Source organism: Delphinus delphis, chromosome 15, assembly GCF_949987515.2.
Source record: "Delphinus delphis chromosome 15, mDelDel1.2, whole genome shotgun sequence".
Taxonomy (NCBI): Eukaryota; Metazoa; Chordata; class Mammalia; order Artiodactyla; family Delphinidae; genus Delphinus; species Delphinus delphis.
This window is the reverse complement of record NC_082697.1, coordinates 77,921,744-78,034,763: the sequence shown is the minus strand read 5'-3', so window position 1 is coordinate 78,034,763 and position 113,020 is coordinate 77,921,744. Positions and strand designations below refer to the sequence as shown.

At 39.9% G+C, this 113,020-nt stretch overlaps 1 protein-coding gene and 1 pseudogene across 8 annotated transcripts; one reads left to right on the top strand and one right to left on the bottom strand.

Moving 5' to 3' along the window:
* The first annotated feature begins 9,018 nt into the window (after positions 1–9,018).
* GTF2I (general transcription factor IIi) lies at positions 9,019–105,103 on the top strand. 8 transcript variants are annotated; one of them, XM_060032215.1, is made up of 35 exons: positions 9,019–9,400; positions 27,227–27,330; positions 31,692–31,830; positions 35,208–35,342; positions 36,608–36,791; positions 36,960–36,988; positions 40,262–40,316; positions 40,811–40,854; positions 49,412–49,489; positions 58,089–58,145; positions 60,174–60,230; positions 62,135–62,197; positions 70,503–70,613; positions 71,786–71,851; positions 75,508–75,691; positions 79,706–79,764; positions 80,552–80,623; positions 85,310–85,493; positions 86,502–86,560; positions 89,640–89,711; positions 90,909–91,092; positions 91,719–91,777; positions 92,171–92,245; positions 94,878–94,979; positions 95,583–95,648; positions 95,978–96,161; positions 97,645–97,703; positions 98,085–98,165; positions 98,585–98,668; positions 98,834–99,017; positions 100,088–100,116; positions 101,817–101,858; positions 102,654–102,695; positions 103,160–103,235; positions 103,963–105,103. In XM_060032215.1, the coding sequence occupies exons 2-34, from the start codon at positions 27,232–27,234 to the stop codon at positions 103,216–103,218; spliced, it is 2,997 nt and encodes a 998-aa protein (XP_059888198.1). In that variant the 5' UTR covers positions 9,019–9,400; positions 27,227–27,231; the 3' UTR covers positions 103,219–103,235; positions 103,963–105,103. The 8 variants fall into 8 exon arrangements, with proteins under 8 accessions (XP_059888198.1, XP_059888197.1, XP_059888200.1 ...); XM_060032214.1 differs by having other exon boundaries at positions 58,086–58,145; XM_060032217.1 differs by lacking the exon at positions 58,089–58,145.
* On the bottom strand, positions 64,567–66,043 carry LOC132438223 (elongin-C pseudogene; annotated as a pseudogene).
* Positions 105,104–113,020: the final 7,917 nt, after the last annotated feature.

Below are 113,020 nucleotides of genomic sequence, written 5' to 3'. Positions count from 1 at the left end.
GCTTCCATGCCCCCCCCACCAGGATGACTTTGATTAGAAGTCTTAGAAGTGTCAATGAAAAATTAACCAGTCAATCTAACAAGGAAATGGAAAATTTTATTCGAGCTGTATTTGAGGATTATAACCTGGGAAGATCATCTCAGAAAGCTCTGAGAACTGTTCTGCCTGTTAGAAGTCAAGGCACAGTTATATAAGTTTTTTCAGGTGGAGGGCTGTACATCAAATAATGTATTTTTTTAAGTTATTTTATTATTATTGAAGTAGAGTTGATTTATAATGTGTTAATTTCTGCTGTACAGCAAAGTGATTCCATTATACATATATACACATTCTTTTTCATATTCTTTTCCATTATGGTTTATCACAGGACATTATAGTTCCCTGTGCTATACAGTAGGACCTTGTTGTTTATCCATTCTATATATAATACTTTGCGCCTGCTAAACCAAGCTCCCAACCCATCCCTCAGGAATGTTATCTTTTAAGGAGTTGTCTTGTCCATGTGGGGAGAATGTTGTTGTTTATGGTTGAGCAGGTATTCCTGAGGATGGGGGAGGTCTGGTCGATGCATAATGCAAATACACAATGCACACGATGCGGGGAGAGGAGGTCAAAGGGCAGAGAAGAATTGTTATGTTTAAATTTTTCTTGTCTTGCCATAAAATATGAATTTCATTTCACAGAAGGCTAAGAGAGTTCCTCCCCCTTTAAAAAAATTCATGTTATTATTATTTTTAAAATTCTATCCATCCTTTAATATTCATTGCAAATGCTGCCTCCTCCATTTAAAATTGCATGCTTTATCTCCACCCATCTTGTACTATCTGATGGTGTTTACTGGAGTGTACTTTGTATTTGATTCATGTGTCACATCAACCTGGATGAGATGACTGTAGCCTACAAATAAATAGACAACAATAGTTAAAAATTTAGACTTGGACACAGGCTGATTTAGATGAGAATCTGGATTTTTGCCATCTGTGTATCATTGGCCAAGTAACTTAACCTTTCAGAGCCTTTTTAGCATATGAGGAGGTGTTAAGCACCTACCACAGGGGGTAGTTGTCAGTGCAGTGAGATAACCTAAGTGTTGAGCAAAGCAAGTGGCATGGAGGGAATGCTCAATAAATGTTAGCCTTTATTATACATTTCTGGAGGACAGAAGCAGTCTCTCAGGCTTTCCAGAATGTAGTCGGTGCTCAGTCTCTTCCCTGTTGCTCACTTTGGGGTTAATCCGAGTTCACTGGGGATTGGACCACATAGTTTGCTGGAATGAAGTCAGAGGCGCCAGGTACAACACAGAGCCTGCCCAACCCCTCTCCTTAGATTCAGGGGGAAGAGAAAAGATGGTTAGCATACCTTCCCACTGCTGGGAAAACAATTTAAAGTAGTACTTGACTACTTGATGATGGCTAACTTCACATTTGAACAGCATCATTATTTTTGGCTTCCTTTTTCCTCCCTCTAACCCGTTGTTCAAAATTTCCCTTTATTCTTAGATGAAAACTTTCCCAATGTATTTACCTTAATTATAATAAACACAGGGCCAGGAGGGGGTTAAAAAGTTGTTTTGATTCACCAGAAAAAGAGTAAAGGCTTGGTAAATGCAAAGATAATAATCAAGCACCTGGACATAAGTTGATATTGGAAACAAAAATAGAAAAGGGAAAGAGGGACTTCTGTGGTGGTCCAGTGGCTAAGACTCCTCGCTCCCAATGCAGGGGGCCCGGATTTGATCCCTGTTCAGGGAACTAGATCCCGCATGCTGCAACTAAAAGTCCGCATGCCGCAAGGAAGATCCTGAGTGCCGCAACTAAGACCAGATGCAGCCGAATAAATAAATAAATATTAAAATAAATAAAGGGAAAGAATGGGGCTATTTGTTTTCAGCATTACGTCCAAATTATCCTTTTCTTGATTTTAGGAATGAAACGTTGCATGGCTATTGATTATGCATTTCGTTTGGAAATAACTTTCCTTGATTCGATTTTGTACTCAAAGGTTTCTGAGTATGATATTCTTGGCAGAGATATATTCTGAAAGGATGTGTTGCTTATAATGCCAGTTATTTTATTAGTTGCATCACCTGATCAGTCAGATATGATAACAAGTCCACCTGAATCCAGTGATAAGTGTATCTGTAAATATATTTTCTTAAATCTTAGAACAAAAAGCATTTTTAAAATTCTTTAGTTAGAAAAGAAACATGAACATTTTGTTCATAAGATATTTTAAAATACTGTTTTGAATGCTAAATTATACCATTTAATATTTATAGAACACTTAACTAAGAGTCTATAAAGTATTTTCATTTACATATTGCCTGATTTCCCCAAATCCCTGAGGGAGGCAGAGAAAATACTGTAGAGATTCTTATGTTTTAAAAATGAACTTACACAACAATTACAGCAATAGTAACAAAATACTAAATAGAAGATAACATTCATTTAAATCCTGTTAAAACAACAAATAAAACTGTTTATTTCAATTGACGTTACATGAATATTAGATTTACTGCATAGGGCAGATGTTTGCACAAAAAGGCATAGCAAGAGCTAGAAGGTCTGTTTAGGTTACATCTACATTATTAATTATTATGAATAAATTATAACTTGGATTTAGTTTTTTTTTTTTTCCGCCTTTGGAAGAGTTCTCTAAAAGGTAATTTACTCAGGATTCGAAATATTCAAATTGTCCAAACAAAAACCTGCTCAAAAAGAGTGTTTTATAAGCAGTTAAAAAAGCATCCTTGTAATAACAAAGGAGTTATCTGTTACAGGGCAGACACCCATGCAGAAGCTAAAGATGTCGTTTTGGCCCTACCCATGTGACCTGGACTAGGTATGCAATTCCCAACTGGGATCCCAGATCTAAAAGATCAAACTGTTATTTTACACATGATAGATATGTTACATCCCATTCTCTCTCTATACTGTACTATGTATATACTGTAAAGAAAAACCAAGAAATTGGACCCAGAAGTTTGGGTCCTGCATGAAGCAGAGTCATGGGGAAAAAAAGACCTTTGTTTAGTGTTCATCAAAAGACTGATGTACTTCGGAAAAAAGGGTGTGTCAAGAGCGTTTCAGCTTGAGGACTTCCCCGGTGGTCCAGTGGGTAAGACTCGAACTCGCAACGCAGGGGGCCTGGGTTCGATCTCTGGTCGGGAACTAGATCCCGCATGCCACAACTAAGACCCGGTACAGCCAAAATAAATAGGTAAATTTAAAAAAATTTTAATGAAAAAGAGTATCTCAGTTTTCGCTAGAGTTACGGTTTTGAGCAACCTAAAATATACGACAGGGTCACAAAAAGATTAATTATTCAGTTTGGATTTCAAAGAGCATCTTTTTAACACTAGGGAATTCCTTGGTGGTCCAGTAGTTAGGACTCGGTGCTTTCACTGTTGGTACGGTTTCGATCTCTGGTTGGGGAACTAAGATCACAGCATAACCCGCACTCCTCCCCGAAAAAAACCCCAAAAAACCCCACTAAATAATCTCAACCACAGTGACCTTGACCAAGTGGTGTAAGTGTGGTTCTGTCAGCATAGGTAGCTGATAGGGGTTTCCTATGGGGGTGGGTCCCATGATAATGGAGAAAGCAGACTCCTGATACCAGTATTAAAAATCCAAGAAGGTGATTATTTTTCAGGACTAGTGAAGACATTCAAACATTGCCACATCACTTGCTATTTAAAAGCAATTAACAAGTCTGTAAGTGCTCAGAGACTGTATGAAGATGCATTTAAGTTGGTGGAAGAGCTCACACTTGGTTTAGATCCTTATCTATCCTGGCTGTGGCCCTTCTGACTTGGCTTTTGTCTCCCACAGTACAGTAGACCCCCTTATCTGCGGTTTCACTTTCCACGGTTTCAGTTACAGGCATTTGGAAAATATTACAGCCGTCCCTTGGTCTCGAAGGGGGATTGGTTCCAGGACCGCCCCGCCCCCCTCAATACTCCCCAGATGCCAAAGTCTGCAGATGCTCAAGTCCCTTATATAAAATGGCTGTAGTATTAGCATGCAACCTACACACATCCTCCCCATTTACTTTTAATCACCTCTGAATTTCTAATACCTAATACAATGTAACTGCTATGCAAATAATTGTAAACCAATGTAAATGCTATGTAAATAGTTGCCGGGCACCCAGCCAGCAAATTCAAGTTTTGCTTTTTGAAAGTTTCTGGCATTTTTTTGTTTGTTTGTTTTAGAATATTTTCCATCCATGGTTTGCTGAATCCGCAGATGCAGAACCCGCGGATACGGAGGGCTGACTGCAGATGGAAAATTCCAGAAATAAACAATTCATAAGTTTTAAATTTCACGCCCGCCCGCTCCGTCCTGCCTGGGTCGTGAATCATCCCTTTGTCCAGCGTATCCTGCCCGGTAGTCACTTAGTAGCCGCCTGGGTTATCAGATCAACTGCCAGGTATCGCAGTGCTTGTGCTCAAGTAACCCTTATTTTACTTAATAATGGCCCCAAAGCGCAAGAGTAGTGATGCTGGCAGTTCGGATATGCCAAAGAGAAGCCGTAAAGTGCTTCCTTTAATTGAAAAAGTGAAAGTTCTCGACTTAGTAAGGAAAGAAAAAAAATCGTATGCTGAGGTTGCTAAGATCTACGGTAAGAACGAATCTTCTATCCGTGAAATTGTGAAGAAGGAAAAAGAAATCCGTGCTAGTTTTGCTGTAGCGCCTCAAACTGCGAAAGTTACAGCCACAGTGCGTGATAAGTGCATAGTTAAGATGGAAGAGGCATTAAATTTGTGGGTGGAAGACATGAACAGAAAACGTGTTCCCATTGACAGCAATGTGTTGCGCCAGAAAGCACTGAGCCTGTACGAAGACTTCAGCCAGGGATCCCCAGAAACGGGTGATACCAAGCCATTTACTGCAAGTAAGGGATGGTTACACAGATTCAGGAATAGGTTTGGACTGAAGAATATAAAAATTACTGGAAAGGCTGTGTCTGCTAAGGAAGAAGCTGCTGCCACACTTCCAGCAGAGTTGAAGAAGTTGATTAAGGACAGAGAATATTATCCAAAGCAAGTCTTCAATTGTGATGAAACTGGGCTCTTCTGGAAGAAGATGCCCAATAGAACCTACATTCATAAAAGTGCAAAGGAGGCACCAGGGCATAAAACATGGAAGGACAGATTAACTCTGGTGCTACCTGGCATCTCACATCATCACAAGAAGGGTAAGTACAGTATAATAAGACATTTTGAATTTTTTTTTAATTTTATTTTTTGGCCTCACCGCTCAGCATGTGGGATACTAGCTCCTCAAACAGGGGTCGAACCAGCACCCCCTGCATTGGAAAAATGAAGTCCTAACCACTGGACCACCAGGGAAGTCCTAATAAGATATTTTGAGAGAGACCACATTCACATAACTTTTATTTATTTATTTTAATTTTTATTAATTTTATTTATTTTTGGCTGCATTGGGTCTTTGTTGCTGTGCGCCGGCTTCCTCTAGTTGGGGTGAGCGCAGGCTACTCTTCGTTGCGGTGCGCAGGCTTCTCATTGCATTGGCCTCTCTTGTTGTGGAGCACGGGCTCTAGGTGCGCGGGCTCAGTAGCTGTGGTGCACTGGGCTCAGTAGTTGTGGCTCACGGGCTCTAGAGCGCAGGCTCAGTAGTTGTGGCGCACGGGCTTAGTTGGTCTGTGGCATGTGTGATCTTCCCGGACCAGGGCTCGAACCTGTGTCCCCTGCATTGGCAGGCGGATTCTTAACCACTGCGCCACCAGGGAAGTCCCCACATAACTTTTATTGCAATATATATTGTTATAATTATTCTATGTCATTTTATTTTATTTTTTTAAGAAGATGTTGGGGGTAGGAGTTTATTTATTTTTGCTGTGTTGCATCTTCATTGCTGTGTTGCGTCTTCGTTTCTGTGAGAGGGCTTTCTCTAGTTGTGGCAAGCGGGGGCCACTCACTATCGCGGCCTCTCTTGTTGTGGAGCACAGGCTCCAGACGCGCAGGCTCAGTAGTTGTGGCTCACGGACCTAGTTGCTCCGCGGCATGTGGGATCCTCCCAGACCAGGGCTCGAACCCGTGTCCCCTGCATTAGCAGGCAGATTCTCAACCACTGCGCCACCAGGGAACCCTCTATGTTATTTTTTAATGAATACTTTATCTCATTGGAAATTTCTAGGACATGATCTTTTTATTTTTTACATATTTATTTATTTGGCTTCGCTGGCTCTTAGTTGCGGCATGCAGGATCTTGGTTGTGGCATGTGGATCTAGTTCCCTGACCAGGGCCCCCTGAATTGGGAGCACGGAGTCTTAGCCACTGGACCACCAGGGAAGTCCCTATTCTATGTTATTACTAATCTCTTACTGTGCCTAATTTATAAATTAAACTTTATCATAGGTATGTACATATAGGCATATAGGAAAAAACATAGTATATTGAGGGTTCAGTATTATCTTTGGTTTCAGGCACCCACTTAGGGGTCTTGGAATGTATCCCCCGCGGATAAGGAGGGGTTACTGTATGCAGTAGAATGGAGTGTCATGTTATTTGGACACTCATCTGCAGGACTGCATCCACTAAGTTAAAGATTAAAAAGAGAGAAATATTTAAAATAATTTGAAATAAGCTGCAAGATTCTGCCAACTGTTGGCCTCCGTGTACTCATGTCTCACGTGAGCTGGAGCCAAGAGCTGGGAATCTTCTTTTCCTGCAATCTCGGTCTCGGTACACACATCTTGTTATGTTGAATGTCATTCTAAACAAAGTTGAGTGTGATTTAAACAAAGGATTCCACACGAAATCATCCCTAAATACAAATCAATGATTTTTTTTTTTTTTAAATTTCTTGCTCAACCCAAAAAACAGCAGTGCAATCCTGTGCTGGAAAAACAACTGGCTGTACTGAGCTGGTATCCAAGTGGCTTGTAACTCTGGTCACCGTTAACATAGCATCTGTACCAATGAGGTGAGGGAGAAACTGGCTAACAAGCAGCAACAAGTGTATCACTAGCAGACGAGGTGGCAAGCCAGGCCTCAGGGAAAACTGAAATTGCGTGAGATTTATGACTGTGAGACATGAATTTGAGGGTTACACCTGCCAACAGCCATACACTGGGCAAAAAGCTTGGTCTCTACACACTGTTCACACCACATACCCTTCCACACACTGTTCATTGTCCCCAAAGGGCCAGCTTTCTGTCCAGAGGCAATTCAAAGCCAGCTAAAGTTTTGGGACCTGCGTTAGGATTTGATAGTTTTAGGAACAGCTTCAACCTCCAAGGAAGCTGGAGTTGTTCATGAAGCAGCAGCAAAATTTCACACTGAGCTGTTCAATTCATAAAAAGTGAAGGGACTATCTCCTAAATAAGTCAATGGCAAGGGTAATCTCGACTAAGTGAACTTTTGCTTTACTAACTCACTTTGTGACACCCTTCCAATGCTACTCCATGGCTCCACCATACCCAGTGCATCCTCCCTTCACTGTCCTCAACCTCCCAGTCTTCCCAAGAATCCGTTCAGGACTCCAGTCCCTCTATAAAACATACTCACTGATGCTCACAGCAGCTGAGTTTGCAGCTCGTAGGCTGGCTGCTCTTAGCAGCTGAGTTGTAGGCTTCTCAAGAGTTAATGTTTGTTCCTAAATATGTCAGTTGTACTTGGTATTGGGAAGACGGAATTTAATTAAATATTCCAAAATGTTAAGAAATATGAGGGCAAAAATTGTCCTTAGGAAAAACTAAACGCTGCGGAGAGACTTGACAAAGGAGAGTTCTAATCGATTTAGGCGAAGACAAAATTACTGTAAAAGATTGCAAGGGAAATGGGGAAAATGTGGAAGTCTTCTGTAATCAGATTGCTTCGCAGGGACCTTTAAATTCTCCATCTATTTTAAAGAAATCCAACATGGACATTCTAGACGAGGCATTATGGGTGCGGTCGGTGGAAGAAAGAAGATGGGGAACGCCAATCTGTGAACCCAAATTCAAAGGAAAGGTTTTGGACCTACATCAAAAGACTAGCTGCTCGGAAAGTTTTCTTGCGAGCGACAAAGGCTGGAAAAAGCGCCGTGGTCGCCACCTACCGAGGAGGAGGGGGAGGGGGAGGATGGCCGGCGGGCCCCGAATCTCCGGTGGGGAGAAACATCACAAAATCACTCGATTTTGTTCTTTACATAAACATCTAAAATCTCTGGGCTCGAGTTTTTTGAACTTCTAACTTGGGTGAACAGTAACGTCTCACCATTTTCGAAATTCACGAGCTAATGAAAGTTGAGATGCAAAAAATTATCGGGGGGAGGGGCTTGAGTGAAATTGCCTAGCGGTTGACAGAACAAAACGGGCTGCAAACCACGTTTTCTGTTCCCCTCCATGGCTTTTCCACTTTAACTTTCTAAATGTTGAGTGAAAGTGAGCAAAGCCTGGGGGTTGGAAGGTGAATAAAAACAGAAGGGTGCCTTTCCCTCGCCCGTGCAAAGTTGGGGCAATAGTCTCTTTTGGCCGATTTTGAGGCAAGCTTTCAAAACTAACAGGAGTTCTTTGTGTTCCGGAGGGTGGTGCAGGGCGGAGGAGGTCCCTTGGCGGAGCATGGAAGGCGGCAGGCCGTCCTGGGACTCTCCGGCCTTTGCAGTGGTCCGGCCTCTCAATTTGCAAGGAATCTCGGGTGCAAGAGTGAGTGCGAGCCTTGGACCGTGGCTGAGGCCAGCTGCAGAGCGGCAGGGAGCAGGCTGGAGCTCTCCTGGCCTGGATTTTCATCCCTGCGCCCCGGCTCCCCTCCCCCACCCGAGCAGCAGCGCAGGCCCCAGGTGCAGCCATGTTCCTCGCTCCCACCACCCGCGCCTCCATTGACAGTCCTTGCCCGAGAGGGCCGGGCGCCGCGCTCGCCGCGTCTTCGGGCTCTGGGCTTGTTGGCGCGAGGCTTCCTGGGAGTCGTAGTCCACTGCCCCCGCCGTCGCGTTGGTGGGGACGAATCAGAGACTACAACTCCCGCTGGGCGGTGTTGCGGGTGCGCACGCGCAGCGCGCCTTCGAGGAACAAAAAAAAAAAAAAAAAAAAAAGAGGAGGAGGGTGAGAGAGAAGCTCGGAGAGCAGAGGAAAGGGGCCGCCGATCGCCCCCCCGCTTTCCCGCACGCGCTCTCTAGCCGTGGCTGCCCGCCTGCCGCGGTTACCCCGGCCTATCCCTCGGTCCCCTGTGAGCGGATCTAGGCGCTGAGCGAGGCCCTGCCGGGGCGGCCATGCGGCGGTGACAGGAGCTCGGCCGAGACGCTCGGGCCCCTCGCCCTCTCACCTCCTGCCCGCTCGCCAGCCAGCCTCAGCCCGAGGGTGCTCCGCCGCAGCCGCAGTTCGCGCGCGACCCACACTCGCTTCCCTTCAGCACCCCCGGCCCCGGCGCTGCCTGGAGGCGGCTGCACTCGGGTGAGTCCCTGTCGCCTCATCTCCGGTCCCCCGCCCCGGTTGCCATCGCGAGCACGGTCTTTATTTGAGACTCGCTCCCTCCGGGGCCTGCACTGACAGGGGTCCGGGGACCGTCGGCGGCCGTGTTGGGGGCCACAGGTCCCCCCCATCCCGGCCCGCCGGCGTTGGGGGTGGGGCAGGAGCAGACGCGGTCGCGGGGGACGACAGTTGCACGCGCGCGCCTGGGTGCGTGGGGGAGGGGCGCGCGCGCCGGCGCGGCGTGGGGGGGCCCCTCACGCGTGAGGCCCGCGCGCGAGCGAGCCTGCGGGCTGCGCATGCCCGGCCGCTGATTGGCCGGCTCCGGCGATACGGGTGCGCGCGCGGTGCCAGGCCCGAGCCGTGGGGTCGCGCTCGGCCTGGTGTCTCCGGGGCTCGTGCGCCCGGGCAGCAGACGCGCCGGATTGGCCGGCGGGCGGCGGGGGCGGTGCCGCGCTGCCTGGTAACTGCGGGCCGGCGGGCGGGCCCCGGAGCACCGCCCCTCCTCGCCGCTGCCCCTGCCCGCCCCTACCCGCGCCCAGGTGGAGCCCGGAGTGGGCTTTGTCCCCGGCCCGGCCGGCGCGCCTGCCCCACGGGGCCTGCTCTTTTGGGGAAATAAACACAATGACCGGAAGGAAAACCTCAGCCTGCAGGCTGTGAAAATAAGCCGTCTGGATTCTACCAGCACCCGGTCGGGGGTTCAGGGAAGAAGACAAAACTGCCCTCTTTCCCCGCTACTTGTGCTTATCCAAGTTTTGCCTTTTAATAGCGAGTTTCTTTTTTGTGTTTAATGTTACGGTTTTGCGCTCATTTGCGTCTGAGAATGTTCAGATGTTGGGTCCTGTTGGTGTGGTGCTCACTCTTCGGAATGCGGGGCTCCGGTCAGACTTCTCACCTTCCTGCATTCAACTTTGCTGCAGACAATGGCTTGATGGTCCACTGCATAAAAGTGGTCTCCGGGAGTTAAGGAAACAAAAGGGGAAGTTTGCAAATGAGAGTGCCGTAGAGTGCCCTGAGGAGGCCGGGTGTTCCCCCCGCACTCCTCCCGGCTAAGCCCTAGGATTTGGGATATCCGATTTTATTTCCTACTACATATTTTTGCTTTGTCCGTTTTCCAGCCACTGTAGTCTACTGCCTTGCACTTCAGTTTCTCCCGCTTCTTGGGATCTTGGCTCACACCTGTAGGCTGGAATGACTTTTTCTTCGCTTGAGGCTGTGGAACTCTTTTGCTCACATGCAATTACTTTAAAGCCATATCTTTTAACGTTGGGTCAGAATTTGTTGCTTCTTCATACAATCAACTTGTTTGCCCCTCCTAGGCTGGCGTCTTTATTTCCTCTTGGAGTGTGTTCGGTTATGCTTTGGAAACACGTGTCTGACCTAGACACTAGGTATTAAACTCCTGGAGCGGGTAGGGATTAAGCCTTTTCCGTCTTTGTCTTTCTCCCCCTTCCAGTCTACAGCCGTCAAAGTGCTTTGTTTATATTACTAGCGACAGCTAACGCTTGAATAATGTTTATATGCCTGGCATCGCTCTTAAGCACTTAAGGTATGTTTTTCTTATTTAATATTCATAACAACCCCGTTCCTATAGATGAGGAACAGGACTAGAGAAGCTGTGTAATTATCTCTTGGTTACCCAGCAAGTAAACCTTGAATCGAAGATTTGAACCTAGGCAGTATGACTCTTCACCCCTAAGCCAGTGGTTCTGAAAACCCAAGCAAGCATCATCCTCCCCTGGAGGGCTTGTTAAAACACAATAGCTGGGTCCCACCCCAGACATTCTGATTCTGCAGGTCTGGGGTGGGGCCGGAAAATTTGCGTTTCTAACGAGTTCCCAGGTGCTGCTGCCGCTCCCAGGACAGACGCTTTGGGAGCTGTTTACTACCGGAGGAAATTAAGTTCTGAGGGAAGTTTATTCTAGAATGCTTTTCATTACTTTAAAATGAGATCTTAAAGAACCAAAAGTAATTCGTACTGCTTACTGTAGATTGCTTGGAAAACTGAGAGTTAAGAATTTTTCATAGTGTTGGTTACAAAATTAAACAGGTCTCCAGTTTATAAAGGAGCCATGGATTTGAGTACAGAATACAATTAGAAATCTAATCTCGGCTTTTTCCCTCTCTCATTCATTTATTTTTTCATGGCACAGGCATTTATGTCTTTCAAGTGATTCCTAAAGCATCCTATCCCCACCAGAGTCTAAAGATAGGGCCTGAGCTTGGAACTGAGGTAGGCTGGGCCAGGCCGGGGCAGGCAGAGCAGCTGGGGCTCCCTAACTCCACCCTCCCGCCAGTTCCATGCACCAAGGATTTGGCTAACTTTTAAGAAAATGGCTACAAAGACTTTGTCATTAAAATGTAGGCTTTGGGCTTCTTTTTCTTGGGGCACAAGTCTTGGTGAGAATGATTTTTAGTTTTTTTGGTGTAATGGATTTCTGTCGGAGGAAAGTGAGTAAGCTCAAGTCAGGTAGGAGTGGGATTAGCTTACGGTAATCTATCATTTTTAAAATTTTGTTTATTTATTTTTTGGCTGCGTTGGGTCTTCGTTGTGGTGCGCAGCTTCTCATTGCGGTGGCTTCTCTTGTGGGGCACGGGCTCTAGGTGCGCGAGCTTCAGTAGTTGCAGTAGGCGGGCTCTAGGGCGCGCGTGGTTTCAGTCGTTGTGGCACGCGGACTTAGTTGTTCCGCGGCATGTGATCCTGGACCAGGGATCGAACCCGTGTCCCCTGCATTGGCAGGTGGATTCTTAACCCCTGCGCTACCAGGGAAGTCTCTCATATCATTTTTTTGATGATCCATAGATCAGTGGTGTGTTCCAAAACATAAAATATAAAAGACGAGGTCCCGGCTCCAGGTTGTTATTATCTAAAGGAGCAGTAAATAAAACACTTAAGCTTTTCTGTTATTACTGGTGTGTAGCTATTTGCATTGCATTCTACCTAATTCAGTTCTACAATTGTTTCTTTCTTCATTGAAAACATGAATTTTTAAAATATTGCAATCCTTTTCATATAACTGCTGTGGTATAATTAACATGAACTTGTCTTAATCACTGGCTTAAACAGATGCTGATAAGTAATTTTTATGTATATCTAAGGGAAAGCATTTTTTGAAGAGTTGTTTGAGAAGTAATACCCTTTGAGCTATTTCACTTTTCCCGAAATGCATTAGAGGTAATCTACCTGAAAGATAAATACCATGAATTTTATTAAATAGCAGTTTACCAAAGGTCATTGGTACCATTTTTCTTCAAAAGTTGTCTACATTTATTTGGGATAAGCTTATTCATTGTTACTAACTGAAAGAAAGTAGGAAATGCAATTAATCAGTTGTTCATTATAATTGTAGAGTTGAGTTTCCTTGTAATCAATGGGCTTTAAATGGCAGCATAGCAATATGAAGAATAAAATTTGGTTAAACAAAGTGTAACTGAGGCTACCTGCCTGGGAGAGTAAAATTAAGAATTAGTATTTTAGAGGATGTATTAAAAATTATGGGAAAATTACAGAAAAAATCACGTGGATAGATCAGAAGCGCTGCAGGTATTATCTTAATATTCTTAATTTTCCATCCTTTCCTCTTTCTTCCTTTACTATTTACCCTCTTTCTTGTCTTTCCTTTACTGGAATGCTCAATGATGCAGTTTCCCTGTTTTTTCTTTTTTCCTCTTTGTTTCTACAATCCTTGTCTTAATATCCCATGCCTGTCTCTGGCACTACTCCTTTGCTTTAAACACTTAGACCTAGTGGGAAAGTAAGAAAGTTCCATATAACCAGGGACTGTCAGAGTTGATGGCGGATTGACTCATGTTCCTTGGTTTAACTTGATGAAAAATTATAGAGGATTTTAAAAGAATTGGTTTATTTAAAAAGCAACTTGAGGCAAAATGAATTTATAATTGAGAGAGAGGGAGTATGGCTTAGTGGGCATAGACATAGGTTCTTTTTTTTTTAATATTTATTTATTTGGTTGCGCTGGGTTTTAGTTGCGGTAGGCGGACCCCTCAGTTGTCGCTCACCGGCTCCTTAGTTGCGGCACGCGTGTGGGATCTAGTTCCCTGACCAGGGATTGAACCTGGACCCCTGCATTGGAAGTGTGGATTCTTATCCACTGCGCCGCCAGGGAAGTCCCTTTATAGTGATTTTTTAAAAATTGTGGTAGGGACTTCCCTGGTAGTCCAGTGGTCAACACTCCGCGCTTTCACTGCAGGGGCCGCGCACACCATGTGGCACGGTCAAAAAAAAAAAAAAAGTAGCAAAAAATTGGTAAAATATACATAACACAAAACTTAACACACAGTGTTAAGTGCACAGTTTGTACAGTCACATTGTTGAGCAGCCATCCCACCATCCATCTCCAGGACTTTTTCATATTCCTAAACTGAAATTGCCCGTTAAAGAGTAATTCCCATTCCCTCTTCCCTCCAGCCCCTGGCACCTGCTGTGAGGCATGTGGGATCTTAGTTCCCTGACCAGGGATGGAACTGGTGCCCCTTACACTGCAAGTGTGAAGTCTTAACCACTGGACCACCAGGGAAGTCCCAAATTTGACTGTTTTAGATACCTCATACAAGTGGAATTATTTGGACAGTATTTGTCGTTTTGTGATTGGTTTATTTCATTTAGCGTAATGTCCTCATGGTTCATCCACATTTTAGGATGTGTCAGAATTTCCATCCTTTTTGATTGTTATAGTGATTTTTAAAGTTTTTGTTTTTATAGTATGGCAAAGGAGGTAATTTTTTAAAAGTACTGTATATGACTATATCATGGTATAATTATAGAAGTGGAGAGTAATGAAGAGTTTGATCCTATTTACGGTATTTGGTTAAAATCAGCCCTGGTTAGACTGAGCCTGTGAAGGTTTCTGATTGTACAGGTCCCATACTTTTGAAAATTGATGTGTGTTTTGATTCCATTTGCATACACTGTCTCTAGAGACCATAGTATTTTTATTATATGTTAAAAATTATTTTCTGATTATGTATTTTTGTTGTGTTGATTGCTTCTGTAAAGCTTTTAGAGTACTTTTTCTTAGGGTATGTTGTAAGTGGGGTAGTCACTTTACCCAACTAGATACTCACTTCATAATTTTTTTCTTTATTTGTAGTCTTACCTATAGGAAAATTAGTTTTCTTTATAATAACAAAATGAGTGTTTGAACTATTGTTCACTATTCATTGTCTATGTTTTAAGCTTTGGAAAAGAAGAGATCCCTTACCACATTTGGAACAGTACTCATTTATCTACTTACCCAACATATTGAAGGCCTTATGGGTGGGTTAGGTATTGTGTGATGCCCTCAGAACACAACCCCCAGAACACAGTCTATTTCTAGGAGAATGCTGGTATGGGCAAATTCTGTTGTTTGTTGAGAGCTTCACAATAAAGACTCCTTAGTTCAGTTTGTATATTCAGTCTAGTTTACTTTTTTTGGTATTTAGCGCAAGGTGACTTTTAAACTTAAATTGTAAAGCAATCTCTGAGGAGTAGGTTTGATACCAGCAAATTTTCATGCTTGTTGGATGTATGCTTTAACAGGTGCACATACTATATTTCAAAGCAGTGATTTGTTGTTTATCTTAAAGTTACACAATATTATAGGTCAATTATATCTCAAAAATAGCTGGGAAAAAATAAAAATAAATGGTTAAAAAAAAGCAGTGATTTATTTTGACAACTTATTATTTTTCCTGCCCCGTCAGAAAATAGATTATTTTATTTAGCAGTATTAATTAAAGCAGTTAGTTGGGAAATTTTCATTTGTCAGGCTTGGATTTGGAGAGTTTATTGGTAGATAAATAGGTATTACATATATGTGTATTTTAAAAATAAGTAACTAAAAATTTTTAAAATTTACTTTATTTAAATTTTTGGCTGCGTCAGGTCTTTGTTGCTGTGCGTGGGATTTCTCTAGTTGCGGTGAGTGGGGGCTACTCTTTGTGGCGGAGCACAGGCTCTAGGCGCACAGGCTTCAGTAGTTGTGGCGCATGGGCTCGGTAGTTGTGGCCTGCAGGCTCTAGAGCACAAGCTCAGCAGTTGTGGCACACGGGCTTAGTTGCTCCGTGGCATGTGGGATCTTCCTGGACCAGGGATCGAGCCCATGTCCCCTGCTCTGGCAGGTGGATTCTTAACCACTCTGCCACCAGGGAAATCCCTAATTAAATTTAAAGTTAAGTGCTGGGACTTCCCGGGTGGTTCAGTGGCTAAGACTCCACGCTCCCAGTGCAGGGGGCCCAGGTTCAATCTCTGGTCAGGGAATTAGATCCCACATGCCGCAACTAAGAGTTTGCATACTGCAACTAAAAATCCCAATGCTGCAACTGTGGATCCCGCATGGATCAACTAAAGATCCTGCATGCTGCAACGAAGATCCCGTGTGCCTCAACTAAGACCCGACGCAGCCAAATAAATAAATATTTAAAAAAACAAAATTAAATGCTTACTCAATTTATTGAATGCTTGTGTTAAGCGCTCTGTCAGGTACTTAATAGCGTCTCATACCAACCTTGTGAGGTAAGTACACATATTATTGTCATTTTCCGGATTAGTATATTTGGGATTAAAGAATCCCACAGTCAGCCATATCTAATATTGGAGCTAGGGCTTGAATTCAGAATTTGGCATGATTCCAAAGCTGCCATTCATAATAGCTTTGCTCTGTTGCCTGCTTTCTGTACACAGTACATTAAAAAGATAAAGATGGAACTTTTAGGTCACAGTTACTTGATTTTCATTTCCTCTTCCAATTCATACAAAGTTAGAAAAAGAACAAGTGAGCCAGCTTATCAACTACCAAATGTTTTTTAAATTTGAAGTAAGGACAAAGGGGCACATTCTTTGTGTATTGGCAGGGAAAGCTGCTACTTTTAAAAAATCTGCACTATCAATTTAAAAGTATAACTTACACATTTGTGAAAAATTTCAAACTAGTGCCAAGAAAAGTTGTGGGTCTTCCTGAATAGTTGATAAGGTGTTTGTTTGTTTGTTTGTTTCAGAGACAGTGTTTTGGCTACTGTGACACTCAGTATTGAACTTCTTTGATCCACCTTTGGGCAGATTCTCTTTCCATGCCTTCATTTTTAAAATTTTATCATTCTTCCCTTCACCTGCCTTTTTAAAAAAAGATAAAATTTAGCTATTTTTGTTAGCTGTCTCAACAGTATTTTGGAAATGGGGTGGAGAGGGTATAAAGTTTTAAGTATAAAAATAAACACACTTGGAGATCATTTCAAATCTTAACCTTTCAAATGTATTTTGTTTCTTCTCGAGAGATCACTTGGTGTTTACTGATAAAATTACCAGCTTTATTTCAGCAGAAAGAAAAATTTTAGTATCTTAAAATGTAAGCATAGCCTGCTATGAAAACTTAAAAGCCTTGACTTTTAAAAATCAATCTTGATCAAAGGTTTGTTTTAGGGATTTCTAATTTTCTTTCTAAATGGTCTCTTTGGCTCTATTTCTCTTGTTTGCTGAGGTGTATATGTTAAATATATGTGTTACCATATTAATATAAATTGTGATACTTTGTATTCTTTTATTAAATGTTTGTAAAATGGAACCTCTGACGAAACACCAACCTAATTTATTCCCTTTGAAAATACCTATTAAACCTATAGAGATAAACTCTTAGAGATGCGTATTAAAATATTCCTCTGTGTTAATAGGCAAGGAATAAGGAAATTCTGGGAGTTACAGGTTCTAGTGTAGTCTCTGGCAAACTGATCTTATCCAAAATGTTCTGTCCACTTCTGGGACATTGCCTGGACAAACTAGAGAATATCTTGAGAATGGTGCCACTGAGGAATATTTTGGAAATCATGTTACAGGTAAAGCACAGGACAAACTGGGGATGCTTGGTTTGGAGAAGAGAATTATGGAGCACGATGCATTGAAAGGGCTCTTTTGTAGAAGAAGGCTCTTTTAGGAGGCAGCAGTGGCTGAGACAGATTTGTTTGTTTGTTTTTAATATTTATTTATTTGGTTGCACCGGGGCTTAGTTGCTTCAGGTGGGCTCTTTAGGTGCGACATGCAGGCTTCTTAGTTGTGGCATGCGAACTCTTGGTTTTGGCATGCATGTGGGATCTGTTTCCCTGACCAGGGATCGAACCCAGCCCCCTGCATTGGGAGCGTGGAGGCTTAACCACTGTGCCACCAGGGAAGTCCCTTGAATTTTCTTCTTTATCTAAGATTGTAAGTTTTGAGATTGAAATGGTGAAATGTTTGTTGCAAATAACAAAATAATAACACAAAAAAGAAATAAGACATAAATGGAATAAAAGAAACAAGATCAGTGTTATGGGTCCCCACCCACCCCCACCTCCCACGGACTGAAGTCTGACCTGAACCTTAATTTGAAGCAGAAACACGTTGAAAATTTAGAATATTTTAGAAATCAACATAATCAGAAATATTGAGAATCTCAATTTTTTGTTAGAGTGATGATGGCCTGTGTGAAAGTGTTCTAATTTATTTATCTATTTTTGGCTCCCTTGGGTCTTCGTTGCTGCACGTGGGCTTTCTCTAGTTGTGGCGAGCCAGGGCTACTCTTCATTGTGGTGCATGGGCTTCTCCTTGCGGTGCCTTCTCTTGTTGCGGAGCACGGGCTCTAGGTGCGCGGGCTTCAGTAGTTGTGGCTTGGGGGCTCTAGAGTGCAGGCCCTGTAGTTGTGGCGCATGGGCTTAGTTGCTCTGCAGCATGTGGGATCTTCCCGGACTGGGGCTCGAACCTGTGCCCCCCTGCATTGGCAGGCGGATTCTTAACAACTGCGCCACCAGGAAGGTCCCTGAAAGTATTTTAGAGTTCTGTTTGACTCACTGTAAAATTTCTTTTTATTGTTTTGCTGTTCAGCATTAACGGCAAGGATCAATAAATTAAAAGCAAAAGTGTGGTCAAATAAAAACACTTACGTGGAATTAATTATGGGCTTATTTTGAGGTAGAATGGATCAGTGCAGTAAGGACACAGATAAACCTAATTCCTGAAATGGATCTCCAATAAGAAACACAAGAGGATTTTAAAGAATGGCTGGAGTCTGTTTTCAGAGACATAAAAGAAGGCATTGCTTCTATTAAACAGTAGCTGACAGGATAAAAGATAAAAAGATGAAACAGCAACAGGCCAATTAAGTTCAGCTTTGAACTTAAAGGAGAATTAAAATCAAATCAGGGAGACAAAAGATGAAGTCAAAAAAAAGTTCAGAATTGAAGAATTAAGGAAATTGAAAAAATGGGAAAGAAAATGGAACGGACTCTGGTAGCTATTATTTTTGTGTACTGGCACACTTTATCAACCCTTTTCTCCTGATAACAGTGTCCTGCTTTGCCTTTTAACTGCTTACCTTCCTATTCCACGTGGTTCTGGCTAGACTGCCAATAACAGTGTATCCCAGGTAATCTTGTTCTGACTAGCCACGTGGGCTTGGGATAGGCTCGTGACACAAATCCCCAGAACTTTTGTGCAAAAAATAGCAGGAAGATATGATAGTACGCTGCCTCTAGGATCACAGTATAGGTGTGTGGTAAGCATAAAGATGCGTGTGGCCATCATTGTCTTAGGAAAGAAACCCATCTGCTCAAGAAGTGAGGCCTGCAGGGAGGGAATAGAGAGAACTCTAATGATATCTCGTGTTCCTTGATCTAGCTGTGTATAGAATCAGTGCAATGTTTAGGCTGAATAGTTAAATAAAACAATAAAAATTCCTTTGTTCACTTGTGGTGGTTTGAATTGGGTATTTGTAACCTTGCAGTGTAAGATAGTTCTGGCTAATTCATAAATTGTTCTTGAAAATAGAAGACTATTATAAGTCAGTTGTGGTTCCCAGAGTTGGTGGGACTAATAAGAATGTTCTAGAATTATAAAACAAAACTTTTGTAAAAATACCAAAAAGTTGATAAGATAGGAATTTTGAAGAGCTATTATGAGAAGCTAATATTAAAAGGAAAATGAGGGAGTTCCCTGGTGGTCCTGTGGTTAGGACGCCTCACTTTTCTGCTGCAGGGGGCATGGCTTTGACCAGGAACTAAGATCCTGCAAGTCCTGCGGCGCAGGCAAAGTTAAAAAAAAAAAAAAAAGGAAAATGAGAACTAATGGTAGAAGTGGGAATCTCTTTTGCCCTAAGGGCATCTGCCAATTTCACCATATGAACTTGAGTTTTGAAAACCATGTGAGATGAGAGGCTGAAATCAAAGCCCAGAATCTGCACAAAATTCAGGGGACAGATAGACCCTTCCCCTCAATAAGTTGAGACCTCAAATTGGTTAAGGCTGATTAAGAAATAAGCCAGCTTGCATCCCTATTTGTGGTCTGGGTTACCATCTCTGGGTGATTCGAGGAAACTGAAGCTTTGGATTATGGTGGTCCCAGGCAGGTATTGTTCCCAGATAATAGGTCTCATATTTAAAACAGTGTTTTGATGTAAAACGACCAGCATACAGTAAAAGACAATCAGGCATACATTGGAACGAGAACCGTGAGTTTGAGCTAGAACTATGAGAAACATCAGAAATACACCTGCAAAGACTTGAGATTTTTGAATTATCATAGACTAAAACAACTACCCGTACTATGTTTAAAGAAATATGTCAAGCTTGAAAATCTTTAGGGAGTAGGAAACTTTAAATGTGACATGGCAACAAATAGAAATTGTATAAATGAAAATTATAAACAAAATAAAAAACCTGATGGGTGGTTTTAACCACAGAATAAGTATAAGTGAAGAAGGAATTAGTGAAATGGAAGATAAGTCAGAAGAAAGATAAGCCAGAAAGGAAAAATGAGAAAAATTCAGAAGAGGGTAAGAGATTTAAGGATTAGCATACATTTAGTCTGCGTCTCTGTGTAGGATAGGAGGTAGACAATGGGACAGAGACAATACCTGAAGAGATAATAGCTGAGAATTTGCCACTACTGAAAGATGACAATCCTTAGCCCAGTGAATGATAAAGGTACTGAATAAAAGGAAATGTACACTACACACACACTATACAGAGTGAAACTGTAGAAAACCATAGACAAAGAAAACATCTTAAAAACAGCAGGGATGAGGATTGGGATTACCTTTAAAAGAGATTCTAGATGACTTCTGACTAGCAACAATGGAAGCCAAAAGATAATGAAATAACCTCAGTGTGCTGACAGGAAGTATTTGTCAACCCAGATTCTTATCCTAGTTGAAAGTATCTTTCAAGAATAAAGAATTTTTAGCAAACAGTAAGTTTGCCATTAGAAAGAAACTGTAAAGGATTAACTTTAGGCAGAAGGAAAATCTGAGATGCAAGAAAGAATGAGCAAAGAATTTCATAAATATGTATGTGGTTAAATCAAAATGAAAATTAAATTGTTCGAAACAAATAATATTGCATTTAAGAATACAGAATTAAAATACACATACACAAAAGCTGAATAATTAAGGAGCTATATCCACATAATAATTATCAGAATTCGGACAGTTTATGCAATGTGTAGTCATCATCAGAGGTCAGTTTAGTAATGGGCATAGGACCCTAAGCAGATGAGTCACTCAGGAAGAAATACAGATGATAAAACTATGAAAAGTGTTTCTTTAGTAAGCAAAGAATTTCAGCTGTTTTAGTAATAATGAGGTATTCATAGTGATTAGGTCATAGTTCTCCAATATGTTGGTGAGACTGATGAATTTAGTGTTTTTAAACATTTCTGGTAGCAATGGGAAAATTTTAGCATTATGTATTAAGAGGTATAAAGATTTTCATGCTATGTTTCAGTATTAAATTTTTAAAATACAGAAATAAAAAGGCAAAAGCCAATTTTATGAAGATGAGAGAAATTGTATGATTCCATTTCGGTGGGCTATTATGCAGCTATTTAAAGAACTTGTTCTGTAAGAATATGTAACATGACAGGTAGATGATGCTAGTTGATCATTAAGGCAAGGTCACTGTACTCATAGTGGGTTAGGCTCTTTGTAATTTTACTAATTTATTCTGAGAATCTGCATCCCAGATGTCTTGTGTATGCATTTTAACTTTACTATATCATAAAACTGTACTTCTCTGTTCCTTTTCTGTGTTCTTTTTCTCAGGCAGGCTACATTGGTACTCTGTTCTATGGGGATACTCTTGTAGCAATAATCCTTGGAGATTGGGACTTCCCTGGTGGTGCAGTGGTTAGGAATCTGTCTGCCAGTGTGGGGGACACGGGTTCAAGCCCATGTGGTCCGGTTGGATCCCACATGCCGCGGAGCAACTGGGCCTGTGCGCCACACTACTGAGCCTGTGCTCTGGAGCCCGCGCGCCACAACTACTGGAGCCTGTGCGCCACAACTACTGAAGCCTGCGTGCCTAGAGCCCGTACTCCTCCGCAACAAGAGAAGCCACCGCAATGAGAAGGCTGCACCCCGCAATGAAGAGTAGCCCCTGCTCGCAGTAACTAGAGAAAGCCTGCGCACAACAACGAAGACCCAACGCAGCCAAATGAATAAATTAATTAAAAAAAAGAATCCTTGGAGAGTGGCAGTGAAGAATGCGCACACAGTTGGGATTGGCCTTTGTATCCTGGCTCATGTTCCCTTAAGTTTCTTTTCCATTTATTAGTTCATTCTTTTGCTATAGCTACTACCGTGGTGGCTCAAGAGGTCATGAGAATTTAAAAGTTTACTCAACATAGTTTAATTTCTATAGCAATATAGTTTTTGTGATAATGGAAAAGTTCTGTATCTGTGATTCTTCACTACAAAAGTCGCTAACTACATGTGGTTGCTAAACACTTGAACTGTGGCTAAGACTACTGAGGAACTGAATTTTCAATTTTACTTAATCTCGATTAATTTCAATTTAAGTAACTACCTGTGGTTATTGGCTACCATGTTGGATAGCACATCTCTGGAGGGATACCTTCCAGCTGTTTCCTTGACTGCGGATTTTCTGCCTTGGATTATGGCCTCCTTCCTTACAAAGAGAGATCCCCATTTCTTTCCACACCACCCCTCCTTTACCAAGACAGCATCAGAGATAAGAAAATCGGGAATAAATACATTGTGGTACAAATCCCAGAAGTCGTTTTCTTGTCTAACATTGGGCTCATCTTTTTTTTTTTTTAAGTTAGTTTCCTGTAGTGCGTGTGTGTGTTTCTTTAGTATTTACTTATTTGTTCATTTTTATTTGTTTTGGCTGCAGTAGATCTTAGTTGCGGCACACAGGATCTTTGTTGGGGCACGCAGGATCTTTGTTGCAGCACGTGGGGTCTTTTTTTTTTAACTGTGGCATGCGGACTCTTAGTTGCGGCATGCAGACTCTTAGTTGAGGCATGCATGTGGGATCTAGTTCCCCAAACAGGGATCAAACCCGGGCTTCCTGCATTGGGAGTGCGGAATCTTACCCACTGGACCGCCAGGGAAGTCCCTGGGTTCACCTTCTGAATTGTCTCAGTTCAGTTTTTCTTCCTTCTCTGTGTTTAAAAAGATTAAAAGGGATCTACCATTTTTATATTTACTGTTTTATGAAGGACATGATCATTTTGGTCATTTTCCTTTTTGTTCTAAAGAACTAACTCCCATTTTAGGTACTTTACATTTTTGTTTCATGGTCACTTTATTTTTATTTTTTTTTATTTTATTTTTTTGGCTGTGCCGCGTGGCGTGCGGGATCTTAGTTCCCCAACCAGGGATTGAACCCGGACCCTGGGCAGTGAAAGCGTGGAGTCCTAACCACTGGACTGCCAGGGAGTTCCCCATGATCTATCTTTCTTTTCTTTTCTCTTCTCTTTTCTTTTCTTTTCTTACTTTTCCTTCTTTTCTTTCTTTCTTTTTTTTCTTTCTTTCTACCTACCTGCCTATCTATCTGTCGCTGCATTGGGTCTCAGTTGTGGCACGTAGGATTTTCATTGAGGCAGGTGGGATCTTTCATTGAGGCGCATGTGGGCTCTCTGTTGTGGCACGCGGGCTCTAGTCGAGGCCCGCGAGCTCAGTAGTTGTGGAAGTGAAGGTTATTATGGAAAAATAATACGCCTTGTCCATTTTGACTGAGCCACATTTTACTATAAGTTTACTTAAAACTTATTTATCCAAGAGAAAAGAATAGGACCTAGGCTGTTACGGAAAATAATTTCTATCATCTAACCATTCTCTTGCTTGATACTGCCTTTTCTGTTTTGGGAAACAAAATTCTTTTTGTTAACAGATACGGGGATGTGTCAATTTTTTTTATTATAAAATTTTATTTCCTAAGTATGTATACTTCATTAGTTTTTTGCGGTACACGGGCCTCTCACTGTTGTGGCCTCTCCCGTTGCAGAGCACAGGCTTCGAACGCGCAAGCTCTGCGGCATGTGAGATCTTCCCGGACCGGGGCATGAACCCGTGTCCACTGTATTGGCAGGTGGACTCTCAACCACTGCACCACCAGGGAAGCCCACTTCATTAGTTTTTGATGCCCAAATCTAGCCTAGCAGTTAATTCACATGCTAACACATGGTGGAGCTAGATCACAGTTTCATTTATTTATCTATCTATCTATCTATCTATCTATTTATTTATGGCTGTGTTGGGTCTTCGTTTCTGCGCGAGGGCTTTCTCTAGTTGTGGGAAGCGGGGAACACTCTTCATCTCGGTGTGCCGGCCTCTCACTATCGCGGCTTCTCTTGTTGCGGAGCACAGGCTCCAGACGCGCAGGCTCAGTAGTTGTGACTCACGGGCCCAGTTGTTCCGCGGCGTGTGGGATCTTACCAGACCAGGGCTCGAACCCGTGTCCCCTGCATTGGCAGGCAGATTCTCAACCACTGTGCCACCAGGGAAGCCCCACAGTTTTTTAATAATAGGGAAATCATCCTCTTTTTTTTTTAATTGAAATTTAGTTGATTTACAATACTATATTAATTTCAGGTGTACAACATAGTGATTCAGTATTTTTATAGCTTGTACTCCATGTAAAGTTATTATAAAATATTGACAATATTCTCCTGCGCTGTACAATATATCCTTGTAGCTTATTTAATATAGTAGTTGGTACCTTATAATCCCTTATCCGTATCTTGCCCCTCCTCCTTTCCCTGATGATCTTTAATAATAGGGAAAAGGGGGCTTCCCTGGTGGTGCAGTGGTTGGGAGTCCACCTGCCGATGCGGGGGATGCGGGTTCTTGCCCCGGTCCGGGAGGATCCCATGTGCCGTGGCGCGGCTGGGCCCGTGGACCATGGCCGCTGGGCCTGCATGTCTGGAGCCTGTGCTCCGCAGCGGGAGAGGCCACAATAGTGAAAGGCCCGCGTACCACACACAAAAAAAATAATAATAGGGAAAAGATTTACATACATTTTTAGCCAAAACGATTTTTCATGCTAACAGCTCAGCATGTTCTCTAATATTGGGCCTTCAGTTAAGGAACACCCAGATGTCTTTAGTAAATTAACTTATATACACAGATTTATTTTTAGAATTTCTATTTATGCTTCCAGTCATTAATTTTTTAGTCATCCTTTCATATTAGTTTCATTTGATTATTTGGTCTCTTGCTAAAACCTAGAATTAACCAAATTGAAAAGGGGTACTTTTTAATAGGCATCTAATTTGCATGCTATTTATAGAAAGACAATTCTTTTAGTATTAGAATTTTTAAAAATTTGCTTTAGGGGCTTCCCTGTTGGCGCAGTGGTTGAGAGTCTGCCTGCCGATGCAGGGGACGCGGGTTCTTGCCCTGGTCCGGGAGGATCCCACGTGCCGTGGAGCGGCTGGGCCCGTGGGCCATGGCCGCTGGGCCTGCGCGTCTGGAGCCTGTGCTCCGCAATGGGAAAGGCCACAACAGTGAGGGGCCCGCGTACCGCAAACAAACAAACAAAAAATTTGCTTTAGGTTTTGGCTTCTTAGAATGTCTTTATGGGATGTATTTTTGCCTTTTAATTTTTAAATTTTGATGAAATATATATGACATAAAATTTACCATTTTAACCATTTAAAAATGTACAGTCCCCCTGGCATTGAGTACATTCACATTGTGGGTTTTTTTTATTCTATTAAAAAAATTTTTATACATCTTTATTGGAGTATAATTGCTTCACAATGCAGTCTTAGTTTCTGTTGTACAACAAAGTGGATCAGCCATATGCATACATATATCCCCATATCCCCTCCCTCTTGAGCCTTCCTCCCACACTCCCTGTCCTACCCCTCTAGGTCATCGAAAAGCACCGAGCAGATCTCCCTGTGCTATGCTGCTGCTTCCCACTAGCTAGCTCTTTTACATTTGGTAGTGTATATACATCAATGCTACTCTCACTTCACCCCAGCTTCCCCCCCCACCCCTTGTCCTCAAGTCCATTCTGTATGTCTGTGTCTTTATTCCTGCCCTGCCACTAGGTTCATCAGTACCATTTTTTTTTAGACTCCATATATATGCGTTAGCATACGGTATTTGTTTTTCTCTTTCTGACTTCACTCTGTATGACAGACTCTAGGTCCATCCACCTCACTACAAGTAACTCAATTTCGTTTCTTTTTATATCTGAGTAATATTCCATTGTATATATATATGCCGCATCTTCTTTATCCATTCATCTGTCAGTGGACGTTTAGGTTGTTTCCATGTCCTGGCCACCATAAATCGTGCTGCAGTGAACATTGTGGTACATGTCTCTTTTTGACATTCACATTGTTGTGTGACCATCATCACTATCTATCTCCGGAACTTTTTTGTCATCCCAAACTAAAACTCTGTATACGTTAAATAATAAATTGTCATTGCTCCCTCCTTCTAGACCCTGGCAACCATCATTCTACTTTCTGTCTCTATGAATTTGATTATTATAGGTAATCTCATGTGAGTGGATTACACAGCATTTATCCATTTGTGTCTGGATTATCTCATTTAGAATAATATTTTTAAGGTTCATCTATATTGTAGTATGTATCAGAACTTCATTCCTTTTTAAGGCTGAATTACATTCCATTGTATGGATAATATATTTTGTTTATTCATCTGACAGTGGACACTTTGGTTTCTACCTTTTGGCTGTTATGAATAATGCTACTGTGAACTTGAGTGTTCAAATATCTGTTCAAGTCCCTGCTTTCAGTTCTCTTGAGTATATACCCGGAAGTAGAATTGCTGCATCATGGTAAATCTGTTTAATTTTTTAGAGAGCTACCAAACTGTTTTCCACAGTGGATGTACCATTTTACACTCCTAAGAGCAATGCACAGGGGTTCTCATTTCTCCACATCCTTGCCAGCACTTACTATTGAATGGTCTATGTGTTTGTATTTTTATAGTGCTTGAAATTCAACTGAGCCTCTTTGCTGATGCAAAAGTATCAGACAGTGTTTTCCAAAGAGAATGTATTATAAAGGAATCTTAGCTCTTATTTGTCCTGCAGCCTATTTACTTCTTAATAAGAAAGGAGGAATTCTCTTCACCCAACCTCAGTCTGCTTAACCCACTCTTGAGTAATCAGTGTGCAGATGGGAGAAAGGGGAGGTTGTGTCTAATTCCTATGTGGAACTGTGATAAACTATCACTGGATTGTGAAGTGCATCACCTCTTCCTCATTGGGAAATTTTTAAACTGGTTCTGGGTGACACCTAAATTTATTTTGGGAGGTGATGCTGACCTAGTTTTATGGAACTAAAACTAGATGGAAAGTTGGGAGTTAGATTCTCTATCTTATAGGATAACAGGAGTTTGGGGCAAATATTGATAGATTACTTGGTTTTTAAGTCTTATTTTTTCTCTTAAGCAAGAAAACTGTAAATTAGGCAATTTATGGAGGACCCTCACAGCTCTAAACATACGTTGAGCAAGACACTGAATTTCTACCACTCACTTTCCTAATACTTCTCTTTCCTAGGGATCATGGCCCAAGTAGCAATGTCTACCCTGCCCGTCGAAGATGAGGAGTCCTCGGAGAGCAGGATGGTGGTGACATTCCTTATGTCTGCTCTTGAGTCCATGGTGAGATGGTTTTTCAGTTCTATAAAGTTTTCCGTAGTTGGATAAGATTGGGCTTGTGAATGAGATTGATTGGTTTTTGGAAAACATACACTGTGTCTATTATTTTTAATAAATACATACTGTTTTTGCTTGAGTAATAGTTATGGATTTAAGCCTTTCAAATTTTATTGCATGTTTCAGAATGTTCTTAACTTATCCGAATGTGTAATTTTTTACATTTAATTTCAATTTTTTACCTCCCAGTATCTTAGGCAATCCCTTGTTTTGTAAGCATTAACTTTGAATTTAAGTGTAATATTTGAAGTTACTCAGAATGAGTTTGTATGTTATAGTGTGGTGCTGGTGTCTTATTGTATCTCTGTAAAGAACATTACCACAATTTTGGGCCATAAGAGCACATTCACTATTTTACATCTATTCTTTATTTTATTGTGCTGTGCTTCACAATTGTCTGAATTCTGTGACCTTCTACCCAATATGTAGTGTGTTAACTCTTTATTTTTAAAAAAACTTATACACATAATTGCAAAATATTAAGTAGTATTCTTTTGCTGTACTTTTATATTACTATCATGGTAGTAATTCAGTTGGCTTATCATGTTTTTCTGAATATGTATTTGAACTCATAGCTTTAAGAAACATCAGACTTAAGTATTTTCTGACACAATGAAATTATATATTCTAAGCAGGAGGATGCTGTGTATTTCCTGTCTTAAGCATTGACTAGTATTATATAGCATCTAACCTCACAGTTCTCAATATGACATAGTTCGTGGAATCTTTTTTGTTTTTCTGTTAGGGCATTTTTTTTCTTCTTTCTGCTGTATAAGAATTAAAAAAATTATCTCCTTAAAGAAAGAAATTTTAGAATGGTTAGTGGCTATATATACTATTACTTTTTTTTTTTTTTTTTAAGTATTTGTTTATTTGGCTGCACCAAGTCTTAGTTTCATCATGTGGGCTCTTAGTTGCGGCATGTGGGATCTAGTTCCCCGACCAGGGATCGAACCCAGGCCCCCTGCATTGGGAGCATGGAGTCTTAACCACTGGACGACCAGGGAAGTCCCTACTATTACTTTCTTTCTTTTTTTTTTTTTTTTTCCTACTATAACTTTCTGACTGTCACTTATTTCTTGCTTTTGGTCATAAAGTTAGCCAAAATTTGTGGCTGTAACGTTAAATAATTTAGAGATTAAATCCTATTCTGTTGATATTAAATAATTTTCTTTAATACTACTCTCTATGTAGAATGAAATAGGGTCACATAGGACCCATTCCCTTCCTTAGAATGTCTTTATAGTTTTCTCATCTTTGGCAGAAGTAAGAGGATCTCTCCTCCTGTTCCCAGTTTTATACTGTGAAGTATAATTCATAGGTGTATAGGTCAGCTTCATCCTTCTTCCTTTGGCCCATAGATTTCTTTGATCTAATCCTTAGACAGTACATGAATCTTGCTTTACTGTTTCGTAAATACTGCCTTTGGAGACAGGGTTGTCCAACTAAGAGTGTGGATAGTGCAGCAAGAATGCACCGTCATTTATCACAAGGTAAGTAAATAATAGTTCCTTACAAGTGAGCAGCCATGGTACATCTCAAAGGTATGTACCATATAGCATATCATAGAAACGTCATATAACAAAATTACAGTACAGCATCGTTTGCCGTGCTGGGAACGATTGTTGGCTCACCTCGGTCACAAGTTTTCTACTGTGGCTTTATTACAGTTCAAAAGATTTCTGATCGTGACAGTAGGTATAAAATTATTTATTTGAGATACTGTTTTTAAGCGATATTATTCAAGTAATTTCCATTTAAGAAATTAGGGGCTTCCCTGGTGGCGCAGTGGTTGAGAGTCCACCTGCCGATGCAGGGGACACGGGTTTGTGCCCCGGTCCGGGAAGATCCCACATGCCGCACAGCGGCTGGGCCCGTGAGCCATGCCGCTGAGCCTGCGCGTCCAGAGCCTGTGCTCTGCAACGGGAGAGGCCACAACAGGCCTCTTTACGCGTACCGCAAAAAAAAAAAAAAAAAAAAAAGAAATTAGAGGGTGGTAATTGTACAAATCAAAAACAAATGGAGGGGGCTTCCCTGGGTGGCGCAGTGGTTAAGAATCTGCCTTCCAATGCAGGGGACACGGGTTCGAGCCCTGGTCCGGGAAGATCCTACATGCCGCGGAGCAACTAAGCCCGTGCGCCACAACCACTAAGCCTGCGCTCTAGAGCCCGTGAGCCACAACTACTGAGCCTGCGCTCTAGAACCCACGAGCCACAACTACTGAGGCCCGCGTGCCTAGAGCCCGTGCTCTGCAACAAGAGAAGCCACCGCAATGAGGAGCCCACGCACCGCAATGAACAGTAGCTCCCGCCCACCGCAGCTAGAGAAAGCCCGCGCACAGCAACCAAGACCCAACGCAGCCAAAAATAAATAAATTAAATAAATTAAAAAAACAAAAAACAAATGGAGGAAGCTGTAGTTTTCAACAAATGATGCTGAGAACATAGGTTCTTTGGGGGGGAAAAGTCTTTATTGTGCAAGTTAAACTCTAGATGAGTAAACATTTTTTAAAATTGTCATATTAAGATAAACTAAAAGACCAGAAGAAAATATGTATAATTATGTATTTAATTATGTATTCCATAAACAGCTTTTCTATGCCTAAAATCAGTGAGGCACTGTTATGCATTAATAGAGAAACACTTAACATAGTAGAAAAATAAGCTAAAGTTAGCCTAATTTACAAAAAACTGTCCAAGGTACAACACTCTAATTTATTTTATTTATTTTTATTTATGGCTGTGTTGGGTCTTTGTTGCTGCACACAGGCTTTCTCTAGTCGTGGCGAGCAGGGGCTACTCTTCGTTGCAGTGCGCGGGCTTCTCATTGCAGTGGCTTCTCTTGTTGCAGAGCATGGGCTCTAGGCACGTGGGTTTCAGTAATTGTGGCACGCGGGCTCAGTAGTTGTGGCTCGCGGGCTCTAGAGTACAGCCTCAGTAGTTGTGGCGCACGGGCTTAGTTGCTCTGCGGCTTGCGGGTGGATTCTTAACTACTGCGCCACCAGGGAAGTCCTAAAGTATCCTTTTTAAATGGTTCTGGGAAAGTTGCACAATAACATTTGCTAGGATATTGTGAGTTAGCTCTTCTAGAAGTGCAGATGGGAGTATCAACTGATAGAAACTTCTTAGAAAGCAATTTTTAGTAGGTTTTGAGAACCCTAAAAGTATTTACTTTCAGAGTCAGAGTTTTTTGGCTATGTTGTTTCATGTCTCTGACTCTGTTCTGAGAAAGTCACTCAAGATACACGTTGTTCCCAGATTAGTATTTCATTGTTATTCTTAGGAGTGATAATTAGAATCAGCAACATTTTCAGTAAGGTTTGCACTAAATGAATTATTGTTTATCTATAAAATGGAATGGTATATACTCTATTAAGAGTTTAAAGAATATTTAATCTCATAGGAATATACTCAGTAAAAGTATAGTCGTCTAAATGGAATTCCTGGTGTGTACATATGGAGATACTTCTGGAGGTGGGATTATGTGATGGAAGTTGTAGTGTGTCTTCCAGACCCCACCTCCCCCATTCAGGACTGATGGCACTAATCCGCCAGTTTCTATGAGTGTCAGAGGCTCCCTTGCCCAGGGTCTTTCCCTTTCCTTGGGGAGGCCTGTCCCAGCTCCAGAATTTCTGCGGTGCATCTGTGGCAGCTGTTGATTCCCCCTTTGCAGAATCCTGCCCCCTCACAGCGCACAGCTGTTGTTATTGGGAGTGCTTGCCAGTAAGCCTGTGTGCAACTCTGAGTCTGTTTCTTAGGTATTTGACCTATAACAGATTACGAAGGATTTCTGCCTTTTTTCTTATAAATTGTGTGATTTCTTCTGTTTAAAATCAGGGTTGTTGGGACTTCCCTGGTCATCCAGGGGGTAAGACTCCATGCTCCCAATGCAGGTGGCCTGGGTTCGATCCCTGGTTGGGGAACTAGATCCAGCACGCATGCCACAACTAAGAAGCCCCACATACCACAACTAAAAGCCCTCATGCCGCAACTAAAGAATCCCAGATGCTGCAACGAAGATCATGCGTGCCGCAACTAAGACCCGGTGCAGCCAAAATAAATAAATAATAAATATCAAAAAATAAAATAAAATCAGGGTTGTAAACTATCTGTTAGAAAAGAGAGGTCCCTTAAGAAAAATGGGGACTCTGTTGTGTATATGATAACTTAAGGTCAAAACTAGGAACTTCACCTCGTCCACATTAGGTATTAATGCAGGTCAAGTGATAAGATTTTTTATTCATCCAGCAGAAACAGTGCTTTTAAACATCTGTACATAACATAAGATTTCCTATTTGTGTATTTCAGTGTAAAGAACTGGCCAAGTCCAAGGCGGAAGTGGCCTGCATCGCAGTGTATGAAACAGACGTATTTGTTGTTGGAACAGAGAGAGGACGCGCTTTTGTCAACACCAGAAAGGATTTTCAGAAAGATTTCGTAAAATACTGTAAGTATTGTATTTTTATCTTTGGTATTTCATAAATATTAAACCTAAATATTTATAGATAGCACATCGTATTTTCTTCTAAAGCTGAATGAGATTTATACCCAAAAAGACTCTCTGAAGTCCATGGAGACATTTCAGAATGCTCAAAGTGAATCACTGACATGGTAACATATTAGGGGAAATACTGAAGAGCTTAAGAAAAATGGTAAATGTTTATTGTACTGTGCTCTTAGCTTGACATTACTCTGGATTAGTGAAACATGTTAGAAGGTAGAGAAATGTCAAACTTATTAAAATTTCTTATTCAGATAAGCAGGTCTTTCCCTGATGGATGTTTGGTGGGTTGGGAAAAAAAAAAGTTTTTGTCTGTGCATTAAATTTGAGTAAGCATGAAGCAAAGTTAAACAGGTCTTCTTGACTCCCTCAGTGGAATCATCTTATCCTCTGTCCTCAGTCAGTTTTGTGATCCTCCATCAGGAGTTCATCCAAGTAGTGTACTTATTTGATACCAGAACAAATGCAGTAGAGAAATTTACTGTAGGGTGTTAATACCTAGGACTTCTCGCAGTGTGACAGTTTTCGTATCTGTGTTTAACCTAACACTCTCCATAGGTTTTATGTTAACTCAGTGATACAGCATTTTCTTAAACATGTCTATCAGCATATAATATGTATGTCTTTAAGATCCAAACTTAAATTTCCATTATCCAGTTAGATCCAATTCATAATACAACAAGCAGATAATGGGTGAATAAAAATAGTTTACTTAATTCATTAATTTCAATTCTCAATTGTATTTTTTTTCAATTTTTTTTTTTTTTTGCGGTACGCGGGCCTCTCACTGTTGTGGCCTCTCCCGTTGCGGAGCACAGGCTCCAGATGTGCAGGCTCAGCGGCCATGGCTCAAGGGCGCAGCCGCTCCGCGGCATGTGGGATCTTCCCAGACCAGGGCACGAACCAGTGTCCCCTGCATCAGCAGGCGGACTCTCAACCACTGCGCCACCAGGGAAGCCCTTCAATTGTATTTTTTTTTTTGCGGTACGCGGGCCTCTCACTGTTGTGGCCTCTCCCGTTGCAGAGCACAGGCTCCGGACGCGCAGGCTCAGCGGCCATGGCTCACGGGCCCAGCCGCTCTGCGATATGTGGGATTTTCCCGAACCGGGGCACGAACCCGTGTCCCCTGCATCGGCAGGCGGACTCTCAACCACTGCGCCACCAGGGAAGCCCTCAATTGTATTTTTAAAAAACATATTCCCTCCACTGTGAAACATCCCTCCTCCCTGCCCCCCCCCCCGCTATAATCTTTTAAGCTTTATGGTAGCAATCTGTTTAAATTTTTGCATTATTTCTTATCATTTTGAGAATTTTTAAGACTTTGATTATGTTTATGTATTTAAATTTATATTAATAATGTTGCTTTGATTCTGTGTATATCAGTTGCCATCTGTCCTATGAATGCTGTAATCCAACTGGCAGCTGTGTTTACATTTCAGTTCCCTATACTGTCTTGCTAATGTGGTTCTTCAGTGGTTAGAACTAAGCATTAGGGGAATTGTCCTCAGTTGCAAATTGTAGTCCCTGCCTATTAGTATTCATTCTTTTTTTTGTTACCAATAATTTGATGCCACAGAGAATAATCTTTGGATATAATTCTTAAGTTCCTAATATTTGTTTCTATAAATTATTCTGCAGACAAGGATCAGTAGTTGTCTCCTGCAACTAAATCAATAGGTGTATAAGTCAGTTGTTTTTTTTTTTAATTTATTTATTTATTTTTGGCTGCATTGGGTCTTCGTTGCTGCACGCAGGCTTTCTCTAGTTGTGGTGAGCAGGGGGGCTACTCTTCATTGCAGTGCGCAGGCTTCTCGTTGCAGTGGCTTCTCTTGTTGTGGAGCCTGGGCTCTAGGCACGTGGGCTTCAGTAGTTGTGGCACGTGGGCTCAGTAGTTGTGGCTCGCGGGCTCTAGAGCGCAGGCTCTGTAGTTGTGGCACACGGGCTTAGTTGCTCCGTGGCATGTGGGATCTTCCCGGACCAGGGCTCAAACCCGTGTCCCCTGCATTGGCAGGCGGATTCTTAACTACTGTACCACCAGGGAAGTCCCTATGAGTCAGTTTTAGAAATTCTTGGAAGAAAATTCTAAGCTCTCTTTCAGAGTTTTGAAAAGCACTGTCCAATAGAAATAATGTAATGTAAATCACTTAGGTAATTTAAAATTTTCTAATAAAAAGTAAGGAGAAACAAATAATTCATTTTAGTCGTTGTATTTTAAACTGGTGTCTAAAACATCATTCAACATGTAATCAATATAAAAAAATTATCAGTGGGGTATTTTGCACACTATTTTTTGTACTGAGTCTTCAAAATCTAGTGTATATTGTAAACTTACAACACATCTTAATTCGGACTGGTCACATTTCAAGTGCTCAGTAACCACAGGTGTTTAGTGGCTATTGTGTTAAACTTTGCAACAAGAATGTTTTTTGTGGTGATAATCTTCCCATATTTAAGTTTGTAGTTAGTCTTAAGGTATCTTTCTATTTTAAAACTACTGTTACCTAATTTTTACTTTGTAGAATGGTTATAGCTACTCTTATTTCAGAGATAATCACCGTTTCTTATTATTTCCATTCAAGTCATTTATGTCTTTTAGATGTTTATTTATGTTTTATATTTTAATTTTTTTAAAATTTTATTTATTTTTGTTTTGGCTGCGTTGGGTCTTCGTTGCTGTGTGCGGGCTTTTTCTAGTTGCAGCGAGTGGGGGCTACTCTGCGTTGTGGTGCATGGGCTTCTCATTGCGGTGGCCTCTCCCGCTTCGGAGCACAGGCTCAAGGTGTGCGGGCCTCAGCAGTTGCTTGCAGGTGGGCTCCAGAGTACAGGCTCAGTAGTTGTGGCGCATGGGCTTAGTTGCTCCGTGGTACGTGGGATCTTCTCAGACCAGGGATCGAACGCGTTTCCCCTGCATTGGCAGGTGAGCTCCCACCCACTGCGCCACCAGGGAAGCCCCTAGGTGTTTATTTTATTTATTTATTTATTTATTTTGCGGTATGCGGGCCTCTCACTGTTGTGGCCTCTCCCATTGCGGAGCACAGGCTCCGGACGCGCTGGCTCAGCGGCCATGGCTCACGAGCCTAGCCGCTCCGTGGCATGTGGGATCTTCCCGGACCGGGGCTCGAACCCGTATCCCCTGCATCGGCAGGCGGACTCTCAACCACTGCGCCACCAGGGAAGCCCTCGGTGTTTATTTTTAAAGTTCTTCCTCCTCCCTTTCCTTTCTGTCAAATCATAAATGTTAGTATTAGGAAAAAATATTCTTAGTAAAAAATCAAATATTGAGATAATGGATATGGACCTTATATATCATTAATATTTTACAGGTGTTGAAGAAGAAGAAAAGGCTGCAGAGATGCATAAAATGAAATCAACAACCCAGGCGAATCGGATGAATGTCGATGCTGTAGAGATTGAAACACTCAGAAAAACAGTTGAGGACTATTTCTGCTTTTGCTATGGTAGGGTTATACACTTGAATTTTCTAAAAGATATGTTATACAGTTGACTTTTCTAAAGGGCAGATCACATAATTGACTTAACATTCATGTAACATACTTTTACAAATGAATGGGTTAATTCCCAAATATTTGGTTAACATTACAAATGACCTTTCTTCCTTTTTTTTTTTTTGGATAAAGTAGATTTCATGGAAATGACCTTACTTTCTAGTTCCAGTTTGTGGGAGCCCAGAAATAAATGTAGCTGTTAGAGGTTTTGTTTTGTTTTGTTTTTTATTTTTTTATTTTTTTTCTTTTTTTTTTCTTTTTTTTTTGTTTTGTTTTGTTTTTAATTAAAGAGCAGTTTTAAGGTTCATAGCAAAATTAAGAGGAGGGTACAGAGATTTCCCACATGACCCTGCCCGGCACATGCATAGCTTCCCCACTGTCAGCATCCCCACCAGAGAAACTACAGGACACATCACAGTCACCTAAAGACGGTGGTTTATGTTTGACATGCGTGCTGGTCTTACCAAATCCCTGGGAAAAACCACCTTTTGTTAGTCTAATTATGCAGTAAACAGCTCTTTTTAAGAATAAGGGAAAGAGGGGGAGGATATAGGTTGCACTGTGAGATTGTAGGTAAAACTCAACTCTGGGGAACGGAGTTTCTAGCATGTGTGGGCTCACTGATACAGACAGCTGACAGGATATATTCATTTGTGAATGTAGCATGTGTTTATCTAATAAGTTTTCAATGAGAATATTAGCCAAAAACTGCCTGGTATGTTATGGTAACACTTGGGTTTGTCAGGGTTGCATGTTCTGAGGCTGAATTGCATATGAAAAGATTGTGTTATACCAGGGTGGGGCCGTTGTTCCTTTCCTTTTGCATGGATTTTATGTAAGTGTTTTATATCATTTTCATTTTGGCCTTTTGAATTCATTTCAGGTTTAGACTTCTGCTAACATGGGAATAGGGCCCTATAGTATTTGAATGTAGTTTTGAAATCAGATATTACAAAAATATGAATGCCGGGGAATTCCCTGGTGGCCTAGTGGTTAGGACTTCGGGCTTTCACCGTCGTGGCCTGGGTTCAATTCCTGGTTGGGGAACTGAGATCTTGTAAGCCATGTGGCCAAAAAACCCAAAAAAACCAAAAACAAAACCCACGAATGCCATCTATTAAGCCATGATAACTAACGTTGGTTTAGTTTTTTCAAATCTTAACCATTTAATGATTATCCTTTTTTTTTTTTACCTCATCCCTGTCTCTTGACCTCAGGGAAGGCTTTAGGCAAATCGACAGTGGTACCTGTTCCATATGAAAAGATGCTACGAGATCAGTCAGCTGTGGTGGTGCAGGGGCTTCCAGAAGGAGTATCCTTTAAACATCCTGAAAACTATGATCTTGCAACCCTGAAGTGGATTTTGGAGAACAAAGCAGGGATATCATTTATCATTAAGAGGTGAAGTACTTTTTCCCTTGCCCTCAACAGTTTATTCCTATAAAGTTGAATATTTAAGTTATGTTAATATGTTTTAAAAATTCTTCTTTACTGTAGAAGCCATTTAAATTTATGCTTTATGATAATTTTGTATATTTACGTATAGTTTTTTGTTTTGTTTTAATGCAGACCTTTCCTAGAGCCAAAGAAGCTCCTAGGTAAGTGATTGTTTTGCTTACATGATAACAGGATGGGTTCCTAAACCTGTTGTGTCAAATTTAATACATTTTAATGATTTCTCCTTTATTTTCTTTCTTTCTTTTTTTTTTTTTTTTTTGCGGTACGCGGGCCTCTCACTGTTGTGGCCTCTCCCGTTGCGGAGCACAGGCTCCGGACGCGCAGGCTCAGCGGCCATGGCTCACGGGCCCAGCCGCTCCGCGGCATGTGGGATCTTCCCGGACCGGGGCACGAACCCGTGTCCCCTGCATCGGCAGGCGGACTCTCAACCACTGCGCCACCAGGGAAACCCTCCTTTATTTTCTTTGAGAATATGTTGTAAGGCGTTTTGGAGTGGAGTGTTATGGTGTTTATATAAAACCAGTGAAAAGTCATTGAGCTGAAAAACCAGAGACTTGTTTTTTGTTTTCAACTCAGCTGCTTGCTTTATGATGTATTCAAGGTTTTATGTTTGCAATGTGTAAGGTCATATCCTGGATCTGCCCTCATTTCCCAGAATTATGAGTGATTTAATTTACATAGTGTTCACTGAGCAGGCATGGAAATATTGGGGATAAGATTGGGTGAAGAGGGGATACAAAACCATGTATAAGCATTAAAGCTTTTTAGTGCTGGTAGTCTAGTGGTGGAGATAAAAACCTGTAAAGTCACCACAAGGAGAGCACAGCGTACACATTGTAGGAATGGTTAGTGGAAGTTCGTTGGAGGAAGCCCAGGAAGATGTTTATGGGGAAGAGTGCACTTAAGATGGGTCCTTGAAGAAAGAAGAGAATTTCAATAGGACTTCCTTCTGGGAAGGCCAGACATTCCATTTGAAGGGAAAAGGGATATTTAGAAGACTAGTACCCTTTGGAGCCAGGGTTATTTGAGACTTTTAAAAGGAAATAACCGTTGTCATTGGCAACCCCTTAAGCAACGTAAACATGAAAGGGCAAAATAATATATAAACACCCAAGTGTATATTGTTTTCTGATAAGTAACCTTTGTTATTTTCACCATGATGGAAAGATTTATATATATATATATTTTTTTTAATAAATTTATTTAATTTTTGGCTGCATTGGGTCTTCGCTACTGCACGTGGGCTTTCTCTAGTTGCAGTGAGCGAGGGCTACTCTTTGTTGCGGTGTGCAGGCTTATTGTGGTGGCTTCTCTTGTTGCAGAGCACAGGCTCTAGGCGCGCAGGCTTCAGTAGTTATGGCACACGGGCTTCAGTAGTTGTGGCTCGCGGGCTCTAGAGCACAGGCTCAGTAGTTGTGGCACACGGGCTTAGTTGCTCTGTGGCATGTGGGATCTTCCCGGACCAGGGCTCGAACCCATGTCCCCTGCATTGGCAGGCGGATTCTTAACCACTGCGCCACCAGGGAAGCCTGAAAAGATTAATATTTTAGAAGCTTTGTTGAGGTATAGTTGACATGCCATAAAATTCACACATTTTAAGTATATAGTCCCTGTAGTATATGGAATTGCTTTGGCAACTTAGTTGACCCTGTTTATTTCTGGACTTTCTACACAGTGAGTCATGTTGTATGTAAATCAAGATAGTTCACTTTGCAATCTGAATGCTTTTTATTTTTCAATTTTGTTGCTCTGGCAAGGATGTCCAATGCAGTATTGAGTAGAAGTGGCCATAGCATATATTGCCTTGTTCTTGATACTAGGTGGAAGGCATTCAGGCTTTCACCATTCTGATGTTAGCTGTTGGTTTTTGTATATGCCCGTTTTAAGGTTGAAAAAGCGTAGATTTATTTGTCATATTTAAATTAAAATTCACTTTTTCGTGATCAGTATTTTTTTCCCTGAAGTACTCTAAGTATACTAAGTAAACTAAGTATCCTTAGTTTGCTATTTGTATTTTATGAGGTCTTTGATTCTAGAAACTTGTTCTGAAACATTGGGGTCTGGTGGTTAATTAAAGAATATTTCTATAGGGTGTTTTATAATAATGAGTTGTCCAAGTGGGTGGGTTTGTATGACTCAGGTCTTTTGCCTTACCAACTTTCAAAGTAATTGAAAAGTTGCAATTGTAATGGGATTGTATTTTCCAGTGTAAAAATTTTTTAGCAGGCTTATTGAGATACAATTGACATACAGTAAACTACACTTATTTAAAGTGTACAGTTAAGTTTTGACACATGAATATTCTGTGAAAACCATCACTGCAATCAGGGTAATGAAACATCCTTCACCCACAGGCGTCCTCACACCACACCCCTTGGTAATTCTTCTTTTCTTCTCTCTGCCTCGTCCCCAGGCAATCACTCATCTTCTTGTCATCAGCATAGATGTGTCTGCATTTTCTAGATTTTTTTTTAATAGAAATGGAATCTTACAGTATGTACTCTTTTTTGTTTGTTTTGCTTCCTGTTTTGCGATTTATCCATGTTTCATGTATCGGTAGTTATTTTTTTTTATTGCTGATTAGTGTTCACTGTATAGATATACTACAATTTGTTTACTCATTCACTTGCCCATGAATATTTGGGTTTCCATTTCTTGGCAGTTACAAAGAAAGCCACTATGATATTTGAGGGCAGGTTTTTATGTGGATATATATTTTCATTTCTCTTGGGTAAATACCTGAAAGGGAATAGTGAGATCATATGGTAGTTAGTTACATATTTACCTTTTTAAGACACTGACAAACTGGTTTTCAATGTGGTTGTTCCAGTTTACGCTCCCACCAGCAGTGTGTGAATTCTAGTTGTTCTACATCTTTGTCATCATTTGGGCGGGGTGGGGGGGGGTCAGTCTTTCCTCTTTTATTTTCACAAACATAAAATTCCCTATTTTATGTTGTGTAATTCAGTGGGTTTTAGGATATTTATAAGACGTACAACTATCACCCTGTCTCATCACCTCAAGAACACTGTATCTGTTAGCAGTTACTGTTTTCCAGTTCTTCTGATCCAGATCTACTCTTAATAGAAATCTGGCATCATTTATACATCGGTATTGTCTTATTCAGTAATAGTGTATTGGTGTATTTGTTTCACTGATAAGAATAAGAGCTTTCTCATTAAAGGGAGGGTTCTGGAGGGTTGAGGGGATAAAAGCTGTTAGATGGTTATCATCCCTATTTACCTTCCTTATAGGGGAGAACGAAGGACACTCTTAAACTACCACCATACTCATTCTGATGACCCAGAGCTGTGAACTCCCTTCCCCAGGTCATTCTGTATTTAGGACCTTTGAAAATATTAGTCATACTTCAAGTACTGGAAGAATCTAAATCTAATTTTCTTTGTACATAGGTGCTCGAGTGACGGTAACAGATGCTGAAAGGTCAATGCTATCTCCAGGTGGAAGGTAAAGCATATCTCATCAGTACTAATGAACCTCTACACCTCAGCAAGTTTTAGTGTTTAGATTATTGAGGTATTAGAATATTAAAAAACACTGTGTCACACATCTCAATGTTTAATAATGCAGTCGAATCCTTTGGAGGTCCTGTGAAAATGTACTTTTTGACTTAGTTTTGAATGGTAATAGTTCCTGGGTGAAGTTGATGTGATTGGTCTGAGGGCCACGTTGTGAGTAGGAAGGCCTTATAGTAAAAAGACGGGATTTGCTTTGTTGTTTTATTATACTTTTCCCTCCCATATGGTTGATTGGAATTAAAGTACTAAATTCAGTTGACAGGTTATTTATGCAAGAAATAAATATGTAAATTTTAAAGTGAGTCAGTTTTGCATTGAGCTTGGTCAGGTGAATGAGTTTATACAGTGAGTTCCAGGACATGTGAGCACTGTGTGAGTGGCCCTCACAATGCAGAGCTTCATCAGGGCTTCTTTTCCTTTCAGTTGTGGCCCCATCAAAGTGAAAACTGAACCCACAGAAGATTCTGGTATGTACTTGTGCTTTTAGACTCAATTATGAAATGTAAGAAGCCTTTTCCTTAATGTAGAAGGTTGTATTTTGACTCATTACTTATTGCTTTGGTGAGAAGTAGACAGAACAAATTTATTCCAAAGGTGACGTCGTTAATGTTACTGTATTATACTAAAACCCCAAGATAGTAATTTGACAAAGTGGTAGCTAGAAATTCATTGCTAATTACACATTTATAGACAAAATTTATTAACAGTTTTTTCCAATTACACAGGAATAATAATAAATGTCATCTAGTCCTATAGTGCTTTTTACAATAATCAATATAATATCGTCTTGACTCTGCCTTTTCCCATTGCATTCCCTTTTTTTTTTTTACTCCCCAGGGAAACTGTCTTTAACTCTAAGCTGTTTTTGGTATTTAATTCTTTATTTTCATTTTTATTATTTATTTTAAAAAATTTTATTAGCGTATAGTTGATTTACAATGTTTTAGGTGTACAGCAAAGTGAATCAGTTATAACATACACATATATCCACTCTTTTTCAGTTTTTTTTTTCTTTTTTTTTTTTATGGCTGTGTTGGGTCTTAGTTGCGGCATGCAGGATCTTTTTTGTTGAGGTGTGCAGGCTCTTCATTGTGGCGTGCGGGCTTCTTTCTAGTTGTGGTGTGCGGGTTTTTTTTTTTTTCCTGTCTCTCTCTAGTTGTGTGTGGGCTCTAGTCTGCTTCACGCGAGCTCGGTAGTTGTTGCACGTGGCCTTAGTTGCCCAACCAGGGATGGAACCCGCATCCCCTGCATTGGAAGGCAGATTCTTTACCACTGGACCACCAGGGAAATCCCTTTTTTTAGATTCTTTTCCCATATTTAGATCCGTTCCCATTACAGAGTATTGCTTAGTAATTCTTTATTTTTATATGTCATTCTCATACTATTTCATATACTTTTCTTTTTATAAATTTATTTATTTTTGGCTACATTGGGTCTTTGTTGCTGTGTGCGGGCTTTCTCTAGTTGCGGTGAGCGGGGGCTACTCTTCATTGTGGTGCGCGGTATTCTCATTGTGGTGGCTTTTCTTGTTGTGGAGCATGGGCTCTAGGCGCGTGGGCTTCGGTAGTTGTGGCGAGCAGACTCAGTAGTTGTGGCTCGCGGGCTCTAGAGTGCAGGCTCAGTAGTTGTAGCGCACGGGCTTGGTTGCTCCGCGGCATGTGGGATCTTCCCGGACCGGGGCTCGAACCCGTGTCCCCTGCACTGGCAGGCGGATTCTTAACCACTGCGCCACCAGGGAAGTCCTGTGGCTTTTCTTTTCTTAATGATGTCCTTCGAAGCCTAGAAGTTTTTAATTTTGATCCAGTTTTCCAAGTTTTTCTTCTGTCACTTTTTTTTTTTTGTGGTACGCGGGCTTCTTACCGCCGTGGCGTCTCCCGTTGCGGAGCACAGGCTCCGGACGCGCAGGCTCAGTGGCCATGGCTCACGGGCCCAGCCGCTCCGCGGCATGTGGGATCCTTCCGGACCGGGACACGAACCCGTGTCCCCTGCATCGGCAGGCGGACTCTCAACCACTGTGCCACCAGGGAAGCCCTCTTCTGTCACTTTTGCCTTTGGTGTTACATCTAGAAAATCTTTGCCCAACCTAAAGTCATAACGATTTTTATACTTATGCTTTCTTCCTGAATTTATAGTTTTAACTCTTATATTTCGGTCTAAGAGCCATTTTAAGTTAATTTCTGTGCATGTTGTGATGTAAGGGTCTAAATTTATCTATCATTTATCACATTTATCATGTGAATATCCTGTTGTCCGAGCATCATTTGTTGAAAAGATACCCTTTCTCCATTGGATTGCCTTATTGGCATGTTTGTCAAAAATCAATTGACCAAGTTTACTTCTGCACGTTCAACTCTATTCCCCTGAACTCTAATGCCTATTCTTAGGCCAGTACCATACTGTATTTCATGTAGGTTTTTTAAAAAAAATTATTTATTTTGTATTTTATTTATTTTTGGCTGCATTGGGTCTTCGTTGCTGCACACGGGCTTTCTGTAGTCGCGGCGAGCGGGAGCCATTCTTTGTTGTGGTGCACGGTCTCCTCATTGCGGTGGCTTCTCTTGTTGCGGAACACGGAGCTCTAGGCACACGGGCTTCGGTAGTTGTGGCATGTAGGCTCTAGAGCGCAGGCTCAGTAGTTGTGGCGCACAGGCTTAGTCGCTTCGTGGCATGTGGGATCTTCCCAGACCAGGGCTTGAACCCGTGTCCCCTGCATTGGCAGGCTGATTCTTAACCACTGTGCCACCAGGGAAGCCCTTCATGTAGTTTTAAGGTTTGGTTTAATTTGTTGCCTATTAACGTGGAAAATGAGAATATACTTACTTTACCACTTGTTTCCAATACTTCTTCCCTTTTTCCCACTTTTATCATAGAGGTAAATTGATTTTTACTATTCAGGTTCTTTTAGAACTGAGCATTGTCTTGGACATTTAATGTTTGCTTTCTTGCCATGTTCCATTTCTAGGGCAGAGTATTTTTGCTTATTTTAAAAACATACAGGTCTTCCTGACTTGATTACAATTTCATTGTGATAATTTATTGTTACTCTGTTTCTATGATAAGAGTCAGAATGAAAGCAACTTCATCTTTTAAAAATAATATATCATTTTTAAAGGTCATCATATTATTACTAGGGATATATTTTTAAATTAGTCTTGGTGATTGGTAAGGAAAAAATGGATTTTTACAGTTTTTTCTTACTAAAGGCACATATAAACTATGATGTCTCCTGTTCGACCTCTTGCAGAGGATGGATGCCAATTGGTATTACGTTGTGTTACATCTGAATTCTCACTGTTGCAGGGCCTGTCACTGGGGCTTTTGCTGTGCTCTTGGATTACTTCAGAAATTATCTTATGCAGTGAATTTCAGATTTAGAGTTCATCTAGGAACACGAGGATGATTTTATTAGAAAAATCTCTTAATTCACTTATGTTATTGAACTAATTACAAATAATATATCATTTAGGTAGATGATGAAAGGCAGCAGAAATTCTTAACATGATTGGGTGGAATATTATGTATAATTGTAAACGCCACCCCCTCGTGTTTAATAGTGAACCACAGGAAGCACTCCTCGTAAGACACTAGCACATTCTCATGTTTCTTACCAGTGTTCCAGATGACCAAACCATTACAAATAAGAGTAAGTAATTAGAAAATGCAGGGTACCATTAACTTTTACAGGTGATATGATTATGTATACAGAACACTAAAGAGAATCAACTAGAAAACTCCTAAAAACAAAACATCCATAATCTATTCTACTTCAAGAAGTGTTAAAAAGTCTGTGTTAAAGTGTTAAAAAGATAATAACAACTTAGATTAAAAGTGATTGAAAAAAATTTAATAATCCTTTGAAAGCTTTCTAAGCAATAAAATTTGACTAGGGAAAAATTCTAAAAATTTTGTATGGCAGAATCAGCCAAAATGTATCAAAGGACATGTAAGAAACAGGGAATGGCTATTTGCAAGACAAATGACAAAGGGTTGTTTTACTTGACTTACAAAGAGCTAATCCAAGAAATAAATGACCAAAGATTCAAGAGAAAATGCTCAGTTTAGTTAAAGAAATGGAGATAAAAGTCCAAGAAAGATAAAGTTTTGCACTCAGCAGATTGGCAGACATTAAATTCTGCTTATACCCAGTCTCAGTAAGGGTGTAGAGAAACAGGCAGTTTTTAAAATTCTTGATGTGTGTAATAATTATTGCTGTCTTATGGAGGATACTTTGGTAATATCTCTCATTTGGAGATGCACATGTTCTTTGACCCATTGCTGCTTTGCAAAAAGAGCAATTAACCCGCAACTCCATTAGTGAATTCTGTATTGTCTTTGAACACAGTGAGGCAATAGGTCTGTATAAGATATACTTGTTAGCTAGAGAAAAGCTAGATGTGATGAAAGAAATGAACAATATTGTAATGCCTTAAACTTTGTATTTAAAAATGTTACATTTTGAAATTATTGCAAGCTAATAAAAAACCTGCATGTATAATATAAGGACCTTTTTCCTGTGCCAATGTGATACCCTATCTTTTTTTTTTTTTTGGTGGGGAGGGAAAAGCAAGAACACCAGGTGTGTTTAGTGTGCAGCAAGAACACCAGGGATCTTTCCCAAAGCAGTGTCTCCCCTGTCACTCTTTTAACTACTTCAGCGTGTGATTCTTAGAAGCAAGGATATTGTCCCACATTACTACAATATAATCATCAAAATAAGGAAGATAAATTACTCCTAATTCTCAAACCCTTTTCAAGTTTTGGGTTTGTTGGTTTGTTTGTTTTCCCATTAATGGCTTCTTCAGCTTTCTCAGGCTTTTCTGGTCTTCTATGACCATGACACTTTTGAAGGAAGTATCTGATAGTTCCTCATGATTAGATTCATGTAATGCGTTTTTTGCAAAAATAGCATAGAAACGATGCCGTGTTTTTTTTTCTCCTTTCATATCAGATGGAAGTTGTTTTCTATTTATCCCTTTACTGAAGATATTATTTATGTGACCAGAGTTAGTTTTTCTAGGCTTCTCCACTGTAATTTCTTTATATTAATTGTATTTCCTTTGTAATTATTATATTCATGGGAGTTTCTCTGAGACTATGGAAATATATACCACTCATCAAACTTCCACTTAAAATTAATTCATGTATATTAGAGTACACTCTTTCTATTTTATAGTATATTTCTGTCTTATTCAGTATATTACAATTCATTATTATCATTATTTATTTTGATTTGCAAATAGTCCTTGCTTTGGCCATTGGGAACCACTTCAAGATGTCCCCCGTGTCCTTCCTTGTTTGTAAATATCCCCATTGTTTTTAGAGAACTGTTAATTTTTTGCTAAGCAAGATTGTTAGGGTTCATCTTATTCTTTCCCTAATCCAGCACTAGAGTCAGCCCTGGTTCCTCACTGTGGAGAGTGTTATTTATTAAGAAACCATAACCTAGGTGTTAGATGTTCTTACTGCAGTTGGGATGTCATTGCTTCTAAGTGGACAAAGCTAGGGTATCTGTTTATTTGTATTTACATACACATAATTATATACATACGTACATCCATTTACATCTATGTTTTTTTCATGCCCATATCTTCAGTTCCACTCTTGACACCCCAAGGTTTTTTCCCTCCCTTTCCTAGAGAGTATTCTTTGTCGCACTTAGAATCATAGCAACCAGATATTCTCAGTATGTTTACGTACTTCGTTTAAGCCATGTCTTATTGCCAGCCTCCTTGCCTTGCTGACCCTTTGACACTCTTTGTTGGGCTGTCACCACTCCACTCATGCTTGTCCCCCATTTGTCTCAGTCTCCCAGACCTGTTACTCAGTTTCCTCTCCCCCCCTCATATAAATAGTCTCATTCTGCTATCCTGCTTTGGACCATCAAACCTCCCCGATGCAGCTGCCTATTTTGGTCAGCGTAATCTAATGGCATTTGGAATGAATTGGTGGGGTAAGGAGAAAGAGAACTCTGTGTGTATGAGTATATGTGAGTGAATGAATGAGACCTTTTTATGTATGTTATTTTTAGGGAGATCTGCAAGACAGGCATTGTTGAATTCTCCTTTTTGGGAATAAGTATTTGAATCTATTACTCTGTTTGTTTTACAGAAGTTTTTTCTTTCCCCCCCTTTTTCCATGTCACAGGAAATTTCGATTTTCGGTTTAGTTTTTAGTTTATTGTGCTGAAATCACCGTTTCGCAGATCTTCTCCCCTTTATTTATATATTCCTTTCCTGAATAGTTTGCATCCAAAAAAAACATGCTGACGGGAGAAAAATCATATTTTTGGAATTCTTTATCCATCTTAATTATAGATATAATAGTACACATCACTATCATAGAGGTTTATTTTTTCTGCCTTACACTTTGTCTTTATATTCCTTTGTGTGTATGTGTGTCTTAACTTTTCTTGCAGTTTCTTTTAAAATTTACATTTTATTTTATTTTTTATATTTCTTGGGCATAACAGTTGTGGTCTATTTAGGAGAAAACAGCCATACCAGTTATTTGAACCATACCAGTTATTATTATGGAAAAAATTTACAGATTAATTAGTTGTAATAAAAAGGACTATATACTAAGGTATCATGTAAGTAATGACTCAAGGAATTGGCTGCCACCCCTAAAACTTCGCTTCTGATTTCTAAGGTGGGATGCTATTTGGATGGTACTGGTGTTATGTGGGGGACATGTTGAAACTGGTTCTGGTTGTGTTGGGAAACTTGTAAGGTGGATCCAGATGTTGCTATGGGAAGGGTCTGCTTTCACTAGATTAAAGGAGTATACCAAGGAGTGAGTGACCCTGATGGGAACAGGATGCAGCAAGCCAAAAGAAAGATGCAAGTCCCTTTTCCCTCTTCTAGCCTGTAGCCTCCCTACTCTATTCCCTTGTGGCAGAGATTCTCAAGGAACCAACTGTCTTGCAGTCCATGCGTCAGAAGAGTCTAAGAGGGCAGGTCTGGACCTGAGGCAGCAGCTTAATGACTCACGCAGGCTACCCCTTTGGCTACATGGCATCCACACACACCTCTGCATATTTATAACTTCATGTAACAGCTAAACAACGGTCCCATCTGACGGGATGCAACTTTCCCTTCCTACAGAGGGAACCGTTTTCGCCCTTGTTCTAATAGTCATTGTACCGTCTCTGGGAGACTAATTTACTGCCCAGTCATGGGCTATGTTAATTACTCCTCAAATATACCCCCAGCCTATTTATTCTCTTATCTAAAGGCTAACCGGCAAAGGAAACCTCCAACAAAATTTTTGTAAAATAATAATGGGAAGGAGAAGAGAGAACAGTTAATATAACCAAATATATAATATTTATAGAAACACACATACTCATAACAAGGAAGAAAACATGCAGTGTCCCCATTTCTGCAGCTTGTCACAAAAATTCATACCTTTCTTAATTCATTACCCATTATATTATGTTTTCTTTGCCTTCAGCCAGGACCCTATCCGGTAAGATTCTTTACCTGGTTGAGGTGACCCAAACCTTCACTCCACAATGGATCTGCCTTTTTTGTTTGCTTTGATTTTCTATTAACTTCTGCTAATGAGCATGGAAGTACTAGACACCCCACAGAATCCCAGGGTTTCCAGACAAGTTCCCTACCACCATCTTCTGGCAGCAAACCAACCTTCCATTGGTGATTGCTGTCCATAGAGTAACCCCCTTCTTTGCTTGTGGCTTCAGGGAGAAATGTCCTTTATTAGTATATCAAACTAACTCTCTAACTGAAGTATTTCTTCAGTTGAAAATACTCTGTACAAACCTTCTAAAGTCACATGGCACCAGCTCAATATTAAGTCCATGATGGGACTGGTATGATTATAGCTGATATCTTAGTCTGAACTGTGTACATACACCCATCCACTGTTGATTTCTTAAACTTGTCTGAGAGTATCATCTACTCCTGACATTGCAGATGAGAAAGAGAGAGAGTAGGAACTGCAACCATTTGGTGAAATCAGCCTTTCATTTCTGAAAGCCCCTCCTGTGTAACCCTTTGAGGCTCCCCAGCCAAGGGCTCTTTGTTTTTGAATATATGGGGAATATGTCTTTATTAAGAATTCATTAAAGAATTGGTTAAGAATCTTCTTTCTTAAAACTTTTAATTGAAGTATAATGTATGCAAAGTATAAGTGTATATATGCTCAATAAATAAAAAGTACACACGCCTGTAACCTAACATTCATTGATACAGAACATTAATAACACCCAAGAAGGTTTTCCCCCTCTCATTACTCTCCTCCCAAAATCAACTGCTTGCCTGAGTGTTTTTTTTTTAACCTAAGGCTTGTGCATTTTAATTTTTCTTCAGGTTTCTTGAGGGATAATTGACATTACTTGAGTTTTAACAACATAAATTTCTTTTCTCTAATTTTGACCTTCCTCTACATGGAATTGTAAAATACGCACTCATTTATATCTGGCCACAAAGGTGTATGTCAAATTATTTATCCTCATTGTGGGCAAAGTGTTATGCTGAAAGGTATGGTTTGTTACCCTTGTTAAAAAAGGGATATATTAAGAGGGGGGGGAAATTAACGTGTCTCATTGTTAAAATGGTTATGCCATATTTACTCTGGAATAGCGAGTTATTAAAATTTATGTTTGCAGGTGATTTTCAGTGATTTATAAAAATATTTTTAATATTGAGTGAAAATAGGATGTGACTAATTTTCTTTAATTGCGAAGATCAGAACTTGTTGGAGAACAAATTTAGCGTTAAATAATCCCAGAATGTTAGTAGTGTGGTTAAAACTACTACACTAGTAGTTGGTAGTACTATTAGTACTACCACTAGTACTACTAGTAATAGTAGTCTAGGTTGGGTTTTAGGTTATTTTTGTCCTCCTGACGAAGCCTAGCAAACTTTTGTCTTTTGAAAGCCTTTAAAATATGTATGCATTATTCTGCATTATTAGGAGGGCAGAAGGGATTTCCCTATACTGTCTGAATGCCCTGAAGTGTAATTATATAATTTAATTTAAAAAAATAATTTGTTTTTACAGGCATTTCTCTGGAAATGGCAGCTGTGACAGTAAAGGAAGAATCAGAAGATCCTGATTACTATCAATATAACATTCAAGGTAATACTGTTTAATACAGTTTTTCTTTCCAGAAGTTATTGGTGGTTAAAAGTAAAATTATTTAATTGCCCGAATTCCTTAGATACTATTTTATTGATTGGTCCTTTGGTCCTTGACTAGCATGTATACTTGTAATTTATCACTGAAATAAAATAGATTTCAAAAATGGGGCACTAAAATAAACTCAGTTTACAGGGGAAATGTTAAATAGTCATTCATATTCTTAAAAGGACAAGCAAAAGTTGTGGCACAATTTCGAATTCAATTTGAATTTTCAGTTATTTGCAAGGCATAAGAGGTCTTCTAAACGTTTAATATCTCTGTGCAATAAAAATAACTTTGCATTATCACTATGTTAAAAATCTATAAAAGATAAGACATTAATTTTAGGTATTTATCATCTTGTTCTGTAGCTGCTTGATTATCAAGGGGGAATTAAAGGTCATAATTTCACAGTGCAGTTTGCTTTTATGCTTTTTATGCTTTGATGGGTTTTAGTTTAGAAGAACATTTATAGTTCATGGTAAGTTTAATTTTTATAGATGCATAAAGTATAAGATCTGATTGGTTTTATGTATATACCCATAAAACTATCTTCACTGCAGTCAAGATAAAGAAATGTCCATAACCCTCAAGTTCCCTTGAGTCTCTTTGTAATTCACAGCCCTCCCCAGCCAACCACCGATCTGTTTTCTTTCATTTTAGATTAGTTTGCATTTTTAAGAAATTTATGTAAATGGAATCAACATAAAGTATGTACTGTTTTCTTGGGGTGGGGAGCTATGACTTCTTAAATTCCACATAATTGTTTTGAAATTTCATCCATAGTGTGGCATTTATCGATGGCTAATTCCATTTTATTGCTGTTATTCCATTGCTCGGCTGTACCACAATTTGTTTATCCCTCTGTCTATTGATGGACATTTTGGTTGTTTCCAGTTTGGGGCTATTAAAAGTAAAGGTGCTGAAACATTTGTTTGGAAATACGCCTTCCTTTCTCTTGAGTAGATCCCTAGAACTGGAATAGCTGAGATATATGGTAGGTATTTAAGCTGTTTTCCACTGTGCTTTTACTATTGTACATTTCCATAAGCGGGGACAATAGTTCCAGTGGCTCCACATCCTTATCAGCACTTGTATGGTCCGCATTACTATTTTTAGCCACTTCAGTGGATGTCTTATGATACCTCTTTTTGGTTTTAATTTGCCTTTGCTTAATAGGTTTAGTTTATTTAAAAAGATAAGGCTTTATCAGTTCTGGAGTATTATAAAAAAGTTATGAATAAATTTGTTCTGTTTGTAATCATGTGAATATCTGTATACAGATATTTGAATTTCATAATTTTTATGTCAGATTTGAATATTTTATTGCTTGTGATGTTAGTAATCACATGGCTGAAAGGTTGGGTTAATTCTGAGGATTTTTAATTAAAAAGTTAAAAATTTGGGAAATATTTAGCCTTTATAGCAGTTGTTGGTACCTTACTAACATATATTTAATAAATACTGTTTAATAAAATCTTTTTAGCACATTATATTTAATTTTTAAAATAAGATGTCTGCCTTTATCCTTGGTATTGCCTTTTTTAACTTTGCTGTTACTAGGCAGGATTATAGAAGCTTTTTTTTCCCCCTTTTGAAATAGGGAGTGTGAGTGATTTAAGTAATGAGTGGAAATCACATGTTTATAGAGGAAAAGATTGCTGAAATGAGAATATTTTAAGTGCAGCTGAAGAAGGTGGGAGCCAGAATATTAGTTTTTCATCTAGGCTGAGAGATACAGTCCATGCAGTTTGGGTACTTCTCTTAATAATTAAGCTTTGGCAATTCTTTGTATATTCTGAATAAAAGTCCTGCAAATAGGTTAATTTGATGGTGTCCAACTTAGTGCTTTTTTTTTTTTCCCCCTTATATGAGTTGTGCTTAAGTATCATAGCTAAGAAATCTTGGTCTGACCCAGTGTCACAGAGATTTTCTTCTGTGTCATATAAAAGTTTTCATAGTTTTACATTTAGGTCTGTGATTGGTTTAGACCTAATTTTTGTATAGTGTGCAGAATACCAGGTTCAAACTTAAGGCATACAGATATCCAGTTTTTCCAGTACCTTTTGTTGAAATGACTGTTCTTTTTTTTGTTTTGTTTTGTTTATTTTTGGCTGCGTTGGCAGGCTTTCTCTAGTTGTGGCGAGTGAGGGCTACTCTTCGTTGCAGTCTGCAGGCTTCTCATTGGGGTGGCTTCTCTTTGTTGCAGAGCACGGGCTCTAGGCACGTGGGCTTCAGTAGTTGTGGTGCACAGGTTTCAGTAGTTGTGGCTTGCAGGCTCTAGAGCATAGGCTCAGTAGTTGTGGCGCACAGGCTCAGTAGTTGTGGCGCACAGGCTCAGTAGTTGTGGTGCACAGGCTTAGTTGCTCTGCGGCACGTGGGATCTTCTTGGACCAGGGCTCAAACCCGCGGCCCCTGCATTGGCAGGCAGATTCTTAACCACTGCGCCACCAGGGAAGCCCAACGACTGTTCTTTTTCTATTTTATTACCTTTACATCTCTGTCAGTTTTCTCGAGAATATTCTGTTACATTGACCTGTTTCTATCTTCTTTCAAAATTACATTGTCTTGAGGACTATAGTTATTATAAAGTCTTAAAATCAGATTGTGAGAGTCCACCAAAATTATCCTTCTTTTTCAACATTATTTTGCCTATTTTAGCTCCTTTTCCTTTTCATATAAATTTTTTAAATCAGCTTATTGATTTGTTCAAAAAGCCCTGTGGGGACTTTTTTTTTTTTCGGTATGTGGGCCTCTCACTGTTGTGGCCTCTCCCGTTGCGGAACACAGGCTCTGGACGCGCAGGCTCAGCGGCCATGGCTCACGGGCCTAGCCGCTCCCTGGCATGTGGGATCTTCTCCGACCGGGACACGAACCCATGTCCCCTGCATCGGCAGGCAGACTCTCAACCACTGAGCCACCAGGGAAGCCCGGCTTCTTTTTTTTAAGAGTTTTTTTTTTTTAATTATTTTATTTTTGGCTGAGTTGGGTCTTCGTTGCTGCGCGTGGGCTTCTCTAGTTGCAGCAAGTAGGGCTACTCTTTGTTGCAGTGCGTGGGCTTCTCACTGCGGTGGCTTCTCTTGTTGTGGAGCATGGGCTCTAGGCATGCAGGCTTCAATAGTTGTGGCACATGGGCTTAGTTGCTCCACGGCATGTGGGATCTTCCCGGACCCGGGCTCAAACCCGTGTCCCTTGCCAATGCAAGGCAGGCGGATTCTTAACCACTGCGCCCCCAGGGAAGCCCAAGATTTTTATTTTTATTTTTTTTGATGTGGACCATTTTTAAAGTCTTTACTGAATTTGTTATAATATTGCTTCAGTTTTATGTTTTGTTTTTTTGGCCGGAGGCATGTGGGATCTTCTTACCTCCCTAGCCAGGGATCAAACCCGCACCCCCTGCATTGGAAGGCGAAGTCTTAACCACTGGACCACCAGGGAAGTCCTTCCACCTTCCCCCCACACCACCACCGTGGGGATTTTGATGGAGATTGTGCTGAATCTATAGACTAATTTAGGTTGAATATCTTAATATTGAATCTTCTGATTCATGAGCATGATATATGTATCTTATCTATTTAGCTCTTTCTTGATTCCTTTCATCAGTGCTTTGTTTTCAGCATACAGGTCTTGTACATATTTTGTAAGATTTATATCTAAGTAATGTTTTTCAGTGTTATTGTAAATGGAGTACTGTTCTTTTACAGTTTCAGCTTCCAACTTTATTGCTGATATGTAGAACTACAGTTGACTTTTACATACGGACCTTGTATCTTGTGACCTAGTTAAAATTCATTTATTAGTATAGCAACTATTTGGGAAAAAAATCTTTGGGATTTTGTAAGTAGACAGTATTATTTCTTCCCTTTCATTTTCTTGTGTTAATTGCACCAGCTCTTCAACATTCCAGTGTTACGTTGAATAGTAGTGAGAGTAGGCATCCTTACCTTGTTTGCAGTTTTAGAAGGAAATCTTTTCTCTGTGAAAGCTGTAGGTTTTTTGTAGTTGCCCTTCATCAGATTGAAGAAATTTTCTTCAGTTCAGAGTTTGTAAAGAGCTTTTATGGTGATTGGTTGTTGAATTTTGTGAAAGGTCTTTTCTGTATCTCTGGAGATGATTACATCATTTTTCTCGTTTAGTCTGTTAAAATGGTCATCAACATTAATTTTCAAATGTTGGTTCTGACTCATATCTCTTAAGAACATTTTCAAATGTTCTTAAGAGATATTAGTTAGAAGTTTCTTTTCTTGTAAATGTCCTTATTTGGTTTTGGTAATACTGGCCTAAGTGAATTGGGAAATGATATATTTGAAGAATTTTTTTGTAGAATTGATATTATTCCATTTCTGTATATTTTTGGTAAAATTTGCCAATGAATCCACCTGAACCTTGAGGTTTCTCTAATGGAAAGTTTAAAAATTTGCTCCATTTTTTAATTTTAAAATTTCTTTTAATCATTGTAGTTCTGCTCGGGTTACGGATTTCTTCTTGATTAAGAGTCGGCAGTTTGTGTCTTTTAAGGAATTTGTCTACTTTGTCTTAAGTTTTCTTTCTTTTTTTAAATTTTAACGTTTGCAGGGTCTGTAGTAATTTAATTATAGTGATTTGTGTCTTTTTGTTTGTTTCTTATCGGTCATTCTAGCTCAGGGCTTTGTCGTAAAACTTGGCAATATTGACATTTTGATCAAACAATTAATTGTTGTCAGTATCTGTCTTATGGTCTGCATTGTAGAATGTTTAGTATCCTCCCTGGCCTCTTCCTGCTAGATGTATACCAGTAGCATCTCCCTAGTTGTAACAATCCACAACATCTTCCAGTGGAGAACCATTGCTCTTGCTCTAGAACTTTCTCAATTTTTTTCTTTTTTCCTCAAAGATCTAGCTTTTACAAAATTTCAGTGATTTTTTGCTCTTATGTTTCTTTCTTTCTTTCTTTTTGGTTGCTTTAATTTTAATTTGGTATTATTTTATGTTTCTTAAGATGGGAGCTTAAATCATTGAAATATTTTCCAATATAAGTACTTAATGCCGTAAACTTCCCTCTTAAGCATTAGTTAACTGCACCCTATAAACTTTGGTTATTTTCATTCATTTCAAAACATTTTCTAATTTCCCCTTTGTCCTCTGGTTTACATAGAAGTGTAGTCTTGTCTTGTCTTTTCTTTTCTTTTTTTTTTTTTTTGGCAGCACCACATGGCTTGTGGGATCCTAGTTCCCTGTCCAGGGATCGAACCCAGGCCCTCGGCAGTGAAAGTGCAGAGCCCTAACCACTGGACAGCCTGGGAATTCCCTGTAGAAGTGTAGTCTTAATCTCCACATACCTGTGGACTTGTCAGGTAGCTTTGTTACTGATTTTTAGTTTATTTCCATTATGGTTGGAGAACATTCTTTGTATAATTTCAGTTATTTCAGCTTTGTTAAGGTTGCTTGATGGTCATTCAGGCCTGCTATATCTGCACTGGCATTTCTCTTTACTTCTATCCACTACAAAAGTATTGAAATCTCCAACTGCCTCTGTCTATTTCTCCTTCCAGTTCTTTCACTTTGCTTCATGCATTCTGAAGATCTGTTGTTAGGGATCACTATGCTAGAAGCTCCTTTTCCCTTGGACTCCTTTCCTGGCAGCCTCTTTGCAGTGCAGACCGTTGTCCTGATTTGTAATAACCTAGGTTAGTTTTGTTTGTTTTTGTAGTTCATATAAATAGAATCCGTCAGCATGTATCAGGCTTCTTCTGTAAACATGTAATTTGTGAGACATTTTGTTGGGTGTACTTGTAGGTCCATTATTTGCATTGCTGTATTGTACAGTCATCCTTTGGTATCCACAGGGGGATTGGTTCCAGGGCCACCCCCCAGTATCAAAACCCACAGATGATCAAGTCCCTTATATAAAACGGTGTAGTATTTGAATATAACCTACAAACGCCCACCCCTATACTTTATTTAAATCATCTCTAGATAACTTAAATACCTGATACAATGTAAATGCTAAATAGTTGCCAGCATGCTGCAAATTCAAATTTTGCATTTTGGAACTTTCTGGGATTTTTTGTTCCCAATATTTTTGATCCATGGTTGGTTGAATCTGCAGATGCTGAATGCAGGGATACAGATGGCTGGCTGTATTTCTAAAATGCTTTTTTAAAATGTTTAAAACCCACAAACATAATATACATCTGTCCAGGTTTACTGAATCTTACATGATATAACATGTTAACTATGTTATTGACACCCTTCTTTAGGCCCTTCCAATTCCCATTTTTTTCTCTGTTCCTCCTGATTAACCATTTTCTTGAAATTGAGGGTTGTCCTTCCTGATAACGATTTTATATTTTAAATGCATATACATTCCCACGGAAGTATCTTTGTATGTGTATCCAGGCACCTACATTTTATGTGTTACATTTTCTGTTTTTAAGCTTGACTCAAATGGTATCATACTGTATATGTGTTTCGTATATGTTCTTGTATGTCATTCAGTACAAGTTTTTGAGATTGACCTATTTTTGTCACGTACAGATTTAGTACTATCATTGCGACAATTACCTGTGTGATTATACTGAAGTTCATGTGTCCATTCTCGCACTTAAAATCATTTATGTTTTCTTCCAAAACTTTCGGTATTCCAAAATAGGCTTGGACACATCTCTGTGTACCTGTCAGTTTTCCTCTAAGATGTTCTCAGATGTGAGCGTTGGGAAAGTGATTTGTCTGCAGTGACTGTTAGACACTCCCGGAGTTGTGCGGGTGAAGTGTGCTGCTGATCTTACGACAGAGTCCAAGTCATTTGCTATTATAACATGTATGGTTAAAAGTAAACAACATAATTTGGTAGTATAGTGATATGTGAAGGTATGCTGGGCAAATATTAACCAAAAGAAACCAAGTTTAGTAATATTAATTTGAGGCCAAAAAAGAAAAAGATAACAAATATGAAGAGTAAGACTATATAATTTATATACTAATAAGTCATTAAGTTAATAGGATAATCATTAATTTGTATATACCTAACAATGTAGCCTCAAAAGTCTAAATAAAGAATTGATATAATTTGATACAATTGATAAATTTGTAAATGGAGTCATGTGGGAGATTTTAACAAATGATGAATGCTTATAAATGGTAAATAGAGTATTTGAACTCTGAAATTTACAAACATAAGCTAGTTGTTGTATATCCACAACTCTTTACCCAGCAAATAAATGTTTATTTACAAAACATGGATCTTTTACAAAAGTTGACTTTATATTTGTTCACAGGTAGCCTTAAAGAATTCCCCGAATATAATGTAATTAGTTAAATTAGAAGTCAATAATAAGCATGTTATTTAAAATAGAAATTCTATACAGTGGGAATCCTAAGAAATACACTTTTATTGACTTAAAGAGGACCTAATTAAAATAATTTAGAACAGAACAATATCGATAATGATACATAGCTAGACTTGTGGAAAAGCAGCTAAAGCAGTATTTAGAAGTCAGTTAGTACATTAGCTATCATTTAATTTATTTCTTCTGTATATTTTTACCCAGGATCACATGACTAGGAGGCAGTGAATCTGGCATTTGAATTCAGGTGTCTTTCATTTATCATCTTGCTCTTAGTTGAGATTCCAAATACAAATAATTTTTCTATTTTCTATGAAATTGTTTTCTTCTATGCCGTGTCCTTTATTTATAATGTGTAGTTTTGTGCCTCTTCGTGAAATCCGTCATGCATTTGCAAAGCTTTTCAAAAGTCTTATTTTCCAAAAAATATTCAGAGGTAGTGAAGTGGTTTGTATTCATATTAATGCAAGGACATGTTTATGTTAAGTAGTCATTGAAAACACAATGTTTTGTTCTCTTTTAAATCTATTACTTTCACTAAAAGCATAATACATGCAGGTGTGTTGTCAAAATCTATAGTATTCTGTGAAGGTTTAATTAACACAAAATACCTTGTATGTTAATAATTCGGAAAAACCACGTTAAGTTATTAAAAAGCGTTTATGGATCTTCAGGAAGGGAGGATTCTGAATTAATTGTTTGTCATGTTTCTATTTCAGTGGAGATTCAAGCTTATTGATAGGTTAATTGCGTTATTTTAGAGATTCTGAGGAAGGTGTAACAATTTGATTCTGCATTTTTGTTTAGTATGACAAAACATTAAGCCAAATATTTGGCAAGGAAGAAACAAATGCACCTTGTAAGATATATCTGCCCTTATAATCTGTATGAAGTAAAAGTTGCAGTTTGCTGTCATGAACATTACCCATATCCACCATTTTAGACATATTGTTCCCATTCAATTCATGTCGAGTTAGTCATTTTCAAAATTTCTTTTGACTGTCTATATATGAGTTTATCTGAATACACCTTTTCCATTCACTAAGACCATAAATTGACACCATTCATTTTGTCAGTCTTTATTTTTTCTTTTCTTTTCTTTTTTTTTTGCCTTTTTTGTTCATGAAAAGGCTGTATTATTCCATATCTCTCGCCCAAATTTGTTTGCTGAAGTGACCCAAAATACATTTTTGGGATTACTTTTGAAGTATTATCTTTGTATCCCAAAGCAGGCCCTTCTGAAACTGATGATGTTGATGACAAACTCCCCCTTTCGAAGTCTTTGCAAGGTATAACTTTTTCACTTCCATTTTCCCACATACTGTTCTTATTTAATGTTTCTTTATATTGGACAGACTGTGTTTTAGTATTTATATCTGTATTATTACTTTTCTAAATGGAAAAGGAAAAAGAAATGTATTGGCCTTTTTTTTTTTAAACATATAAATGAACTTCACAAGCAACAATTTTTCAAAACCAATTTTCCCTTTTGTGAATCTAGTAATGAATCTCGAAATGGGTACATGACACACTTTCATATTTAAGGTAAAGTACACATTTATACCTTATATCAGAATAGTCAGAAATAAGGCTTATATTGCATAGTTAGTAATGTAAATATCAATAAGGTCATGTTGATACTTAGTTTTTAGAAAGGTTGTAAGATATCATTTGTAAATCCCTAAGTTTATTGATTGAATACCTCTTTGGGAATTTCTGTGTAGTGTTCCCTAACTTGATGATCATAGGCTGTTTGTGCTGGCTTTTACTTTACTTCTGTCTATTCTGGCTTTTAGCTCATAAGATTTATTTTATTTAGCTATACTTTTAATATAAATGTAATTGCTTATTTCAGATTTTTAAAGAACAAAAAGTACACGTAGAATCATTGTTTACATGTACTCTTGTAATATTCTGACCGGGTGGGACAATCACCTTAATTTTTCTTATTCTTACCCAATCTTGCCTTTTTAAGTACTGGCCTCTTCTCCGTTATCTCTCATTGTTTTGACCTCACATTTTTGTTTTCTTTGGCATTATAGTCAAAGAACCCAATGCTCCATAAATTCAAATGTTAACGTTTAATTGGGGGGTGGGGGCTGTGTGTTGATAAAGTGTATTTAAGAAGTTAAATAAAGAAATAATTCATGGCTACAGATTTATAGATTTATCTAGTGTTTTGAGCTCAGGTGAGTTTTCAGAACATGAAATAAGTGGAAAAGAATCCCAAGATAATTATAGCAGCATAAAGTTAGACATTGAAAACCAAAAACATTTTGTCTTTGCATGGCACTTTAAATTCAAAGGTGCTAGGCACTGAGTGACAGTGTTTGTAGTCAGTGCTCTTTAAAAATCAAGATAAAGTGTATTTGAAACCTGTGTCTGGGAATTGTACCTTTAGTATAGTTTCTTTAATTAGTTACCAATGGATGACAAAATAGACCTGATTTTGCTTCCCCTCCCGCTTTGTGCTTTATTCTTCCTTATAGGTAATATATTTTTATTTATACACGAATGCAGTGATTTTCAATCTTTTCTATGTTAGTAGCTCAGACATTTAAGGACAGAGGATAAATATTCTGGGGCAGTTTGGGCACTTGTCCTAATTGGCTCTCTTGGGTTTTAGATTACTTCTTTCCTATTTATGAGTAAAGCTTCTTCTCTGGTAGGATGAGCCTGTTTACCTTTTGACTGCCTAACCTGATACATTGCTTTATGTTCCAGTTTTTAGAAGCAGGCAGATTATATTACCTGAATTAAAATGCTTTTGAGACTAAAGGTAGTATCTTAAGTTTTAACTTATGAGTTTCCTTTAAGTGCAACTTTGATTAAATAATGGGGATTGAGTTTCCATAGCTTCCACCATAGTAAAAATGGAAAGCAGGAAACATTTCACAGCCCAACCTGAACTTGTTTATCTAGCCTTGATAGAGTCTATGAGCAAAGAAGAAATTTACTCTGGTGTGTGTTTTTGTGTGTGTGTCATTGACAGATGAGCATGGCACTTTGAAACATACTATTCTACTTCTCAAATTCTAACATCTATCAGTAATTATATTGTGTAGTTCCAGTAACTAATAGTAAATCCCCAAACCTACTTCGGTTTAATCTATATATTTACGTTTTAAAATAATTTTTTGAGCTTTCATACAGAAGTGTTACATGTTTTTCTGAACTAGATAACATTGTTTGTATTAACTGCTAAGGAGTTAAGGAATCAGTTTGTATTCGTGTTATTATTTGCATTGTTACCTAGTATCTCTTCTTCCAATATCAGTCTTTATTGGTTTATTATATGTGGTATATTTTCTTTTTAGGAAGCCATCATTCTTCAGAGGGCAATGAAGGAACAGAAATGGAAGTACCAGCAGAAGGTTAGATACAGGGATTTTTACTTTGCTGTATTTGTATTATGTTGTTCTGTACTGTAGAGAATATTATCCTTAAAACACCTTATTTGGAAATGAAATGATGATTGTTATGGTATGCCTTCTTAGCCAACAGGTTGTTTTTTTAGTCCTAAGATGATATTTAATATACCTCTTTTACTATACTGAATAGTAGAGCATATGGGGAGGAAAACTTAAGTGGTAAGTACAACTCTTTGTGATGCAAAATGCTGCCCATTTTTTCTTGGTCATTTTTTGCCATATTTTGAAAGAATGGTTTTAATAGTTAGAATTAAAATTATTACTGGCTCTGTTCATATTTCATTTTAAAACATACTATTACTACCATTTTTTTAAGTAGGGTAATGTATTCTCCATACGATTAATGAAAGAAAGATCTCCTCTCGGCTCATTTTTATATCCACAGCCACTCCGTGGACTGCTTGTCTCTTAGCCAGCCATCCTCCTTTGATTGTAGGATTGAATGGATATTCAACTATGGTACAGCTTTTTTAGTTATTGGAATCTTGAGTTAAACGGTTACCATGCAGAATGGCTTCCTGTTGCTAAGCCGTTTAGATAGTTCCAAAAGAATTTTTGTAGATTTCTCCCAAGGAAAATAACTGGTTAAGGTAACTGGACATTGTTTTAGAATTATTATTTCTCACATAAACTGGTTGTGTCAAGCCTTATTTTTTTAAGAATAAAAAGGAACTCTATTCTGTACCTTTTTATTCCTTATATTTGCTTTTTTGTTTTATTTTTTTAAAATCAGTAATTTGATCGTTTACTTTCTTCGAGTGGAGGGAGTTCTGAAGGTCCCTGGAAAGTTGACTGATCTTTCCGAATTCAGTTGTAGAATTAGAGTATTCTAATTGGAATACATTTCTTGCAGAAGTATTAAAATGCTCATTTTAAATAATATTTTAAATTTCTTGTTGAGTTTTTTTAATAGACGATGGTGTGGATGAAATTTTTTTGTTTTCTTTTACTGTGTATAGGTAATTAGATATTTCCTCTGTAACAAAATCCTCTGTTTTGGATAGGCAGTATTTACAGCAAGGAGATACCTGTATACAAGACAAATTGTACTGGGGTTCATTGGGCAATGTGAATTAGATATTAGGCTTTGAACTACTTTATTTTTGAGGAAATTTTTATTGTCATATTGCAGTGTTAATAGAGTCGAATTGAAGTTCGGTTCTGTTCTTTATTCCTTTACTAACAAGTAAACATAATCTTTGGCAAATCAATTAATCTCTCAACCTTTGCAAAATGAAAAGAGAGTTGATGAAGATACTCTCTAGCTGAGCTTCCAGCACTAACATTCTGATGTACATTTGTTTTGTGTAGTAACACAAATATTCAATTTTGTAAAGTATGTTGCATATAAAGTTAGGTGATACAGTCCTGTGTGCATTTGTTATAGTCACTGTTTTGATATGAAGGTCCCCATTGCAAAAAATTTGATTGTGGTTTTATTTAACATTATAAGCCACTCCTAGGATTTCTGAAAGGAGAGGAGAAATAGTTTAAAAAGAATAATAAAACCTTTGTTTTTATCCTACTGTCTTCTAGTTACAGCAGGAAAATAATTGTGACTTCATTATAATTTTATTCCTCTAAAAATAAAAGTTTTTTGAGTCCATTAATGCAGGTAATTTGGTATTATCTAATAGTTTTCCAGAGTTTCTCTACTTTTTATTTTCTTTTATCCCTACTTACAATGAAAAGGGTCAGATATTTTAACTTAACAAATACGAGATGAATTAAAATGCCAGTAAAATTTTATAGTAGGCTGCTTTTGGAATATCAAATCAGTAAAATGTTGGAACATAATAGAAAGTGCTTTATAATGAATGTCATTTTAGAATTTTATTTTTTTCAAGATTCTACTCAACATGTCCCTTCAGAAACAAGTGAGGACCCCGAAGTTGAGGTGACTATTGAAGGTTAGTTATCTAAAAGCATTGATTCCAAAAGTTTACTTCTGGTCATAAAAATATTTGTCACATTCACATTGCTAAGTATGCATTTCATTCATTTTTAAAGGAAACTTGTGAAAAAAAACTGAAGCATATATGTGTATGTGTGACCAAAGCAGCCCATATCCCACCAGCACACCCAGTGCTTTGGGAGTTTTAGACAACAAAAGTAAGCCGTGAAAATGAGCAGTGGGCCAACCTATATACTTTCTATCATTGGGAATAGAGAATTTTTAAAAAGCGAAAACTATGACCAGACTGGATGCACACAAAAACAGATTTATAACCTGTTTATTGGGTGTGATACAAGAGACTTAATTAGTACTGGAACCCCTGTGTCTACCTTAGTGAAGTGGAGGAGAAGGTGTTGATAGTTTTCCCCCATAAAATGCAGTTAGAGGCTGGCATATAATCTGTCCTTCAAAACTTTGGAAGCAGCAGCTACAAAAATATTCGAAACTAATCTCTCTATATAGTTAAAGTTGCTTCAAATGTAGTTTTTTCTTCAAAGATAATGCATGAATGCAGATGAGCCAGTTTGTCCTGAATTATTTAAAGATTCAGCTAATTATTAACAGTATCATGCTTTATATTTAATAATTATTAAATGTGTATTGATTTTTTTTTCCTTTGAAGTTATCTCACACTATTCCTCTATAAGTTCTTTTTCCTCAAAGTAGGTTTCTCTAAGGTAAAAATACAGCTCTGTTAACCCCCGCCCTACTCCAGTGACCCTCGACTCAGTGGTAGATGTCACTTTATTGTTTATACATCTAAAAAGAATTTGATGTATATATACACCCATGCATATTTCGTTTTGCGAAAATATATGGGTGTTTTCAGCATACAGCATTATAATGAACAAATAAAATACACACATATCACATTTTCCGTAGTTTTTTTCCCCATAACTTTACATCTTGGTACTTCATCATTATTATTTTTTTTAACTGCTAAATAACCTTTCTTGGTTTGCTATCTTTGTCTTTCCTTTTTTTTTTTTTTAAATAACCTGTCTCCTACTGGTGTCCACTTGGTTATTTATGGTGTTTGGCTACTTCAAGCTATTCAAAGTGTTTGTCTTCATTGCTTCTAAATTATAAGTTGATTGGTGGCTTTTACCTAATATCAGAAATTTTCTCATACTTTGTGTGTTAACATCTCAATTTAATATACATATTTTATCACTAACATAATTTTACTAACCTAAAAGCAGTTTTGAATTGTTTCTAGTCAAGTAAGTAAGTAAGTAACTAATTTGTCCACACCGGACGGCATGTGGGATCTTAGTTCCCCAACCAGGGATCGAACCCCAGCCTGTTGCAGTCTTAACCGCTGGACTGCTAGGGAAGTCCACAATAATTGAATTCAATTGCATTTTAATTTGTAACTCAACTATGAGAAGAAAATCTATAAATATTATATTATGAACACTAAGAACCTTTTCCTTCCTATAGAGATAAGAAAAATTGATGATTAAAATTATTAGCATAAAGCTTTTAAATAGGACTGATAACCACATGGATTTATCTGAAAACAAATCTTAAAACAGATAAAGGCTATGTTAGAACTGTTTAGAAAATAAACACTTGTTTTTAATAGTATAAGACCTTTAAAGGGATGTCAAGATAATTATGAAATAAATGGCTTATAAACTTGAAATGTGTGTCAATCTTTTCAGTTTTAACTCTTTGGAGGGAGTGATAGATCCATTTCTTTTAAACTGAGACATAGTACCAGAAGTTTGATACATCATCCAAATTTGTCAACAAGTAGAATTTTGCTATTTAGGCTGCTGCCTTATGTTCAGAAGACCAGTGAAGTACCAGGTCTGTGTAACGTAATTACTTTTCAGGGTAGCATTTTCTGTGGGATATGTGTTTATGAACAAACTATTATATACCAACTAATTAAATTGCTAATTAATTGTTATCCATACATTAAAGGAAGGTAAAATGTAATCTGTGATACTAACAAGGCAGGTCAAATGAGAACTCACATGCACATCTTTTTGATAAGTATATTGTATTTTTTTCTGGAAAGATGATTATAAAATCCTAGAAACTAGGAAAATATCCATAGTTAGAAAATTAAATTTTGATACATTCTCATATTAGAAAAAATATATTGGCATTGAAATGGTAGCTTTTTTAAAAAAATATGCGATCTGAAAAAAGACCCCTAGTGTAATATGCTTAGTGGAAAAAAAAAAAAAAAACCTGCCTTTCAAGAACAAGTCACCTTCAAAAGGAAAAGTGTATCTAGAGAACTATGTTAGTTTTGTTTAGGAAAATACTTGTGCTTGGAAGGAAATAAGATAATCCTGCTTGCCTGGGGGTGACTTTTGTTTTCTCATATTGTATCTTTCTGCATTTCCCAAAAAGTTCATAGAAAAGAAAAAAGAAACTTTGTCATCAAGTAAGTTTGTAAGATTTTCCACAGTACTTTAACCTTGATATCTTTATTTGCAATTATGTGACGTTATGAAGGGTTTAATTGAGATTGACGCAGACACGTTAAACTGCAGGAAATAGTCTATTGAGCTGAGATGTGCTCTTCCATTTGTGATGATCAATTTGTTATTGAAGACAGTGGTGCACATGTATAACTTTTGTGACTTAGGTTTGGGAAATACCCCTTGGAGTAATATGGCTGTGCGTGCCTTAATTTCATAAACATCATGACTACATTTCTGGGTAAAATCAGACTGTTGTCAGGTCTCTGACACATGCATGTCTTTGATAAGTGTAGAGACAGTCTTACCTAAGAGTTGTTTGAGGTCTGGCTGTCATGGGTGTGCTAATAACGGGAAGTGTTTTGCTTGAGAAGAGGTCTCCTTACAGTGCAGTTCACTTTCAGTGCATTTTTCCCCGAACTTGAGTCATTCACACATGTTTATTCTGCTGTGGCCTAACCCCCTGATTGTTCCTTAACTTAATTTGTCTTCAAATTGATTTTAAATTTTACTTTATTTATATTTATTTATTTGGCTGTGTCGGGTCTTAGTTGTGGCGCGCGCGGGCTTATCTCTAGTTGTGGTGTGCGGGTGTTCTCTCTCTAGTTGTGGCACGTGGGCTCCGTAGTTTGCGGCATGCTGCCTCTCTAGTTGAGGCACACGGGCTCCGTAGTTGTGGCACGCAGGCTTAAGTTGCCCCGCGGCATGTGGGATCTTAGTTCTCCGACCAAGGATTGAGCCCGAGTCCCCTGCATTGGAAGGCGGATTCTTTACCACTGGACCACCACGGAAGTCCCTTCAAGTTGATTTTAAATAGATTAAAAAGGTTAATTTTGTGTCTTCTTAATAAGTAAGACTCTTTTTGAAATTTAAAATTTTCTTTCTTAAATAAATTGAAAAATATACATAAATATTTACACACCGGAATGCAGTTCACAATACCACCTATATATGGACTATACTTTTTTGGGGTTTTTAAAAATAATTTATTTAACAGTCTAGGAAGTTTGCAGCCATCAGCAGTTCCAGTGCAATTTCAGGTGCAGTTGGAATTCAGGAATCTCCATAGAGCTGTTAGTGTAGCAAACCTTGTAGGTAAAGGTAAAATACATGTATACTTTTGATAGCACACGTGAAGGGATCTTTCTAAAATTGACTTCATTAGTTTCGTTCTCAGCAAACTGACCTGGGCCACTCAACATGGCTTTTATTGTTCCTGATGTTAGCGCGTGTTCTCTTTTTACAGTAAATTCGTGACCTCCCAAAGATATCAATTTTACATGCATGGCATCAGGGCCCTCACAGCCACCGTAGGTTTTCTCTTCTCCATCCACTATGTTCTTATGAAATTCTGCTTTGCGTCCACAGGAACTTTAGTAGTTTCTCATCAGCTCCGCAGCAACCACTGTCACCGCACCGGGTCCCCGCACGCCACCACAGCCCTATGCCAGGGCCACTTTGGATAACACTGTTTTAGAGTTTGAATAGTTGGATTTCATCCTCTGATAGTATCCTTTTTCATGAAATTTATGCTTAGGACATTCATAAATACTTGGCTGCTGCACAAAATTAAGGACTACACTATTCAAATGTTCATTTAATCAGTCCACAAACGCCAGGCACCTTGTATGTGCTGGGGGCTGTACTAGGTGCTAAGGTGTGAACGAGATAGGCAAGTCCATTGGAGAGTTTTGAACAGAGAAGTGATAAGTTCTGTCCTCCTTTTTGAAGAAACAGGGCTGCTGTAAAGACTCAGAGCAGACCATAGTGGAAGCAAAGCTATTGTAGTTATCCAGGGCAGAGAGGGAGGTGCTGTAGAACTGGATGGTGACAGTAGGGGTAAGGAGTGACTGAGTTCTGGGCATTTCTGAAGATAGAGCAATCGTCTTTGCTATTTGTCACTGTTTACTTATTATGCTTATCTTATAAATGTCACATGAGAGTTCATAGAATCAATGTAATTGGGTAGGTTATCATTTGAATACTTTGTATTTTCAACTTTATAGTTGGTGACAATCACTTAGTAAGCATCCAATTATTATGTAAAAAATAGACTTTTGGAGGATTTAGGACCTGGGTCCATGGGTGGAAAATGCCATCTATTAATTTGAAATGTGTAGGGGTAATTAATTAAGAGAAAGAGTGCCTGGTTTATTTTGATTTGTTTCTTTTACTTTGAATAGGTGTCAGATTATTTGATAAAACATTACCAATTTGATTATGTTGAAAAGAGTATCAGAAAAAAATTTTATATGCTATTAATGCATTCATCAAGAATTGGATGAGTTTAGTAACACATTTTAGCTCTGAGGTCTGTGTTATCTATAGGCATATTTGTAAGTATGTTGCAAAAAGGAAAACAGGATTTTTTTAGATAGTAATTTTGGGTTAGGGTCTGTTACTGCCCTTTTTCAAGGGGTGGGAGACTTGTTTGTTTTTGGGGTTTTTTGCGGTACGCGGGCCTCTCACTGTTGTGCCCTCTCCCGTTGCGGAGCACAGGCTCCCGACACACAGGCTCAGCGGCCATGGCTCACGGGCCCAGCCGTTCCACAGCATGTGGGATCTTCCCGGACCGGGTCACGAACCCGTGTCCCCTGCATCGGCAGGCGGACTCTCAACCACTGCACCACCAGGGAAGCCCGAGAGGCTTGGTTTTAAGACTGAGGCATAGCTGTCACATATTCCTCACTGAATTGCAGCTTTTGCATGTTAAAATATCTTGAAATTCATTTTATAAGCTTTTAGTTTTGATGATGTAAATATTTTTAGTTTGGGCTTAAATTGGAAGTGTCCAGAGATATGTGTCTTTTTACACAAAAGTGGTTGTTTATAATGTTGAAGCACCATGATAGTTAGAAAACAGTGCTGCCTGCTGGACTGATTGTTAGAGGCAGACTGGTTTCTGCTGCAGAGAAATAATTTGGATCCTTTGTGAAAGAGATTTTGAGGTCAAGAGTAACAGTTTTTCATACTTTTTCAAAATCAGAGTTTTTTGCTGCAAGAGTCCAAAAAAAAATAGAAGGTGTGGTTGAGTTCATAGCTCTTCTTGATCTAATTCTATGTTTCGTATGAATTAAAACACTCTAAAATCAGGTAATAAATATATGAAATGGGTTAGTCTTTTAATAAAATGTATGTTGTGGTATTTTATCATCACACATGATTAATTTCATCTCTGTTTACATTTAATAGATTGACTTCATTATTTGTCACTGGAGAAAAATGTGATAATCACTTTTTAATAGTTTACAGTCTTTGTTAAATCATTTGTTATCTTGTTAAAAAACACTCTCCTAGATTTGTCTTTTTTCTATTTATGGTCGATGAGGTTACTTTTATAAAATATATTTATACTATTAAATCCTTTTATTTTAAAATGTTAATCTGATTGAACAAATGAGGTCTTGGACACTAAAGAAAAGCTCTCTTGCCCTTTCCCCTTGGCCTCAGTTTCAAACCGTTCAGATTACAATTGGGATGGATATAATAGAGCACTGACTTTTCATTACCATCCTAAAGCTATATTTTATTTTATACTCTTTTGGTTTTCATGTTATATAATTCAATTAGCAATAATTTTAAATGATAATCTATAGAGATATTTAGGCTGCATTAACCTGTAAGGAAAATACTTTTGTTTTAAATGTCATTGCTTAATGTTTGTAAAGAAATATTAATACTAAGCATTTAAAATGCTTTGACAATATTCATAGGTGAAATGAGTATATTTCATTTTACCCTTTGCAAATTAGCCTGAAAATACTCTCAGGCGTCTAAAAATCTATTTAGAAATTGGAAAGGGGGGGTTTTGTCAGCTGTGTTCAGAATTGAAAGCCAGACGTTAGAGAAATACCTAATACGTTTTCCAAAATGTATCTACTTAGGTGTGAATCTAATTATTTAATAACCTATTTAAGAATCTTTTGACCATTTTTAATCCTTGTAGTAGTTTAATCATTATGAGCCCATGTTACATAGTCAAGTTTTATTTTACTGGTAGTTTGTCATTTTTAAATTGTTTTTTACTACAAATTTTTTTTTTGTTTTTTCTGGATTTGAACATGGGTTTCTACAGTGGAATTCAACGCGTGAAAGTTTTTGTAGTGTCGTAAGTTGTTTATATGATAACTTGTTCCTGAAATAGTATTCCCTTTCCCAGCACATAAATGGGTCCTAATATGACTTTATCTGGTATCAGTGACATTGATACCTTTTTCTCTTATTGGTTTGAATAGTCAGTCAGTAAATGATTTTAGGTAATCAGAATATCTGTTGACATTACAGTTGGCCCACCGTATCTGCAAGCTTTAAACAACTGCAGATGGAAGGTATTCAGAAAGAGTTTTTTAGAAAATTCTAAAAAGCAAAACTTGAATTTGCCATGTGCCAGACAACTATTTACATAGCACTTACATTGTCTTAGGTATTAGAAGTAATCTAGAGATGATTTAAAGTGTAAGGGAGCATGTGCGTAGGTTGTATGTGAATCATATGCCAATTTATATAAGTGACTTGAGCATCCGTGGATTTTGGTATCCACAGGCTTTGTCTGTAAAGGAAGAACCCAAAGTCAGTGAACAAGGGCAGCCATGTCTGTGTTCTCTGATGCTATGTAGGAATGAGATTTAAGTATTTTAGGCTTTAGTCAGATTTTCCCTTGATTAACATACAAAGTATATAAAAGTTATCCATTGCTGTCCAAGGCATCATTGTATATTAGGCTAAATTTGAATTTCTTATTGTTTTTTGAGAGTTAACCTGTTTAGCTGAAAGAATGATACCCATAATTTCATCTCAGCTTCACTGTCTAGCATATGACATGATTAAGTCATATAGCATTCTCTGGTCTTGTTTGTTTAGCTATAAAATGAGAATGAAAATTATACTGAAAAGTGGAACTTAGTGTATCTTATGGTATCTTTTTGTTACTGCTGTTGCCTTTAACCCGGTGATTATTTTCTTCTTCATCCCACATTTTTTTAAAGTATAGATATCTGAAAATGGTATTTTCAATAATTTATAGATGGTGTTTGAGCAGAAATCTCAGTAATGTGCCAACTGATATTTTCAGGGACCAGAAGAAGATGACAGTCGATAGCTTTTCTTACTTGATCCAGTGTCCTTTATTCTAGCACCAGATGTATTGAAGTATCACGGCAGAGTTGAATTGCAGGCACAGCCGCAAAGAACTCTTACTACAAACTCTTGGGTAGTCTATATTCTGTGATTAAATATATGATCGCTCATTTTCTCCATACATGGATGAATCAACAATACCTGTTTCACAAATAATATAATCTTACTGCTTTTAGTTTTGTTGGTTAAAAGTTTTTAACATACAGTTATCCAACCTCCTTTATGTATGCTTGAATTTTGTATAAGCTTAAATATTTTTCCATTCAAGACATATTTTCTCCCCATTTTCTTATATATTTGTATAGTTGTTGGTAGCTGTCTCCATTAAAACCTTTTTCTTGGAAGACTTAAAATACACTATAATTCTAGACAGCTGTCTGAGAGGAGTTAGGAGAAGGGGAAATTTGTATGACTTAATTCAAATTAAGCAAACTGAAAAAAAAGGAGCAAGACATAGGAAAACGAGGGTTATTCACTTGAGCACCTCCGAAAAGAGTAGGAAAGCTGGAGATGTAACTGGGAAAAAATACGCTGAAAATGTCAACACAGAAATAGCGGTTGCTGTCCCAGTCGCATTTAAATCCCCCCACGTCTTTTGAATGCTGAGAATTTTACAGGCAGTGGCTTTTAGACTCACTCATTTAGACTGTTCCTCCAGTGATGATAGTTTTTTTTTTCAAGATGATGATTATTCTCCACCTACCAAGAGACCAAAGAGCAATGAACCTCCCCAGCCGCCAGTCACAGAACCTGCCAATGCCGGCAAACGGAAAGTGAGGGAGTTCAACTTTGGTAAGTTGTCAGTGAAATGTGGTCCTCTTTTCTTTTTTTTCCTTCCGAACTTTTTCTGTTACTGAAGAGTTATAGCATTCTTTGGGGAGGATGCCTTAAATATATTACTACCTTATAATCTAAGCTGAGGAAAGCCATGGACAGTTTGAAGTAACCTTAAAGACACTGCTTACACGTTTGTGTATACCAAAGCATAAGACATTGTATCTTCTGTTGTTGACTAGAATTGGTAGACTTAAGGGAATTTCCTGGCAGTCCAGTCATTAGGACTCGATGCTTTCACTGCTGGGGCCCAGCTTACTTCCCTGGTCAGGGAAGTAAGATCCCACAAGCCGTAATGTGGCCAAAAAAAAAAAAAAAAAAAAAAAGGTAGACTTAAAAATCAGTGTTAATGACTTAGTAATTCAGTTATTTGTCTGAGATTTGGATCACTTCTTTATTTCAGATACAATTTTTATATTAATTTTTCTTGCTTTGTGTAACTGCTGGCCTCTAATCTAATCAAACCACAGTGGTATCCTTTTGAAGGGACTAAGTAAAATGTTAGTGGCAAGATGTGTTTGTGATCCATATTTTGAATAAATAGAACATTTAGCTTTATACGTTTTTTAAATAGTACTTTAATATTTTAAGTTGTCCTAGTCATAATTACTAAATATAAATTGAAGTTACATATATAGTAAGTTTATATATATTCTTTAGCATGCTATTATAAGTTGCAACTGTATATAAAGTCTTATTTCCATGCAACTTAGACATGTTTTAGAAGGTTTCCTGCACAGTCTTGGGGACCTTTCTCTCTTTTTTTTTTTTTTTTTTTTTTTTTAGGGACCTTTCTCTTTTTCGCCTCACTTTGAGGTGTTTAATTGACGGGTCTTTTCTGCCCTCCTGCTTTTCGGAATTTATAAGTTTAAAAAGAGGTACTCAGTGTGAAGTGTTCTGAAAATAATTTTTAAACAACCCTATAATCTCTCATTGAACCAGTTATAAGAACCGCAAAAAAAGATAAAGTCCTTAGGAAAACAGTAAAATTATATAGACAGGTGGATTATTAAAAATCAGGATATGTTATGTAGAAAATAAGTCGTTAGATGTTGGGTCATCTTAAGAACGTTATTAGTGCCTCCAAACAGGGATTTATCATTGAGTTTTAACTTTCTCTCAATTTTCAGAGAAATGGAATGCTCGAATTACTGACCTGCGTAAACAAGTTGAAGAGTTGTTTGAAAGAAAGTATGGTAAGTCTAAACTCAAAAATTCCTGTAAGGTTTTGTTGGTAAGCTTTTTAACAATGGAATTACTGTTCATCTAATGTGAGCAAGTCCCATTCTACCAGTGTTTGTGCGTTCCTTCCTTATCTGTCGCTGGAAAGGTAGTGGATAGTGTCTGTCCAAATATTAGAAATTCTCTTTCCAGATCACAACAAAGCTTTAGAAGTTTCCTTTCTTTAATTATCAATTAATATTTCCGTTAAACTTCCAGCATGCATGTTTGGGAGTTTATTTATATATTTGTTGCAAAATCTTGAATCTTGGAGATTTAACTGAAGAGTGTTTTCTTAAGCAATAGTCTTCATTAAACCTGATGTGTTAAATCTTGTATTCATCTAGATGCCCTTATTTTCCCTACTCTCGATAGATACCTGAGTTTGTTAGATCTCAAATTCTCTTTTCCTTTTATTTTAGTATTCCGTCCTATAGCTACCTTTATATAGTAATCAGAGAAACAAGATTTATTATCACCTGGTATCAAATGCTCACCTAGAAATAGCAAAAATTGTTTAAAAATATCTGTTTTGTTGGGTTTTTTAAATGTGGAGAATTCTTTGCAAATGACTGGCGAAGCTGTAAAATTGTATAATACAATGAATTGTAACTTGAAAGTCTGTAGTACTATCCTGCATTACTGAGCTTCTCTAAGTGAATTTTTAATTTAATTTTATTTTTTATAAATCTGTTTTATCCATTTTTACTTTTGGCTGCATTGGGTCTTCACCACTGCGCGCAGGCTCTCCCTAGCTGCGGCAAGCGGGGGGCCACTCCTCGCCGCGGTGCGCTGGCCCCTCACCGCGGCAGCCTCCCCTGTTGCGGAGCACGGGCTCTAGGTGAGCGGGCTTCAGCAGTTGTGGTGCGTGGGCTCAGTAGCTGTGGCTCACGGCTCTAGAGCGCAGGCTCAGTAGTTGTGGCGCACGGTCCCAGCTGCTCTGTGGCATGTGGGATCCTCCCGGACCAGGGTTCTAACCCGTGTCCCCTGCATTGGCAGGCGGACTCCCAACCACTGCACCACCAGGGAAGCCCCTCTAAGTGAAGTTTTTAAATGATAAAGCACATTGGGCTTATTTACTTTAAGTAATTTGAACAGTTCCCTATCACGGATTATAACAGTCCTCAGTGAAGATCTAGAATTAGAGTAGACTTCATGAGGAATTCAGTAACTTTTTCTTTATTTTTTTATTTCTTTATTTTTTTTTGCGGTACTTGGGCCTTTCACTGTTGTGGCCTCTCCCGCTGCGGAGCACAGGCTCCGGATGCGCACGCTCAGTGGTCATGGGTCACGGGCCTAGCTGCTCCATGGCACGTGGGATCTTCCCGGACCGGGGCACGAACCCGTGTCCCCTGCATCAGCAGGCGGACTCTCAACCACTGTGCCACCAGGGAACCCTTCTTTAATATTTTCAGTTATTTTCTTAAGGTTCTCAGTATTTTTCCCATGTTTCAGTAGTCAGAGTCTACTGCCTATGATTTTGTTTTATTTTTTTTTTGTTTGTATAAATTTATTTATATTTTATTTTTGGCTGCGTTGGGTCTTCGTTGCTGCGTGCGGGCTTCCTCTAGTTGTGGTGAGCAGTACTCTTCATTGCAGTGCGCGGGCTCTAGGCATGTGGGCTTCAGTAGTTGTGGCTCGCGGGCTCTAGAGTGCAGGCTCAGTAGTTGTGGCGCATGGGCTTAGTTGCTCCGCGGCATGTGGATCTTCCCGGACCAGGCCTCGAACCCATGTCCCCTGCATTGGCAGGTGGATTCTTAACCACAGTGCCACTAGGGAAGTCCTATTGCCTGTGATTTTATTTAGACCATTTCAAAGTAAAAACTCACAACATATTCTTTCTACATGGAAGCACTATATAACGTGGTGGTTAAGATTACAGGCTATGGGGACAGACTGTCTGGCCATGTTCTCTTAGTCCTCTCTGAGCCATTTGTGAAAGGCATGAGAACTATAGCTCTACTCTGAAGATTTGATGAGATAGATGAGATAGTGCTTGTGAAGTGCTTCCTATAATACTTGGGATGTAAGTACGTAAGAAATGCTTGCTGTTTATATTTTTGTTATTGTATTCTTAATTTAGTACTATTATGAATAAAAGTAATTTACTTATCACAGTTTTATAAATTTCTGTGTTTCTCATAGAGAGAAGCAAAAGTTATGTTTTTACTTCTGTTGTGATGATGATATATTTATTTGATTATTTTGCATATAAGAGAATAATGTTTACCAATCATTGTGAAATTATAATAACAATATTCACATTTCATAATTTCAAAGCATCTTTAATGGTAATTGCCTTTGGGGAAGGTATTTTCATTGTTAAATGTGAATATGATTTTCAGATGTAGTATATCAATGAAGGATATTAAATCTAACTCAGAATTAATGTGTAATATGGTACACTTGAAACTTGAATACAAAGATTAATGTTTAGCAAATAAACTTCTACATAAAATACCAGCAAAAAAGTGGACCTGTTCTGAGAGGTGATTCCTGAGGGAGCAGGGGCTGAGGGGAGTCCACCGTAGTCATTTTTGCTTTGGAACCTTTCTGGCAAGGTCAGTAGCATCTGTGCTGTTCTGTTCACTGGAAAGCAGTTTATATAACTGTGCTATATGTTAATTACATGAACTAGAAACCTTTGAAAGAATTAGTGGTGTTTGCTATGTAGTCATGGAGAATTTGGCATGGCTTTACTTAGTATCAAAATGTTTGCAATTTTTAATGCTAGCTAAAAATGTGCTTGTGTTGTAGATGAACGTAAATTGATGCTTTTTGAAACTTTTTATTATGAAATTCATACTTCCAAAGACCCTCTATTTAAATATCCATCACCCAAGTTCAACAGTGTTTAATATTTTATAATATTTTCTTTCTTGTCCTTTCCTGTCCTCTTTGTGATACAAGAACATTTTAAAACTCTGATGTCCAAGACATCATGTCATTTCACCTCTCAAAACTCTAAATTGTAAAATTCCAAGTTGGGTGAGAGGAATGCATTGTCTTAATCTCAGTTCCATTGTCACACCTAAAAACATTATACTGTTTAATACCCAGTGATATTTAAATGTCCCCTATTGTTTAGAAAAACTGACTCTTTGTAGTTTGTTTAATAAAACTATCAAAGTCTGTTCATTGTATTCGATTCTTAAGATTCCTTGTGCATTTGGCTTGTTGCAGTTGTTGTATTATTTTACTCTCGGTAAATGAATCTTAGAATTTTTACAGTTCAGAAAAATGTTCTGCTTCAGTTATTTTATTAAAAAATCCTTTTTACATGAACATTTATGTTTTTAAAATATTACTTCTCATTATATGCTGTATGTATTAGCTGAAATTAGCTGGTATATTTTTCTGGGGTCATTTATGGTTCAAATTTGAGTAGAAAGTCTGCCTATATCTACATTATTTCAAAATAATATATTATTTCATTGCAGTTTTGACTAAGTAGAGTGCTGGCATCTTTGGTGGTATTTTCCTCTTAGTTCTTCTGTACTATTTTGCTTCTGATGCAGTGATAATAAAAGTTACAAAGCAATATGTATGTATTCGATTATTATTCTATTCTACAAACTGTGCTTAATCCTTGTCATTTCATAATTTTCCCTTTCTCTTTTTACCCTTAAAGCTCAAGCTATAAAAGCCAAAGGTCCTGTGACGATCCCGTACCCTCTTTTCCAGTCCCACGTGGAAGATCTTTATGTAGAAGGACTTCCGGAAGGAATCCCTTTTAGAAGGCCATCTACTTACGGAATTCCTCGCCTTGAGAGGATATTACTTGCAAAGGAAAGGATTCGTTTTGTGATAAAGAAGTAAGACTCTTGGACTTTGGTCTTTGTTCTTGATTAGTGCATCTTTTTATGTTGTTGACAAATATTCACTAACCACTAGGGCTATATTTAAATTAAGTTTGAGTTATTATATGTTGTTTTATTTCTACTTTTCAATGTGTCTATGTCAGTTATGCCAGGGTTGGCTTTTGGAGTATGAACACCTGTCCATGCCTGACTGGCGTACCACTGTTATTTTCTTTTACAATTTTTCTCTACGTGTGCTAAAGAAAATACTGAAGTATCAGTGTCTTATTGTTTTAGGCCTGAATTTTAAAAACCATAGGTGGAAATAAAGTCGATTATAAAATAAAAATAAACAATAGAAGTAAGAATGAAAAGAAAAAAAGAGCAGAATGCTATAAATTCTTTAGCACTGACGTAAGGGTTGTAGCAAGGAGCTTTAAACAAAAATTTATGTGCAGCAATTGGAAGTGTAAATGCTTGCATTTAAAAATGGCAGCCACATCACACATTTCCATAATTTCTACTGACTAAAATTCTATTAAGATTACAATAAAAGTTTAAAAAAACTAAGAGGGCATATAACAACATTTCAGCAAATGTTGATATATGAAAACTTTCTAATTAGATGCATGAAGCAAGATGCATTTGTAAACAGGAACAATTGGAGAATAGTTGTCTAGGAAATTATCAAATATAATTGCTAAACTAAAATTTTCAATGCAAGGGCTAAAAGATTGTTAGTATTATAAATTGTAAAGATGATTGTGTATATGAGACATGAGAAAGGATATGAGAAGAAAACAAAGATATATACCTGGTCACATTTCATAAAGTTTCAGTGTCCTAAGGATAAAGGTAGAAATCATTAGGTTCTAGAGAATAAGACCATGTCATCATAAAGAATGAAAATCACGCAGATATCATATACTTGATTTGAGTAGTAATGGATGTAACGCTATTAAGTCATTCTTTCCAAGTTCGAATTGAAAATGATTTGAACCTTGAATTCTGTAGCCAAACACGCTTGAAAGCAAATAGAGATTGCAGCATGAAAGAGGTTGGGTAGCAGTTGGGATGTCTCCAGCACAAGTAACAAAAACCCTTATTCAAATTGGCTTGTTACAGTAAGATTCTTATCTCACGTAGCAAGGGGGTCAGAGATAGGATGATTAAAACAGTGATACTTGGCAGTCCAGTGGTTAAGACTGTGCGCTTTCACTGCAGGGGGCACAGGCTTGATCCCCCGTCAGGAACTAAGATCCCGCATGCCGCGGCCAAAAAAAAAAAGTTAAAAAAATTAGAAAATAAATAAAACAGTGATACTTGGGGCTCTGCTTCTGCTCCTTTCCAGATTCTTCCTTCCTTGTGTTGATAGTTTCCTTAGACTAGTGAGCTGGATGCCATAGTTCCAGAACTCACAGCCGGACATGTCTACTAGGAGGGACAGTAGCTACCTGTGTTTCTCTGAGAGAAGGAAACCTTGGAATATGGCCTTACTTCTCTTTGGTTAGGATTATGTCAAGTGCTTATTCCTCAGCCAGGCACAGGCATGGGAAAGATAGCACCATGATGGGTGTAGACCACGTAGTACTCACCTTTCAGTGAGTGGGGGCGGGGTTCACTTCCCCTGAATTACGTGGCTTTCATTTTAAGTTCTAATATGAATGGATCTTTTTGAGTCACGTGCATCTTATAACTGATTTAATTTTTTCCCACATATCTTTGGGCTATAAATAGTAAAGTCAATAACAGCAGAATGATAGTCATTTGCAGAAGTATTCGTGTTCATTTTTCTGGCAGTGCTCTGATACTGTTGAGAAAGTGGGGAAATTAACAAACACCTTGATCAAAGATTATAACCAAGCAGACTTGCCTCTGTATTGGTATTAAATAAGGGAATGATAGGACTTAACTAAGGATAAAAAGGACCCAAGAAATACCATAGGTAATAGGTGAGCTGTCCTCCACAGAGAAACTTGCTGCTAAGAGATATTTTTCTTTCAAATAAATTGTAGTTTGAAAGATTTTGTCCTCCATTTTTCTGTGAGCAATTCAAGTGAAACTCTCCTTACACAAGACAACGTGGTAGGCAGCCATGCAGACTAGCAGCATTGGCATCACCCGGGAGCTTTCAGAGACACCACATCTTAGATCCTACCTAGATCTACTGGACCCATCCTGCATGTGATGAGGATCCCAGATGATTCCAGTGCTCATTAAAGTTTGAGACACCCTGGTGTGGAGAACAAGCTTTGAAGTCAGAATAATAATAATGGCAATTCAGCCCGATGTGTCCAGTACAGTCAAGCACTTTATAAATCACCCACACTTTTTTTTAACAGATGAGGAAACAAGGCAATGAGAAGGAAGGAAGGAAGGAAGAAGGAAAGAAAGAATGAATGAATGAATATTTTGTAGTCTCTCATGAAATTGAATGGTAAACAAGAGAGGCTTGTTATAAAACCCTGACACCAGTCCTAGTCAGGAATCAAATAACCACTCCTTCCTCCCTGCATATTGATATATTAATAAGCCTGTTCTAAGAACACTTGTACTGTCATTTTCTTACAGTGCTTGCATTTTAATTTGTTAGAAGTTTTGAAAAAAATTTTTGAATGACTAAGGAAAACATACAAATAATTTTATAGATTTTGCTCATGGTTGCTCATCTTAAAGCATATAAAACTCTATCTTTGTGTATTTAAATGTTTGTGCAAGCTCACCACAAGGTACTCATGCTGTGCAGGTTCTGTTCAAGTCCTTTCGATGTCCTTATTTATGGGAAGCCATCTCTCACATTTGGAAGGGACTTTGTAAGCCTTTCCCCAAAGGTTAATGTGGTTAGTCTTGATAAACAGAAACTAGGATGTTTACTTAGAAGGGTAATGCTATACTTCAGCAAATGTTTTATTTCACAGCTCTTCCATTGACTTAACCCTATATTAGTTTCTAACATTTTCAAGATTATGGTTAATATATGGCCATGATTCTCTGTGATCTCAGTCTCCCCCGCCTTCCCTGTTACTTCAGGATATTACAACAAAATAGAGTGAGGCGGGATACATACGTTAGATTGTAAAAATTCTGTGGGGTGTTTGTGTATTCCGAAGAAGTTTTTAAAAGCATGTATACCGTCCTGCAAATGTTAATTTTGAAATATATATGGTTTTTATAACCAGATTATAGATGGGTTTTTTTTGTTGTTGTTGTTTTTTTTTTTTTTTTTGCGGTACGTGGGCCTCTCACTGTTGTGGCCTCTCGTGTTGCGGAGCACAGGCTCCGGACGCGCAGGCTCAGCGGCCATGGCTCACGGGCCCAGCCGCTCCGCGGCATGTGGGATCTTCCCGGACCGGGGCACGAACCCGTGTCCCCTGCCTCGGCAGGCGGACTCTCAACCATTGCGCCACCAGGGAAGCCCCTATAGATGTTTTTAAGTAAGGTGGTCTTGAATGTTATGTAAAATTGAAGACTCCCAGTTAAAATTTTTGCAGTTTGCTTCCTTTGGTATTATGCTTTTTTTTTTGCGGTACGCAGGCCTCTTACTGTTGTGGCCTCTCCCGTTGCGGAGCACAGGCTCCGGACGCGCAGGCTCAGCGGCCGTGGCTCACGGGCCCAGCCACTCCGCGGCATGTGAGATCTTCCCGGACCGGGGCATGGACCTGTGTCCCCTGCATCGGCAGGCTGACTCTCAACCACCGCGCCACCAGGGAAGCCCTGGTGTTATGCTTTTAAGAAATATCTTTGATTTGCAAAGTTTACTCTGTGTGTGTGAGTGTGTGTGTGTATGTGTCTGTGTGTACGCGCGCACGTATACACACACTCCGTGAAGCACATTATGAAGCCATTTGCAGTTACCATTTGGTTTTATTACTCTGGAAATCTCAAGAAATTAGGATTTAGTTGTGCTCAAGAGTTCAGGCTGTCTTTTAAAAACTGGCTTTGATGACTGAATATGACATAAGTACTAGTAGTTATTACTTTTGCTGAATATTGTCTGGTAAATATTTAGTAATTTTTCTCACCTTTCAGACATGAACTTTTGAATTCAACACGTGAAGACTTACAGCTTGATAAACCAGCTTCAGGAGGTAGGTCTCCAGACTTGTGTCAAATAGTAGGTCAAATCAGAACATGATGTACAAGGAATATTGTCCAGGATTCTCTAGAATAATAAACCCATTTTGTTTTTAATAACCCATTATAAATAAATGTAAACATCACATTTCTGGATAAACTATAAAAGGACCATGTCTGTTCTATGTTTGAGATACAAAATTTTTCTGGCATAATGTATTGAACAGTTTATTATCCTAGTCTGTAGTATCCTAGTCTGTATTAGTATCAGTTGAATGATCATCCATCATTATACCCAGGAGTTAAAAAGACTTATTTCTTAGAGTACGTAGCCATGGGCATCATCACTTGTTGGTTAGATGTATTTTGAAGGAAATCCAATCATGATCTGTTCTCTTAGTTGCTTTTGCTCTGGAGTGGAGGGAGTAGGGTGGGGATATAAAATGGAAATTGCATCACTTAGAGTTGGTGTAATGAAAGGATTGCCAGCATTATTGTGGCCCCAAATTTATCATCACAAAAATCACCTGCTAGCTGATCTTGAGTAAAATGAATTCTATTTCCTAGCTTCAGTGGTGACACTTTCAATTTATCTCTGTAAAATCACTATTGTGAATTTTCATTTTGTTATTGTTTTGTTCTTACACATTTTATTCAATGTCAGCACTGTTTTAATAAACACATTCTAAAATCTTAGAAGTAATTTTAGTTAGAACAGAAAAACAATACCACCTATTTAGTAACATTTAATAATTTATTAATGTCATCAAATTGAAGAATTTGTGTATATTACCCTTACAGTAAAAGAAGAGTGGTATGCCAGAATCACTAAGTTACGAAAGATGGTAGATCAGCTTTTCTGCAAAAAATTTGGTAAGTTTAATTTTCCCCCCTAGCTAAAGTATATTACAGAATAACTTTTCCAGATTTTGCTTTAAGAAAGTAAATACAATGGATGACTCATTTCCAGTTTCCTTTATTGTTGCTTTTTTAACGTATACTATGAAAAGTTTTAAATCTGTACAGAAGGGAAGAGAATATTGTAATGAAAACCCACGTACTCTTGACTAAGTTATTTATACCGTGTACAGGTTATTCGGCACAGGGCATTTCACAGTTTGGGAATCCTTTTGTCTTCGTACCTTTTAATGGTGTACCACAGTGGCATCTAGGGGACCACCAGTAGCAGTGTGTCCCTGGAAGGCAGGCTGCTGCTTAGCAGTGTTTCGGTTGTCTTGTTTGTAGTGCTTGCTGTGCTTGCATCCCTAAACACTTAAAATACTCAGGTTTGGTTTATCATTGCAACATCTTTTGTTACCAGAAGTAACTCCCTTGCTTTATTGTACTTTTCAGCAGTGTTCAACATAGTTGTCTTATTTTTTTTCTTTCTTAAGCTTTTTTTTTTTTTTCTCTTAAGCATTTTAAACTATTCTTACGGGAAGTTTCAAACGTTATTGACTCTTGGTTTGTTCCTGGGTTTCTTCATGTCTTATTGGCTGTCCTCTTCATTCTCTTGTTGGTACCTCCCTTGAGTCCATTCTTTAAATCTTGGGGTGCTACTCTACAGCTCAGTCCTGAGCCCTCCACAGATAGTCCCACTCTTATCTTAAAAATAGAGTGTTGTCTATATTCCCGATGACTTTCACATTCAAGTTTCTAGCCCTCTCACACCACACCTTTATATTCACCCAGCCGTTTGACAGCTCTTCAGACTTCACGGGTCCTAGATAGAGTCCTTGATTCCCCCTCCAGCATGTTCCTTTCCCAGTCCTCCCAGTGGCACCACACTCTACGTAGGCTTCCAAGCCAGACCCCCTAGCGGTCACGCTTGATTTCTTCATTTCCACAAGGCCTCCTGCTGACTCTACATTTAAAACACACTGCAAATCCATATCTTTTTCTTCTTCACTGCTGTCTGTCACTGTAGTCAAAGTCAATGCCCCAAAGCAGCCAGATTTTACTGCCTACCCTTCTAACATAAACCACGAAGCACACTGTATGTCATCACCCTTTAATTTTTCTTAAAGCACTAATGGCTACCTTTTTCCTTCCACTACAACACAGTTCAAACAGCAGCCCAGATCTTGTCTCTCTTGGCTATTAGTAGAACAGTGCTTGGGCAGATACTCAACAAATACTGAATGGACCAGTGTCATTAAAAATTACTCAGAAGGGGGCTTCCCTGGTGGCGCAGTGGTTGAGAGTCCGCCTGCCGATGCAGGGGACGCGGGTTCGTGCCCCGGTCCGGGAGGATCCCACATGCCGCAGAGCGGCTGGGCCCGTGAGCCATGGCCGCTGAGCCTGCGCGTCCGGAGCCTGTGCTCCGCAACGGGAGAGGCCACAGCAGTGAGAGGCCCGCATACCGCAAAAAAAAAAAAATTACTCAGAAGGACTTCCCTGGAGGGCCAGTGGTTAAGACTGTGCCCTTCCAAAGCAGGGGGCACGGGTTAGATCCCTGGTCAGGGAACTAAGATCACACATGCCCCTCGGCAAACAAACAAATAAATAAAAGTGTGACTCAAAAAAATTTTTTTTAATTAAATAAAAATACATGGAACAGTTTTTAAAAATTACTGAGAAATTCCTGAGCCTTGAGAAGAAGTCAGAGTGTAAGTTTTTCCTCATCAATATCCTTGACCACCGAACATGAATGTAGGACCTTAATGAAAATGTATCTCCTCGTACATCTGGTCAGAAATCAGCTAATGAACAATAAACTAGAGAATCTTCACCACTTTAAAAATCATTATATTTCCAAGACATTTAGTGAAATAAGATTATGAACCTTATTTGTCATTTGAGATGCCACCATAGTGTCATCATAATCGTAATTCATGAGTAGCTGACATAGGATAATGTGCATCTGCATTAACAGGCTTAAACTTTGGCCTCACATTTAGTTCTAGAAATTCAGCCTGGGGTAAGAAGCAGCCAATCCTATTAGATCATGGGTGCCTGCCAGCCAGCCATGGCACCCATGACTTTTCCCTCATGGAAGGAGAAAGCTGTGTGTGAGATAGTGTACGCATAGAGAGAAAAATTGGCCTGTAGAAAGTATTTTCTCATTGTATCAGAGCTAAGAAAATAGATAACTCCTATGTATTGTTACGTTACAAACAGCAAAATCCTGCTTGTGGCCTCAGGTGGGTCATTTGGGACTGGAGTCACTTTAGAGAGTGAGAAGCCAGCAGATTGGTGCTTTCTTTAAGGTTACTGAAAGGGAAAGAAGAAAACATAAGATTGTCTGTCATATCAGACACAAGTCTTGAAAGTTGTATAGCAGCAGCAGCAGAGTCATTCAGCACCTGTGAACCCCCTAAGTGTCAGGTGCTAAGAACTCAGCAGCACAGAGGATGGTGAATGCTTCCCCTGGGAAGCATTCATTTATAACTTGGGGAAATATGCATAGCAAAGCAACCAGTAAATATGCAGTATATTAGAAGGTGTTAAGTGTTCAGGAAAAAATTAAGCAAAATGAGGGGGATAGGGAGACAGAGGGTTGGTTACTTAATATAGGGGAGACCTCGTAGATGATGTGATGAACACTAATGCACTTGGCCTTCCTCTTTTCTGTAACTTGTGCTGTTTCCCTCTCAATTCCAACAGTTTGGTTCTTTTTTATTTTATAGAAAGTTTGTTAGAATTAGGATTTTGTTCTTTTTTGTTATATTTAACAGAATAATTACAATTAATATTACTCCCAGGTGTGAGTGTGAAAGCCTTTACCATATTTTAAAAGAGAATATTTCTTTTCACAGCCATGATCTAAATTACATTGTATTTGTTTTTTCAAATACACACTCCTTACTGTTATCAAAGAGATCCTATACTTGAGCCCTTCAGATTTGGTGCTAATGAAATGAAGGAAGAAATTAAGACAGAAGGCCTTTGAATTTGAGAGGAAAGTCAAACTAACAATCAAAGAAATGCAGATGCTTCAAGGAGCCACTCTTTTTTCAACCATCAGATTGTAAAATGTTTAAATGTAACTCAGAATACGAGGGAGACCATAAGTGCTGATACTTTGTAAATTGTTTGGATCTTTCTTCTTACAAGCTCTGTTTGGATGTGGCTTCATAGTGGGGGTTAGTAATTACATTTTTACATTTTAAAATTTCAATGCCACACCTATTCAAAAGTAGAAAAATAGTACAATGCATTCCCATATACCGATTTTTATAATCAGTGATGTTTAAGATTTTCCACATTTTGTTCATCCTTTCCTCTTTCATTCCCCTTGTAGGAATTTAATAAAGCATATCACAGGCATGGTGTCATTTTCCTTGTTCAGTGTGCGCCATTGAACAACACTTTTATTTATATTATTTTATTTTTGGCTGTGTTGGGTCTTCGTTGCTGCGTGTGCGCTTTCATTGGTTGTGGCAAGCAGGGGCTACTCTTCGTTATGGTGCACAGGCTTCTCACTGTGGTGGCTTCTCTTGTTGCAGAGCATGGGCTCTAGGTGCACGGGCTTCAGTAGTTGTGGCACACGGGCTCAGTAGTTGTGGTGCACGGGCTTAGTTGCTTCACAGCATGTGGGATCTTCCTAGACCAGGGATCGAACCCGTGTCCCCTGCGTTGGCAGGTGGATTCCCAGCCACTGCGCCACCAGAGAAGTCCCAACATTAACGTTTTAAATACAGTCACAGTGTCCTCATCACACACTTGACAGAATTAACAGTCTCTTTGCTCTTACCCAGTCCTTCATTGAGTTTCCTCATTTATCTGAAAAGTATCTTCTAAGTTTTTGCTTCGAACCTGGATTTAAACAATAAAGTTTCGTGCCTTAATTTTGCTTGATATGTCTCTTTTAATCTAAACCAGCCTCTGCTTACTATTTTTATTTGTCATTCCATGAATTATTTCCTTGGAAAATGGTACACTGATGAGGTTTGAGGGGTAAAGAACAGTAATCTGATGGTTGCAATACAGGTAGAAGTATAGCCTGAAGTAAGTTAGTGTGCAAGAGCCATAAAAAGTTTATTGTACTCATGAAGCATTAAGTAGCAAAATTCTGCCTCCGGATATTTGAAAAAGTAGTATTTAAGTTGCACTCTTTATTGTTGGTCATGATTTTCTTCTTTTTATTTATTCTCAAAGATACTGAGAATTTTAAAAATAAGATCTTAGAGGGACTTCCCTGGTGGTCCAGTGGCTAAGACTCCACGCTCCCAATGCACGGGGCCCGGGTTCGATCCCTGGTCAGGGAACTAGGTCCCACATGCATGCTGCAACTAAAGATCCCGCATGCCGCAACTGAGACCCAGCGCAGCCAAATAAATATCTTTTAAAAAAGAATACATAAAAATAAGATCTTAGAGCTATTACAATGGCCTTAGTATCAGGAAACTTAAATTCACCAAAAGTTACTTCTTGATCATGGGTCATTTAATATTTGCATTTGCTGTATTAAGTCTATTTCAGTAGTTGCTGTTGATATTTTCAGAGTATACTTCGCTTTTTAAAAAGTTGACATATACTTTGCTATGGATTGTAATAAAATACGATTTCAGCAGAAACTTAATCTCCAGTCTTTTGTATTGCTTTTCTTCTGTAAAGCTGAAGCCTTAGGGAGCACCGAAGCCAAGGCTGTACCTTACCAGAAGTTTGAAGCACATCCTCATGACCTCTATGTGGAAGGACTACCAGAAAACATTCCTTTTAGAAGTCCCTCGTGGTATGGAATCCCAAGGCTGGAAAAAATTATTCAAGTGGGCAATCGAATTAAATTTGTTATTAAAAGGTAGGATTATAATTTGCAGAAACAAATTTAATGTTGTCATTAAGAAAAAATTAATTTTATAAAAATGGGCTTTTCCCCTTCCCAGTTGGACTTACTCTCCATATTTAAGATTAAGGTATTACATTTAGATTCATTTTTTGAGCAAGTGTCTATGCAGTGCCAGGCACCAGATGTACAAAATTGGGTGCACCAGGAATCCTGTCCTTGGGAGGCTTATTATATAGATCAGTGCAGTAAAGTGCTACTTGAACACTTTAGGGGAGAAGGCAAGGGTGGCATGCAGTTTGGTCACTTGTGCATAGAGAACGCAAGAAGGGGGTTCAAATAAAGGAAGTAACATAGGTAGGTAGGCGCAGGGAGGTGTCAGATGTACTCGAATGTTCGGCTAACCACACCATTCTGTATGGAAGGATTGATGACCTTGAGGGTATAGCATGATAGACAGACTGAGGTGGCCCAGTGGAGGAAGGCTTTCTGTCCTTTGCAATCAGCAGAGTATTGAAGGGGTTTTAAAGCTGATTCCTCTTAAAATAATTTGAATTGGACCTTAAGAGGGTTATTTTGGCTTGAGTTTGAAGGCTAGCAGAATGGGTAATTTGAGGGCAGGGAGTGGGAACAGAAGGCCCATTTAATAAAGAAGAATTATCGTTGGGACAGAATTTGTTTGCTGTTTGGGGGTTGTGCATTTGTGTGTCTGTTTGTTGGGACATGCTTTAGGGTGACATAGCTAGATATATCTACCTGTATTGTGCTCTAGTTCATCTCAAGTTTCAGAAACAGGAGGTCGAACTGCTTTGGGGCAAAACACAACTGTTTTGCACAAGTTAAGCTTAAAATTCCTTTGAGGACATACAGGTGGTTCCACCTGAATCTTTGTAAATTGCTACTTTAAGAATAATTAAAGTCACCAAAATGATATTGTCACTGCAAATGAAGGTGGAGTGAACCACACTGGAAATTAAAGTGGGCTTAAATGCTCTCATCCTGATGTCAATTGTATTTTTACAGACCAGAGCTCCTGACTCACAGCACTACTGAAGTTACTCAGCCAAGAACGAATACACCAGGTAAGATAGTTGTGAAATCCTTCTTAAAAGCTTAAGTAAGTAGTTTCTAAGCTTTTATTAATCTTTTAAAGCCATGGAATTCCTCTTTTTTCTCCCTTCCACCCAAAAAGTCTTTTGTGGAAGGTCAATACAGGCACTCCTTGATTTATCCACATGAACATAAGCAGTCTGGGGGGAGCTCGAGCTTCGGATTGAGACCGGTGGTATTTAGTAGAAATAGAACGTGCGTCACAAATGCAAGCCATATATGTCATGTAAAATTTTCTAGTAGCCAAATCTGTTTTTCATCCTGTAATCAACATAAATACATGATGAGTTAGTTTACATTTTTCATTTCATTTATCTACATTCTTTATTTGAAACTCTGGTGTGTATTATACACTTACAGCACATCTTAATTCAAGTAGCGACATTTCAGGTTGCCCACATGTGGCTAATGTGCCAGACCATGCAGATGTAGGCCTTAATCTATTCACAAGGACCTTGCTTTTAAAATGGCAAATGCTGTGATTGCAGCAGCTGTGCTGACATCATGCCCAATAGAAAAGAACTTTTTAAAAGTCTCGGTCTCAGTTGTCTGAATGGTTTTATTTTCTTTGAGGTATACGTGTGCCTTTATTTCTTTCCCATCTTTTTGTTTTCCATTCCATAATGTCAGAAAAAGTGACCACAACTTGTAGATCTTCTACAACCTTAGGAACTTCTATTGCTAAGAACCAGTGGGTGTTTCTGAATTGTTGCAGTTAATCTTTTCCCTCCCTCTCTCCCCTGCTCCCTCCCTCCCTCCCTCCCTCCCTCCCTCCTTCCTTCCTTCCTTTTCTTTCATTTTTTGCAGTTAATCAGTTTTGTAAATGCTAAGGTGAACTACTATACAGGAGGGGTTATTTGTCTGAACTGTAATACTGATTCTTGAGCTTTTAGGGTACCTGGAGGCAACCGGTGAAGGTCACCAGTATGCCAAATAGATTGTATATAATCTTTTGTTTATCATGGCATGAGAAGTATTTGAGAAATACTGTACTAGGGAAACAGACTATCTTGTGCCCAGAATCCTGCCGGGGAGAAGACAGAGTTGAGGCTTAACTTCTCAGGCTGAGCAGCAACATTAACCCAGCAAACTCCCCAGAGTGCTTTTGATCTAGGCAAAGAAACAAAATATTGGCGACAAATTGAAGATTGGACATGACAGACTTTGCTAAGCAAAATAATGCAAAGAAAACTATTCCCAAAGGTAGTGCTTTAACATGCATTAGTCTGAGTATGATGAAAGTCTATGTAGGAGTCTTTGTTTCGCAAGACAGACCTCAAGTTCAAGCTTGTGATTAATGTGATCACTGCTTTTATTAGGAGCAATTCTAATAATGACTGCAAATTGAGGATGTGAAACATGTATTATTGGAACGATCTTTAGGCACCATACAAGTTACTCCGAGGATTTAGTAATATTTTCAGTAGTACTTGATCTGCTGTTTTCTAGCATAGATGGTTACGGGCCTATTATCAAAAGACTCTCCATTCTCCCAATTATTAACAATGCTTGGCCTTCTACCATTCGTAGAAGACCTTGGAAAGAATCAAAGGTTGTCCTTCTTCATTGCAACAAAATGTTACTGGGTCTGCCAGTCACCTAGGCGTTAGTCTTGCCGGGCCAGTTCAAGTCCCAGCATACCTGACAGAAGAATTGTATTAGTCCTTGCCATCAGAGACGTCTGCTTAACTCTGAGGTAACAGTTGTATGCTTAAACACACGTGGGTGCACTTTGTTCTCAATTTGGTAAAAGGTAGATGTCACATGTGAGAAAGTTGGGGCACTAGCCAGATAGCTGAGCTTTGAAGGGGAAGAATGAGAAGGTACTTGGTTCTTGTGTAGAATGGTACAGAGATCTTTTTGTATTAGAGCAGCAAATACCAGAGAAGGAAGTGCAGGGTGAGGCAGAAGGGCTGACTGAGCACCAGGTTAACAGAAGCCCTTTACCTCGGAGAAGGAGAGTCTAGATATTGTTATAGTAATATTCAAATTTGGTTTATACCAGACTGACTTCGTCTGGTCGAATGGCCGAGTTACCATATTAAACCCTTGAGATGCTGGGTTTTCTTTTAAAGAAAAGGTTTTAAAGTACTTTCACAGTAAAAGTAAAGTGGAAATGAAAGATTTTCTGAGGCTCCCAACCTTTAGCAGTATTTTCAGAACTTCTCCAACATTTCCTGTCGCCTTGTCCACAGACACAAATGGCTTTCACACGTGGTGCGATTCTTGCACTCTCTACCCTTTCCTCTTACTCTCTCTTTCCCTCCTTTCCTTATCCAATACCTCCAACCATCTTCCATTGTCTCCAAGTCTACCTCCGTCCTCTCCATCCTCAGCTCCAACAAACAAGCCCCGATTATCTGTCCAAGTAAGTGCCACCCTACGTGTCTTTTATAATAGCTTATTTTTTCTTTATTTTTATGTTGTATTTAAAAGGGGATGGTTATCTTATAAATGAGGGGTAAGGAAGTAAACTGGATTCTGGATGTGAGTAGTGCTGAGTGACAGCTCCCTAATCACTTTATCATTTATTTCTTGCTGTGATTAGTGAAGTTTTCCTTTGTGTAAATCTGTAGGCACACGTGTTCGATAAAACAAGGAATGCCTGTTTAGAAAGCAAATACAAGTGAAGCTCCTCTGGTTGAACCTGGTATAGGAGGCCTGGATCTTTATATAGCTGGTCCTCCCAACCCTGAGGGTTCTTTGATGTACCTCCAAGAAAAAGTGTTTGAAAACCATTCATTCTAAATACTTACGAACAAGTTCTTCTTTATTTACAATGTAAACTTAAATTAGAATTCTATCTCCCTGTACTTCTGATATTTGACAAGTGCAGGAAATCCTTCTTTTCCTTATCTGAAGTTTCTGCTTTTAAGCAAAATTTTATTAAGAGTGTCACTGGATTGTACATCTAAAACTAATACAGTGTTATATGCCGATTATCTCTCAAGTTTTTAAAAAATAGCATCACTGGAAAGAACAGCGTCCAGTCTGATTTTGTGTCAGCATGCATAAGGGACATTGTTGATTAGGTTTATTTTTCCTTTCTAGTCAAAGAAGATTGGAATGTCAGAATTACCAAGCTACGGAAGCAAGTGGAAGAGATTTTTAATTTGAAATTTGGTAAGTAAAACACAGTGATTATGTCTTAATTTAAAAACATTAATGAAAGACAGTGTTTTGAATGAATATTATAGCAGTTCAGGACCTAAAGAAAGAAGGTCCCAGAAACTGGGTTTGACTTTCTGCTACTACATTCACTACTTAAACTGAGCGAGTTACTTTCTGTCTCCTGGACTCCGTTTTCTCGTGTGTCAGAGTGGGAAAGGAAGGGAGGAGTTGGGGAGGAGTCTCAGTTCCGCTGTCTGTACTTGTAACCTGGCTAACACCTGTGGCAAATAGGTTTCATCGTCTGTTTCAACGTAGATTTGTTGACAGCGGTTTCCTGGAGCGCTGTCTTGAGGATTCTGAGGAGGCTCAGCAAGAGTGTTTCAGTTGATTGGGTGTGTCTGTCATGGAGAAGGAAGTAAGGAGTGGAGTGATATCAATATTCCTGGGGCGTTGCCATCGTCGTTTTAATAACTGGTATTGACGTTTGTGTCCTGGATCAGGAATCTTCAGTGCTCTTGACCAGTTCTGCTCAGATGCATCTTACGCACCTCTTATCTTTTTTCTTTTTCTTTCTTTCTTTTTTGTTTTTTTTGGGGGGGCCATGCCCCGCGCAGCTTGTGGGATCTTAGTTCCCGACCAGGGATCGCACCCTGCCCCTCGGCAGTGAAGGCACAGAGTCCTAACCACTGGACCACCGGGGAATTCCCTCTGATCTTTTAAACAGCAAACTTGCACCTAGATGATAACACAAGGGCTGGATAGTTGCCATTTCGGTAGTATGGCAGTGAAATGGCTGTAGTTCATTTCTGCCCAGAGCACAGAGACAATTTTGATTAATTATCCCTTTGCTTTGAAGTGGTAAAATGTTCCTCTTATATTTTAGGCTTCTTCGTCAACTTTACACAATATACTAAGCAAAATACCTATATTACTAAGTGGAAATTGCTAGATTGTTGGGAACTTTTGCACAACGTATTTGAGAATGCCCAGATGTCAGCTACACTTAGTATGGCCATCATTTGACAATACATACAAATAGCAAATCATTATACTATACACTTGAAACTAATATAATGTTATATGTTCATTATATCACAATCTAAAAAAATATATATATATATTAAAAACGTAAACAGAGACTGCTATCAGACAAAACTAAAAGACTATAAAATTTTACCTTCCATAAGTTATGTTCTCTTACACTTTCAGCTCAAGCTCTTGGACTCACAGAGGCAGTAAAAGTACCATACCCGGTGTTTGAATCAAACCCCGAGTTCCTTTATGTAGAAGGCTTGCCAGAAGGAATTCCCTTTCGAAGCCCTACCTGGTTTGGAATTCCACGACTTGAAAGGATTGTCCGTGGAAGTAATAAAATCAAGTTTGTTGTTAAAAAGTAAGTTCTCTTTGCCAATGTAGCCCTTTCTGGGATTAGAACAATCAAGGCATATTTCTATTTAAATTTTTTTCTAGCTTCAGGTTACGGCTAAGGCTTTGAAGTCCACGATGGAAAGCATAGCATTGAGCTGCAGTCCTGGCCTTGTCCATTGCCTCCCATCCTTTAACTTGTCCTTGATTTTCTTCATCGGGACAAGGAGAGTTGTACCTGCCTCACATTGGTGGAGGTGAAGTTTGTTAAGAGATGCTATGTTGTCTCTTACTATTGATAGATACTTGAGGGCAGGATGAAAGTGCTGATTCTTATGTGCTCTGTTATTCCTGCTTAAACTTATGGGCAACTGAATTTCAGTGATTAAGTTTCTCATTTATATGTCTGCAGAATTTCAGTAGTTGAAGAAACTAAACTAGTGATAGTTAATTTTCATTTTCATGAAAGAGGTCATTTACTCTTCATAAAATCATTTAGCAGGCATTTGTAGGAAGGAAAAGTGAATTTTTTTGGTCCATAACGAAAGAAACTATTGTTACATTACAGAGTTATCATTGGTCATCACAATTTTTACTAGCTGTGAAGACCAATATTATACTGGCCACTGTAATGTTTCTTGGTTTTTTCTCTAGACCTGAACTAGTTATTTCCTACTTGCCTCCTGGAATGGCTAGTAAAATAAACACTAAAGGTAAGAGATTACGTATACCTTCATTATACTTCAGTGCATTAAAACATACTGAGTCGTTGGCACATATCTTTTGGGGGCTTTCGGTTTGTTTCTTTGCTTTTTAAGGTATTTTGTTTAATGAACCCCCCTCCTCCCTCTCCCTCCCTCCCTCCCTCCCTCCTCTCTGTCTCTTAAAAGTAAACATTTCATTGGCAGTTTCACGTTTGCAATCCTCCTTCATTCATGTTTCCACAGCTTTGTTGAGACTCATGTGGACGATTACACTACCAGTTTAATTCTTCAGGTTTCTTTGAAAAGAGCCAAACTGTATGAATTTTAATACTCTGCTTTTATAAAGCATCTCCTTCTGGATTTTTTACAACATGCAAAAGAAATTATATGCTTACTTTACAGCTTTGCAGTCCCCGAAAAGACCACGAAGCCCTGGGAGTAATTCAAAAGTTCCTGAAATTGAGGTCACTGTTGAAGGTGAGGTTGCTCTGTGGCCCGTTCCTGTCCGTTCTACAATTCACTAGTTAATCTGTTGCTTCTTCACTTTACTATTTATATTTTTATGCAAATGAGTTTTTATAAAACTTGTTTTAGGTGCAGAACACTTAACTGCGATAAAGCTAGATTTCTTTTTTTTTAATTAATTAATTTATTTTTGGGTGCATTGGGTCTTCGTTGCTGTGTGCGGGCTTTCTCTAGTTGCAGCGAGTGGGGGCTGCTTTTCATTGCGGTGCAGTGGCTCCTCTTGTTGCGGCGCACGGGCTCTAGGTGCGCGTGCTTCAGTAGTTGTGGCTCGCAGGCTCTAGAGCGCAGGCTCAGTAGTTGTGGCGCACGGGCTTAGTTGCTTCGGGGCATGTGGGATCTTCCCGGATCAGGGCTCGAACCCGTGTCCCCTGTGTTGGCAGGCGGATTCTTAACCACTGCGCCACCGGGGTAGTCCCAAAGTTAGATTTTCTAAATGTTTCTAATTAACGATTTCAATTACAAGGTGGTATTTCTCCACAGCCTCGCCACCACGTGTTACTTTCTGCTTTTTAGATAATATCCATCCTAATGGGTGTCCGTTCCTTTTTCTTGATGACTAGTATTTCATCGTGTGGATATACCATATTTTGTTTATTCATCGATTGATGGACATTGGTTTGTACTACTTTTTGGCTATTTATGAGTAATGCTGCTCTGAACATTCGTGTACAAGGGCAGTGATGGGTTAATGAAAAATGGTTTTGACCTGCCTTCAGATTAACAGAGAATCTCTTTCTGTTGTCTTACCCAAGCCACGGAGGACCTTGTCCCACAGTAGCTTTCTTTTGCTTAACCAGGGCTATAAATAGACCCCAAATTTAATTTATATTTGTTAAAATACCACAAAATAGTTGTTAGTGGTTTAACACTAACTAATTTGAGTAGTAAAGAGCTGTGTCCATGTTCAGGGACTTTTTGTCAAGAGTGTGATAGCAAGGAGGGACTTTTTTTTTTTCCCACCATACTAGTGTTTTCTTTTAAATTATACATCATGCTTGTAAATGGATTTTTTTATTACTTTAAAAATCAAATTTATTGAGTACACTTTATATGCGATAAAATGCACGCATTTTAATTGTACAGTTTGAGTTTTGAAAAATGCTTGTAACACTGCTTTAGTCAATGGATAGAACATCTCCCTCACCCTAAAACGTCTCACACACGCTCCTTGGCAGTCACTCCCTCACAGGCCAGGCCACAGGCAACCATTGATCCGCCTTTTGTCACCATGGAACACTTCTGCCTGTTGTAGAATTTCATATAAATGGAATCATGTTGTATCTTTTCTTTTTATGGTTGCCTTCTTTTGCTTAGCACAATGTTGTTAGATTTATACTTGCTGCATGTTTCAGTATTTTTTATTGCTGAGTATTACTCCATTGTATGGATTCACCAGAATTAATTTATGCATTTGTCAGTGGGCATTTGGGTTTATTTCCTGTCTTTGTCTAGTAAAGATGCTATATGAACATTTGTGTACGAAACATGGCATATGCTTTCCTTCTCTTGAATAGATATTTAGAGTGGAATTACTGGGTTTTTAACTTTCTAAGAAACAGTTTACCAAACTGATTGTATCGCTTTACACTTCTGCCAGGAATGTATGAGAATTCCAGTTGCTGCACATCCTCACAGTACTTGATATTGTCATTCTTTTTATTTTAGCCGTTCTAGTGGGTGTGTAGTGTCATTCACTTAAGCATAAACCAGAATGCCAGTTTATTGATTTTTGAATCGCAGGTAGATATTTCAGTCAGCTTAATTCTATCAGGTGATCACAAGTCTCTTCCTGTCTTTCCCTGTGATTATTAAAAGGCTGCTTTATGAACATGGAGTATAAAAAGAGATGTTAGTTGAGTGATCTTATAGTAGCCTGTTAAAGAAGTATGGTAATAGGATGTACTGAGTTCCTCTGTCTGGTTATTATACCTGCCAGGTCAACCAGGCTGCTAGATCCAGCTGGTCCAGAAATACTTTGCTTTTATCACTATGCTCTTTAAGGAAGCTGTGTTTTTTATTCGGGAGTTTGAAGTAATTAAAGATTAGAATGTTGAATCTTGATATTTTTTTCGATTCTGAGGCCATAGTCAGGCTTTTAATGGAAAACAACTGATAACCCATAACATTGTTTCTGTATATTACTAAGAATTCAAAGAAAGGATATGTCAGTGTCAGCTAGAGAATCCAAAGGAAAGCTTCATATAGGGGAGATGATATAGTTGTATCTAAAGTCGTGTTTATGTTCAAAGGCCGAAAGAAAAACATAAAAGGCAAGATAGGTAACCAGTGGCTTCAAAATGGCGTAATGAATCATTAAGTGAATTGAAAGTTCCTCAGATCAGCCAGAAAGCTAGATGTGTTTTGGGGGGAAATGCCTGATTATAGGGATGGAAGTAGGAAGATGGATGGAGGTCTGTAACACTGACAGCAGTGGCTGTTTTCATTGCAGAGTGCTTGTATACACACTGAACTGAACTTCTCCAGCACAGGTTGGACCTCAAGAGCATGTCCTAGAGAAATCACGAGCAGTACGTAAGGATGACTGAATATATGTGCTGATTATGTTTTTTGTTTAATTCTTTAGGCCCTAATAACAGCAACCCTCAAACCTCAGCTGTTCGAACCCCTACCCAGACTAATGGTTCTAATGTTCCCTTCAAGCCTCGAGGGAGAGAGTTTTCCTTTGGTAAATACGTGTTATGTTTTTCTTTATTTCATTATTTTAAATAAAAGGAGTTAGTAAAATATTTTACTAGTTGAATTGTTTTCTTTTTTTTATTTGGTGAGTTAGTATATATTAGCAATTCAAGGCACAGATTAGAGCCAGACTGAATTCAAATCTGGTGCCAGGACTTTATAATTGTTTGACGTTGAGCAGGCTGCTTAACCTCTCTGTGCCTCAGTTTCCTTATCTATGAGTGGGGATAACATTACTTCCTGTTCCATAGGGTTATTATGAAGATTATAAATACCAGATCATTTAAAGGGTAAAACCGTATCTGGCACGTAGTAGATACTGTAATTGTTTTTTGGGGGGGTATTTCGGTTTTCATTTGTTTTTTTATTTATTCGTAGCCAACATATTAGTAATATAATAAAACAGTTAAATAATGCATCAGGATTAGAGTAGTTATCAAGACATGCCTGTGTTTAAAACCTATATATTTTTTATTTTGTATTGCTTAAAGATGCACAATAAAAGATGAAGAAGTTCCTGCCATTGGATGTATACTAGTAACTGTTACTAACATCTTAATCGCTCTTTTTTTTTTTTTTTTTTAATATGCAGAGGCCTGGAATGCCAAAATCACTGACCTAAAACAGAAAGTTGAAAATCTTTTCAATGAAAAATGTGGTAAGTTTATTTTGAAATACTGTTATTAAAATATGAGGTAGCTTTTTTATAAAATAGAAAAATGTGAGCATAGTAAGATTGTTCAGCATTTAAATATTACTGTCATCAGAAGTGTGTGGGTTTTGCAGGCATGAATTTTATAATTTCTTCCACATTTCTGAGCACCAAGAAATTGAAGAAATTTTTCTAAAATTAATGTGATTTTTTAAAAAGAAAGGTTTTAGTAGCTGCAAAATGTAATTTAAAATGCGTTTTTTTAAAAAGACTTAGTTTTTTTTAAAGTTATAGATATGAGAACCAGTAAATGTGTTTTGTTTTTGTTTTTTTAGGTGAAGCTCTTGGCCTTAAACAAGCTGTGAAAGTGCCGTTTGCGTTATTTGAGTCTTTCCCTGAAGACTTTTATGTGGAAGGCTTACCCGAGGGTGTGCCATTCCGACGACCATCTACTTTTGGCATTCCAAGGCTGGAGAAGATACTCAGAAACAAAGCCAAAATTAAGTTCATCATTAAAAAGTAAGGAAATGAGATGAAACAAGATTGCCATGAGTTGATACAGTTTGATGCCGGGAGATGGCACATGGATTCTACTTTGGAGCTCAGCCAAACCTTAGGGTCAAAGAAGCTCTTTAAGCTGTACCTTTGTATATATTTTAAATTTTTTGTAACTGGTCAAGAGAGAGAGGGCTGTGGCTTATCAGGGGGATAACAACTTGGTTTAGTGAAGTCTATGCACAGTGACATATATATTTTTTAATATAAATTTTTAAATTTATTTTTGGCTGTGTTGGGTCTTCATTGCTGCGCGCGGGCTTTCTCTAGTTGCAGCAAGCAGGGGCTACTCTTCGTTGCGGTGCGCGGGCTTCTCATTGTGGTGGATTCTGTTGTTGCGGAGCACGGGCTCTAGGTGTGAGGGCTTCAGTAGTTCTGGCGTGTGGACTCTAGAGCATAGGCTCAGTAGTTGTGGCGCATGGGCTTAGTTGCTCTGTGGCATGTGGGATCTTCCCGGACCAGGGCTGGAACCCGTGTCCCCTACACTGGCAGGTGGATTCCTAACCACTGTGCCACCAGGGAAGCCTCACAGTGATATCTTAATGGTTAATACTACTGGAGTCTAGGCAGTGGTTCAGTTGGTTTTTTTTTTTTGCGGTACGTTGGCCTCTCACTGTTGTGGCCTCTCCCGCTGCGGAGCACAGGCTCCGGACGCACAGGCTCAGCGGCCATGGCTCACGGGCCTAGCTGCTCCCCAGCATGTGGGATCTTCCCGGACCGGGGCACGAACCCGTGTCCCCTGCATTGGCAGGTGGACTCTCAACCACTGCGCCACCAGGGAAGCCCAGTGGTTCAGTTTTATAAAGCCCGTTTATTTCTCCAGCTTACAGAATATTTTAAATTTCTCTGCTGTTTGCTTGGACATCTGTGAATTATGCCAACACAATTGAAGTAAATGGAAATAATTAGAGTTAACAAAATACGTTTGAAATGAATTGAAAGGAATTTTAGGTTTTATTTATTAAAGGTTACTTCTGAGTTCCCTAAGGATGCTGTCAAATAATCAAAGCTGACATTGCCAACCATAATGGCCTCCCTCTGTACCTTCAGCCAGGTCTGTAGAGGCTAAGGCCCCTGCTTCTGCTTCCTAAGAGAGACAGTCTCTTGTGTTCAGGTTTTTACCGCCTGTCTTGTTTCCATGCTACCTGCATTTGAGTCTCTTCCTGTTTCCTTCTCCAGTCTAGCATACACTCTTTCCAGGATATATTGAAACCACAGGAAGAAGCTGTTTATACTAGATGGGGCTGGGGTGGATGTTAAAATCACAATTATAATTAGTCTTTATATGTGTGTTCCTTTAGAGATCCATGTTACTTCTGTTCTTCCATTACTAAGAATGTGTATTTATAGAAAGTTGCTGGCTTTTTAAATCTCTTACTTGTTTCATTTTTAATGTTTTACTATTGGAATGTTAGCCCAAAAGTCTTTTCTCTTTTCTTGTTCTTAGGCCTGAAATGTTTGAGACGGCAATTAAGGAGAGCACCTCCTCCTCTAAGAGCCCTCCAAGTAAGCATTTGCTGCAGAAAACATGCTGTTAGACACTTACTTTGCAGCACTAATTTAGAAAACTGTTGAAAGAGTGGCTACTGAGACAAAACCAGGAAAGCTCATTCAAGGTTGGGGTTTGGACTAGTTTACGATTTTTAAGTTCTTTAATACCTAAGGATCTCCACATATCTGATGCTCTACGAAGGAAGCACCACAAGGAAGAGAAAAAAGTGAAAAACGTCTTTCAGGAAGCCTAATATCACAGAACAACAAAACATGACATGAAAAGGAACAAAGTTGGGTTAAAATACTATCTTTTGTAGTCTGAATCGTAAGCACTTTATTAGGGAAGATTTAATTACATCTGTATATGTTCTAATCTCAATTCTCTGTTTTAAGGAAAAATAAATTCATCGCCCAATGTTAATACTACTGCATCAGGTGTTGAAGATCTTAACATCATTCAGGTGACAATTCCAGGTATGATCTCTCTGCCTTAATCATAGTTTGTGGGGCTTCATGGATGTTGAATGCACTGCACATTGTATGCTGTCCCCACCAGCCCCTGCGGAAGTTATTAACCAAATACATCAGCTTGTCAGTTTATCGCTAAACAGCTCTTGGCAGTTATTAGACTCGGTATGAGCTAAAACCTGTAGGCCACCCAGATGCCTGGGGTGTTGTTTAAAAAATTTGTATAAGTTGGCAAGCAAAGCTCTTCATAACTGCAGCATTGTCAGTTTGGTGTTATTATTAAATTGTTTGGTTAAATCATTTCAATCTTGATTCGTTTTTTAAAACATTCCAAAAACAGAAAGTGAAGTTACATAAAGCACTTAAAAATTTATCTGGTATTAAAATCGCATTATTAAGTTACAACTTTCTCTTAACCTTTTTAGATGACGATAATGAAAGACTGTCAAAAGTTGAAAAAGCTAGACAGCTAAGAGAACAAGTTAATGACCTCTTCAGTCGAAAATTTGGTAAGTTTTGCATTTGCATAGTATAGCTTGCAGTAAGCAAGGAAATTTTGTCTCAATAAGATCTTAAACGTAAATCACGCTCAGGTGGTTTTAATCTGTGCTTTTACAACACTCAGCTAAGGCGCCAGGTTCATCTGTGCTTTTATGCCGTTTGTCTTGCTATAGGTGAAGCCATTGGTATGGGTTTCCCTGTGAAAGTTCCCTACAGGAAAATCACAATTAACCCTGGCTGTGTGGTGGTTGATGGCATGCCTCCTGGAGTGTCATTCAAAGCCCCCAGCTATCTGGAAATCAGCTCCATGAGAAGGATCTTAGATTCTGCTGAGTTCATTAAATTCACAGTCATTAGGTACGTGAGAGTTCCTTGCTTGGTCATAAGAATGAACCTGCAGATCATTGAGGCTGAGTCATCTTCCAAAATGTAGTCATATGTAGTAAGTTTACTGTGTAATGAAATGAACTATAGTGAAATTCTTTAGTTACTGTACTATTAGATTCTTTCTTCCTTGTGCTGACTCAGTTCTCTGGTTTTTAAGGCAGGAGATTGTTAGCACACCATGGCCTGTGGACCAGCTCCAGCCTGCCATCTGCTTTTATTTTAGTTTTATGTCTTATTATAACCCAGTCACATCTGTTTGTTTACATATCGTCTGTGGCTGCTTTCATATTGCAGTGGTAAAATTAAGTAGTTGGGACAGAGACAGTGTGGTCTACAGAGCTGGGAATATTACTGTCTGGCCCTTTACAGAAAAATGTTGCCAGCCTCTGCCTCAGCATCTCGTCACAGGCTTTGGATCAGACAGGGATTCGACACTAAGTCACTTCTGTTTCCTTGTCTGTCCGGTGAGATTGTAGTTGTTTCCTTTGAGAGTGTTAGCTCCTTATCCACAGGGTAGGAATGGTGGTTACACCTGCCCTCTAACGGCATTGTGCGAATTACAGTCTTTGATGTGTGCTTGTCACAGTAAGTCTTACGGTATCCTTTTGTCATCCACCTAAGCAGAAGTCCCAAGTGCCCTTCACTCTTTTCTTCCACCTCCCCAAACTTAGCTGTTACTAAATAACACCCGTTCATTGTCAAGTTCCCACTGTCTGCATAGGACCAACACTCAGACAGAGCTAATGTATTACCTTCCCAAGGCCTTTTCCTCATTTCACTAAAATTACTCTATTCCCTTTGCATTGTTCCTATTCTTTTCCCACCATCTTGGTGTAGCATTTTCTAATAATGTGCCATATTAGTTATTCGTATATCTGTCTGTCTGTAGCTTAAAAACTGTAAGATTAAACAGTAGTGGACAGCTTTTCTCATTCTAGCACGTAAGCGACATGGGCTAAATGTTAGTTGAATACACTGAATATACATGTGAACTCTTGTAGAGTAGAAAAAAAACTTGTGCAATTTGTTTCTCTCTTTAGACCATTTCCAGGACTTGTGATTAATAACCGTGAGTATTTCTTGAAGTCTTCTTGGTTTTGCTCTTTTCTGGGATGTGAGAAGGGGGTGGGTGTGTGGGTGTGTGCACTTGCACGTACACTTACCTGAGAGTGTAACATTTTATTACTTCGCCTACAGCAGTAATCATTGAAAGTCATCGTTTTAGCCCTCAGTGTGCGAGGCACCAGGCACTTTCTAGATGTAAAACTGGGCGAGTTGCTTCACCTTTTTTAAATCTCAGTTTACTTATCAGGAAAATGGTAATGATATTAGTACCCATTCTGGGAGTTTTAGAGCATTTTAAATGACACATTGTGTGTCAGGCCTCTAAAACAGGGACCAGCAAGCGGCCGCCGTGTAAATAAAGTTTTATTACAGCACTGCCAGGCCCATTTGTTAATGGCAAACTGGACTGACCTGCAAAGCCTGAAATACTTACTGCCTCTTTGTAATAAAGCTTGTTGACCCCTGACCCTAGTATGTGCTCAGTAAGCAAAATCTATATTTGTTACTGTTTTTACTACTACTGTTATTACTTTTACTATTAGTTTGTAATTACTGGGCTGGAAAAAGTAAGTCTTTTAATGTGATTTAGCTACTTCTGTTGATATTTAGGCCTAGTGTCTGGCAGCCACTGGGCCCTCACATACTGTTGCATGAACAAGTGTAAGTGTTCTTCCAGCTCCCTGATGTTCATATCAGTTTAAACAGTGTTTTTTTTCCTAGCAAAACTTAATTATGCTAGTATGTTTTATGTTCTTCTGTTAACTTTGTTAAAAAATTTCAAAAGTGAGAATTATCCTTAACTAATACCATTAGCGTTTGTCTTTTTTCCAACTGGTATTATTCCATCTCTTTAAAATCCATCTGTATTGAGTATTCAATTGTATACTTTATTTGTTGGGAAAGTATTCAGGAGTTTTCAGTGGTCACTGAGCAGCTGAGCCTCGTGAATTGCTGGTTTGCCCCCTGAGCTGAGAATTGGGCCGCTGTTGTGCCTGCCCCCAGCCCCCTGTTCTGCTTCACACTACTGATGCTGTTTTGTGGCCACCACTCCTTCAGTGTCACGGATTTGGTTATACCTCTTCTGCCTCCAAGTTTCGAGTTTCACTTTATCACAAAATATATTTATTTGCTTTTTCCCCCAAACCATGAGTTCTTTTTTTATAGAATCTGTTTTTATATATTATACTGTCTATCTTGGCCAAGTATGTTAGTATCTGGGGATGTCAGTAATGAATGAAAGAGAGGTAAACCTTGCTTCATAGATTTTCGGTCATCTTTGGCATTCAGCTTTAACTACACCTGGGAACTTTGTCATTTAAAGAAACCCCATGATAAGGTGTGGGGTTTCTTTGGGGGGAAAAAATTTATTGATCCCAATCCATCTACCTTCTGTGTAATTTTTAATTTCAAAAGACACTGTATTTTATGCCTCCCTGCTCCTTTACCTTATGTTTAAAATGTTCAGTTTTGTTCTTTTCCTTGTGCCCTAGTCTATTATAGAATTTTATGGTAATTACTCTGAATTAGTTACTTTGATGGGACATACTAGAATTTTTAATATTTGTTCCCTTCTTGTCATAAGGAAGATAGTGCCTGTTATAGCAAAGTTGGAGCATCAGATTAGAGAATGTATGTAAAAAATGCTTTTCAAATATAACAACATATCATTAAATTATTACTTAAATGAATCTGCTTTCTTTTCAGAGTTGGTTGATCAGAGTGAGTCAGAAAGCCCAGTGATCCAAGGTAAATTAAGCATGGTACAATACAGAAGGATTCCTACTTAGTCAATAAAACAGGTCACATAAATTGTGTGGCCTCACATGCTTACATTTACCTAACTTCAAGGGAAGTTAATTCCACAGCACACACGTACACACATATGCACACACTCGTGCACATGCAGACTTGTTTGCTTAGACTCCTTTGTCTGAAAGCCTATATAAGCTCAAGCCATAGGTCCTCACTGAGAACTGGACCACATGCCATTTGTTCCCACCGTCCCAGGTCAGGAACCCTGAGACCAGTGGCGAAGAATGCAGTTGTAGGGTGATGGGGGGAGAAGGTTGTTTTTTAACTTGGCTTCTTATGCCATTTGTTTCCAGTGGTATAAACCAAAATTATGTTGGGCGGAAATGCATGCATTGTAGTTTTAAAAACTCCTTAGAAACAAAGTGTTGAGACCTGCTGTGTGATTCATTGAAAGTAACAAAAGGCTTTTATTAGAAGGGAGCCCACAGAAGAAAGGGTGGAAAGACATAGAGAAAGAAACTCCTACTTTCATGTTAGAGCTATGTTAATTAAGATTGTTATTTAAGATTTCGGTTGTGTAGGCAAATTTAACAGGTTTCAGAAAAGCAGGTTTTTGAGAGTCTGGTTGCGTAGCAGTGTATTTAATCCCAAGAATCTGTGGCTGCTGTCTCACCTAGACCTGGGCTTTGTGTACAACGTCTAGAGAGCTTTCTCCCTCTAGGCTCTTTAAATAACTGAGAGCAACTTTGGAAAAATGTTAAAGTAAAATCTTTATGTATTTCTCTTCAGAATCAGCTGAGCCGAGCCAGTTGGAGGTTCCTGCAACAGAAGGTAAAAAGAGTAGTCTGGTTGTCACAAATAAAGTGCCAAAGACAAAGGATTAATTGTGTTTCTAAAGCTGTTTAACTGGACCTGGGTGGTTGTTTTGTTTCTGGGTGAACTGGATTTGTAGTTTATGCCCAGAAACATTGTGTTTAGAGGTGACTCATGGGTTCCTTTCCTCCATTTTCCCCAGTGACTCTTAATGAATTCTGAAATAGTTGAATGACTGCTGTATAACCTAGATACAGCTATTGTGGGTCCTTTACATGCATAATTAATAAAATGTTTGTTACTTTGAAAATCTTAAGTAACAAAATTTAGAACTTACTGCTAGAGAACAGTCTTATCAGTTTTGGTATCTTACAATTCCTGTTAAGTCATTGTAATGAATAGTTTGGTATGAGTAGATTTATAATTGGACAGATTTGCATTAATAGTGCAGTCAATCGGTTCCCTTTTGTTTCACTTGATAGAAATAAAGGAGACTGATGGAAGCTCTCAAATCAAGCAAGAACCAGACCCTACGTGGTAGACCTCTTCCCTCCTAGGGTAAATCACCTTCTGTGTCCAGGATGCCATGTGGTATCTATCTGAACCCACCTGCATATTCATAAGCTGAAGTGTTTCCCCTGCTTCAGCCATAAATGGCGGCCCCGCCTTCAGGGCACGTGAAGACAAAGTACAAGCATACTGGGTGGTTTGAGCTAGAAGATTCAAGCAGAGAGATTTTCCTTGGATCAATGTATGTCAGGCAGAGAAGGTAAAGCGCTTTGCCTCAAATGGAAAATGTTTTGTTTCTAATCTATAGGTTAAATCTTGTCCTTGCCGTTGGAGTTCACTGTGAGTCAGTGTGAACAGACTGACTTTTCCCCCTAATCGTAATAACAGTATTTGCAGAGACTGCCTGAGCTACACAATCCATCGTGCTTCTTGCATAATTAAGTTATAAGCCTGATCCAGTTCTTCCGAACATCTTAAACTTGGCCAGGTTACTAGCCAGGAGGGGCAGCTCTAGACCAGGAGTCAGTGAAACTTGGTTTTCATGTCATATTGAACCACATAAGCCCCAGCTGTTGAATGTTTTCATGATAGTTAGAGGATACAGTTAGCTCTCATCTGTACCTGACACTCCAGAGACTTTTTTGGTCATGGAATTGGCCATGTACTGTCAGTCCATGGATTTAAGTGGTAATTAAGTTGAGATATTAGTGAGTCACAAATTCCTATAATCAGATTAACCTGTTTTCTTGCTTGTTTGTTTTCTCTCCTATTTTAGCTTAAAGTATCAGTGGGTGAGAAGAGCTTTTCGGACCTGTTACTGCCCCAAGCTGTGTAATATACTTGTATAACAGAAATACCTTCTATACAAACCTTTTTTTCTACTTTTAGATAGAAATGTCTACTTTTTCAGCAGTTCTGTGAATTGAATTAAAGAGCAGAGTGACTGTAGATTTGGAATGGCTGGTTTACTTTGGAATGTATTATAAGGATTTTACAGCAGTGCTGGAAAAACGACAGGGAAAATGACAGGGATGAATCTCATCAGATTTTTTACGTATTCAGCAGAGCCTTCAGCTGTGGTGTTTGTTTCCCAATCAAGTGAAGATCTCTCCTACTGGAACATCTCAGCTTCTGCAGTGAAGAAAATAACCTGTGATAGTTCAGCTCTTTAGTTTTTCTATTTGAAAAGTCACTTAATTGATCCTTTTGTTCACGGTTCTCCTTAATGACTGAGTGAACAGTTAGTATCTGTATATTTGACTAAACCTTTTCCTAAGCTCTCTATCATGGTTCATATGTTTTTTATCGTAATTAAAAACCAACCATCTGGATCACCTAACAGCCAGTAAGAGGTCAGTATCTCAGCGTGTGGCTTATAGATGGAGTACAGAGAACCTCTTCCATCCACATTTACTTTTCATCCAAATAAAATGCATGGTGTAGCAGAAGTTCCAGATGAGGTATAAGTGTTTGGGCAAGCCGAATGACACTAAAGCCTCACAGTCGTGTAACCCGTTGTGGTGTGGAATTCTTTGGAACACTATTCCAGCTCGGATCAGACTCAAGGGCGTCTCATTGCCTTCATTACTTTACAGTTCTGCTTGTAACACTGAGGCTCCAGTGTGGGGAGTGAGGGGTCAGCAAGCTGACTAGGCACCCTCGGATATTCTGCGCCATTTGTAGGAGAATCTTACATGTGTTGAGATTTCACAAACAGTAAGAGTTGTAAAATACCAGCTATATGAAAAGCTAGAGTATGTGATGGCATAGAGTTTTCATTAGCTTTATCGCAATATTCACGATGGAGAATTATATTACATGGTAGCAGAAATAGGCATTTTTATGTGTTGCTTATATTTTACCTCAAATTAAATTGTAGATATAGGGTAATAAATAAAATCCATCCATGCCTTTCACACACTAATTCATTTCTTTCTAAGGTGTTTTCATGACTGTGTGGGGAAACCTGGGGTGGCTCGGCGGAATGCAAGGCGAGCTTAGGTGGGCACGGTCCAGAGGCTCAGTCCCTTGTCAGGACACCACTGCTCACGGTGTGTCTGAGACTGCTGTGCCTCTGGGCTGAGCTGGGGCTGGAGCCCCCTAGCTTTTTATCTGTGACATGCCAACTGTATGCAGCAAACGCATGATGTTGGAGGTCAGGGTCCCTCCCCGGGTAGAGCCCGTATGTCAGCCCCTCCCCCATGAAAACCACACACTGGCTCCAGGTCTTCTCTGTCCCTCTCCACCATCACCCTCTGCCTCTCTTTTACAAGTGTGACCTCAGGGAAAGCCAAACTGGTTGGTAAGCCAAACTTACCAACCGACATTAGGAGGAGACAGCTGCTGCAGTAGAATCTCAGGGTTCCTTTCCCGTGTTCTTAAGGTGTTCACAACCTTGCTGCCTGCACCCACGCTTCCCATCCCAGCCACTGGAGAACCGTAGTCATCCAAAGGCTGCTTTTAAAAGGAGTTAAGCTTGTACATGTAACTCTTTAACAGAAAGTTTGCGGGAGCACAGACTTACCAGGAGATCTGTTTCCCAGTGCAAGTGTATACATCCAGTATGAAAATTCTGTATATATGCATACACACGTCTTTTGTTTTTATATATACTATTAGAAAGCTGCTTTTATATATATATATATATATGTATATATATATAAATATAAGTTTCTTAACGTCTAGCAAGTGCATCCGTTTCTGTACTGCGGACAACAGCACAGAACCAGTGCTGCGTCCTCCTCGTGGTGACACGCAAAAGGTTTAAGAATGCTGTCCTGTCCCGTTCTGCCTCTCCTCTAAACAGGCTTATTGGTTCCTTTAAGAAATGTTGAACCTCAGGCAAGAGGTGCTGTTCCTGCATCTGTCTTTGAGTGGAAGAGCCTGGAGGTGGAATAAGTCATTTTTATTTATTAACTCACTGTCGTTTTAACACACCTCATTAACCCTGCTTCCCACAGTCGGGCGTCTAAGCAAAGCCTTCCGTAGGACAGCATTGTTTCCTGGCGAGGTGACTGGCTTAGCAATTTGCCTCCTTACCTGCGATGGTCAGATGAGCCCTGGTTTCAGCACCGTGGGCTTGTTTAAAGATGGCTGGAGTGTTGCCCTGGCTTGCTCATTCGGAGCCCAGGAACCACCTACAAGACAAGCCTTCCACCGCCTGTGTTAGTGAACAGGTGGTGCATGCAGAAATGAGACAGTGGATAGATAACGTGATTCCTCACGGGGTGAGGGGTGTTAAAACTTGGCCAGCAAGGTCTTCATTAGATCAGTAAGGACCGGACTGAAAAAACAAACGACAGTCCACACAGGTCTCATCAGTAATTCTAATGTGTTTCTGGAACACGTCCTGATTCCATGATAGTTGATGGTTAAACCTTATTTTACCAGGAAATGCAGCAGAACGACTGGGAACATAGGCCTTGTGACCAAACCCAAGCTCTGCTTTTGGACAGCTGTTAAGATTAAGTAAGATTGCCAACAGAAAAACGGTGGAACCGAAGAAGTGTGTCCATCGCAGGATTGTATGCGTTAAACCCCGCTTGGTGGAGTTGGGCCAAGTGCTAATGACCCCGTGCCCAGCTCTGGGCCTTGGGTGGCGGGGAGAGCTGAGCTCTGTTCATGGGGCAGCCTCTGCCCTCGGGCAGTGGGCGGAGCTGCTGTGGGCACGGCTGTCGGCAGTGCTGAGAGAAATCTCTGCATTTGCAGCCTGCCACCACTCAGACTGTGCGAGTGCACATAAGCTAACCCTGTTGAGCAGTCAGCACGTCCCAAGAGACCTCCTTATCTTTTCATTGATCTGAATCATCTGCGATGCGGGAGGTGAGGTTCGGCTTATTCACTGTGCATTCACGCCCTATGCCCAGGTCACCTTGGGATTTGAGAGATGAGGAAATAAAGACGAGAAATGAAGTCATTGGCACAGTCTTACCTCCGAGGCTGAGGGACGAGACTGGGCCCGGGTCTGTAGCGCCCAGTGTCGCCAGGACAGAGCTGCCTACTATGGCAGGCAGCCAGTGCCCCTTTGAAGTAGGCTGGCTACGTGAGCATCCTCTAGCTTCATTTCTGCCTTTTCTCTTTCCTCCCCACCAGGAACCGGAAAGGTCCGTTGGAGAGGGAGATTGAGAGACCAGACCTCTCCAGTTTCCACACCCCAGGCCCCAGTCTAAATAAACTCAAGATCCTGGTTGGCTTAACCGTTAGTGGACAGGTAACTGTCACAGTCTGGTCTCGCCTTGCTAAGTGGAAGCCCCACTTTCTGGACTATGTATTTTGAAAGATGTGGTGGTCCCCCAGGGATGCCTCGGTTTCCCTATGATAGGGAAGAAGAGGGAGACAGGATTTGGGGAATTGAAGCAGTCTCTGAGGTCCCTGTTCTACGCAGCTCTTGAGTCCAGTAGGATGAGTGCAAGTGGGGCTGTGTAGCCTTCTGGTTAGACCCCCGTAGAGTTGCTCTCCAACCTCTGCAGTTTGGGTTCTGTTTTACTCCACTACCTACTAAAGGGATGGTTAGCTCTCTGTACTTCCCCTCACGGCTGCCAGCTTTCTTGGCTCAGAAGGCAGATAGGAAAGCAGCTTGTAGCAGGTTGTTGAAATCACAAGTTCCTCAGGGTATGGTGGCCCGTTGACGAGTCACAACGGGTGGACCTAGCTGCTGCTCCAGAGGGGCTTTGTAACCCCGGATGCTGGGTGAAAAACGGCAAAGCCCCTTGGCTTCCCAGCTCCCCTGCTCTGGTCAACAATGGTCTTGTGTGTCACCTCCCTCCTGTCCTGTCCCACCCCCCAACCCCCACCCCACCCCGTACCTTGTGGTTTTATTTTGAGGAAGTATCAGGAAAGGTAGCACTGAAAACAAGCTATGATACAATGCCCATTTGTAACAGTGTTTCCTGCCGGGTTTCCTTCTCAGAAGCAAGAGCAGGTGGTTGATGGGCCTTTTGTAGCATCAACTTCATGCATGATCTCAGGATGCCTGTTTAAAACCCACAGTGCCTCAAGTTGTAGAAAGCAATAATGACCCTCACCAAAGACCATGTGCTTGGCAGTGCCTGGGGGAACCTAGTGAGAGCTGTTCCCACTCGTTTCAGTAAACGAGTAGCCCCGACTCATTCACTGAACGATCGCCAACCAGAGGCAGCAGAAGCGAAAGCCCACCACCAAGGCTCCTAAGATTTAGATAAATCCTGAAAGGATCTATAGATCTGCATGCTCTGTAATGTAGACAAACTGTCTTCTCCCTGACAACGACCCATCTATCAATATATCCTCTAGGAAAAATAATCCCTAATGAAAAATAGCAAGTGCAGGTTTCCAGAAAGGCAAGGTCAGAGCAGGCACCGTGTGGCATGTGGTCGAAAAGCCGGAGCAAGTGTTGGCTCTTGGCCTTCAGAAGAGGAGCTTTCTGTCTCGGGAGCGGCATCATTACCCCTGGTGCTTGAGGCAAGATGGGACCCTGCCAGGAACCTCTGTAAGCAAGCCATCTGTCTACAGGTGACAAGCCTGTCACCCCAGGCCTGTGCGTCTTTACTGTTCTGCACCGCTGGGCAGTAGCAGAGGTACCGAGCCCTGGGCAGGTCCCAGACGGGCTTCATCACGCCACCAGCTTGCTCCTCTGCGCTGTGTCTGGGCTGGGGAGATGTGGAAATGGCAGCCCAGCCCTGGTGACTGGATTTAGGCGGGAGTTCTCGTGACTGGAATTAGCTTCAAGCTCCAGACAAATCACCACAAAACCCCCTGAGGCGGCAGCACGCTGCTGGATTTAGCCTTGATGGTTGGTAGGTGAGCTTCAAATAGCTCTCGCCGTGTGACACATCAGGCCCCCGGGAGGAAGTGGGGCGGGAGGGTGGGCACAGGCAGTCCCTGGGGGCCGGCGTTGGGCTCCTGGCTTTGGAGTGGGACCGGCTTGCAGAGTTCCTGTCCACCTGGTATTTGTTAAGGGCCCTCTTGGTGTCAGGACCCCTGCCAGACGCCGGAGTGCAGAGGGGACAGGCCCAGCCCTGCCCCCCAGAACAAACTGCTGTCCTCCCCAGCCTGGTCTGGGAAGTCCCCATCCCATGCCCACGGCCCCAGGCACTGCTGAGCTCTCCCAGGGCCAGGCCACTGGCTGCGCCACGCACTGACGGCTCCCGTGGCGGTTGCGGCAGAGAGCACAAGCCTGCCCTGGGGTCTGAGGCTTGCAGTTTGCCCCAGCAGCCTGGAGTGCCAGCTCTCATCCGTGAGACACTTCCCTCCTCCAAGGCCCGGTTTAAACGGCAAGAAACTGCCTCGGACCTCCCTAAATCCTCCCAACAGTCCATGGAGTAGGTACGGTTGCTAATGCCATTTTACAGATGAAAAAACAGGCCCGGAGCTTGCCCAAGGGCACACAGTCCTGTGTGGGAGGAGGTCAGTGTGGGCTGGGTTCCGGGCCATGTGCTCATAACCAGCGGTTGGCGTGTACGTGGCCTCCTACAGACCAAAGGCTCAGTCTGATTCCTGTGCGTGTCCAGCTCTGGAGCCCTCACTCCTGTGTCCCTAGGCCAAGGACTGGACAGCAGTGTCATCAGGCCCAGGGGAGAAGGAATTCCCACGTGTGGCTCAGGTGTGTCCTAAGCCCCGGTCCTGAGTGCAGGCTCCCGGTTCTTCTGATGAGGCCTCGAGGTCCATCCCTGACCCAGCCCGAGCCCACTCCTGGTCTGATTTGCTGAGAAAGGAAGGCTCAGGGTCCCTTGGGAGGCAGGTTGTGCGTGGCCGGCATTTCCACGCAGACCCCTGCTTGCCCTCAGAGCCCCCGCACAGCCAGCCTCGCCGCCGAGGGCGCCCTCAGCCTACAGGCCAGCAGCGGCCCAGGGCCCGTCCTCCTCCGGGCGCCAGGTGAGAACTGCCTAGCTGGGGGCCAGTGGGAGGGGCTTAATTTAGACTTGGGAAGAAGTGTCCCGTAGCCAGGGCTGCTTTGTACCCATCTTGGGAAGCCTGACAGGAGATCCCAGAGGGCACTGCCTGGGCCTCAGGCCCTCAGGCCAAACCTTTCTCCATGTAGCCTGTCTCCAAGGCCCAGCCTAGGGGATCTCCTGGTTGAGGAACTGCCCAGCCCCGTCCATCTGGGGAAGGCGGCATCTGGAGAGGCCAAGGTCTTTGGGCCAGACTGGGAAGCCCTGCTTCCTGTCCAGTCTGGCCTGTTGTGAGAATCTTCCTCTTTGGGGCGTTTGCACAGTCTGGCTCCTTCGTGAACCCCAGTCATCATTCACTCACTCAGGGGAGCCAGTGGTTAAGAGCGTGGGTCCAGGGCTCCCCTGGTGGCGCAGTGGTTAAGAATCCGCCTGCCAATGCAGGGGACACGGGTTCAAGCCCTGGTCCGGGAAGATCCCACATGCCGCGGAGCATCTAAGCCCATGTGCCACAACTACTGAGCCCACACGCCACAAATACTGAGGCCCGCGCGCCTAGAGCCCGTGCTCCGCCACAAGAGAAGCCACCGCAATGAGAAGCCTGTGCACCGCAATGAAGAGTATCCCCCGCTCGCCGCAACTAGAGAAGTCCTGCGCGTAGCAACAAAGACCCAACGCAGCCAAAAAAAAAAAGAGCGTGGGTCCAGGGTCCAGACTGTCTAGGTCAAGACCCAGCTTTTTGCTTCCCAGTGCTGGCAACCTATTTACCTCTCTGTGCCTCAGTTTTCCCATCTATAAAGTAGGGGGAATAACAGTACCTACCTGATAGTCTCATTGTGAGGATAAGATGTGATCCTAAAGATAAAGCACTCCTGACCCAGGCTAAGTCCTTTGTTAGCGCTCAGTGGGAAGGGGGGTGGGTGATTCTGGGGGCTCTGGTATTCACCTAATACCTGGGTGATGGATAACAAGATATCTATAATGTTAGCTAAAATTTTATGTTTAGTTAAACTTCATTTTTCTGCAGTTTTCTATAATTTCACAATTTGAAAGTTCTAAACTTTTTAAGTTGGTATCTCCCCCGCTAAAACAAACTTATTTATTAATTACCTCCAGTTTTGTTCATTTTTTAAAATTAAGCATTTGGTCACTCACTTGTTTCACCCATGCATTCAAGTAAATCTATCTCATCCCAACAAAAGGCTGTGAGCCTGCTCACGGAGGTCCTTACAAGGTAAGCATGAGTTCTTAGCACTTCATGGTTTGTACACCTGCGCTCTGCCTGGGCGCGGTAAGGAGCAAGGCGACGTTTGGGGAGACCATAGGAGGGAAGTAGAGAGGTAGCAGCTGATGGCTTGGGCCGCTGAGTTGTGCCTGGTGTCTGCAGGACAGAGCAGCCTGGCCGGGCAATTATGCAAGAGTGGAAAGACCGCTGAGAAGAAGGGAAGGAAGTGCCCGGGCCACGACCAGACCTGGCGCCGGGGGGGGGGTGGGGTGGGGTGGGGTGGGGTGGGGGGTGGGTACCACTGCAGCCAGCCCCACCAGCCACTTCCTCTACCCTTCCCAGGTGAGCCAGTGCTGCAAGTCTGACCTCTGTGTGGGGACCCCAAGGCAGCACCACATGGGACGGGGAAGACCAGAGACAAGCTGAGCGTCCCTCAGGGAGGGGGCATTTAGTGAGTAATGAAAGGACAGCCGCTCAGCTGTGAGCCAAGGGCCTTGTGCTGCAGGGGCCACTGATGTGGAATTAAGTGAGGACTGCCATCCATCATGTGATCCCACTCAATGTTCTTTGCTTTCAACTTTCTTTTGAGGTACAACACACCCACGAAAAAGGGCCGTGCATGAAACTGACGTGCCTGGGGCTGGGTTAATTTTCAGAAAGTGAGTGCACTTGTGGAAATGGCATCCTTATCAACAGAGCAAATCACCTGCCACCTCCTACTTGCCTCCACTCACTGCTGCCCCCACCCACCCACCCCCGCGCTGGAGGTCACCCTGGCTTCCAACCCCGCTGACTGGCATGGGCAGTTTTTGAGCTTGGTGTCAATGGCATGCTGCAGCAGGTGTGCTTTGTGTCTGCCTTCTCTATCCCCGCATTGTGTCTGGAAGGTTCACCCGTGTTGTGTCCGGTAGTTCCTGCCCATTGCCGAGTAGTGCATCATCCTTCTGTGCAGGAAGATCCTAGATGTGTAAATGGAAATGATCAGAGGAAGGACTTGCAAGGCTGGTCACACCCAGGGCTGGTGACCTCAGGGTGATCGGGGAGCAGCAGTGACCAGAGGGGACCTGCCAAGCAGACCTTTCAGAGCAGAGGAGATGGACGCCAGGCTTCCTAGATAAAATCCCCTGCCAGAGAGCAACCCTCACCCCTGGCGGTCCAGGGGGACCTGTGGCTCTCAGAGTGTTCCCAGTGCTGATGGGCTTTGCCATCATCTCTCCATCTTGGAATCTGGGGATCTGGGCCACAAACTGGCCCTGCCCACCTGAGCCTGCAGCTGAACTGCCTGGGTCTAAGGCCACTTGCTGCGTGACCTTGAACCAGCTCTATAACCTCTGAGCCCCCCAGGCTCCCCATCTACCTGGCCAAGCACCCCAGGCTTTAGTGAGAGAGGCCCCAGCCTCTCCCCCAGCAAGCTGCTGTCCTCCTCACCCCTCCATCCCAAATCTCCTTCTCCCCCTTCTCATCAGAGCTGGGAGCCCCCTTTCACTCAAGAGGAAACCACATCTGCTCTGAGCGGCCATTCTCTGATCAGGATTTGAACACGGTTCTCACTCAGTCTGCCCCGCTGCCCCTGCCCTCAGCCACAGTCACCCGGGATGTACACCTGAGGCTTGCACACGCTCCCCTGGAGGATTCATTCCATCAATCACTTCGTGAGTGATGCAGTTACTACCCGAATACTTACAGAGGGCCCACTGTGTGCCAGGCACCAGCTCTAGGGGTTGGGGCCAGAGCCCTTGTCA

Excerpts from the sequence above, each read along its gene's own strand:
- GTF2I (XM_060032214.1), top strand. The coding sequence starts at position 27,232 with ATGGCCCAAGTAGCAATGTCTACCCTGCCCGTCGAAGATGAGGAGTCC. Across the intron at positions 35,343-36,607 it reads CTATTTCTGCTTTTGCTATG|GGAAGGCTTTAGGCAAATCG; the intron begins GTAGGGTTATAC and ends TCTTGACCTCAG. Across the intron at positions 91,778-92,170 it reads TAGTAAAATAAACACTAAAG|CTTTGCAGTCCCCGAAAAGA; the intron begins GTAAGAGATTAC and ends CTTACTTTACAG.